The following is a 144,179-nucleotide window of genomic DNA, read 5'->3' on the forward strand; positions in this document are numbered from 1 at the left end:
TCACACCCAACAGGGCAGACAACCAGTGTGTAAAAGACAACAAACTGCAAAAATATAAAAAGTGAGAGAAAAAAGAAATAATAATAGTAAATAAATAAGCAATAAATATCAAGAACATGAGACGAAGAGTCCTTGAAAATGAGTCCGTAGATTGTGGGAACAGCTCAGTGATAGGGCAAGTGAAGTTGAGTGAGCCAGGAAAAGTTATATGAAGTTTGATCCTGATTACTACTAGGTTAGGACGTGCATCATGAATCCTCAGGAGTATCGAGGAATGGGAGGATTTTGCTGTATAAGCCCAAAGATCCATGGAAGAGTCAGTCCAGGTAGATTAAATGACTAAGAAGGCATTCCTTGGATGGGAAAGAGAATAATTAAATCAGTAAATTGATTTAGTATGGTCACCTGTGGTGATGTACAGTTAAAAACAACATTTAAACAGATCAGATTACAACAATGCTTGAGGTAGTACAGGTTAAAGCAATTACAGAGTGCAGAATGATGTGTTAGGAAATGCAGTGCAGGTGGACAATAAAGTACAAGGTCATAATGAGGTAGATTATGGGGTCAAGTGTCCATCATATTAGACCATAAGACCAAAAGACATAGGAGCAGTATTAGGCCATTCAGCCCATTGAGTCCTCTCTGCCATTCCATCGTAGTTGATTTAAAATCCTTCTCAAAAACTTTCTCCTGCCTTCTCCCCGTAACCTTTGATGACTAGATTATTCAAGAAACTATCAGACTCTGTCTTAAATATATCCAATGACCTGGCCTTGTTATGAATGTACCACAGCTTTGAGGGGCCGAAGGGTGCGGAGTAGCCCCCTCCTTTGTGAGAATCGCAAGAGCATTATTGTTTTGGGTCAGAGGACCCAGGAAATGAGAGAGAGACATGGCCATTGTCTCCTGGAGACAACGTTTGTGGATTGGGGACTATGCTACGTGCAAGCCCTCGGGCAAAGTGGGCTGGTCGAGAGAGAGATTGCATCACCCCAACCTGATTGACATCTACTACCCGGCGAGTTAAGATAAAAGAGGGGCTGTAGGAACAACCCCTCAGACGTACCAAAAGAAACGCTAGCGAACCCGTAATAGCGGGAAGCCATTTGAAGGAAGCCACGTGTGTTCGGTTCCCTTGCCTGGGGGCTGGTGGCTGGAAAACGACTTGGAACTAACAACGGGGAATCAACTCCCCCGACTCAACGGATTGGCCTCATAAAAGACCCAGGCAAGTTTAAAACCATCTCTCTTAAACCCAAAGAGCTGCAGCTCGAAAGGACAGTGACTTTTACCTTTCCATCGGACAATACAATATCTCCTAGACAAACGATAGAGCTATTGCTTAATTGATGATTATTATTATACCTGCGTTTTTAGATGGAGTATTGATGATGTATATTATCTGAATGTCTGTATTAATCTTATTTTGTGCCCCTTTATAAATAAAGACTTTTAAAAATAGTACCATCAGACTTCAACGGACCTCTCGATCTTTGCTGGTAAGTGACCCAGTTACGGGGTTCGTAACAGCCTGCACAGCCATCTTTGGCAATGAATTCTACAGTTTCACCACCCTCTGGCTAAAGAAATTCCTCCTCATTTCTGCTCAAATTGAGAAGTCTCCCTATTCTGAGGCTGTGCCCTCTGGTGCTAGACTCCTCCAGTGTAGGAAACATCTCTCCACATCTAGGCCTTTCGATATTCAATGGTTTCAACAGATCCCCTCCTCATTCTTCTAAGCTCCAGTGAGTACAGGCCTGGGGCCATCAAATGCTCCTCATATGTTAACACTTTCATTCCTGGGCTCATTCTTGTGAATCTCCTCTGGACCCTCTCCAAAACAAGCACATCTTTTCTTAGGTAAGGCTTTGCTAGAATGGTTGATAGTCTACACTCGGCTAGGGAGAGGCCCATCATTGCTCCCCATCATTGCTCAATAAGCCCGGTCAGCAAGGCCCCCAACAGAAAGACACCCCTAACACCAGCAGCACGAGTGCCCACGTCACACAAGAGGCGTCACCCTGAAAGGGTGTCCTTAATGAACAGTGGGTGACCCTGGCAGCTAGAACCCAGGGTGTTCACAGACCTCTGATATCCTGAGACACTGGCACTGTTGAAGCTGCGAGGTGGTCGGCATTTCCTAGCGTTCATACCAAAGCGAGCGTGGTAAAAACACAGGGTTGTCTGCTTGGCAGCTGTAGGCATCCTTATGTTGGGGCCCTTGCTGACCCGACTTCTTGAGGCAGAGAAAGGAGGAGCAATTAGAGACCACTGCCTAGCTGGATGTAGACTAACAGCCACTTTAGCGAGTTTGCTATAGACTCTTCCAGATGCATTAGCAAAGGCTATACAATCTGGATCAGGCACTCTAAAAATTATACAAGGATGGTGATTTCCCAGGAGAGACAGCATGTGGTCCTTTAGCTCTGAAGGCCTAGCATTGCCAAGACCGGACAAGGACAGCAACTGCTTGGTGCGTTCAGACTCCGGTAGTCCAGAAGTTTCTAAAAGGTGAGTTTACGGTGATAGACATTTATCATGTACAGCTGGGTGTTCAAGCAGTCTCGCCACTCCTACAGCATGGAGTTGCTGAGCAACCGGACCACGTAGTAGAATTTGGTATAGTCAGAGAAAATCTCTCGCAGAACAAACCGGGCCTCAGCTTGTATGAGCCAAGAGATGGTTTTTTGCTCCCAGAACTCGGCAGTTTCAAAGCGACTGCATTAGCCAACATGTTCAATAACTCTAGGATTGGGGTCTCCAATGTAGGTTTCTACAAGTAAAATGAAGTGAGGCATTTTATGTTCAATGAAACTCGTAACACACTTTATGGAACTCCAAAACCTAACCACAATAGTGTGCTAAAATTCCTTATGTAACAACATCACTATTTTTTTAAAGTGAACCCCCAACTCAGTGTCGCTGGTTGTGAATTATGTACATTTCCCCCAATTATGTTACCCTACAGGCTTACCTTCATATTTCACCTTTGCTCTCTGTATGGCTTTTTTTAGTTGCCTTCTATTGGTTTTTAAAATTTCCCAATCCTCTAACTTCTCAATAATTTTTGCTATTTTATATGCCCTCCCTATTTACTTTTATGCTGTCTTTGACTTCCCTTGTCAGCCATAGTTGCCACATTCTCCCTTTAGAATACTTCTTCACTTTTGGGATGTATCTTTCCTGCACCTTCCATATTTCCCCCAGAAACACCAGCCATTGCTGTTCTGCCATCATCCCTGCTAGTGTTCCATTTTAATCAACTCTCTCGTGCCTCTGTAATTCTCTGAAATACTATAGAGCTGATTTTAGCTTCTCCTTCTCAGACTTCAGGGTGAATTCTATCATATTATGACTACTGCCTCCTCAGAGTTCCTTTACCTTAAGCTCTCTAATTAAATTTGGGTCATGACATAACACACAATCCAGAATTGCTGTTCCCCTAGAGGGTTTAACCACAAACTGCTCTAAAAAGCCATCTCGTAGGCATTCTACAATTTCCCTTTCTTGGGATCCAGTACCAACCCAATTTTCCCAGTCTACCTGCCTATTGAAATGCCCCCCATGATTATCACAAAATTGTCCTTTCTGCATGCCTTTTCTATCTCCCACTGTAATTTGTAGCCTACTTCCTGGCCACTATATACAACTCCCATCAGGGTCTTCTTACCCTCGCAGTTCCACAAGATACTGCATCTTCCAATCCTATGTCATCTCTTTCTAAGGTTTTGATTTCAATTTTTATCAACAGAGCCACTCTACCTCCTCTGCCTTTCCGCCTGTCCTTTCGATACAATGTGTGTCTTTGGATGTTAAGCTCCCAACTATGATCTTCTTTCAGCCACGACTCAGAGATGCCAAAACATCATACCTGACCGTCTCTAACTGTGCCACAAGATCATCTATCTTATTCCGTATACTGCATGCATTCAGATATAACACCTTCAGTCCTGTATACATCACCCTTTCGATTTTGGCCTCTGGTTACACTTTAACTCATCCCACTGACTGCAATTTTGCTCCATCATCTGCGTGTCCTTCCTCACAGTCCCACTACACACTGCATCAACTTGTACACCAACTGGCCCATCCTCAGACCTATCACTCCAGTTCCCATCTTCCTGCCAAGTTAGTTTAAACCCTCCCCAACAGCTCTAGTAAACCTGCCCACAAGGATACAGGTCTCCCTCAGTTCAGGAGTAACCGGTCCCTTTTGTACAGGTCATACCTTCCCCAGAGGAGATTCCAATGATCCAGAAATCTGAAACCCTCCCCCTGAACCAATTCTTCAGCCACACATTCGTCTGCTAAAATCATCCTATTCTTACTCTCACTGGAATGTGGCGCAGGGATTACTACCCTGAAGGTCCTGCTTTTTAGCTTTCTACCTAAATCCCTATATTCTCTCTTCTGGATCTCTGCCCTTTTCTTGCCAATGTCATCGGTACCAATGTGTACCATGACTTCTGGCTGTTGACCCTTGCTCTTGACCCTTGCCCGATCCAAGATGTCCCTAATTCTGACATGTGGGAGGCAACATACCACTCAGGTGTCTCCTTCACGTCCTCAGGGTCTGCTGTCTGCTTCTCTGTTTTAATAAATTCTTCCAGAAATTCCTGTATATTGTCTCCTTCCACCCCCTTGGAAATTTCATGGATGCGTATGTTATTCCTGCGTGAACACGCCTCTGGGTTCGTTAGTCGAGCTTGATTAATCTCCTGAAGTTCCAGTGCACTGGAAAGAACCTTCCCAGCCTCAGCCTTCCATTCCTCCACTTCTGTCACCCTTTGCTCCAACTCTTCAACTCTGCCCGTTATTTCTTTTAAATCACCAACGATAGCATTCAACTTCTGGTTAATTTCTGCTCTGAAATCCACCAGCTCCTTCTTTAGAAAACTCACGGAATCACTCAGTTCTTTATTCGTATCCAAACGAAGCGCCTGTATTTTGGCCATGATATTTGCATGGGCAGCCTCCATACCCTCGTGTTCAGCTTGGTTGCTAGCGCCAACGTCAGTGTCCTCACTGTCAGTCGGTATTTTATCGCTTGTCTTTGGATTTTGTTGCGGTTTCCCTCTTGTCTTTTTTTTTATTTCTCCCTTTCGTGCTACAAGGTCCACTTTTCTATTTACTTATTTACGGGGGAAATAAGACCATCTGGGAGGCCTTGCTGATTATGCTGCTGGCTGTATCTGCGCCATGCCGGAAGTCCCGCTGTCTGCTTCTCTAACTATGGAATCCCATGTCACTGCTGCACTCCTCTTATCCACCCTCTGAGCCACAGAACCAGACTCAGTGTCAGTGAGGCTTCCTGCTATTAGGTCATCTCCCTCAAAAGTAGAATGGTCACGGGGTTGCTCCGTGTTGGCTGCCTATTCCCTTTCCCTCTCTTGACAGTTGCCCAGGTACCTGCCTCGTGTAACTTACAGGTGACCATCTCCCTGTAGCTCCCATTGATCACCTCCTCATTTTCCCTTGTGACCCATAGGCCACCTAGTTGCAGCTCCAGTTCCTTAACACGGCCTCTAAGGAGCTGCAGCTTGATGCGCTCCATGCAGGTAGAGTTATCAGAGAGACTGAAATTCTCCCAAAGTTCCCACATCTTACACAAGGAACATACCGCTAACTCTGGGCCCATTCTCAGTGCACCAGCTATGTACTAACAAAAATAAACTTAATAAAAACTTACTTAGAACCTCCGTCAGTGCTTGGCCAAGCCTGGTCTCGTCTAAGCCTGTTGAGCCAAATCCTGACTATCTAACACTATCCACTCCAACAATATCCACTCCAGCAGTGTCCACTCCTACAAAGGTCACTCCACATACATCTTTTGGCCGCTGCTGAGTGCCCAATACATTGCTATAATTGCAGCACCCTGAAAAGTCCCGTAAGTACCCGAGCTTTTTTCAAACCTCGCACTGAGTCTCCAGTGATCTATCTCGTGTTGATTGCAGCCCGCTGAAAAGGGGACCGTTCAGCAGGGTAAAAGATGTCCTTGAGCCTTGCAGAACATGTTTTTAGGCTTTGGCATCATCTGCACGATGGGAGGGGGCAAAGAGAGAATGTCCAGAGCAGGCGGGGTCTTTGATTATAAGCAACGGACACAAATTGCTGGAAGAACTCTGAGGCCAGGCAATATCTACGGAAAAGAGTACAGTCGACGTTTTGAGCCCAGACTCTTCTTCAGGACCACAACGAAAGGAGAAAAGTCAGCGTAAGAAGATAGGGGGAGGGGAGGAAGGTGGCAGGTGATAGGTGAAACTTGCAGAGAGGGAAGGGGGTGAAGTAAAGGGCTGGGATATTGATTGGTGAAAGAGATACAGGGCTGGAGAAGGGGGAATCTGATGGGAGATTCCCTAAAAAAAATCAGATAGGTATATGGACAGGAAAGGAATGGAGGGTAATGGGCTGAGTGCAGGTTGGTGGGACTAGGTGAGAGTAAGCGTTCGACATGGACTAGAAGGGCTGAGTTTCCGTGCTGTAATTGTTATATGGTTATGTGGAGAGGGTAGGAGACCATGGAAGAAAGGGAAGGGGGAGGAGAACCAGAGGGCGGTGATGGGCAGGTAAGGAGATAAGGTGAGAGAGGGAAACTGGAATGGGGAACGGCAGTGGGGCCAATTACTGGACGTTCGAGAAATCGATGTTCACCAGGTTGGAGGCCAACCAAACGGAATGCAAGGTGTTGCTCCTCCAACGTGAATGTGACCTCAACATGGCAGTGGGGGAGGCCACGGGCTGACATGTCGGAATGGGAATGGGAAGTAGAATTGAAATGGGTGGCCACCGGGAAATCCCGCTTTCCCTGCTGCGGTCTCCCAATCAACGGCAGCTCTCACTGATATCTTTGATTATGTTGGCCGCTTCACCAGGGCAGTGTCGATAGTGTCCATGGAGTGGAGGCATATTTTCTGTGATCTGCTGAGCTGCTTCTTGCGGTTGTGGGCAACGCTGTTGCCGTTCCAAGCTGTGACGCATCCAGACAGGATGCTCTCTAATGTGCGTCGATAAAAATCGGTGAGTGTCATAGGGGACATATCAAATGTCTTTAACATACAGGAGCAGGGAGGTTTTAATCTAACTTTATAAAACTTTGATGAGACCTTGGCTGGAGAATGATGTGCAGTTCCAGGATGGATGTGACGATGCTGGTGAGAGCGCAGAGGAGATTCACCAGGATCTTCCCTGGGATGGAGTGTTTCGGTTAGGAGTGGTATGTTGGAGGTAAAGAGGTGACATTACTAATGTATATAACAATATCAGGGATATAGATGGCTTAGTAAGCTGGCCGGTGGTGTAGTGGCATCCCCACTGGGCTTCGAAGCAAGTGGTCCTGGGTTCGAATCCGACTGCCTCCCCGCATGCTTTCCACCCGTGTTGGGTTGGGCAATGAGCCAGCAACTCAGCCTCGTAAAAGCACAGACAAAAATGCTAAAAAAGCCCGCAAGGTTGCCGCCCGATGCGCCACAAGGCACGGAGAGGAACAACGAGGACAACAAGATAGACGGCGTAGACTATACAAAACTATTCTGCCTGTCGTAGGTATTCAGGGTAAGGGAGGAGAACTTAGAGAGGATCAGAGAGAGTTGTTTTTCACCTAGAGAGGGATGAGTAGCTGGAGTACACTGTCTGAGAGAGAGGGTAGTTGACAGAGTCCACGTGAGCACTTGAATCACTTGAGGGCTTTGGCTCAAGTTCTGGACGATGAGGCCAGTATGGATGGATGCCCACTGCCAGCATGGGCAAAGTGGGCCGAGTGGTCTGCTGCCATGCTGCATGACTCTGTGACTTCACGGCAGATCAAGGTGGACAAATCAACCCACCGAGAGGGCAGCTGGGTCACAGAATGATGCCCTTTTGTCAAGGCAGAAGCCTTCAGGTTGCCTGACACTACATTTCCGCTCGGACGCTCCAAAGGTCAACAGGAAGCATTTCCTGAAGTACCGTGTCCAACCTTGGAAAGTGGCTCTGAAGTGAACGCACGCAACTGATGGACTGTGTGCTGTGCAGATGAGACGAAAGATGAATCAAAATCAGACAATGAGAACAGATGGAGATCAACTCCTGTAACTGGTGACTGCTCTAAAAGTTACAGAAGGTCCCACTAAGAGAACACAGTTCCAGAGTTTTCCCACAATTGTGGAAAAGCAGACTGTGAGGAATAGTTCAGAGGATGGGAATGCCCTCACAAAGCCTTCAAGGCAAAACTGTTATTTAACATATTTATATATCCAATAGTGATATGTTTAATTATACCTGTCTTGTTATCTGTTATTAACCATTCAAAGTATGTTTATTATTTGACAATATGTGTACAGTAAACAACCTTGAGATTTGTCTTCTTGCGGGCAGCCACAAAACAAAGAGACACTCCAGAACACGTAGCTCCTCTGTAGAACAACAACCGGTTTAGTATGGATGCAAGAGGTACTGCAGACGCTGGAGATCTAGAGTGATACACACAATGTGCTGGAGGAGCTCAGCAGGTCAGGCAGCATCTATGATGGGAATAAACAGTCGATGTTTTGGGCCAGGACCCTTTTTAGTTGTAGCATGTTACACACTTTACATAAAATATGTAAAATCACGAGAATACTGTGCGAAAGCCTTAGGCATCCTAGCCCAAGTCTTCTGAACTGTGCTGTATGTCTTATGGACTTATAAAGAGATTTTGCTACCTGAGTTGGCAGACTTCTCCTTTGGTCTGCTATTGAGAGTGGTGTCAAGGGCCATAATCAGAGATGATATCTGCTGTTAGAATTCAGAGGTCTTTAACAAAAGGGGAAATACGAAAGCATTGTTTATTTCTTGAATTATCTGAGTACATTTCCTTTCATGACCATGGCGATAAGTGGTGTAAAGAGCTAATGTAGTCTTCATTTGCTGTTGCCCAGGGGCCTTGCTAACAAAAGGGATGTGATAGGACATATTAATTTAACAGGGAAAATTGTCCTTTTAGGAAAAAGAACCGTTGTTCCTTAATATTTATCAAATGACACTGTTCTCACGCATAATGATTAGATCAGAAATAAACAGATGTTTTGCTTTGCAGTTATTGGAAGTGACTTCATGAGAATTGCAGACAGCTGAGATGCCTGTGAATAATATAGTCAGAATCAGGGTTATCATCACTGACGTACGTTGTGAAATTTGTTGTTTTGCAGCAGCAGTATGGTACAAGATGTCAAAATTACCTTAAGTTACAAAAGAACCAGTCCAAAGATGAACAACAATTTAATTTCAAGTTTACGTTGTCATTCAACCAAACATGAAAACCATGAATACAAACAAAACAGCATCCCTGCAGGGCCAAGGTACAAAACTCAGTACTAACAGTCACACACAGCACAAAGTACATATAGCACATATAATTATAACAGCAGTAAATATATAGTCATAAAAAAGATATAGTCCAAATCCCTGACATATTGATAGGTCATGGGACGTTGCTGGCAAGAACAAGCCCGCAGCAGTCCAGCTGCAGACAAACGCAATCCAGCTTGTTCTCCAATGAGCGAACACTGGAGGACAGCACTGATGGGAGGAGCGGCTCCCAAACCAGCATGGATGTCCCCAGTGCCACTCTGCCACACACATGGGTTTATGGACCATTCAGCTGTTCTTAAAGCACTGAGTGTGGGTCCTCAGGCTCCTGTACCTCCTCCCTGATGATATTTACATGAAGGGGGCTTGGTGAAATCTTTATGGTGAGACTGGATGTTGAGCGACCAAAATGATGGATGCCATATTCTGGAAGATGTCCTTGATAGCTGGGAGGGTTTTGCCCGTGATGGGGCTGGCAGAGCCTACAACCCTCCCCACAGCCTCTTGTATTGGAGGTTCTGTACCAGTCTGGGATGCAATCGATCAGAATGCTCTCCATCATAGATCTATAGAAATTTGCTTGTCTTTGATGAATCCCAAATCTCGTCAAACTTCTAATGAAGTACAGCCACTGGTGTTCCTTCTTCTCGATTGCATCAATATCTTGGGCCAAGAATGAATCCTCTGAGATGTCGATGCCCTGGAACTTGAATCTGCTCACCTATTCCACTGTTGACCCCTCGATGAGGATGGGTATGTTCTCCAAACTTCCCCTTCCAGAGGTCAACAATCAACTCCCTGGTCTTGCAAGGCTGTTTTTGTGACAACTCTCAACCAGCCAATACATCTCACTGTTAAACACCTCCTAATCAACATTGACTCCTTCCCTCTGCTAGCCGGCAGGTCACCCTTGTGTAAAATGTATCACTTGCTCAGCCTCCCCCGGATCAGGGTCACATGCAGCCATGGGAGCAGGTGGTGGACGGTCGTATGAGCAGCTGGTGCAAATCACATGTGTTTGCCATGTCATGACATGGCACATAATGATGATGTCATACGATACGGCACATAATGATGATCCCCCTCCCCCTCGGAGAATCCCCCTCCCCCTCGGAGAATCTCCCGGCCTCGGACCCTTTGGGGTCCGATCCTCGCCCAGCTTAGAGCATTGCGTCCTCTCTCTCGACCCCCTCGCGCCGATCTGCCCAAAAGCCCGTCAACAAAAGCTTACAGACTCAGAAGAAAGAACATTAATCCCCATTTGGTTTACAAAGGAATACCATTCTCGTTATCAGTAAATTAGCATTCCTGCTAGTTAACAAAAAGAAGAAACCCTCTTTACACTCTCCCTCCACCAAATAAAAGTCATGTCCTCATGACTACTAAATAACTCTCCACCTTTCCTGCCAACACACCGTAACCCAAGCACAAACAGTGACATCTCCTCCCCACACAGTAACTCTCACGCCCTGTTTTTCAGGCGCTACTTAGGCCAACTATCTGGGAGTTCCCTAACCCTTCTGAGACCTCCGTACCCCCTCACCTAAACCCTTCAGGCTCGGACACAACTGGGGATACCTTGGGCCCACTACCAACTCCTCTCTCAACCTCTCACTCATGCCCCACACTGCACATAGCTAACCCTCCCCGCTACACCTGACTCAATGGGAGAAGGGCCAAAGGTCTCTTCCTCAATCGAGGGAAAGTCAGCAAAAGGCAGCATGTACCACACATCCAGCACATCATCCATCGAATCTGTATTCTTCCTCATTCCTGTGATCGGTAGCTGCTGTTTGATCTTCTCCAAACGGAAACATGTGGCCTGCACTGCTCCCGCAGTCTCTTCAGCCTCCTGTTCAGTATTCACTGCACTTCTCTCCAGCTTTTTCTTCCTCATGACTTTTTCCAGATCAACTTTCAGGTTTTGCACTTCATTTGAACTGTCGATGGTCATCTTCAGGATCCCTTCAAGCTTCCGCTTCCCTCTTCTGAGATTTGTCTGTAATTTCTTCACCTCCGCAAACTCCCCTCTCCGGGTTCTCAGTTTGCTATTACCCTCAGTCAGACAACTTTCTTCATTCTCTCCAACTTGTAAGTCTTCCGAATGGTTCCAGATCACTTTCTCCAGTCTCTCCGTCTTCATTTCAAACTTGGTTCCGTAGAGACAGTCACTCACGAGCTGCGACCTTCGCCAGCCCTGGCACGTGTCCAGAAAACACTTTAACTCGGTAGTTCTCAGCTGCTCCTGCAACGACCTCACTTAATATTCTCCTGAGGCAAATCCAAATACCAAGAGATCATCCACATACACCAAAACTCCAAACGCCTCCACATCCCCTATGGTCTTTCACCTGCCCTGCAGGAAGGTTGCAAGGGCTCCAGATATGCCCTGTGGCAGCTTTTCGGACCCAAAGACTCCTAGGGAATTTATCACTGCCGTCTTCTCCTTGTCGGCCCCACTCATCGGGATCTGGCAACATCCACTCCTCAGATCCAGCACCTTAAACCACTTCACACCACTCAGACAGGCCATCGCCTCTCTGGCCCTCAGGGCCATATTCTGGTCACTAACAGTGCGCCTCTTCAACGCAATACAATCCACACACACGCTGCCTACGTCTTCCACGGCTGTAGGGGCCAGTCTCCGCAACCTCTCTCTCTCCGAGGTGTCTTCAACAGTCAACTCCGCTCCCTCGTGGTATTTCGCAGCGTCCACTAAGAGGGTCTCACCCTCAGATACTTCCCCCAGGCCGTATCACCACTGGCTCTTGTTTGAATTCGGTATCAGCCCAATGCTGCTACACACGTCCGCACAAGCAGCTCGAAACTCTGGGTGCATCGACAATGCCTCCAAACAGCGCTCACCCGCCTCCTCCGGGCAGGCCCCCAAGCACACCAGCAGGATATTGGTTCTCTCTGGAACAGAAACGCTGCCCGTCTCCATTTTCCATTTTCACTGACCAACAACCGTCGTCTGGATAATCACCGGCACTGGTACCCCGAATCTCCAGTGTTCTCAATGTCGTCAGGGGTAAATGCTTCCAATAACGGTTATGAAACAAACTGTACAGCAACTTAACCGGCGCCCCGGTGCCGAGGATGGCTTTAACTTGACTTCCATCCATCCGTAACAACACCTGTGCGCGTGGCCCCTCTAAGCCTTCAGGAATAGAGTCTGCTCCTTTCGGGAGTTCCTTGGTACATTGCTGGGAACGTGCTCCCCCAGAGACCCCAAGCTGTTCCCCCACTGGGCCTCCTCTAAGTTTCCTAACACCTCTCGAATCAATGGAACAACTGATCCCCTTGACAGATCCCCTTGGCATCACAAGCAATTTATCTGCCCCCCTAGGCAAAAAGAGATACCCTAAAAACTTCCCACCAATCTCCTGCCACGGATATAATAAGCCCCCCAGCTGCGGCATTTGACTTCCAGTCGAACCACACGCATTTTCCCACACTTTCCCAGAACTGGCAGCGGTCACTTCGAGGTAATTGCGCCTGACAGTTCTAACAAAGTCACCAGCCCGCCTACTCAAACTTTCAACCCGTCCCTGTCGCTTTTCCTCAGCCAAGCACTGCCACTCACCCAACAACTGAGGGGTCCGCTCCACCCACGCCTCCGCCCCTTTAGGGCTGGACGTTATTCCAACAACCGGGCGGAGCTCACCACTGCTGAAACATCCCAACCTGCCACTCCTCACTCTCCAAACAGCACGGACAGCCCATGGTCCCACCACCATTTCGTCAGCACTAGTTGGAACTCGAACAACGACCTCCAGGCTAGCAACAGCAGCCACCCCACCCAACACACACGCAGCGATAACCAGCAATTGCACACCCACAAAGGCACACCAGCTGTTCGCCGCAGACACAATTTAAAGAGGGTGATCACACAGCTTCCACAGAAATCAATCCCGGACGAGCACCTCACAATGTAACCCCCTGGGTCACCTCAGGCTCGCTCAGCTCGTTCTCGTCTAGGGGGAGCAGCCTTCAGCCCCGCCAAACTGGGTAATCAGCTGGTGTGGATGCTGTGTGATGTCCCCGCCTCGCCCAAAAACAGACAGTACACCATATGCGATTAAATGAGTACAATTTATAAAGGTTACTATAACTAAGTGATTAATAACAATACAGTATATATGAAGAGAAAATTAAAGAAAAGGCGCCAAACTTATCAAAACCAAACCACTTCGTGCACAACTGTTGGAGCTCAATTACTGAAGTCTTCTGGCCACCATTCGATCCCCTCCGAACTCCTCGACTCGCAGCTCAGGACCCTCCGAACTCCTCGACTCTCCAAACAGCTCAGGACCCTCCGAGTGGTCAACCAAGCACATCTAGCTTCATCCCCTCCCCTCCTCGGAGAAACTCCCGGCCTCGGACTCCCCTTTGGGGTCCGTTCCTCGCCCAGCTTAGAGCATTGCGTCCTCTCTCTCGACCCCCTCGCGCCGATCTGCCCAAAAGCCCGTCAACAAAAGCTTACAGACTCAGAAGAAAGAACATTAATCCCCATTTGGTTTACAAAGGAATACCATTCTCGTTATCAGTAAATTAGCATTCCTGCTAGTTAACAAAAAGAAGAAACCCTCTTTACACTTACTACTGACTCAAACTGCAAGTTAACCTTTAGGGAGTCCTGCAGAAGGATTTCCAAATCCCTTTGCAGCTCTGATTTTTGAATTTTCTCCTAATTTAGAAAATAGTCCATGCCTTTATTCCTTCTCTCAAAGTCCATGACCATAACTTTCCCTACTCTATATTCCATCTGCTACTTCTTTGCCCATTCTCTCAATCTGTCTAAGTCCCTGCTTACTCAAAACTACCTGTCCCTCCACCTATCTTTTCATCATCCAGAAACTTGGCCGCAAAGCCATCAATTCCTTCATTCAAATCCTTGACATACAACTTGAAAAGAAGCAGTCACAACACTGACCACTGCAGATCACCACCAACCAGAAAAAGCCCCCTTTGTTCCCACTCTTTACCTCCTGCCAGTCTGTCAATTTTCTATCCATCTTGCATCTTTCCTGTAATACCATGGGCTCTTACCTTGTTTAGCAGCTTCTTGTGTGGCATCTTGTCAAAGGCCTTCTGAAAATCCAAGTAGACAACATCAACTGATACCTTTGTCTATACTGCCTGTTATTTTTTTAAAGAATTCCAACAGATCTTCAGACAAGATGGAAACCACACTGATTTTGGTCTATTTTGTTATGTACCTCCGAACACCCCAAAACCTCTTCCTTCATAATAGACTCCTGATGTCAGGCTAACTGGCCTGTAATTTCTTCTGCCTCCCTTCCTTCCTAAAGAGTGGAATGACTTTTGCAATTTTCCATTCCTCCAGAACCATTCCAAGATAAAGTGATTCTAGAAAAACCATTACTAATGTCTCCGAAAGCTCTTCAGCTACCTCTTTCAGATCCCTGAAATGTAGACCATCTAGCTTCAGCTAGCTTCAGCTTCCCAAGCACATTCTCCTTAGTAATTGCAATGAAACTCACTTCTTCCCCTGACATTCTTGCATCCCTGGCATACTGCTAGTGCTTTTCACAGCAGAGACTGATGCAAAATACTTATTAAGTTCATTCACAATTTCTTTGCCCCCTTTACTACCTCTCTAGTGTCACTTTCCAGCAGTCCAATATCCAGTCTCATCTCTCTTTTACTCTATAGATCTGAGAATATCATTTTGTATCTTCTTTAATATTATTGGCTAGCTTACTTTCATATTTCATCTTTTCTCTAGGATATTTTAGTTGCCTCCTATTTGTTTTTAAAAGCTTCCCAGTTCTTTAACTTACAACACATGTTTGGTATATTGTAACCCTCTCTTTTGCTTTTACGGTGATTTTGACTTCCCTTGTCTGCCATGGTTACCTGATCCTTCCTTTAGAATACCTCACCTTTGGGATGTATCTTTCTTGCTGCTTCTGAATTGTTCCCAGAAAGTCCAGCCATTGCTGTTCTGCCATCATCTCTGCTAGTGTTCCCTTGCAATCAACTATCAAGTGATTCTGCTTTGTGGTTTCAAAACGTTACTGACAAAATCAACTTATAGGTGTCAGCAAAAGTGTAACCAGTTCACTACCCATTCTACACTAAGATGTTTCTTCATCCAAAGCCTGACCAAGAACATCCTCAGACTCTGTGAGAGGCTAGAGATGGAATAATGGAGGACATTGTGGAGATACATTCTTGATCACTAGCCACTGGTGAAGCTCCAGAAGACTGGAAAGTGGATACTGTTCCATCATTTTAGAAGGGTAGTAAAAACAAGCCAGGGATCTGCTGGCTAGTCAGCTTGACGTCAGTAGTGGGGAAGTTACTGGAGGGAAATCAGGAACAGCTGTCTGTTTAGAAGGAGTCAGCAATACTTGTGTGTAAATCCATGTTTAATAGAGCTGTGCTGTCTTTACGACAGTTATTTAGTTTATAATATTTTTGCTTAGTAATTCATTCGATAGTATTTTCTAGTTAGAATTAGAAGTGTTTAAAGTATATTCATTGCATGTAAAATATATCGGCATGCGATGACGTCACATCCGGTTTCGCCGCGTCTTGTGGGAAAGTACCGGTTTGAAATTAGCGCGAGGGTGGGGGCTCACCACGAGGCACACCTGAGCAGAAGTTGTTTTGCAGGCATGAGAAATCACAGTGAGAGCAATGCTGTAAGTTAATAGATAATCGATATATTGAACTAAGATGTTAATGCCGATCCTGTTAGAAGTAACGACGGTCGATAATGTTTATGCTTTCGTTAGTTAAAGAGTTGCGGATAGTTTGCATGGAAGTGTATTTAAAGTAGTCAATGGAGCAGGTAAACTCTCCCTGTATACTGCACCTTAGTGTAATGTAGTTATAGTCACCTTTACAAGTATTTACAATTGAAATGTGATATTAAGGAAGGAACAAATACTGTATCAATCTTGTATTGTTTTATCAACAGTTTTCACCATATGTTAATGTGAAGAGTGAACAGTAAATGGTTAATCTTACTGCGATCTGGTTCTTATTGACTGTGGTTTATCTCGACGTTTAATTCGGCGTTCGTTACACGCGAAGGAGAACGTTACAAGAGCTTTTGGAGTTTTTTGAAGAAGTAACCAAAAAGTTAGATCAAATCATTAGCATATGTTGTGAAATTTGTTAACTTTGTGGTAACAGTACAATGCAAAACATGATAATACAGAAAAACATCTCTCAATATCACTCTCCATAATATATACAGATAGATAGATATATAAATTAAGTAAGTGGTGCAAAAAAATTTAAGAAGCAGTGAGGTAGTCTTCATGGATTCAACGTCCATTCAGAAATCAGATGGCAGAAGGGAAGAAGCTGATCCTGAATCGTTGAGTGTGTTGTCTTCAGGCTCCTGTACTTCCTCCCTGATGGTAACAATGAGAAGCGGTCATGTCCTGGATGTTGGGGGTCCTTAATGATGGACGTTGCCTTTTTGAAGCACTGCTCCTTGAAGATGTCCCGGAAACTACAGAGACCAGTGCCTGTAATGGAACTGACTGAGTTTACAACTCTCTGCAGTTTACTTTGATCCTGTGCAGTAGTCTCCCCTCTCCCCCCAAACTCTCCCAAACCAGACGGGGATGCAGCCAGTCAGAATGCACTTTGGGTAATATTCCAAATCTCCTCAAAACCCTAATGAAATATAGCTGCAGTCTGGGCTAAGTTAGGGCAGTGGATGTTATCTATTTGGACTGTAGCAAGGCCCTCAACAAGACCTTACATGGTAGACCAATCTGAAAGGTCCAGTTAGATGGATTCAAAATTGCCTTGGAGGTAGGAAGCAGGGGGTGGTGGTTGTAGGTTGCTTCTCCAATGGAAGCTGGTGACTAGTTTGGCCTGCCGCAGGGGTCAGCATCGGGACCCTCAGTGTTTATTGTTTATATACCGTAAATGATCTGGATAAAAATCCGCAAGGCTTGATCTGCAAGTTTCAAATGACACGAAGTGAGGAGGGGTTGTTGGCAGTGAAGAAGGTGATCAGAGATTCCGGGGGCCTTGATCAGCTTGGGAAGTGGGCCGAGGAGTGCCAACTGGATTTCGGTCGAGATAACTGTGGGCTGATGTGTGTTGAAAAGTCGAACCAGTATCACACTTACTCTGAATGGTGGTGTTCTGCAACAGACGGACTTAGGAATCCAAGTACCTCGTTCATTGAAAGCTGCATCACAGGTAAGTCTGATGAAAAAGACGTTTAGTTCACTGCCCTTCATTAGTCAGGTCACTGAGTATAAGAGTTGGGAGATTATGTTATACCAGAAGACACAAGAGCAGAGTTAGGCCATTTGGCCCATCGACCTGCTCCACCATTCCTTCATGGTTGACCCATTTTCCCTCTCAACCCCAATCTCTTGTCTTCTCCGTGTACCCCAATCAGCCTCTGCTCTAAATATACATAAAGACTTGGCCTCCACAGCCGCCTGTGGCAATGAATTGGACAGTTGCAGTTGTAGATGTCACCACCGAGGTCTCGCTCAGGGGTTCCGTGTGCGGTGTTGGTCACCCTGGTATAGGAACCACGCGGTTAAACTGGAAAGGGCGCAGAAAATATTTACCAGGCTTTTGCCGGCGCAAGAACATCTTCAGGTGCTGGAAATCCAAAGCAATGCACACAAAATGCTGGCGGAACTCAGCACCTGTGGTAGAGAGTGAACAGCTGACGTTTTGGGCTGAGACCCTTCATCAGGACTGAGAGGGAAGGGGGTGGGGGAAGATGGGGAGGGGAAGGAGGCTAGCTGGAAGGTGATAGGTGCAGCCAAGTGGATGGGAAAGGTCAAGGGCTGGAGAAGAAAGGATTTGGTAGGAGAGGAGAGTGGACCATAGGAGGAAGGAGATTAAAGGGTTTGAGATAGAGTGAAAAGTTGTCTAGATTAACTCTTTATTCCTGAAACAGAGGAGAATGTAGGGGGGGGTGACCTTATATAATTTAAAGCAGGGGTTTCTAACCTTTTTTATGCCATGGACCCCTACCATTAACAGAGGAGTCCATGGACCCCAGGTTGGGAAGCCATGGTTTAAAGTTATGAGATAAAAGCCTATTCCCTAGGGTTAGCAGGCCCACATTTGAAATATTGTGTTCAGTGTTGGATCACCGTGCTGTAGGAAAGATGCCATTAAGCTGGAATGTGAGAGAAAGATATTTATGAGGATGTCGTCACCATGGCTGCCGGAACTGAGCTATGGACAGAGGCTGAGCGGGCTGGGACTTCATTCAGTGGAGTGCAGGAGAATGGGGGGGGGGGGGCAGAAGGAAAATCACAAAGGTCATAGAAAGGATGTACACACATAATCCTTCTCCCAGGTTTAGGAGGTAAAGGTTCAGAGTGAGAGGGGAGAGGTTTCACAGAACCTGAGGAACAAGCTTTTCAGTCGGTATGAGGATCGAAGCACTAGAGCAGTCACGTTAACAACATTTAGAAGGTGTTTGGACAGGCACATGGATCGGAACGGTTTAGAGGGACGTGGACCAGAGATGGGAAGATGAAAATCCTGGTCAGTACAGATCTTGTTTCCATACTGAATCTATAACCAAGCCCACAACCACCCTGACTCTAACCTCACTCAGTTTAGAAAGTTAAACAGACAGCGGTGCGACAAGCAATCTTAGATACCATTGCCTGTGATATAGTTTACACAACAAAACCTCTTAACTCTGCATAACTACTGTACGTCATATATACTGAACATAACTCAACATTCAAATTTTGCTTCAGACAACCAGTTTAAAAATAATTGAACTGCAGTGAGAGAAGTTATTGTAACTCATACATTGTGAATGAGAACAATGCACACAGCATTAGATGGCATTGACCAAGAATGAATACTTTATACGATAATAGCTATTGATTAATTAAAGGCAAGCCTCAAGATGAGAAACAACTCCAAGCCCTCTAGAAATCTTCTTCACATTAATAAAGTAAATATAACTATGTAGCTATACAGCGGGGTATATGGGGTGTCCAGGGAAGGGTAACACCTCTGGTGAAGGGGTTTGCCGTGTCCATTCTGGGGCAGCTCGCTCACCTTTGGCTCCTGTCGGTCACTCAGCTCTCTCCTGTGCCTCCAAGTAGCTGCTTGCACATGACAGTGGCCACATTCCAGTACATCGCTTCGACAGGTGGGCTAAAGCAGGCTAGGGTAGCCGGTAGATACTCTGGTGAGACAGGGACATGCCTGTCCTAGCATGTGAAGTCTGCTCCAGTGGACTGGGCAGATGAGGTCAACAGTGACATCCAATGGCAGCAGTGCGTGGACATGACATGGCACAGGAGCCACGTGGTCATCTACTGCATCCAAGGAAGACTGCACAGTTTGTGACGACTACTCATACTACAGGACCCAGACTCCTAAAGTTCAAAATATATTGAGTATCAGAGTATATATACATTGTACATCCTTACAGTCACCCACAAAATGAAGAAACCAAGTAGAACCCCTTAAAGGAAAGACCATCAAACACCCAGTGTTCAGAGAGAGAGAGAGAAAAAAAACAAATTGTGCAAACAAGAAAAGTAAGCAAATAGCATTCAGAACGAAAGTGAGGCCACTGACACCAAGCCGGGAACAGGCCACAGCCTCAGTCACAGCTCTGCGCAGAGCCGAGTAAACATCGCGGAACACTTAGAAACGGGGCCTGGAGCAAACGGAACAGGCCACAGCCTCAGTCACAGCTCTGCGCAGAGCCGAGTAAACATCGCGGAACACTTAGAAACGGGGCCTGGAGCAAACGGAACAGGCCACAGCCTCAGTCACAGATCTGCGCAGAGCCGAGTAAACATCGCGGAACACTTAGAAACGGGGCCCGGAGCAAACGGAGCAGGCCACAGCCTCAGTCACAGCTCTGCGCAGAGCCGAGTAAACATCGCGGAACACTTAGAAACGGGGCCCGGAGCAAACGGAGCAGGCCACAGCCTCAGTCACAGATCTGCGCAGAGCCGAGTACACGGCTGAGGTCAACAGAGTGGAACTGCCCCAGTGCAAAGGCTTTTCCACTTTCAAAACTCTCCTGCACAGGTCTCCCATCATTGTTGGATATGATCGACAACCATTCTACAGCTGTATATATTGTTAAACAGCAGCTACACACTGTAGGTGTACGCAATGCATTACCAATACATATTGCAAATGTTGCTGCAGATAATCTTAGTCACCTTTGCATAAAATGCAATGGTCAACCCTACAAAGGACATTAAAAAAGCGTTGGCTCTCACAATGTCTTGAACCTGCCTTAGATTTCAATGAATACTTCTCTGGGGAGAAGGATGTGGGATAAGGGAACACTGCTCGGATATTCTGGAGCACATCAGGAAGTAGGAGTGTTGGAAATATTGAAGAAGAGTCTCAGCCCGAAATGTCGACTGTTTATTCATTTCCACGGATGCTGCCTGACCTGCTGAGTTCCTCCAGCGTTTTGTATGTGTTGCTTTGGATTTTCAGCATCTGCAGAATTTTGTAAATACTGGAGTATTTTCAGAATCAGAATTAGGTTTAGTGTCAACAGCATATGTTGTGAAATTCATTAACTGTCGGGTGGATAAATCTCTAGGGCCTGACAGGATGTATCCCAGTGTGCCAGGGAAACAAGGGACAGATATCTGAGGCACTAATGGGATATTTGCAGTGGATAATCATGTCTTCTCATCTGACGCCTGAAGACTGGAGAATAGTTAATGTTGTTCCCCCCCCCCCCATTCAAAGATGGGTAGTAGGATTAAAATTGGACACTATAGGCTGGTGAGCCTTACATCAGTGGTAGGGAAGTTGTTGGAGAAGATTCTGACGGACAGGATTTATGTCTACTTGGAAAGACAGGGTCTAAAGGGAGTCAATATGGGAGATCCAGTCTCACAAATCTGACTTGTAACACACTCAGAATGTTGGAGGAACTCAGCAGGCCAGGCAGCATCGATGGAAAAGAGTACAATCAGCGTTTTGGGCCGAAACCCTTCAGCAGGACTGGAGAAAAAAAAGCTGAGCAGTAGATTGAAAAGGTGGGGTTAATCTACTCCTCAGCTGCAGTCCTGCTGAAGGGTTTCGGCCCAAAATGTCAACCCTTTTCCACAGAAGCTGTCTGACCTGCTGAGTCCCTCCAGCATTTTGTGTGCGTGTTGCTCGGATTTCCAGCGTCTGCGGACCTTCTCGTTTGAGAGTTTTTTCGGGTGATAGCTAAGAAAAGTGAGGAAGGCAGAGGGGTGATCAGATGGGTTGGGTGGCTTTTGGCAAGGCCTCACTTGGTAGGCTGGACAAGAAGGATGAGGTACAAAGGATCAATGTGTCAGCAAACTAGTTCCAAAACTCGTTAGGTGATAGGAGTCAGGAGGTAGTGGTGTTTACTAACTTTTAACCTCTAGCAAGCGGTGCGCCACAGAGATCGGTCCTGGATCCTTTGTAATGTAGATATAAATGACTTGGATTAGAATGTGTGTACAAAGTTCAAAGTAAATTTATTATCAAAGTACATCTACATCATCATATACAACCCTGAGATTTGGTTTCTCGCGGGCAAACTCAGTAAATCCGAGAAACACAATAGAATCGATGGAAGACAGCACCCAACAGGACGGACAAGCAACCAATGTGCAAAACACAACAAACTGCATAAATACAAAAGAAAAAAGTAACTAATAACAATAATAATAATAATAAAATATCATCCTATTACTTGGTTACAAACTATATATGAATTATAAAATATATGTAATGTTGTCTGTAAGGAGCTTGTACATTCTCCTCGTGACCAACGTCCCTCTGAGGTGTGCGTATGTGCATGCTCCACCATCTTTTGCTACTAGCGCACAGAGGGATTTAAACCGCGCACACAAGGTTGTCACCCTCTTCCTCAATGGCATGTTAAGTATATTTCACAATCATACACAATCACGTTTCCTTTCCTGGTTTCTGATGCAGATGGTGTTGACAATGTGGAGTGTGCGATGATTTGTCTGCAGATTTTAGAACTGCTTTTTAAACTGTTTTTATTGAAAAAATTATTCAGTGCGTGCAAGTTGTTGTCACTGGGCATAAAAACACACGGCCCAAGATTTCCGCACACACTGGTCATTGTTAATTAAAGGGAACATTGCCTGTGACCGGATTTCCTCTGGTTTTCTCCCACGGTCCAAAGACGTACCAGTTGGTACATGAATTGGTCATTGTCCCATTTCAGGCTAGGATTAAATTGGGGGATTGCTGGCCGGCAAGGCTGAAAGGCCAGAAGAGTCTATTCCACGCTGTATCTCAATAAGTAATAAGGAACAAGAACTGTGGTGACAAATTTTAGAAAACATTTTGTTCACTTGAACCCACTTAGGTCAGGAGGAAGAAGAGGAATAACAAGCATTAGAAATTTACACAACAGTTATATAAAAATCTTCATCAATGAAACCAGGATTCTGCACTTCACTCTGATACAATTCTGATAAGAAGTAGAAACCACTAAACTTTTATGAAAGTACAATCAAGAATGAAGAAAGTACCACGACAGAAGGAAAAGTTAACCAGTGGAAAACATTCCCACGATCTGTACAGACTAGCTGCTGACAAGGAAGTGTTGAATGCCGGGCTCTGGGTTGGAGACCTCTATACAGGACCACATGGTTAGCACAAAAATGACCAAAAGTACATGATAAAAGACCAACAAATTCAAGATGATAAATGCAGAAAATGCCGAGAAACCAGAAACAATCCAACACATCACAGGATCCTGCAGCAGTTTAAATCAATCTGATTACTTTCACAGGCAGAATCAGGTAGCAAATTTCATTCACTATAATCTTGCTTTACAATACAAACTCATAAAAGACACCATACTTTGCTATGAATACAAGCCTGATGCCATTTTAGAGTCAGAGTCCACAAAATTATATTACAACCAATCCATTGCTACAGATAGGGCAATCCATTATAATTGTCCGGATGTCATATTACAGGTTAAACAAGGAAGAACATCTTACTTAATAGGTCTAGCCATTCCAAACACACATAACACTTCATTATGCCTGATCCAACTTTCTTCTCGGTCCCAATCTCCTGCCTTCTCCCTGTATTCCTACATTCCTACCTGTGGCCATTAAACTTTACAGCTCCTCCCTCGGAGTGTCAGACACCCTGTGCCAACAGGCTGGTCCTGGACTAATTTCCACTTGTCATGATTAACTTATTATTTAATTATTTATGTTTTTATATTGCTATATTTCTTCACTATTCTTGGTTGGTGCGGCTGTAACGAAGCCCAATTTCCCTCGGGATCAATAAAGTCTGTCTGTATCTGTTCATGCCTTGACTAATCAAAAATCTGTGAACCTCTGCCTTAAATATACATAAAGTCTTGGCCTCTACAGCCGCCTGTGGCAATGAATTCCACAGATTCACTACTCACTGGCTGAAGAAATTCCTCTTCATCTCTATTCTGAAAGGATGCCCTCTATTCTGAGGCTGTGTTCTCTGGTCTTAGACTCTCCCACCATGGGAAACATCCTCTCCACATCCACTCTATCAAGGTCTTTCACCATTCAATAGGTTTCAACGAGGTTACCCCTCATTCTTCTGAATTCTAGTGGACACAGACCCAGAGTCATCAAACGCTCTTCATATGGCAAGTCATTCAATCCTGGAAACATTTTCCAAATGGAAGCAGTGTCATGAGTGGATATGGGAGTGAAGAGAGCTTTTGATATGCTTGCCTTCATGGTTGGGATGTTATTGGCAACACCTTATTTGGAATATATTACACAGTTGTGGTCAATGTACTATAGGGAGAATGTGGTAGCATTAGGGAGTGCAGAAGCCATTCATCTAGAATGGAGGACTATTGTCACAAGGAAAGATTGGATAGGCTGAGTTTAATCTCACTCCAACCTAGGAGGCTGAGGAGTAACCTTATAGAGGTTTATAAAATACAAAGGGAATAGTTAGAGAAGAGATTCAGATTTTTTTAATGCAGGGCAGGGAGTCTAGAATTGGAGGCCATGGGTTTAAGGTGAGAGGGGAGAACTTTAAAGACCTGAGGCCCAAGTTTATCCACACAGAGTGGAACATGTTACCAGAGGCAGATGCATTTACATCTCAGAGGCTTTTGGATGTCTTTGGGATAGGGGGCATCCAGGAAAACTCACGCAGTCTCGGGGAGAATGTTCAAAGTGGGAACGGCACAGGAAGCTATGGACCTGATGAGGGCTGTGGGATTAGTGTAGGTGGGGACCACAGTCGGCATGGGCGAAGGAGACTGAAAGGGCCTGTTTCTACGCTATGCAATCTTATAACCATAAGTTCTTCCTTACATAACGACAAGCGGTTTACCATCGATTCCCCACAACTGCACTCAGATGATGTCAGGTAATTCATATATTATGAATGAAGACTACAGAACATTACAGATGACACAAGAACTGGTGGAGCTTTAGATAGATTAGAAGGTTGTCTAAGGATACAGAGGGAGGTAGATTAATCGGAAAGTTGGGTAGAGAGGTAGCAGATGGAATTTAATCCAGACCAGTGCAGGAAGTCAAATTCTGGTAGAACATACAGAGTTGATGGCAGGGATCTTCAAGAGTGTTGACTTACAAAGGGACTTTGGGGTACAAATCCACAGTTCCCTGAAAGTGGTGACACAATTTTAATTCAAAGCTCCCCTCCCCTGGATGAAAGACTCCTATGTATGACTTTTGAGGAGATTTGGTACGCCACCAAAGACTGTAGCAAATTTCTGCAGATGTACCGTGGAGAGCATTCTGACTGGTTGTATTACTGTCTGGTGTGGAGGGGCCACTGCACAGGATCGGAAAAAGCTGCAGAAAGTTGTAAACCCAGCCAGCTCCATCATGGGGGCTAGCCTCCCCAGTATTGAGGACATCTTCAAAAGGCGGTGCCTCAGAAAGACGGCTTCCATCATTAAGGACCCCCACCAAACAGGACTTGTCCTCTTCTCATTGCTACCATCAGGGGGGAGGCAGAGGAGCCTGAAGACACACACTCAACGTTGTAAGAACAGCTTCTTGCCCTCCACCATCATGTTCCTGGACAGTCCACGGGCACTACCTCACTATTCTGCTCTCTCTTTGCAAACTTAATTATTCCCAATATATTTCTTATTGTAACAAATTTCACAACATGCAGTATGTCAGTGACAGTAAGTCAAATTCTGCTTCTGAGGAGACATCAATGTTCCAGGCCAGTTAATACATCAGGTTAACTCTGTTTTCTATAGATTCTGCATAAACTACTAGTTCCATCACATTTTCCTCTCTCACCTTATCTTCTTATCTGCCCATCACCTCCCTCGATGTTCCTCCTCCTTCCCTTTCTTCCATGGCCTTCTACCCTCTCCTGATGGATTCCCCCTTCTCCAGCCCTGTATCTCTTTCACCAATCAACTTCATCCCTCCCCCTCCTCCTGGTTTCACCTACAACCTTGTGTTTCTTCCTCCCCATTCCTTACCTTCTAACTCCTCTTTTTTTTTCTCCGGTCCTGATGAAGGGTCTCAGCCTGAAACATCAACAGTTTACTCTTTTCCATCGATGCTGCCTGACCTCCGAGAACCTCCAGCATTTAGTGTGTGTGCTGCTTGGATCTCCAGCATCTGCAGGTTTTTTTCTTGTTTGTGCTTATTTCCCATACGACGTTCCCATTTGAACCCCAAATGACGGGACATAGTTATAAGATCTGAGAGCAGTGATTTAGAATCAGGGTGGGTAGGAACTTCCCACCGGGATGGGGGGTGGTGGCGAATCTCTATGCCAGAGGCTAGTAGAGGTGAGATCGCGGTGAGTGTTCGGAGAGGAGGTAGATAAATTTTTAGAAAGATCGGGGAATCAAAGGTGACACAGAAGAGGAGGTGAGTCCTGGGGCAGAGCAGCCGTGACCCAAAGTGGGGCAGGTTTGAGGGGCCGAGTGGCCCACTCCTGCTCCCAGTTCTGGTGGGCCGATGCAGGAACGTTTCTATAGGGATGGGTTCAGGCGAGTTTATTGTCAAGTCCACAAGTGCCACTATGTACAGAAACAATGACAAATGTGTTTATAACAGCATTACATGCATGAAGTTGCAGATAACATGCAGAATATAAATAATACACAAATTGTACATAAATTATTCAAGGTAGTGCTAGAGGATGTGGACTTATTACAAATTGCTTTCTGTTCATCCACTCATTATTGCGATTATAACCATTCTATTCCTTTAAATCTAAATGCAATCTCTCTAAGGCAACCTGATAGTGCTTTTCACTTCTATTACCTCAGTGCACAGCTGTGCTGAAATAATCTAAATAAGTGGCACGCGAAGCAAAGCTTTTCGCTGTTGTTTCAGCACAGATGACAATTTACCAGTCAAATTTACTAGTCATTTCCCAGGACATCTTCAAGGAGTGATGCCTCAGAAAGGCAGCGTCCATCATTAAGGACCCTCACCAACCAGAATGTGCCCTGTTCTTAGGAAGAGGTAACGGAGCTTGAAGGCACACACTCCATGATTCAGAAACAGCTTCTTCCCCTCTCCCATCTGGACAATGGACACACGAAAACTACCTCACTACTTTTTTATTTCTGATTTCTTTTGCACTACTTATTTAATTTTATTTAACAGTGTTGGCGCGTGGCCTAGCAGATAAGGCATCGGTCTAGTGATCTGAAGGTCACTGGTTCGAGCCTCAGCTGAGGCAGCATGTTGTGTCCTTGAGCAAGGCACTTAACAACACATTGCTCTGCGATGACACCGGTGCCAAGCTGCTTGGGTCCTAGTGCCCTTCTCTTGGACAACATCGGTGGCATGGAGAGGGGAAGGCCTGCAGCTTGGGCAACTGCCGGTCTCCCATACAACCCTGCCCAGGCCTGCACCCTGGAAACCTTCCAAGGCACAAATCCATGGTCTCACGAGACTAACGGATGCCAATAATTTAATTTAACTGTTTAATACACTTACAAGATTTTTTCCTTCTCTATTATCATGGATGGCATTGTGCTGCCGACGCAAAGACAACAAATTTCACGGTGTATGCCGGTGATATTAAACCTGATTCTGAAAATGGTGACTAAACAAGGCCCAATCAGAGACAAGTCCATTGTAGAGCAAGAGATGGCCCGTAGGTTTCTGCAGCTGAGGCAGAGTTAAGGTTGTGCAGGTCGATTCATGCATCCATTGGTTTCAAACTGACGTACGCAGCAATAATGCTGCCTCAGCAATAGACTTCCCCCAAGACCGGTTGTGTGGGGCTTCCAGCCTGGTGGCAGCAGTAAGAAGAGGCACGGCTTTGCTGGCAAGAACCCTTGACAATGGCTGCAGCTTTTCTTGAGGTAGTGCCTTCGGTAGATGCTGTTCCCGTGATGGGCGAGGCTGTTGTCCGCTACTCTCCGCAGCCTCTTGCGCCCCTGGGCTGTCCCAGGCCGTGACGCAACCAGTAAGGATACTTTCCCCAATGCGTGCGTAAACGTTTGTTGGAGCATTTGGTGATTATAGAGTCATCGGGATCTACAGAAACTGGCCTTTAACCCCATCTAATCCATGCCAACCTGGTTTCTGTCTCGTCTCTTCTTCCCACGCACAGACCATAGACCTTCACACCTCTTTCACCCACTTACCCATCCAAGGGGTAAAATGGCTGACCACAGGGAAATCCTGTTGGTTGTGGCAGGTGGAGCAAAGATGCCCAATGAAATGGTTCCACCATCTAGGGCAAATCTCGACGTCCAGGTGGACTGCTCCTGCTCCTATTTCTTATGTTCTTAGGTCTCACTGCTGTAGAGGGGGCCACATCGGGAGCACTGGCTACATTCGGTGACCCCCCAATGGACTCACAAGGACCTTAGTCAGAAGGTCTGTTTGGGGCCCTGAATGGTAGTGAGGGAGGAAGTGAAGGGGAGATGCAGCACTTGACCCGTTTGCAGGGGTAAGTGAGAGGAGGGATATCAGTGGACAAAGGAGTCACAGAGAGAGTGATCCCTGCAGAAAATGAAGAGTGGAAGTAAGGAAAGATGTGTTTAGTGGTAGGATCCTGTTGAAGATGGAGCAGATTATGGAGAACGTTGCAGTGCACGTGGAGGTTCATGGGGTGGTGGGTAAGGACAAGGGGAACTCTATCCAGTTGTGGTGGTGGGGTGATCAGATGAGGTTGGACATCCAGAAAATGGAGGAGAGACAGCTGATGGCAGCATCGATGATAGAGGAAGGGCAACTTCAATCTTTGAAGAAGGAAGACACAGCACATGTTTTAGAATGGAAAACCACATCCTGAGAAAACGTGGTGGAGATGGAGGAACTGAGGTCAAGGATTGGATGCTGACACCCATTTTGTAAAGACACTGTCCAGAAAGAGGAAATGATGAATCACTTCTGTACGGGGTTGGAGGTTTTGATGTCATTGTCGCTGTTTTTTTTTGCGAGGGAGGGATTTGGGGGGTTTTGGGCTTGATGTTCCAGCTGCTGTTTTCAATGCGAGTGATTTGTTAGCTTTTGTGCGAGGAAGAGGTGGACATTTGGTGTCTGCAAGTTTTGTTTCTTTTTCATGTGGGGAGGGTGTCGATGTCTTTTCTATTTTGCTTTATTTCATGGCTATCTGAAGAAGGTGAATATGGGAGGTGTATTATACATGCAGACTTTGACTATAACATGAACCTTTTAGGAAAATCTGTGAAGAATAATCATGGTCATGAATCCAGGATCACCTACTTCATACGACATGGCACATAATGATGATTATTTTAAGTGAGGAAGGGGTTAACAGAGTTATTGATATCTTTCCTGTAGGACTGCGATTGGTTCTGTTAGGCGGGGCCAGCATTGATTTGCTTAAGCATGCTGGGATTGGTTGAGTTGATCGATGAGAGAACATAGGACTGGACAGGCCTGGGATTTGATTGGATAGATTAAGCTGGGTAATTGATCCATTTTGCCTTGACAAGGCTGCACCGGATGACTGCCTTAGATTGGGATTGGCTGGACGAGACTGAATTGGGATTTGCTGAGTTGAGATGATCTAACTAACTTCCCTTTGGGGTGAACAAGTTCAAGGATTGGCAGGGAATTGGTTCCCAGCTTAATGTTTATTATTCCATCAAACATCACTGAAACTGGTTAACCAGTCCCCGGCACCAGCGGTGTTGTCACATCTGGATTCTACAATGTTGTTTTCATCGCCTGTAAATCTCCAGCTCAATGCACACACACACACACACACACACACACACAGTCACAGAGGTAACAGTCAAGATCAAAGCCACTCTTGGGGACATTTTCATCTTCCCTCTGGAGACTTTTATACCACAACCCTACAGACTGAGCTCTGCTGTGGTTGGACCAGAAGAGGCCCAAGTGGTTTTAAAGCCAGGGAAGGGCTACACTTTTTTTTATTAAACAAAACACACTTTATTCAAAAATAAAGTTATGTACAATAAACCATTCAATGACTCTCAGTCCTTTACAACTGTTTCCATTACAGTCATTACAGTCCCAGGTGGCACTCTGTTACTTCATATTTACATACAGTGGTTTAGGGGTATACACCCCGCCACCCACCCCTCAACTCCCAGGGGAGAAGAACCCCAGACTGTGGTTCTTCCCTACTGGGCCCTTGCGGTGGCTGCACCGAGTTTGAGTGCGTCCCTCAGCACGGACTCCTGCAGCCGAGAGTGTGCCAGTCGGCAGCATTCCCCCACGGACGTCTCCGTGTGCTGGTAGACCATCAAGTTTCGGGCTGACCAAAGAGCATCTTTGACCGAGTTGATGATCTGCCAGCAGCACCGGATGTTGGTCTCCGTGTGCGTCCCCGGGAACAGCCCGTAGATCAGAGAGTCCTCTATTACGCAGCTGCTGGGGATGAACCTCGACACTGTCCCTTCCATCCTCCTCCACACCTTCTCCGCGAACCCACAGTGTGCAAAGAGGTGGGTCACCGACTCCTCCTCACTGCAGTCCTCCCGTGGGCAGAGGGGTGTGGAGACGACGTTCCGGGCATACAGGAGGGATCGGACTGGGAGGGCCCCTCTCACCGCCAGCCAGGTGAGGTCTTGGTGCCTGTTGGAGAGGTCTGGTGATGAGGCATTTTGCCAGGAACTGGACGGTCTGCTCAGGGAACCACCCCACTGTCTCCATCTCGTCCTTCTCCTGCAGTGCCTGCAGGACCTTACGTGCTGACCACTGCCTGATGGCCCTGTGGTCAAAGGCGTTGACCTGAAAGAACTTCTCTATGAAGGACAGGTATGGTGGCAACGACCAGCTGACGGGTGTTGCGCGGGAAAGGGGCCAGGCCCATCCTTCGTAGCCAGGGCGACAGGTAGAACCTGGGCACATAGTGGTACTTGGTGCCCACGTACCTGGGATCCACACACAACCTGATGCAGCTACACACGAAGCTGGCCATCAGGGTGAGGGTGACATTGGGGACATTTTTGCCCCCGTTGTCCAGGGACTTGTGCATGGTGGTCCGTCTGACCCGCTCCATCTTGGATCCCCAGACGAATCTGAAGACGGCTCGGGTGATTTCCGAGCTGAAGGAGCGGGGGACTGGCCACACCTGCGCCAAGTACAGCAGCCAAGAGCACCTCACACCTGATGACCAGGTGATTGCCCGCTATCGATAGGGAGCGCCCTCCCCACAGCCCCAGTTTCTGTTTGACCTTGACAGTCCGCTCCTGCCAGTTCTTGTTGCACACCTCGGCCCCTCCAAACCAACTCAACACCTTCACATATCAGCCCTGATGGTGAAGCGGACGCTGGATCGGTCGGGCCAGTTGCCGAAGAGCACGGCTTCGCTCTTCGTGCGGTTGACCCTGGCCCCCGACGCCTGCTCGAACTGTCCGCCGATGCCGATCCGCCGGCGAACTGACCTCGGATCGGAGCAGAAGACGGTGACGTCGTCCATGTCCAGGGAGGTTTTGACTTGGGTCCCTCCGCTGCCTGGCAGCGTCACCCCTCCTATGCCCCCATCCCTCCTGATGGCTTCTATACAGCACGCAGAGGGGAGTGGACTAACAGTGCCATAGCTGGCGGTTGTGAAGAGATAAACTGGGTTTATCTTCACTTGGAAGAGAATATCTGCAGATGCTGGAAATCCAAGCAACACCCACTGGAGTAACTCAGCAGGCCAGGCAAAAGAGTGAACAGTCGGCGACCCTTCCCCAGGGACCTGCTGAGATCCTCCAGCATTTTGTGTGTGTTGCTTCTAAAACCCTGTTCCCCCACAGCAGAAAGGACCAGAACTAGAGGGTGCAGTTTTAAGGTGGGAGGGGTAAAGTTTAAAGGAGACGCGAGAGGACGGTTAATCAGCTCGGGGGTGGGGAGAAAGGCGGTCCACTGATCTGAAGTGCTGCCCATCAGCGAGGCCGGCGACTCCCCAGCACCAGAGCGGGTTCCCCAACACTGTGGCAAACCCGAAGGCGGGCTTCTTTCATTTTCACGTTTTTAACCATTTATTCATCTGTGTTTTTCATTGAATCCTGCAGTTTGAATGGGAGTTGAGCTCAGCCTCTTTCTCACTGACCCTGCTTTCACCCCTCCCCGATGCCCTCAGAGTCAGAGAGCACGTCTGTCGAAACACACAGAGAGATGGCCGCGTGTCACCCCACACTCCGGCGCCAACGCAACACGAAGCCCAGCAATAAATTAACAGCAGCAAATCAAACCCCGGACTGTTCTCCAGGCTCCTCCACTTCGGTGGCGACCTCCATTCCAGCTGTTGACAAGACTCCAGTCTCCACTCGTACCTCCTGTTTGCCCCCAGTGTCCTCCATCATCCTCACTGGCCTTTGAAGGGAGAATGGACTCCGGAAATTCTTCATTCCCATGCCCACGTTGCTGGCTTTCAAACGCAGAGCGAAGGCCGAGACTCCGATTGCACCCCAGTCCCCAAACCCCGATCTGATCTCTAACTCACCCACATCCCTGCCCCCCCCCCCCCGAAACCAGCCCTACAAACCGACTAGGTTGGAGCCACTGCCCCACAACCGGACTCTGGAACGGGACACTCGACAGGTCGGCTTATGTGGGATCGTGCGCGGTCCTGGCCCTGGTCCCCCCTCCACGCCGGAGGAACGAGAGGCTTGTTATCAAGGTGCAGCTGAAGTTTATCAGACAGGTTCCAGGGTCGGTGGAGGTGAGATCAAGCTGGCTGCTGTTTGGGTCGGATTTCCCCGGGGTTTAGGAAAGCAAGGGATAACATATTTTAGGGTTAGGGTTAGATTATGCGGACAGTGGGCGAAAAAGCCCTCTTGTGCTTTTTGATCTCGTCACTTGAGATTCAGTTTCACGCGACCCTGCCACTTTGATCTGGCCCACGCCTTCACTAACCAGGTCCAACACTTGCCTTTGTTGAATCTTGCCCCTCTCGACATAGGATATCCGGTTTGTGGGGGTTTAGCAAGGGTTAATCGGGGTGTGCTTAGGTTTTGTGGGGCCGAAACCAGGGCTAATCGGGGAGTTAGGGTTCTGTAATGATCAATAGACCAATTACTTGAAGTCAAATGACTTTGCCTGGTATCTCAGGGCTGGGTGTGTCTGCACCTATGTCACCCATCTCTGCCATCTGTCCCATACCCCTCTCACGGTGCTCACTCTTGCCAGTCCCAACATCCTTTACTCTCGCCAGCTTTACAAACTCAGCGCTGTGCAAAAGTCTCAGGTGCCCTTGCTCTCTAAGTGTATCTTAAGATTTTTGCACAGTACTGTTTGCACGTTTCTAAGCACCACATGGTGCTCCAGACCAGCGAGCACCAGCCTGCTGTGTGGCTGGAAGAGTGCACCCTGCCCCTTTAAACTGTGCCCATCGCAGCTCCGGCTTTTCCCTGAGGATTGCCAGAGTGAGGTGTCGTTCCAGTACGCGCCCGGCCCCGGAGGGGGTATCCGACAGTTAACGACATCTGCTGGGCGGTCTGAGCTCTGTGTGAGCGTTACTGGGCCCAGGATGCTGGAGCTCCGGGCTCAGGTCTGGCTGTGAGAACTTGCAAGGTTACTGTGGAGGCCGGTGTCTGCACGTCGACAGGACCCCGTTAGACTGAGACGCAGTCACGCACTCCTGAAACACCCCCTCAGTCTGCAGTTTGCACACTAGAGGGCACGGGGTTCAGGTGAGAGGCGGCCGATTCAGTACAAACTAGAGGGGAACTTTACTTATCTTCAGAGATACAAGACGCTGCAGATGGTGCAACCTGGAGCAACACAAGAGGCGCTAGCAGAGGTTGCCAACCTGGGGTCCACAGACCCTGTGGTATAATAAAGGTTGGGAAATCCTGGCTGAGGAACTCAGTGGGCGGGCGGGGGGGGAACAGACAGCTTTTGTTTCGGGTAAAGGCCTTTATTGCTTCACACTCATCAGTCTGTACATGCACAGAGATGCCAGTGGAAGTGGATGAGGCAGGCCCATGGCCGATATTAGATAGGATCCTTCAGAGTAGGGGGTTCAAAACTTTTTTAAATGATAGGAAAACACCAGACAGGAAGGTGTGAGGAATGTCAGGAAAAGAAATCAGCAGAACATGTAATTCAAATTCTGAGTTGCAGGAAGCATGGGATACAGAGAGAGATGATGAGAATTAATCTAAGGGAATTGGGGAGAGCAGGAATTCACATTGTAAGGGTTACTGGGCATGGGTGAGAGGGCACAGGTCAGGGTACTTTTAGCTTTCTTAAGGGGGTACGGGTTTTTTTTAAGGATATGACGGATAAGCAGGAATAGGGTACTAGGATGGCCAACAATGGGAGGATAAAGTGTAGGTTAGGGTTTATCTGTGTGTGTGATTGGGTGAATGCCAGTCTATTGCACACTCCGGAGCAGAAGGTGGCGGTACTGCACCATTACGCTGGGGGCGGGGGGGGGGTGGCGGCAGTGGGGGAGGAGGAGGAGGAGGAAGAAAACGAGGATGTAGAAGAACTTTTTATGCCAGGGACCAACGCCATTAATCAGGGGTTCTGCCGATCACAGATTGGGAACCCTGTGTTAGGTAGATATGGGCCAAACGAGAGAGACTTAAATCACTTGGGTCAATGGGCCTGTTTCTGTGCTGTATGACTCTGTTAGGGAGATTCACAACCCCACTTTATTGCTGTGTTACACTAATGATGCTTCTACATCTCCATCCTGAACAAAAGCCGGGCTGACTTGAATCACAGGAAGTTTATGCCGGCAGCTCACTTGAAGGATGCAGATCAGAAATGGGCCGAAGGGCCTGTATGTATCTGTGCTGGAGCTCTGCCTGTGGTGGGGAGCAGGCTTGCGAGGCCAGATCAATACACACAATGTGCTGGAGGGTCTTCAGCGGGTTAGGGAGCACCTACGGAGAAGAATAAACAGTCGACGTTACGGGCTGAGACCCTCCCTGAAGACATGGGGTCTTGGCCCAAAATGCCAACTGTTTATCCTTCTCCCTGATCTGCTGAGCTCCTGAACTGTTTGTACGTGTTGTTTTGGAATTTCAGGCATCAGCAGCATCTCTCGTCGTCGCTGAGGGGCAAGACGCCCAGCCCCTGCTGTTGACCTTGTCAATCTCTCGGGCAGCGGGCAGCCATCTCCCAAATTACCCGGAGCCAGGGAGCTGCCATTCCCAGTGCAGAGGACCAGTAATTTCATTCACCACAAAGGAACTCACACACAGTCCAGGCAGCGAGGAATCTGGTGAGGCAGCAAAGCCGAACGTTCATTTTAATAAATGCCAACATGTTTGACCTCAACCGAAGGCAACTCCCTGTCAAAGCGGGTCGTCCGTGAACCCCACGGGTTTACCCTTTGGTCTTCCTCTCATGTGACACCCGGCCGAGGTCCTGGCGAGGGCGAGAGGGCGAGACGGGTGGTGAGGCGACCGTGTCCCTGAGGTAGCTCGTTCACTCGCTAGTTTTTCACACGAGGGGCCACTCCCATGATTCGGAAAATGAAGCCCGCGATCTTCTCGTAGATGAGGAACATCAGGGCAGAGGTCAGGACTGTCTGCAGCAGCTTGGCCTCCAGGCCCTTGTAGAGACCCTGGAAACCCTGCCTCCTGCGGAGAGGGGAGAGACAGGTCACAGTGCTTGTAACACAAACCCGGAGCAGAGAGGTAAAGGCCAGGCGGTCCCGGAGAATGAGAACTCACTGACAATTCCCTTCGCACACTGCAATATCCTCAAGAGCAGTCATCTCCACCCCTTCGTCCGATCAGCCCTCTGAACTCATCCGGTTCAAAGGGCAACCCTTCAACAGTGCAGGGGCGAGTTAGGAGTGCAGTTGCAGGCCTGAGTTTTACCAGCTCCCCTCAGTGGGAGCAGAAACTCGGAGGTGGAACCCACCCCAGGCGGACTGGGGTCTCACTTGCCCCACCACCTCAATTCTCCAGGCCCTTCAACCAGCTGGTAGTGCGAGGGAACGGGGGTGGCACACGTCTGATGAGGGTGGGCAGGAAAGGAAGCACGGGAGAGGGACAGGCACAAGAGAATGGGAAAGGGGAATGTCTGGGCGGGTGGGATTGGTGAATTTTTTCCCCCAACAGCATAGACTTGAGGGGCCAAATGGCCTCCTCATACAGAGTCGTGCGGCAGAGTAGTGGCTGCTTTAGACCACCGAGTCCGTGTGACTACCATTCTCTGCACTCTCCTCCGATACCCCCACTGACACACACGGGCAGTTAGTGGGGCAAGAGGAATGTGTGCTACCTATTCACACTACCAGCTGGTTGAAGGGCCTTGGAGAGGGCCATTCACTACAGGACCCCCAGCTCCTGTACCCACAGCATTTGCGTGGCAGTGCCAGTTGAGTTTCTGGATGCCCGCTGCCCCAGAGTGCGGGTGGTGGGGAGCGTGGCAGTGGTAATATCGCTGGGCACAGGGCAGTGGCAGACTCTCTCTCGTTGGGGATGGGAGCCCCCCGATTCTGAGCCACATTACCTTCCACCTCCTCAGCCGATGCCCGAACACCGTCCAGGGCTGCTCCTCTTGCCCAGGGGTTGTGAGCGGGACTGAACTCTGGGCCGTCATCGCTTCTGGCCTCGGGATAGAAGACGGGCCATCAGTGAGGGAGCCGAGGGTCACCCTGAGGCTGAGATGATCGACCGACCATCACATCCGTCTTTATTCTCCTCTGGGCGGGATTACAACTGCCGCCACCGAAGCCCTTCTCCTCTCGTTCCTTCGGACCAAGTTTGGGGCAGAGGGGCCGAATGGCCTACTCCTGTCCCGTTGTGGACTCCAGAACAAGGGTAATGGGGTGTGGCAGCTCATTGCAGAGTAACTGCTGCCGGTTGGCATTGTCCGCGACACAGCATGACACTCCGCTGAGCAATCGAGGGCGGACAGTCGGCCAGTCGATAGATGCCCTGTTTTCCACCAACTGGAATCACTTCGGGCACTCCCCGCACCGTGAGGTAGCTGCCAGCTCTGTTCGCTCACCGACAGATTGCCGAGAAGCACAGCCAGTTCTCGGGGAGCTTTTCGGAACAGCAGCTGGGGTGTTGGACCCGGATCTCTCTGATCGGCTGGCGACTGCCTGTGTGAAGGTGGGATGTCAGGAGGAGGAGGAGAGGGGAGGGGTCTCCCACTCACCAAGCCTGGGTCCACACGGGTATGAATGTCCCAGCCCACCTCCCCACCCACCCAATGCTGGGGGTGTTCTAGGAGCCCCCTTCTCCCATTAGCCGGTCAGTTTTTCATGTGCAAGGGAGATGTCACCTCCAGAACTGTGGGGTCATTACTGCAACAAAGGAGGCTATTCAGCCCTCTGAATCCATTCCAGCCCCTGCTACACCACCCTCTCTCTGAGACCCCTCCGTTTCCCTCTCCAAAGACAACACTGACTTTGTTTTCACCCCAGTGAGCTCACACGGCACAGTATCTGCTGCCAGCAAAGAAGCCGTTCGGCCCATTGAGTCCAGCCTAGCTATGTCAAAATGATTCCGGATGGCCCAGTCCTCCGCTGCTCCCCAAAAAGAGGCAGATCATTCCCCTCAGCCCCTGCCCGGACAACAGGGAGAGGAAGACATTTACCCAGGGCTGGGCAGACCGACCATGAACACACTGAAGGGCAGGGAGATTACGAGGGGCCAAATGACCCACCCTTATCCTATTGCACACTCCCGAGGGGATATGTGGCTTTAACAGAGGGAGACCTGGGGCAGGAGGGGCAGGTGTTCTGATCTACAGGGACGGATTAAACCGGCCAGCATTTGCAGATGGACCGAGAGGCTTCCATCATGAGGCCTGGCCAAGTCGCTCACCAAACCAGGGGCAGTACTCACTTCACTCTCTGACTCAAGAGGTAGAAGATGCTTCGGAGACTTCCCAGAATCCCTCTCCCTCGCTCCATCTTCCGCTGGCTGAACTGAGCAGAGAGAACAGGCCCATTAACACAGAGCTAGGCCGGGGCCCCAGTCCGCCGGCTGACTGAACGCGCTAAAGTGCCATTCAGCTCCCCTGCTGAACGCCCACCCCTGCAGCATCACAACCCCTGCCCCACCAGAGCTTTCGTTGCAGTAACGGAGCAGTCCACAAGATTCAGAGAATCCAAATACAAAAGGGTCACTGACCAGGTTTGGCGTGCTCGGTGGCGATAGCTTAGCTGGCCGCTGTACCCAGTATTCTGTGACCGCCAATAATCTTACCGGGAAGGGGGCCAGCGTCTCAGATTAACAGTACATTCCCAGCTCCCTCAGACGTGCACGAGGGCCTCGGAGGAGGTGCTGTCACCAAGGACTCTGGCAAATTTCTACGGATTCTGACTGTTTGCATCAAGACCTGGTGCAAAGGCTCCAATGCAGAGAATTGAAAGAGGCTGCAGCAGGTCATAGACTCAGCTGGCATAACCCTCCCCGCCAGAGGGCATCTCCACAGGTGGTACCTCCAGAAGTGGCATCCATCATTAAGGACCCACACTCCAGGGACGTCCCCTGTTCTCATGGCTACCACCAGGGAGGAGGTACAGGAGCCTGAAGACACACACTCAATGATTCAGGAACAGCTTCATCCCCTCTGCCAATCGGACTTCTTAACGGTCCATGAACCCGAGCTCACTGTTTCTCTTGTCACCATTTACTACACTTACATGCAACCTGTAGTAATTTTAACATCTTGCACTGTACTGCTGCCACGAAACAGTAAATTTCACGACATACATTAGTGAGAATGAACCCGATTCGGAACTGCTTGCTGTCACTGCCCAGCCGACGGGCCAGTCTCTGGAAGCCATGCAGCACAAAGGGTTAAACATAGAAGAGTGCGGCACAGGAGCAGGCCCTTTGGCGCACAATGTGCCAGATCAGTCAGAAAGTCAATTACCTCCCCCCTCAAAAACCAATCCCTCCCATCTACACAACGTCCACACCCCTCCATCTACCTCGCATCCATGCGCCTGTCTAAACTTTTCTTAGAGGGAATTTACATCCACTAGACTGAGTGAAAAAAAACTTACCCTCACATCCACCCCTCTTTGAACCTACCCCCTCACACCTTCAATGCATGCCCTCTGTATTAGACATTTCTATCTGGAGAACAGATACTCCCTGTCCACTCTATCTCTGCCCCTCATAATCTTGGATAAACCTCTATCAGATCTCCCCTCAGCCTCTGACACTCCAGAGTTTGTCCAGCCTCTCGTGACAGCACATGCCCTCTAAACCAGGCAGCATCCTGGTGACCCTCTTCTGCTCCCTCTCCAAAGCCTCAACTTCCTTCCTATAGTGGGTCGACCAGAACTGAACACACTACTCCAGATGTGGCCTAACCAGATGCTTATGAAGTTGCAACACAACTTCCTGCTTCATTTCCTCCTACACAGCCCATAACCCTCCATTTTTCTTACATCCACGTGTCTAAGAGTGTCTCTATTGTATCTCCCCTGCCAGCACCCCCCACACACACACAAAGAGCATGTCAGCCACACTTGCCACTGTGTACATTGCCCCTAAAGTTCCCTCCACCCATTTAAACGGACGTCCCCTGGTGTTAACCGTTGTCACACTGGGGGGGGGGGGTAAACACTGGCTCTGTTAATGCCTCCCATTATCCTGTACACCTCGATCAAGTCGGCTTTCATTCCCCATCGAGCTCCTGTGAAATGCTGGACCTGGTTGGAGGCGTGAAGTGAACCCCAGCCGTCCCCACCGAAGCTCGACCAACTTACCCGAAGTAAGGACTGCACAGTCTGTAGCGGGTACGTTAACGTGGTGGCAATTGCCTTGGCAATGGCTCCGATAATGAAGACCTCGAGAGAGAGGAGCTGGGGGAACAAGAGAAGCTTCTGGAAAACACGGCCCAAGCCATCTACTGCGTCCCAGGGCTCTCTCAAATCTCTGGAACCCCAAACTCCGCCCCCTATACCCAGGACTCTCTGACCTCTAGGGTCTAACACTTGACCCCCAACCCTTGACCTCTGGGGCCCTGATTCCCTCCCCCCCCCCCCCCCACCAGTCCCAGGGCTCTCACGGACCCCAGGTTGTACCTGGGTTCTGAGCTCCGATCCAACAGTCTCAGCTGAAACCAGGTACCCCGAGAGGGTCCAAAGGGAGTCAAGACCAATTTCAACCCCATCCACCTTCGCACGGGTCCTCTGGAATTCCATATCCTGGGAGTACATGACCCACAGACAACAGCAACTGGGGCAAACCCTTCCCCTGGACTCCTTCCCCCTAGCAGGACTCTACCCTCTTCTACCATCGGTTCAATCTTCACCTCCACCCCCTTCTCCCAACACCAACCACCTCCTCCCTCCCCAACCCTCTCTCCCCTTCTCCCATGCCCAGCAACTTCTCCATTCCCTTCCTCAGGACTAACCCCTCCCCCCTAGCAGGACTCTACTCAATCTTACCCCCCTTCTCCCAGAACCAATCACATTCTCCCTCTCCCCTCCTCTCCCATGACCAACGACCCTCCGTTCCCTCACCTCAGGTCCAAGCCCCACCACCCAAGACCAACCCCTCCCCATTCCTCTTCCACAGTCTAGTCCAGCCTCCCCTCTTTTCCCATCCAACCACCAGCTCCCGCCTCCCCCTACCTCAGTCCGCCCCTTCATCAGCTGCCGCTTCAGGCCCTCGTAGAACATGAACTGGATGGCGGGGTTGAAGACAAGAAGGAGAGAGGGGAAAGTGCTACTCCACAGTGCCGGCACCCCCTCCGTCTGCACGATCTGCGTCACTGCATCTGTAACACAGCCCGTACGTCGTGAAACGAGTTACATTAGCGGCAGCAGTACAACGCAATACACCATAATATAGAAACAATAAATCAGGCTTCTGTACCTCCTTCCTGGGAGGTGGGGGTTCTTAATGACGGACACCGCCTTCCTGAGGCGTCGCTCCTCGAAGATGTCTTCGGTACTATGGAGCCTTGTGCACAAATTGGAGCTGACTAATTTTACAAGTTTCTATAGCCTTCCTGTAGTTACAGCTTCTGAGTCAAGGACAGCCGTGGGCTGGGGTCACAGGTGACTCCCTGAACTCTGAAGCTGGTGTTCGGGACCCTTTACCCCCGGAGCGGGTGGGGTCTTGGGACCAGCCCTCGACTGCTGGAAGACGCCCGCCATCCCCCCTCCCTCTTCAGTGCTGTGACCCTTGGGGAGGGAACTGACCTCTGACCCGAGTCGCAGAGAAGCCACCAGCTGGAAGTCTAGTCAGAGCTGGATATAATATAAAAACAGATACCCCACCTCTCCCAGGAGTCTCCCGCATATTGACAGCGGCTCCTATTGGAGTATAAAAGTTACAACTTGCTATTTGCTAGAGAATGAAATCTTAGGAATGTAGAAGACAATGGTGTGTTAATGAGAGGAAGATAAGAGATGTAAATTATGTAGTCTGAGTTTGCTATTTGCTATGCTTGTACCCAATTTAGTAGGAGAATGAAATATTAAGAATGTAGAAGACACTGGTGTGTCAATGAGAGGTAGTTAAGAGATGTAGATTAGAACATGATTAAGTCAATGGATAGAAACAATAGTGGCGGATGTACTTGTGATACGCAACTACAGACCGATTGGATATGCTAATGCAACTAAACCAGGAGATTGCTATAAAAAAATGCTATGTCCAGGGATCGGTGAGCAATCAGCGACTAGCTCAATGACTGTCTCAGCTTTGATTTGCAAATTAAAGTTTAACCCTTCTTGAAGAATCTTCTGCGTCTCCTGGCCGTTTGTGGGGCATGGGAAACCACAACAAAATTGGCGACCATGGCAGGACCGGAAAGAGACCCGCGGAAAGGAAACGGTAGATCGGGGACGCTTCCCAGTCCTCTAGGGACCCCCACAAGGCTAACAGAATAAAGGGTGCACCCAAATAAAAGGTAAGCGCTTTTTGTGACAATTTGGACTAAGAATTCTGTTGGTTTTGGGGAGGTCTTGGAGTCTCAGAAGTGTGGAACCACTGCCGAAGGGTCTCTCCGGTCCAAAGAATCTGGCAGAATTGGGGGTTAACAGGAGGCTCAGAGAATTGATCAAGAACACTGCAGTGAGGGTAAGTACAAATAAGTTAATAAGAAGTTAAGAAAAATTCTTGTGGTGTTGGTAAGTCCCTGTTGATACCGCTTCGTATAAAATGAAGGTCTGAACGGGCAGGGAAAGGAAAAATAGAGAAAATCCTCGTGGATACCGCCTTAAGAGTTAAGTGTCTGAACAGACGAGGTGCAAAGAGCAAGTTCTGTGGGTACCGCTCTGAATAGAGGTCTGCATGGGCAGAACAGAATAGGAAACAAGGAAAGTCCAATATGTAGTTTAAAGCGCAGGTAGATAGACAATAGACTAGGCATAGAATTAGAGTAAATAATATTATCCAGTAAACGAACTGTGAATCTCTAAAATACATGACAGGTAAAGGAACGGCAATAGAGATTCTGAGCAAAAAATTCCCGATAAATAAATATGAGATCACAAAAACTTCAGAAAAATGGGAAAAGAGAACCAATAACCTGGTCACAAAGTGGCCAAGAGAAGGAACGTTTGATGTAAGTTTGTGCGAAGAAATGGAGGGACTAATTAAAAATTACAAACCAAAAGATAAATCTAAGAAAAGAGGGCAAAAAAGAGAACAAGAAATGGAAGTGCTAAAACTCTTCAGAACGGAGGGAGAAAGGCTGAGGAGGACAGGTAGAATATTAATTACAAGCGAGGAAGACACTCAGGTGTTGGAAAAACAGCCTGTAGAGAGAGAGGAGGGTACGGTGAGAAGCTGGCTTCGGCTCCGTACCCGGGTGAGAAAGAAACAGAAAAACCCCCTCCCTATAATGAGGAAGGAACCCCTAAGCAGTGCCCCCTGCTGACGGGGACAGTAAACATGCAGGGAGAAGTACAAGTTTGGGATAATGAGGAAGAAAAAAAACAATACGAGAAGGAAAAAGCGGCGATATGAAAGGAGATACAGGCAGAAAGGATAAAGGTGGAACAGGTACAGAGAGAAATGGAAGAAGGGATTGAACTGATGAAATACTTGAGAGAAGAAAAGGAATATGAGGAGTATCGGTTATACCATAGAAATAAACAGACTAGAAGGTGACTCAATGGAGGAGCAAGAGTTAAGTGGAGAGAGAGAGGATGTGAGAATTTGTGGGGAAGAGGTAGGAGGCAGAAGCCATGAAGAGCAGAAGGCGGCGAAAGGGGAGCAACTTGCAGAAGTAGAGAGAGAGCCAGATAAGTTACTGAGAGGGGATTGCCAGAAGAGATGCAAAAAATACTCCAGGGGCCAACCAAGTATTGAATCAAGACAGAAAGGAAGGACTCCACAAGGAGACCGAGGGAAGAAGAGAACCCCTGAGGCATTTGTGTGGGAGGCAGTAAAGACATACCCTGAAACAGATGGGGAATCAGTTGAGGAGGAGAGCCAGGGCAGGTGGGAAGAAGGAGGAAGAATGATGCCATTGTTAGTAAAAGGATCAGGACAAGTGCAGTATATCCCTTGGGGATCCCAGGACCTAGAAGGGCTGAAAAACATTCTGCCCAATCTACATGAAGGAGCAGGGAAATGGATTAGAGCCTTTGAAGAAGAAATGGCGGGACGATTATTGGCTATGGGAGATTTGAAGGCACTATTGATAAGGTTGATGGGAACCTCCAAATTTAACGACCGTGTAGGTAGGATTTAAGCATACCTGGTCAATACCTGTGGAGGAGGGGAACTGCGCAGGCGCGAGTGACGTCAGCGTCGAGCGCGCACTTTTAAAGGCAGGACTTCTTTTCAGAGCGGGCAGCGGAATCCGTGGGAGCAGAGTCCTGGGCTTTGGCTAAGTGGGCTTCGGCGTAAGGGGACTTCGGTAAGCCTGTGTGATTGCTCGCTGAGGGGAAGAAGGTAAGGTCACTAGGTGCTTTTTAGACTTATTCTATCAATCCAGTTCAGGTATGGGGGAGACAGTCAGAGCAGTGGTGTGCTCCGTATGCAGTATGTGGGAAGTCAGGGTCAACACAGTTGTCCCTGATGACCACACCTGCAAGAGGTGCGTCCAGCTGCAGCTCCTATCAGCCCGAGTTAGGGAGTTGGAGCAGGAGCTGGATGAACTACGGATCATTCGGGAGGTGGAGGCAGAGATGATAGGAGTTATCAGGAGGTAGTCACACCAAAAAACCAAGCAGTAGGCAAATGGGTGACGGTCCAGAGAGGCAGGGGGAGCAGGCAGAGAGAGCAGAGCACCCCTGCGGCCATTCCCATTAACAATAAGTATACCGTACTGGATACTGTTGATGGGGATGACCTACCAGGAATGAGTTGTAGTGGTCCTGCCTCTGGCACAGAGGTTGAACCCTCAACTAGAAAGGGGAGGAGGGAAGAGAAGAGAGCGATAGTTTTAGGGGATTCTATAGTTAGGGGGGGCAGATAGGAGATTTTGTGGGGCAGATCGGGAGTCCCGGATGGTATGTTGCCTCCCTGGTGCCAGGGTCCGGGACATCTCAGATCGGGTGCAGGCTATTCTTGAGAGTGAGGGCATGAACCCAGATGTAGTGGTCCATGCAGGGACCAACGATGTAGGTAAGGTGAGTGAGGGGGTCCTGCTTAGAGAGTTCAGGGAGTTAGGAGTGAAGCTGAAAGGCAGGACCTCCAGGGTGACAATCTCGGGATTGCTACCTGTGCCACGTGCGAGTGAGGCGAAGAATAGAATGATTATGCACATTAATACGAGGCTGAGAGCATGGTGCAGGAAGGAAGGGTTCAGGTTTTTGGATAATTGGTCTTTGTTCCAGGGACAATGGGATCTGTTTCGAAGGGACAGTCTAGATCTGAACCGGAGGGGTACTGACATTCTTGCAGGAGTGTTTGCCAGTGCTGTTCGGGGGGGGGGGGGGGGGTTTAAACTAGATGTGCAGGGGGCAGGGATCCAGATCCAGAGGGTTGGTCAGAAGGAGCATGGGGTTAAATGTGTGGAAGGTTTGGGTGATCTTGAGAAGGTCATCAAAATTCAGGGTGCAATTAGCCCGATGGAAGTTCAAGGAGCTGGGTTAGATACAGTAGACAGTGTTTTAAGCAAAGAGAGGAGGAATGGGCTAAGAGTTCTATACTTGAATGCGCGTAGTGTCAGAAATAAGACAGATGAGCTTGAAGCTCAGATGAAAATGGGGAACTACGATATTGTTGGGATAATGGATTCATGGCTGCAAGGGGATCAGGCCTGGGAATTGAGTTTACCAGGGTATACGTGCTATCGTAGAGACAGAAATATGGGAAGAGGGGGTGGGGTGGCCCTGTTGGTGAGGAATGAGATTCAGTCCTTAGCAAGAGGTGACTTGGGAACAGGGGAAGTAGAGTCTGTGTGGATTGAGCTGAGGAACAGTAAGGGTAAAAAGACCCTAATGGGTGTTGTGTACAGGCCCCCAAACAGTAGCGTGGATATTGGGTACAAGTTGATTAGGGAGTTAACATTGGCATGTGCTAAAGGTAATGCAGTCGTTATGGGAGATTTCAACATGCAGGTGAACTGGGAGAATCAGGTAGGTGCTGGACCCCACGATAGGGAGTTTGTGGAGTGTCTAAGGAATGTATTTTTGGAACAGCTTGTGCATGAGCCAACCAGGAACGAGGCTATTTTGGACTTGGTGATGTGTAATGAACAGGAATTGATAAGTGATCTTGAAGTAAAGGAGCCATTAGGAAGTAGTGATCATAACATGATAAGTTTTTATCTACAATTTGAGAGGGATAAGGGCAGATCAGAGGTGTCAGTGTTGCAATTAAATAAAGGAGACTACGGAGCCATGAGGAAGAGCTGGCCAAAGTTAAATGGGCGGATGCCCTGGCAGGAAAGACAGTGGATCAGCAGTGGCAGATATTCTTGGGCATAATACAAAAGATGCAAATGCAGTTCATTCCAATGAGAAGAAAGGATTCAAAGAGGGGGAAGGGGCCACAGTGGTTGACAAAGGAAGTCAGAGATTAAAGAAAAAGAAGTATGACAGTGCTAAGATGAGTGGGAATACAGATGATTGGGAAAGTTTTAAGGAACAGCAGATCTTAACTAAAAAAGCAATACGGAGAGAAAAAATCAGGTATGAGCTCAGTCTAGCCAGGAATATATAAGGGGATAGCAAAAGCTTTTTTAGCTATGTGAAGAGAAAGAAGATAGTTAAGAACAATGTTGGCCCCTTGAAGAATGAACTGGGAGAAATTGTTATGGGAAACAGGGAAATGGCAACAGAATTTAATGCGTACTTTAGATCTGTCTTCACCAGGGAGGACACAAGCAATCTCCCAGATGTATGGATGGGCCAGGGTCATAAGATATCAGAGGAATTGAGACAGATTGACATTAGGAAAGAAACTGTGTTGAGTAGACTGGTAGGACTGAAGGCTAATAAATCCCCGGGTCCAGATGGTCTGCATCCGAGGGTTCTAAAAGAGGTGGCTCAGGAAATTGCGGATGCATTGGTAATCATTTTCCAATGTTCCTTAGATTCAGGATCAGTTCCTGAAGATTGGAGAGTGGCTAATGTTGTCCCACTTTTCAAGAAGGGAGGGAAGGAGAAAACGGAGAACTATCGCCCTGTTAGCCTAACGTCAGTCGTGGGGAAGATGCTTGAGTCCATTATTAAGGACGAAATAGTGGCACATCTAGATGGCAGAAATAGGATTAGGCCGAGCCAGCATGGATTTACCAAGGGCAAATCATGCTTGACTAATCTGTTGGAGTTTTTTGAGGGTGTAACAAGGATGTTAGACGAGGGTAAGCCAGTGGATGTTGTGTACCTAGATTTTCAGAAGGCATTCGAAAAGGTGCCACATAGGAGATTGGTGAGTAAAATCAGAGCTCATGGCATTGGGTTTCAACATGGATAGAAAACTGGTTGGCAGATAGAAAGCAAAGGGTAGCAGTGAATGGGTGTTTCTCGGACTGGCTGGAGGTGACTAGTGGGGTACCATAGGGCTCTATATTGGGACCACAGCTCTTTACGATTTATGTCAATGATTTAGATGAGGGCATTGAAAACTATATCAGCAAGTTTGCTGACGATACTAAACTGGGTGGCAGTGTGACATGCGAAGAGGACGTTAGGAGAATACAGGGAGACTTGGATAGGCTGGGTGAGTGGGCAGATACTTGGCAGATGTCATTCAATGTGAATTAATGTGAAGATATCCACTTTGGAAGCAGGAATAAGAGGGCAGAGTATTGTCTGAACGGTGTAGAGTTAGGTAAGGGAGAAATGCAAAGAGACCTAGCAGTCCTAGTTCACCAGTCAATGAAGGTGAAAGAGCAAGTGCAACAGGCAGTGAAGAGGGCAAATGGAATGTTGGCCTTTGTTACAAGGGGAATTGAGTACAAGAGCAAGGATGTCCTTTTGCATTTGTACAGGGCCCTGGTGAGACCACACCTGGAATATTGTGTACAGTTTTGGTCTCCAGGTTTAAGGAAGGACATTCTGGCAATTGAGGAAGTGCAGCATAGATTCACTAGGTTGATTCCTGGGATGGCAGGGCTGTCTTACGCAGAGAGATCGGAGAGATTGGGCTTGTACACGCTGGAATTGAGGAAATTGAGAGGGGATCTGATTGAAACGTTTAAGATAATTAAAGGATTTGATAGGATTGAGGCAGGAAGTATGTTCCAGATGTTGGGAGAGTCCAGTACCAGAGGGCATGGATTGAGAATAAGAGGTCAGTTATTTAAAACAGAGTTGAGGAAGAGCTTCTTCTCCCAGAGAGTTGTGGAGGTGTGGAATGCACTGCCTCGGAAGACGGTGGAGGCCAATTCTCTGGATGCTTTCAAGAAGGAGCTAGATAGATATCTGATGGATAGGGGAATCAAGGGATATGGGGACAAGGCAGGAACTGGGTATTGATAGTGAATGATCAGCCATGATCTCAGAATGGCGGTGCAGACTCGAGGGGCCGAATGGTCTACTTCTGCACCTATTGTCTATTGTCTATAACGGAAATGACTGGCATAGTAAACTCGAATGACCCGAGAACTGATGGAGACGGGTTTGACAGAGTGAGGCAGAGGGTATGGCAGGCCCTCAGAAAGCTTTATCCACCCAAAGTGGACCCCAAAGCCTTAAAAGGGGATCCACTGGGAGACACTGAAAACCCAGCAGCCTACGTAGAAAACCAGTTGAAAAGGTGGAGTCTGGAGACTGAGCAAGAGGTGGAGAATAGCTTATTTATGACCTCACTGTTCCGACATAACATTTTGGATGCATTGCCTCCACAAGTAAAATACAAACTGGAGGAAGTGGTTGGGCTGACGTCAAAGACCCCACAAGAATTTAGAGACCACGTAGTCCATGTGGTTGAGAAATAGCGGAAAGACAAACAAAGCTTGGCTGAGCAGCAGGAAAGGTGCAAAGAAAGTTAATACAAATGCAGCTTGAAGAGCACAAAAAGAAGGAAAAAGAGAAAAACAAAAAGATGCTGCCAGCAATCACCGGTCCGAGCACAGCCATCGAACTGGACAAAGCACTGCTATATGGAGGGACCGATCATACTGTAAGACAAGGGCTGGAAAATCCCATGCCAATAATCGTCTTTGGGGGAGCATTCCCACAAATGTCCTATCAGGAACAGACTAAATTCAAACAGCCCAGACAGGACTGGAAGTCCCAAGGAGGGGGACAGAGGAGCTATGGGCAGAGGGAACCAGTGAGGAAACAGGGGGAAAGAGAGGTAGAGAGATTGTGCTGGGGATGTAATCAGCCAGGTCACATGAGAAGAGATTGTCTGTTTACACCATGGCCTGTCACACACCAGCAGGAACCGATAAGAAGGGAACTAAAGTTTAGCCAAGGACCAGCCCCCACAGGCCCAAGCGGACCTGTGAACCCCTATGCGAGGTATTAGGGGTGCCCCAAGAACTTGAGTGGGAAGGGACATTACCCAATGATAACAAGGGAGGCAGACGAGGAACCCATTGTTCAGGTTATGTTAGAAGGGCAACTGACACCAATGATGATAGATACTGGAACCACACACACTTGTGTACAGCCACAGTATGCCCTTCACCTTCCCATGTCAGGAAAGTTCATTAAGATGGTAGGGTTCTCGGGGAAAACACAGTTGACACAGTGCACGGCTCCAGTGCGGTTGAGAATGGGAAATAAAGGAATTGTTTTGCCGGTGCTAGTATTTAAAGGAACTCCGATTAATTTGTTAGGCAGAGATGCCTTATTGAAATTGGAATTAAAATTAGAATGCACCAGAAGACAAGAAGGCTAATGTCTTTGGATAGGAGACATCGCAGATCAGATTCAGGAAACCTGGGAAAAATGGAAAACGGGCGTGCAGGCTATATTACCCAGGGCGGTAATGCCCAAATCTGAGCTACACTGTACAGTGATTTTTGACGAGACTCAGAACAGGGAGTTGAGGAGAGATGGCACCTGGAGGTATGTACCCAACAGCACCTGGAAGGGGAGGCTGTGATAATTGGAAAGCAAGGGGCAGCTTTACAAGTTAAGTGGAACACCGTTTTAGAAAAATGGTACAGGATACCGGAGGCTGCGCCCCACGTAACATTGTTGGTAAACAAGGGATATCAGTCTAAAGACTTAGGACCCTTAGTTAAGAGTGCTGAAACTGTAACAGTGTGGAGGAAAATCACACCAGAGGTGTGGATATCAGAAGACAACAATTGCATTAAAATAATGGTAAGTGTAGATATGGTAGGGACAGTGAGAGAGGTCAAAATAACTCCCCAACCACACCTGTCCTTGCTGGGAAAGGAAAGAGGCCAGCAGAAAGATAAAAGGTTAGATGAGTTGTCGTCTATTCTGTGGTCACAGCATGACAATGACGTAGGGAAAATAAAAACAGCTAGTCTGGTGGAAATAAGGCTGAAAAGGGGAGCAATTCCACCCAGGAGACCACAATACCCTCTAAGACAAGAAGCAGAAGAGGGAATAGCATCGACAGTGCAGGGGTTGCTTGAAATAGGGGTGCTTAAAAGAACAAACAGTCCATGTAATACCCCGTTGCTGCCGGTCTTAAAAGCAGATAAATCTAAGTGGAGATTGGTGCATGATTTGCGAGCGGTAAATGATGGGGTAGAGGACTGTCCAGCGGTAGTCCCCAACCCACACACGCTTTTGACTAATGTTCCACCAGAAGCAAGTTACTTTTCAGTGATTGATTTGTGTTCGGCTTTCTTCAGCATTCCCCTAGCCGATCAGTGTCAGTATCTGTTTGCATTTACTTACAGAGGTGCTCAGTATACCTATACCAGAATGCCGCAAGGGTTTAAACATTCACCACACGTTTTTAATCAGGTGTTGAAGGCAGACCAAGAGGGTATACCACTGGAAAGTACATTGTTACAGTATGTGGATGACCTGTTGATTTGCTCCCACAGTAAGGAACAGTGTAAGCAGGACACTGTAACTCTGTTAGAGAAGCTGGCGCACAGAGGACATAAAGTATCCAAAAAGAAACTGCAATTTTGCACGCAGCAAGTGGAATACTTAGGTAGGGTAATATCCAAGGGAGTGAAGGCGATAGCACCAGATCAGATTGAGGCAATAACTAAGGCCCCAAAACCCCAGACTGTAGGGCAGACGTTTTTGGGAATGGCAGGGTACAGCTCAGATTGGATAGGAGAATATGCTGAGATTGTGGTACCTTTGAGAAAGATAATGAAAGAAGCAGGACATACAAATTTGAATAATGGCTTACAGTGGAATGGAGAGGCGGAGATAGCTTTCAATACTATTAAGCAGGAATTGTAGTCAGCACCAGCATTAGCTTTGCCTGACTACGACAAGATTTTTCATTTCTACGTATCCAACCGACAGGAGGGTTATGTCACAGTGGTTCTAACACAAGAGACAGGCACAGGAAAAGCAAAGCAGCCGATAGCATACTACAGTACGAGACTAGATGAGGTGGCTCAGGGGTATCCACCCTGTTATCAGGGATTGGCGGCGCTGTACTATGCATATGAAAAGGCATCATCTGTAACCCTGGGCTATCCTGTGACTGTACACACACCACAAAGTAGCAGAATTGCTGGAAAGAGGGAAATTTGTGTTGACGCCAGCCAGGATAGCAGCGTATCAGATGCTATTGACATTTCCAGATATAACTATACAGAGATGCACTACCAGTAATATAGCCGATTTTGTCCCCTTGGGCTATGAAGGAGAACCCCATGATTGTGTAGGGAAGACGATGGCATTTGCCAAATTGAGAGCAGATTTACGGTCAGAACCACTAGAGGATGCAGATAAAAAGGTTCTGTTGGTAGATGGCTCTTGTTATAGGGACTATGATGGAAATCATGCAGGGTTCTCAGTAGTACAGCAGGATCAGTCGAGCTATAAGATTATTAGGATGGAGTCCTGTCCCCAACCGTGTTCCACCCAACTAGCGGAAATCAAAGCCCTGACAGCTGCATGTGAAATGATGGAAGGTGAGAAAGTAGAGATCTATACTGATTCGGCATATGCCCATGGAGTATGCCATTTGTTCGGGGCAGTGAGGAAGCAGAGAGGTTTTAAAAAAAAGTATTGGAGATCCCATACAACATAGTCAGCAAATTCTAGACTTAATAAAAGCCATAATGAAACCTAAAGCATTGGCTATAGTAAAATGCCAGGCACATAAAAAGGGAAATGATGTAATAACAAAGGGAAATCAAGCTGCGGACGAGGCAGCCAGAAAAGCGTCTGGGTGTACGTCAGCTGTCATTGCCCCCCAGGTAAGCCTAACTCCAGAACCTGAGGTAGAGGACCTAATTGAAATACAAGGTAAGGCAGCTTTGGCAGAACAGACAATGTGGAGAAAAAGGGGGGCCAAGCAGAACCCGGAAGGCTTGTGGAGCACGGAAGACGGTTTGTTGGTAGCGCCCACCCCTCTACTGACGTTTCTGATTTCAGAAGCGCATGGGATGGACCATTGTGCAAGGGGGGAAGTGATAAAGAAAATAAAGAAGGATGGTTTTTGGTTACCTTATTTACAGGCTTCAGTGGACTTTGTCTTGTCACAGTGCGAGGTATGCGCACAGAATAATGTTCGAAAGGGAATTACAACCCCAATAGGTCACATTCCTGTACCTGAAGGACCATTTAAACATCTAGTGATCGATTACGTAGAAATGATAAAGACAGTGAGAGGGAAAAGATACATGCTGGTAGTAATTGATCGATTTAGCAGATGGGTGGAGGCGGTACCTTCAAGAGATCAAGGGGCAAAGACAGTGGTAAATTTTCTGACAAATGTCGTGATCCCAAGGTTTGGAATACCTACAGAAGTTAGCTCAGACAATGGTTCAGCTTTTATCCAGAAAGTGGTCAAACTGCTACTACAGGCACTGAGGATAAAGCAAAGATTTGGATGTGTATACCACCCTCAGTCGCAGGGCATGGTAGAGAGAATTAATGGAACCCTGAAAGCCAAACTACACAAAATTTGTGCAGACACTAAACTTAGTTGGGTCGATGCTTTACCGTTAGCATTGATGAGTTACTGCATGCAAACTAATCGAATAGCATGCCTGACACCGCATGAGATGCTCACTGGGAAGCTATCATACCTGTGATAGGGGTAAGCAAAAATGTTGAATGGATAAACTATATATACTATAATCAACAGAGATTCATCAACTACACCGATGATGCACTAGAGGCCTTAGGGCAACAGCTAGATGCAACTAGCAGGATGGCGTAGCAAAACAGACAGGTGCTGGATTGGCTTTTGGCAGAAAAAGGGTGTGTGTGTGTGTAATGTTTGGAGAACAATGCTGCACTTTCATACCAAACAATACTAGCCCGGAAGGGTCTTTCACCAGAGCAATGAATAAATTAAAGAATCTGCGAACGGAGGTCACACAGAATGCAGGGTTCGGACATCAGTTTTTTGATTGGTTAGAAAGTAGACTCAGAGGATGGGGAGCATGGCTGACTAAAATAGCAATAACTGTCAGTATTGTATTGTTGAGCTGTGCGCTTGTACTGTGCTGCTTTCTTCCTTGTCTCAAATCTCTTGTAGTGCGTGCTGCAACCAAACAATTTCCAATGCTCGTGGCAATTACTGAAGCAAGCTTAGTGGAGAAAGAAACACCGAAAATGTATCGTTACAGCCTACAACACCTGCAGGATGAACAAGAGCAAAACGACAGTGTGGGGGTAGATTTTAAGGGCTTCTGAGTCTTTTTCCCTGTCTCAGGTACAGAGGGAAAGGTTTTTGGCTCAGCGGCCCAGGGTAACAGAGAGAGAATACTTTGAGGTCTTGGTGCAGAAAATTATAGTTTAACCGAGATTTGGGAATAAGTGCTTGAGTTTATTGAGGCTTTTGTGCGCGGACTCTTAGTCTTCTTTGTCTGTGTGGGGATATATTGGAGTAAAAAAGTTGCAATTTGCTATTTGCTAGAGGATGAAATCTTAGGAATGTAGAAGACAATGGTGTGTTAATAAGATGAAGCTAAGAGATGTAAATTATGTAGTCTGAGTTTGCTATTTGTTATGCTTGTACCCAATTTAGTAGAAGAATGAAATATTAAGAATGTAGAAGACAATGGTGGGTTAATGAGAGGTAGCTAAGAGATGTAGATTAGAACATGATTAAGTCAATGGGTAGAAACAATAGTGGCGGATGTGTGTGTGATACGCAACTATAGACCGATTGGATATGCTAATACAACTAAACCAGGAGATTGCTATAAAACATGCGATGTACAAGGATCGGTGGGCAATCAGCGACTAGCTCAATGACTGTCTCAGCTTTGATTTGCAAATTAAAGTTTAACCCTTCTTGAAGAATCTTCTGCGTGTCCTGGTCGTTTGTGGGGCATGATAAACCATGACACTCCCTGACGCCCACAAATTATATACAATATCCCAGAAATCGAGGGGTGGGGGGGAGAGAGAGAGAGAGAGAGAAAGAAAGAAGGGGAGAGAGAAAGACAAGGGAGGGGGGGTGGGGGAAGAGAGAGAAAGAGAAAGAAAGAAATTGCTGCTCCAGATTCCAGCATCTGCCGTCTTGCTTGTCTCCTAAACCTTGGCTTTGACGGATTAAGGAAGGGACCCTGAACAGTGGGCCGAGAGGGATGTGAGTGGGCCTGGCGGTGAGGTCCAGACACCTGGAAGAGTGACCCCTAGGCTGTGCACACACCAGTCAGCCTCACAACCCTGGTTACTGTTTCCGAGCAGTTCAATTCTTCCTGATTGAAAATAACTTAGATCTTCACTTTCATCTTCTGTACGATTTCTCAGAACAATGTTTCTGAGGAAGCAAAAGCTGCCCAAGTATTTTAACCGAGACATTTATCGTACGTCAGGAAGTGTACGAATACTCAGAATATTCAGCTCGCGGGCCACTTGGCCTAGTTGGAGTTTGACCAAGAATCCTTGGACACCCCCCTGTCAAACCCTCCGCCTCCACCAGCTGGCAGGAAGTGTCACAGAGTGCTACAGCAGAGAAACACGCCCTTCAGCCCATCTACAGGACTGTGCCAAAGTTCGAGGCACATGTGAAAAAAATTCTGTAAAGTGACGATGCTTTCCACAAAAGTGGAACTATAAGTTTCTAAATAGGGAGAGAGGGGGAGGAGAGAGGGGGGGGGGGGAGGAGGGAGACACACCATGGCGGAGTGTTCCAAATAAAAATAAAATATAAAATGTTCCTCACCCCAGACTACACAAAAGTGCACCCCTGCCTAATAGGGGTCAAAAATAATGACAGTGTTGCTCACTGCACTGTTTGCAACAGTGACTTTTCTATTGCCCATGGGGGGTTAAATAACTGTAAGAGACATGTTGAGGTGAGTTTAACAGGTCGTTCATTAGCACAGCTAACGTTATTTAAACTAGCTGGCTAGCTGCTAAGGAGCCACTCTATTGCAGGCATCCCACCTCTCCTGCAAACTAATGGTGCTACCTCCCTGAAACGAGTTTTTGCGAGGTGGTATGTCTGTAAAAAATTTATTAAAAAGTTTGTTTTTCACAAGTATCTATAGTATGAGAAAAGCAGGGTGGATGTTGGAAAATGACCATAATGCACAAATACAGAATTAGACCGTTCGGCCCATTGAGTTTGCTCTGGCATCCCATCATGGGGGAAGTTATTATCCCTCCCAACCCTATTCTCCTGCCTTCTCCCCATAACCTTTGATCACCCTAATTAACCGAGAACCCATCAACCTCTGCCTGCCCATCGACTTAACCCACACAGCCTTCTGTGGCGATAAATTCCACAGATTCACGACCACCAGGCTAAAGAAATTTCCTCTGTTCTAAAGGGACGTCCTGAATTCCCCTACCAGGGTGGCTCAGTGACCTCTGAAACACCTTTGGGGTGTTAGGGATGTGGTAAATGATTGTGTTTGAATGATCCCTGCAAAGGTAGTGAACACCAGGAACAGGCTCCCCGCAATGCTGGCTCACAGCCTCCACCTAGTGGCCACACGGAGCTCCAGCAGCGGCCTGATCTTCAAAGAGCATTCATTATCGAAGTAGGTACGGCCCAGAGGTTCAGCCACGAAACCAGAGGGAGTTAACTCACTGCGCACCTAGGCAGGCGCGGACCAGTTCCGGGCGTCATTAGAAACTGCGCCGCGCTCCGAGATACGTACCCAGCATGCCTTTGTAGTTGGTTTGCTGGATGTCCTCGTTGCGGAACGCCGCCCCCTGCATCTTGAGCCGGGTATTGACCACCCAGAGCGGAGTGGTGACCAGCACGTTGACCACACCTAGAACAGAAGGTGAACCCGTGAGCTGTCCACCGAGACCACCTCCCCACGCCCCAAAAGACAAAGGTCGGTCCGAGGGGAGAGGGCGGCTGGAGGGATCCTACAGACCCTTCGGTCCACTGAGTCTGTGCTGACCATCCCCACTAAGCCCACATCCCCATCAACTCCTCCCAAATTCCCATCACTCACCCGCACGCTGGGGACAACTTGCAAGGTCCAATGAACTCACCAACCTGCAGTCCATGGGTGGAACCCCACATGGTCACAGGGGAACTTGCGAACTCCACACGGACAGCGCCAAAGTTGGGACTGAACCCCGCACTGCAGTGGTAGCAATGTGTCTCACAGGTGGGAGACAGGTTAGACAGCCAATTATCTAAGTTGTTAGGGGGTCATGGGGGTTGGGACATATAGCAAAATATTTATCTCAGCAACTAATATCAGCTACCAATTTACTGATTTGAATATGGATTGTAGACTAAGTACAAAATGCAGCTCTGGACAATGGTTCTGAACAGCCCTGAACTGCAGTTAATGAGAAAACCAGACAATGTTGATTTAACATTCGTTTGGCTGTCTGCAGAATGGCTGCAAAGGAGGTGTGAAATTTATATGCAGTTCAAAGGGCACATTGTAGTCCTTTGATCTTTAGCAAATAAAATGTCACGCAATATTGGGTCGAGCGGGCTCTTCCTCCGGGAGGATCTCAATGTGATGCTGCTGTGTCTCGTTTTGTCGAATAAAAGACTACTTCACATCCACCACCTACTCTCTGCGGTGACTTCCTTCACATTGCAACAGAAGGGAATGGTGGAACAGGCTCGGTGGGGGGTTAATGGCTTCCTGACAGTTTGAGACGAGAGACCTCAGAGTATGGTTAGAAGGAAGATGGAACAGCTTTATCACAGCTGGTCTGGGCTTTGAGGCCCTCTTATAGGAAGAGACTCGCTCGACCCAATATTACATGACATTTTAAATGCTAAAGATCGAAGGACTACAACATATCCTTTGCTTCCTTTGAATCACATACAACTTTCACTCTTCCTTCGTTGCACCCATACTAAAGACACCCAAGTAAATGCTGAATTTGGGTAGAGGGTTTCTGGTACGATGGAGTGAGGTGTGGTTTCAGAGTGCGGGTTCCATTGTGACGTACAGACACTGAACGGGACCACCTACCCACCAGAGATAAAGCCCATGACGAGGTCCTTGCTGTTGGAAGGGGGCTGGCCTCTCGCCCAGGTCTCCTTCAGGGTGTTGAAGGTGTAGAAGTAGACGAAGTTGGAACAGCAGAGGCTGGAGATGACGGAGAACCAGCCGCGGTACACCGCCGACCTGCGGGAGCAGAGGCGGAGGTCAGTCGCTTCAGAGGCTGGTGGCGAGCGAGCGAGAGGCAGCAGATTCCACCCCCCCCCCCGGACTCTCAGCGGGGTCCTCCTTCACCGAATCACCCTCGCGTCTCCTTTACTTCCGAGTCCGCACCTTTGCGCTCCTGCGTCACTCTGCCTGAATCTATCGTCCACCTGCCACTGTCTCCCAAATCCACCCCTCTCCGTACCTGGGAATGCGGGTCTGGCTTCATCTTTACTTGAAGCGAGGCGCACACATCACCTGGTAGTGTGGTGACGCACGCAATTAATGACATTTTACGTAAAACCTGTAATTTTTTAAATTAAGAATTGTTAATCAATCAATATACGAGATTACTCAAATTATACTGAAATACTAAACGTACAACAGTCCTCCCTGGGCAACCTGCCTGTCACCTTTCGTCCCACCAGTCTCCTCTCTCTCTTTCTCTTCTTTACGCTGCCCATCGACCCTGACGCAGGGTTTCGACCTGAAGCCGGCAATTCCTCCCCTATTCACCCCAACCGGCCCCAGCACCTACGAGGCTTCGACAACCAGTGCTCCCAGGTTTGCAGGTTCGAGTCCCGCTCAAGGAGGGTACGTGCCGACAGCCCCCCACCGCCCCCCCAAGAGAGGCAGGGACCAGCCGTCAGCCCCGGATGGGAAAGGAGGAACGAGGCACAAAGCAGGACCTGTGGGAGTAGGCCACTCGGCCCAGCCGATAATAAATCATGGCTGATCTGCCCCGATTAGTTCTCCCTAATAAATAACACTGTGGAACCAGTTTCCACAGCAGCATAGACTGAGGATGTGCCGAGGGGCAGCCCGCAAGAACCGCCATGATCACCGCTCACTAACCCCCACGGTCGGGGGTGAACGAGAATATCCCAACTCCCGGCCCCCGGGACAGGATTCTGTCCACTCAGCACCATGATCACCATTCAGTATGGTGACACCCCCCACCCCACCACTCGGAAAGATTCCCGCCTGCCACTGGGCTTCAGTGAGATCTCCGCTCGCTCCTCTGCCCTGGCGATTACTAGACTAGCCTCTCCCCAGACAGCCGCTGACCCTCCGGGGAAACTTGTTGCTCCTTTCACGAGTCGAACCGTCCCCTCAGTCTGAGCTCACAAAGCCCAGTGTATTGGGCACAAGACTCCTCCACAACCCCCCCCAGTCACCCTGCCAGCTGCTGTTTCTGCAGAGACCCCCCGCGGCAGACTCTCGACACATCCACACTGTGCCTCTGCACCCCTTTGTGTGCAACGTGCCCTGGTCAAAGGTCAAAGACAGCGCGACAAGGCAAATCTTCGTTCTCCTCTACTCTTCCTGGTGAGACACGGGCGGGGAATGGGAGCCCCTGCCCACTCCCTCTCGGGGAGAATCCAATCCTCCTCGCTCCCCCCGATGAACGGGCAGCACGTCCAGCGACTGCCTCCGCCTGCCCGTCGGGTAGGAGGCCGCTCAGAGTGCGCGTGCACGCGACCCTACTCACAGTCCTTCCTCCTTGATGATCTCGCCCAAGACAACGGGGGTCGATTTCGCCTTCATCTTCTCGTCCACTGTAATGAAGAGGAGCAGTGTCGGGGACGGGTAGAATCCCACACCGGTACCCCCCCACATTCCCTCCGAAGGGCGAGGTACCCCCCCCACATTCCCTCCGAAGGGCGATAACCCACACCGGTACCCTACCCACATTCCCTCCGAAGGGCGATAACCCACACCGGTACCCCCCCCACATTCCCTCCGAACGGTGAGGTACCCCCCCCCCCCACATTCCCTCCGAAGGGCGATAACCCAGAAGGCGAAGGGCCATGACAAGGTAGATTGTGAGGCTAAGAGTCTCTCTTATCGTGCTGGGGATCATTCATTAGCTTGAGCTTATTGTACTTTATCGATACACTGCATGTGCTTGTTGTTCATGTATGGCGTACGTTAATCAAAATGGCTTCTTCGTTTGTTAAAAGTAAAACTGCTCTTCTTGCAGAGCACTCTCGAAGCTTCCCTGGGTTAAAGTTGCTGATAACTGGGATTGCATTCATCTGCTCACCAACTGGGTTGGATGTCACTTTCTCCTGTGGGTCTGGGAGCTGGGCTCGCGCGCGGTCTTCTTTGGGAGTCGGGAAGAAGACGGCGAGGAAGGTGGACGGGGGCGGCACGGCCGGTCGATCACCGAGGGTGGTCCCAGGTACGCGGGTCGTGGAGGTCGGAGAAGAGCGAAGAGTGGTCGGAGGATCGACGATGGAGCTCCAACAACGTGCACTCATTGACTGAACTCTGATAAGTTTTGGTGCCTTTTCTTTATTTTCTTTCCCTTCATATATATTGTATTGTTATTAATCACTTAGCTCGAGTGAGATTTATAAAGTGTATTCTGTAACCGTACCTGGTGTGAGCTTGATATCGGGTTTGTATCAGCGTGTATTTCACAGCATCCACGTATACGGGAGGCACGGTTTGACGGGTGGACGAATTTTCCCCTAGACAGACACCAGCCGGTCGCGTAAGCATTACATTTGATGCGCACAAGGACTGGGCCTCAAGCCGCGGAGTCGCCTGCGGTGGGTGGGTGGGGGGGTGAGTTTTGAGACTCTTATTGCGTGATTGTGTTACCATGTGCGCTCTGCGCCACATGTGACTGCCGGTGCTGTGTTTTGCACCTCCACCCCGGAATAACGCTGTCTCGTCTGGCTGTACTCACGTATGGCGGACTGACAATTCAACCTGAATTACAGCAGTGGGTTGACGTGGTCCCTGAGCCTGGTGATACGCACTTTCAGGCTCTTGTATCTTCTGCCCGACGGGCGAAGGGAGAAGAGAATATGTCCAGGGTGGGCGGGGTCTTGGATGACGCTGGCCGTTTTACTGGGGTAGTGAGAAGTGCAGACCGGGTCCACGGAGGGGAGGCTGGTTTCCGCGCTGTGCCGAGCTGCGTCCACAACCCTCTGCGGTTTCTTGTGGTCACATGCAGAGTGGTTATATGTCGTTGATTACGAGGTGGCGTGGGAGCACAGTTATACCAACAGCGACCGCAACCCAGGTTCAAAACCGCCACTGTCCGCAAGTTTGTTATGTTCTCCCGGTGCCCATGTTTCCCCCGGGTGCTCCGTTACCTCCCACATTCCAACAACACGCCGATTAATTGGATATCATCCTCATTATGTGATGTGTCCATTAACGTGGGCGATCACAGTCTTTAACCAGGATTGTTCTTGACAAATTTACCTACAGAAATGGTTTGCCATTGTCTTCTTCACAAGACAGGTGACCCCAGCCATTATCAATAGTCTTCAGAGATTGTCCGTCTGGTGTCCGTGGTCGCATAACCAGAACTTGTGATCTGCTCATACGACCATCCACCACCTTCTCCCATGGCTTCACGTGACCCTGACTGGGGGCTAAGCAGGTGCTACACCCTGCCCAAGGGTGACCTGCAGGCTAGCGGAGGGAAGGAGCGCCTTTCAGCTCCTTAGGTAGGGACACACTTCCCCCAGCTCACCACCGTGGGTCACATGGGTGAAGTTGGACAGCACAGGCTGTTGGATCATAGGGTCTGTAACCGCGACGTATAACCAAATTAAAAAATAACGTTGGCTGCTTTATCGAGCCAGCGAGAAGTGTAGATGGAGTAGTAAGGTGGTATGGGGCCGAAGGGCCTTTTTCTTTGCTGTACCTTCTGATATCTAGCCACCAATTCTGAGTTTGTTCATGACATTACCCAAATGCATACCTTTTTGTAAAACGGTAGCATACTTGTCCCTAACTGCAATATGCAAATCCTTAGTCTCTTCTCCCGAGCCATGCCGTCTGTTCGATGTTTCCTTGTGAGTAGAATACCAGTCATGATGTGAAGCAAAAATCTGCATTTGCTTAAATCAAAATAGAAAACGCTAGAAACGTTCAGCAGCATCTGTGCAGAGAGGAAATCATAAACACAAGGAAGTCTGCAGATGCTGAAGACCCGGAGTAACACACACACAAAATACTCGAGGAACTCCGCAGGTTCCTATGGAAATGAATAAACAATCGACGATTTGGGCCGAGACCCTCCTTCAGGACTGAAGTTAAGCCAGTTCTGATTTCAGGCCCCAAACGTCAACTGATTATTCATTCCCATGGATGCTGCCTGACCTGCGGAGTTTTCTCAGCATACTCTGTGTGTGGCTGTGGGGGACAGGGTTAAATTTTGGTCCGTTTTGCAGTGCCTCCGAGCACCTGAAGGGGGAGCACAGGGCGTGCATGGAGGAAAACCCAAAACCAAATCTTACCTTGAAGCCTCAAGCGCGCGGTGTCCAGCGGGTAAAATACGGTCATCGCGGTCAAACCCCCCTAGAGAGAAGAGAAGGGCAGTGAGTGTGGGGGGCCAGCACTGGAGGTGCACAGCCAGCAGCACCATCTATATATTCACTTGCTGATACTGAGGCCCAGCCCTCGAGTAGTGCCTCAGCTCCTCTTGCTTTGTGTGAAATTTTACTACAGGCGTGGGATCAAACAGCCTCCAGAATGCAGATTTAGCTTGAATCACTGGATTCAAGGGTCACATTGGGGACCTGGACCTACAACACAACACTAAAGGCATTGAGGGGTCTGGGGAGAGAACAGGAAAATGGCCTTGGGACAGAGAACTTAGAATGGTACATCACAGGAACAGGCCCCCCCTGGCCCACCATGTTGTGCCAAACTAGTAATTAAATGCCTAACTAAACTAATCCTTTCTAACTACCCAGTCCATGTCCCTCCATTATCTGAACATTCTTGTCCAAGAGTCTCCATTGTATTTTCTTCCACCATTCCCCCACCAATGCATTCCAGACACCCATCACTGTGTTAAAAATAACTCGCCCCACACATCTCCTGTGAGTTTAACTCCTCTCACCTTCAACGCATGTATTAGACATTTCGACACTGGGGATAAGATATACTTATAGAGCCAATTTATCACTCATTTTTATTGCTACTTATTGATTATCTGTTGCTGCACAGTTTGTTTACCTGATGCTTACAGTTTACAGATCCTGTTTACAGTTACTGTTCTATAGATTGGCTAGGTATGCCCACAGTTAAAGAATCTCAGGGTGTATCTGGTGAGTTGCTGATAATTTTTACTTTGAAAGTTGAAGGCACTGACTGCCTCTCAATCTTGTAAACTTCCATCAGGTCTTCCTGCGGCCTCCGCCACTCCAGAGAAAAGAACTCAAGTTTGTCTTTACCTCTACAGCACATGCCCTCTAAACCAGGCGGCATCCTGGCAAATTTCTTCTGCACCCTCTCCAAAGCCTCCACCATCCTTCCGGGTGGGACCAGAACTGTATGCAATATGCCAGTTGCAGCCTAACTAAACTTCGACACAACTTCCCAAACTGATACAGGCAAGGCCACATGTACCTTCTTCACCAGCCTATCAACGTGTGTAGTCACTTTCAGGGAACTGTGGGCTTGGACCCCAAGATCCCTCTCGACATCGTCACTGTTCCTCCCATTAATCGTGCCCTGTCACTTTACATCTGTTCTCCCAAAGCACCACAACTCAGAGTTAGTTTGGTTAAACACCGTCTGAGAGTTCTCCACTCTCATCTGCAACTGATCTCCAGCCCACTGTATCCTTTTACACTATCGACGCCACCAATCTTTGGATCAGCGAACTCGCTAACCCATAGTCTCACCCACACCATTTATACGTACAACACAAACAACAGGTCCCAGTGCGATCCCGGCAGAACACCACTAGTCACAGACCTCCGGCCCGAATAAACCCCTTCGACCACTACCCGCTGTCTTCACGGCCAGGCCAATTGTGACTCCAGGTGATCAGAGTGTGGATCCCAAGGAGGGCGGTGCGCAGTCCACACAATCGGTGCTGGTGATTGCCAGACCACGTCGGACTTTGGTATCTAGGTAGCCGAGACCGACGGCAGGGGAGCTGCGCAGGCCAGGATCTTGTGCCGCGGGATCACTTGCAGCAGCTGCTCAGCGGAGGAGATGGCGGGGACTCTGTGGGAGAGAGATAGATCCCATGCTGGGTCGGGGACTGGACCCGCCTGTCTGCGCTGCCCTCTAGTGTCCGCTTGGTGGAAGATCAAGCTGGGTTACGTTTACACCCTCTCCTCGTTATATGCGGCTTCAGACAATGTGGACTCACAGTTATGTGAGGAACCTCTTTCTACTAATGTCTCCTTATATGCGTCCAACACTCAGTTATGTCAGGATCTCTGCTGTCCCGCCAATGTAAATCACGTGTGCACGCCTCACAGTCTCACTGTTGGGACGGGATGCACCGCTTTCCCGCCAGTACAAGTCAGGTGCACATGTCTCATCATCTCACTCCTGCCAATCTCGCGGGGTGTGGATGTGCAACTTTTGTTGGTGCAGCGATTTTGTGCTTGAAACATTTAACTATGCCTCCAGAGCATCTGATCTCATGTCCTGGGCCATCAGCTGAGCAGCAAAGAACTGCTTTAACTTGAAAAAAACGTTGGAAATTATAAACAGCACGGCAACAGGTGAAGGTTACACTGCTCTGGGACGCTACTGCCGGGAACAGAATCTTCCCTTTAAAGTTCTTCTGTTGCTTGACAATGCGCCAGCCCATCCTAAACATTTGGACAGCATTCATCCTAACATAACAGTGCGTTTCCTGCTGCCTAACACAACATCTCTGATTCAGCCACTCGACCAAGGTGTGAGCCACATTCAAGACGTATTTATTTTACAGTGAACTATCTCTCAGATGCTGCAAGCAACAGACGATTTTGAAAATCCCAGGAGTTTACCAACGGTGAGGGAATGGTGGAAGTCAGAACACTCGGCACAAATGGAGACGGACACGGACTCAAGTTTAGAACGGAGTCGGGCATTTCCGTCGTTCCCTGCAAGCAAATTTATGCTGAAAAACAAAATGCTGCCAAGCAAACAACCCTCACCACTTTATTCAAACCGGTGTCGTCTCCTGCCGCCAGCAGTTCTAAGGGTTCTGTGAGTCTTCCTTCACCCCCGTGCTGTGATCCCGACACTACAACCACCACTCATCTCTCGGAGCGAACACACCTGCCACTGCTGGTAACTACTGTACACCCTAGTATGTTAACTTTCTATGATTTATTACGTTGAATATTACCTTAAATTGATTAAATATAATACGAATGTTGCCTTGTGGTACTGCTTTTGTGCCGTATTGGTATGAAAATGTGAATAAATTACAGGTAAAACATATTCAGGAAGCCCTGTGGAACACATCCCTATTTTCTCCATTTAAATAATTATTCACATTATGCGTAGACCGCAAGGAACGTACCCCCGCATATAACGAGGATAGGGAGTATCTGCGGATCTACCAACCTGTGATGAGGAACTGCTGCGTGCTTGAACTTGCAGAAACATGGCTCCAGGACAACATTCCATGCACCATCAATCTACAGGCCACGATTCTCAGGGTTGTGTTTATTCTTTGGTGACTGTGTATGTCTTTCTGCTACGGCAACTATAGGTGCTGCGTGTGACTGTTGGCAATGCATTTTGCACCTTGACCCCAGAGGAACACCATTTTGCTTGGCTGTGTTCATGTGTATGGTTGAATGACAATTAAACTTCATGTCCTGGATGAGCCTCCCATGATGGACCTTGTTAAACACCTTACTGAAATCCACGTAAACATCCATAGCTCTACCTTCATCAATCACCGTTGGCAGCTCCTTGAAACACTCAGCTAGTAAGACACAACTTGCCCTGCACAAAGCCATGTTGACTGTTTTCCAAAAGCTCATAAAGCCCATTTCCAGTAACTTTCTTACCACAGATGTGTGCGATTCACTGAACAATCATTTCCAGGTTTGCCCCTATTCCCCCTCTGAAACAATGGAACAATGGCTACTCACTAGTCCTCTGGGACCTCACACGTGGCTACAGAGGTCAAGGCCCCAGCAATCTCATCTCTGGCCTCTCTCAATAACGTAATGTTGCAGCTATGTAGGACCCTGGTCAAACCCCACTTGGAGTACTGTGCTCAGTTCTGGTCGCCTCACTACAGGAAGGATGTGGAAACCATAGAGAGGGTGCAGAGGAGATTTACAAGGATGTTGCCTGGATTGGGGAGCATGCCTTATGAAAATAGGTTGAGTGAACTCGGCCTTTTCTCCTTGGAGCGACGAAGGATGAGAGGTGACCTGATAGAGGTATATAAGATGATGCATTGATCGTGTGGATAGTCAGAGGCTTTTCCCCCAGGGCTGAAATGACTAGCACGAGAGGGCATAGTTTTAAGGTGCTTGGACGTAGGTACAGAGGAGATGTCAGGGGTATGTTTCTTACGCAGAGAGTGGTGAGTGTGTGGAATGGGCTGTCGGCAACTGTGGTGGAGACGGATACGATAGGGTCTTTTAAGAAACTCCTGGACAAGTACATGGAGCTCAGAAAAATAGAGAGCTATGGGTAACCCTAGGTAATTTCTAAGGTGAGGACATGTTCGGCACAGCATTGTGGGCCGAAGGGCCGGTATTGTGCTGTAGGTTTTCTGTGTTTGTAACCTCAGGTATATCCCATCAGGCCCTGGGGTTTTGTCCACCTCAATGTTCTTAAGAGACGCTACACTCCCTCTTTATCTCAAAATTAGTACACTCCACACTGATCGCACCTTCCCCCACATCCTTCTCCTTGATAAATACTAATGCAAAGTATTCATTCAGAGCCCTCTTCCACTTCCCTTGCCTCCAAGCACACACGCCTCTCCTCTATCTGTGAGCGGCCCTACCTTCTCCGTAGTTATCCTCCTCCTCTTGAGTTACGCCCTGGGATTCTCTTTAACCCTACTAGGACCCTTCCCGGCCCCTCCCGGCTCACCCAATTCCCTTGAGTTTTTCCCTCTAGCTTCTTTATAATCTTCAAAAGGCTTTTTGATTTTTTTTTTTGCTTTCTAAACCTTCCCGTTGCTTCTTAACCAAATTAACCAACTTCCTTCATCACCCAAGCCTTACCCTTCCACCTCACTGGAACAGTAGAGTCCAGAGAACATCGAGTACAGAGTTCAGTTCTGTAACTCCGTCCAGTTATAAGTCTGAATGCCAACAACGTCAGGGAGCCATAACTGTGTTGGAAAGTGGAGTGGGTTTGAAGGGCCAAATGGTTTTTCCCCTCCTTCTGTTCTTTCATATTTCTGTATCAGAGTCTTAAGCCAGGGCCGCCTCCCTCTTGGGTTTCCTCACCGTTTTAAGAAGAAGGGGACCTCTCTACAGTTAACTGGCTAACTGCCATCTTAGATCATGTGCATGTATGTATATACACACACACACACACACACACGCACGCACACACACGGACGCAGTGGGAGTTTGCTCCCTGTAGGAAAGCACTGGGTAGAATCGATTGCCCTGATGCCTACAGCAGCATTTCCAGAGCCCTACACTAGAGTTAACCAGCACAATACACCACCCAGGCTGGGGACTGGGCAGCTTCCGGACAAGGTCGGTTTGTTCTGTGTTGAATATTCTTTCGTCAGCCTGTTCCCGAGGTTGACGGACCCACAGCTCCGACGAGACCTGGAGAACAACACCGTGGCCTCCCTCACTGTTCAGGATAACTGGAAATGACAGCTCCACATCACTCAGGTCCTTCAATCCCCAAATATCCACCCGTCTCTGCTGGGTCACTGACCGAGTCCTGCAGGGTAGAAAAATTCCACAGGCACACCATCCTCCGAGACAAGGAACTACTCAACTCACTCCTAAACAGCTTCTGAAAATAAAAATAACAACAAAAAAAAGACGCAGATGCTGGAAACCTGAGCCAAACCCGAAATTGCTCAGCAGGTCCGGCAGCATCTGCGGAGACAGAGATAAAACTAACGTTTCAGATCCAAGAAGCTCCTTCAGGCCTGGAAAGAGAGAAAACAAGCTGATAGAGAAGATGGTGGGGGGAAGATAGGGTGATGAGTGGGACAAAGGGAATATCTGTGATAGGGTAGGACCAGATGTGGCAACTAGACCGGCAGGATCTGCTTTGTCCGTGAATTACGGACCAATAGCTGAACCAAAATAGCAGCAGCAGCCAATAACCGGACAGCTGTGCACATTCTACAAAATAACCGTCCACTTTGCAACCACACAGCTGGGACAGAGGCCCTTCGGCCCACCAAACCCATGCTAGCCACCTCACCTACAGAAATCCCGTTATCTGCCCAGAAACAAGCCTCCTGCAGTCCAAGAATGCTTCAGGTGCTTTGCAAATGCTCAGATAGAACTTAGAACAGAGCTGCACAAGAGCAGGCCCTTCGGCCCACAAATTCTGTGCCGCCCAATTAAATTAGTAATCAAATGGCCAACTAAACTACACTGCTGCCTACACAGTGCTGTGTCCACATCCTTCCATTTTATCACCTCCATGTGCCTTTCTAAATATCTCTCTAAAGTCCCTAATGTATCGTCCTCTTCCACCACTCCAGGCAGTACATACTCAATACCCACCGCTCTCTGAGCAAAACATTTGCCAACCATATCTCCTGTGAACTTGCCCCCTCTCACCTTAAATGCCACCCCCTCACATAGATGTTGCCAGTCCTTGCCTCCATCACTCGCCAGGGCAGTGAGGTCAGACCCCCTCTTTGATAAAGTTATTCAGCTCCTCTGTGCTCCTACCCCTCCCCTTAGAACCCTAACAATGGGGAGGAGGTCCTCACTACCTGCCCCATTGGCTGTACAAGGCCCTTACTGGTGCACGTTGAGGTTAAGAAAGAGGCAGCATTGGAACTTCTGGAAAACATCAGACTAGACAAGTCCCTGGGGCTGGACTATGGAAAGCAAGAGAAGAGGTTGCTGGTGCCAGAGGGTCAGAGGATGGCAAATATTGTTCCTTTGTTGAAGTAACAGGGATAATCTCTGGAATTATACATCAGTCGTGGGTAAACAGACGGAGACGATTCTTCAGGATAGGACTTATGAGCACTTGGAGAAGAATGCCTGATTAGGGGTGCCCCTCTGTGAGGGGCAGGTTGTATCTCACGGCCCCGACGGACCTTTTCCCCAGGAACTGACAAAACAACTTTTTCCCCACTGAGACCAGGGAGAAACTCCCCGCCCCAGAGGTCATGGGTTAAGGGTGAAGGGGAAAAGTTTAAAGGGAACATGGGGGGGGGCACTTCTTCACACAGGGAGTGTGGAATGAGCTGCCGGATGAAGTGGTGAATGCCGGCTCACTTTTGACGCTTAAGAAAAACTTGAGACAGGTACACGGATGAGAGGTGTATGGAGGGATATGGTGCAGGTCAGTGGGACTAGGCAGAAGAATGGTTCGGCACAGCCAAGAAGGGCCAAAAGGCCTGTTTCTGTGCTGGAATGTTCTGTGATCAGCATCCATGGATTTTAGTAAGGCCTTTGACAAGGCTCCCAGTGAAAAGCTCATGCAGCGAGTCATGAGGCACGGGGGAATCCCATGATTTGGAATTGTCTTGCCCACAGAAGGCAGAAGGTGATAGAGAATGGATGTAATCTGCCTAGAGGTCAGTGGCCAGTGGTGTTCTCCGAGGGTCTGCCCTGGGGCCCCACGACTTTAGCTGAGGACGTGGAAGGGGAAGGAGGGGTAATCAGGTTGCAGACGGCTAGTGGTGTTGTGATGAGTTGACCTCCATTAGTCAAGAACAGGAGCTAATGTTGCAGCTCCATAAAACTCAGGGTAGAGCACACTTGGAGAACTGGGTTCATTTCTGGTCACCTCATTATAGGAAGGATGTGGCCGCTTCAGAGAAGGTGCAGAGGAGATTTACCTGGATTACAGAATACATCTTATGAGGAAAGACTGAGCGAGCTGGGGCGACGGAGAATGGGAGGACTTTTGATAGAGGAGTATAGTTTATGGGAGATAGAGTGGACAACCCATGCCTTCCCCATGAATATTCCGCAGGGCAGCAACGGCTAATACTACAGGACATCCTTTCTAAGTGAGTAGGGCAAAGTTTAGGGCGGATGTCAGAGGTAGTTTTTCGTTGTTATATAGAGAGTGGCAAGTTCCTGGAACGCACTACCGGGGCTGTGGCAGAGCTTAATACATTAGAGACTGGAGATTCTCAGAAGACATAATGAGGGTTATGGGTTGCGTAGGAGGAAAGAGTTTAGATTGCTCGTAGATTACAAGGTCGGCACAACGAAGCAACCGCACGCTCTGCACCACTTCAACGCATTACTTCCTTTCCCCAGGAATATTTATCTGTCGCTTACGTTAACAAAACATTCAGCCCCCGTCTAACTCACGCCAGGCTGAGTTAGGAGATCGGGACGGGTTAAAGGGGGAAGGGGCGGGCATATGCTCCGGGTACCCAGCGAACTTACCGCAGCCCCGGCCACGGCGTGCACTAAGCTCTCGTAATTTAGGACGTGGGCCACCGGTGGCCCGGTACCCTCTCGCATCTTCTCGCTCATCACCCGGTATCCCTCCCCACCCGCACCCAACTCGACACTGTTATCATCAACACCGCCTAATTGGCCGCGCCCCGAAATTGCAACACAAGCCTTCGCTCCCAATTGGCTAAGGAACGAAGCCACGCCCCTGACTGCAGGACATTCAGCGAATTCTATTTCCGAGTGCCTCTAATTGGTCAACCAAACGTCACTCAATGGTCCGGCGGGAGAGGTGAGAGGGGAGAGTTCATTCATCTCCATTCTTACCGCATCCTACTGGAGCACATTCGGCCCATTGAGTCTGTGCCAGCTTTCAGAACAATCCCATGTCCGATTCTCCTATAACCTCTCCCGCAGTCCCAACAGCTCCTCATACATATAATATACATACAGGTTAGAGGTGAACACGCAAACTCCACACGGACAGCACCGGAGGTCGGGACCAAACCGGCAACGGCTCTACCTCCTGTGCAAGAAAATAGCTGGAGATCGCCTGAGTTCCTCCAGCATCTTGTTTTATTCCTGCAGATTCCAAAGTTCAAAGTTAATTTATTAACAAAGGACGTATTTGCCGCCATATATTATCCTGAGATTCGTTTTTTTAGGTCATCAAATCTAAGAGCCATAATCAAATCGGTGGAAGATGAAGCCCAACAGGATGGACAAACAGCCATTGTGCAAAAGACAATAAACTCTGCAAGTACATTAGGAAGTAAATATCGAGACCATGAGATAAAGAGTCCTTGAATGCGAGTGCGTATGTTGTGGTTACAGTTCAGTGATGGGTCAAGTGTAGTTATCCCACAGCTTCAAGAGCCGTATGGTTACACCATCTGCGATCTCGTGTGTTGTCAACGTTTTAGCCTGCGGTGAGGGCCACATATCCCGCTGACAGCAGCACGCTTGTGGAGGGAGGCAGGGCATCCGTTTAGGTGTGTTTAGCCGATGAAAGGTAACCCGATGCAGGTGGATAGCGGCCGGTTAGATCGGCTCAGCTGGAGGGGTGAAGGTTCGGTAGTATGAATGGAGGGTCATCGCCTTTGAGTGAGAGGGGACGTGTGGGCATGAGGTTTGGTCCTGTTCCGTGGTTAGGACAGCAGGGAGGCTGGACATGGGGTGGGGAGGGTATCCACTGGATAGATACGTTGCTGCGGGCAAGTGATTTCCAATCTCTGGGGAAAGTGCAAGACGCCGGGGCTGAATGGGCAGCTCTGACAAGGAGCCAGCAGTGTCACAGCGGACAGTGCTACTGTCTCACAGTTCTAGAGCTCCAGCTTCAATCTTCACCTGCAGTCTCCATATTCTCCCTGTGAGATGAGCTGTAGCAGCAGAATTAGGTCCATCGAGTCTGCCCCGCCATTTCGTCACGGCTGATCCATTTCCCTCTCAGCCCCAGTCTTCTGCCTTCTCCCCGTATCCCTTCATGCCCCGGCTAACCTATCAACCTTAAATAGACTCACTGACTTGGCTTCCACAGCCGCCTGTGGCAATGGATTCCACAGATTTCTGGCTAAAGAAATTCTCCCTCATCTCTATTCTAAATGGATGTCCCTCTGTTCTGAGGCAGTGCCCTCTGGGCCTAGACTTCCCCCCAGCATAGGAAACGTCCTCTCCACATCGACTCTATCGGGAAGAAAAATAGTAAAACGTGTGACGAAGATTACAGGGTTCTAGTCTGTGACTGAAATGTGCTTTGTAGACGGGATGGGGATATCGCTAAGTCTGTGCTTCCTTGTTCTAAGAATCATCACATCTGCACTTGGGAAAGCCTGATATACTGTCCTGAGAACTAACAAGTAAGAAAATGTGTAACTGCTCAAGGACATACAGTGCAACTTCGCTGTTCTGACCAGTTGTAGTTGAAGTTCCCTCCTTTTTCAGATTTAAGGGCTTCTTGTCGCGTGTGCCTGGGGTAGAAGTAAGAGCGAAATCCATTGTTGAGCAGAGCTGTGGAGCTCCGCTTTCGGAGTCTGGGCTCTCCATGATATCATGAAATAAAACCCTTTCTCGGAGTCGGCCTGATCCGTTCAGTCTGCTGCTCCTGCTCCAGTGGGTTTGCCCTGGATACTCCAGTCACCCCCCACATCCCTAGGAGGAGGAGGTCATTGGGGTATTTTGCCGTCAGCAGCTTCATATAGAACTGAAGAAATAAAAACAGTTCTATAAAATTAACATTATTTAGCCGCATTACAAGTCAGATCGAATTTCTCTTTGATTAAGAGGCAAGGGGAAGACGAATTTCTAAAACACAATTAGCAGTGTTATACTTGGGGACGGGAACAGCTAGAATAAAGGCTTCACTGTAACTCCGAGCTGAACTAGACATTCCCTTTATCCAGCTGAGCTGTGCGAACAGGGACACTGTGTTGCATTCAAGAAAAACGCAAAAGATTAACAACACAGGAATAATTTCAACTTTTTCTCTCCCTTCTGCAAAATTTAAATGCATCAAGATGTCAGAAATAACTTCAAAGTAGTTCAAAGTTCAAAGAAATTTGGTATCAAAGTACATATTACAAAGCTGAGATTAATTTTCTTGTGGGCATACTCAATAACAGAAACATTAACCATAACACAATCGGTGAAAGATTGCACCAACTTGGGCATTCGACCGGTGGGCAAAAGACAACAAACTGTGCAAATACACAAAGAAATAAATAATAATAATAAATAAATAAGCTGAAATATCAAGACCATGAGATGAAGAAAGTGAAAGTGAGCCCATTGGTTGTGGGAACAGGTCAGTGATGGGACAAGTGAAGTTGAGTGAAGTTATCTCCTTTGGTTCAAGAGCCTGATGGTTGAGGGGTAATAACTGTTCCTGAAGCTAGTGGTGCAAGTCCCGAGGCTCCTGTGCCTTCTTCCTGATGACAGCAAGCACGACCTGGGTGGTGGGGGTCCCTGTTGATGGATGCTGCTTTCCTGCGACAACGTTCTGTGTAGATGTGCTCAGTAGTGGGGAGGGCTTTACCCATGAGGGACTGGACTGTTATCTCTAACAAGAGAAAACCTGCAGATGCTGGAAATCCAAAACAACACACACAAAATGCTGGAGGAACTCAACAGACCAGGCAGCACCCAGGAAAAGAGTACAGTCGACGTTTCAGGCCGGAACCCTTCAGCAGGCCATATCTCTACTTTTTGTAGGAATTTCCATTCAAATGCTTCCAGTCACTATACTCACCTCTACACATCTATAGAAGTTTGACAAAGTTTTAGATGTCATGTTGAATCTTCGCAAACTCGTAAGGAAGTGGAGGCACTGCTGTGCTTTCTTTGAAATTGTACTTACGTGCTGGGCCCAGGACAGGTTCTCTGAGACGATAGCGACAAGGAATTTAAAGTTGCTGACCCTCTCCACCTCTGATCCTCCGATGAAACTGGCTAAAATGAACTGTGACATCTACCAATTAAAACTTGGCAGAAGAAGGTGGGTGACCACGGGAAACAACTTGAGGGCTGGGGAAATGTGGCGTGTAGAGCTGCTGCCTCACAGTTTCAGGGAATCGGGTTCAATCCTGACCTCGTGCGCTGTCCGTGTGGAGTTTGCATGTTCTCTCTGTGACTATGGGAGTTGCTTCCGGGGGTGGGGGAGTTGGTGGAAATGTGGGGAGAATAAATTGGGAGCAGTGTAGGCGGGTGATTGATAGCAGAGACTTGGTGGGCCGAATGGCCCGTTTCCCTGCTGCATGACTCTAGAATTACAATTATTCATAATTTCATGAGAGGAGCAGTGCCTTCGCAAATCACTCTTAAATGGGTAATGCTTCACTTTCTGATTCAGATTTATTCTATGTATAATACATCGAAACGAACAGTGAAATGTGTCATTTGTGTTAACAACCAACACAGTCAAGGAGATGCTGGGACAGCCCACAAGTGTCGCCACACGTTCTGGTGCCAACTGTGCCCACAGTGCTTGGCTGAAGGGCACGGAGCACCAAAATAAAGCAGAGCGTACCGAGTGACCAGAGCGAAACAAGCTACCTTCTACTCTCACTCCCAACACACCAACACAGTCCTCTAGCACGGGACAGGCTGTCTTCAGCTTCTAGCCTCCAGCAGACACTAGGCCCCAACTTCCCCCGGCAATTTCCAAAGCCTTGCAGGCTCAGTCTCCGGTCACTGGGTCTCGACTTCTGGTTGGCTTTCGGGTCTCCAGCCGGACCTCTGGGCCTCCATCCGCACCTGCGGTAAGATTTCGGGCCTCGATCTGGACTTCTGATCAACCCAGGAATTGCAGAAGATGATGAGTGAGGATTCTGGATGAGGGCCCGAACTCCAGGCCTTGAAGGCCATTTTCACTGCTTGCTGACATCCAACCATACCCCCACCACTAGCCTTTGAACATGGAGAAATGGCTTGGACTCCAGGCAGTCCTCTAATTTCCCTAAACCCTAACCCGGCCCTTAACTCCCTCACTATTCCCAAACCGCCCTCACAAATCTGAAGAAACCTCAGTGGAGAGAGCAGATCAGTGCTGTCTTGAGTTACTTTGAAATACACTTTAAAACTGTACCTGCAAGTTCAGGCCTCAACCGTTGAAGGGAAAGACCCTCCCAATCTTTCAAGTCCTATAGGAAACTTTTAAATGTCATTAGGGTCATTTCTCATCCTGGTCAGTGATGTGCTCCTGACAAGTTAGGATGTATCTCGGTCGGGACAGGCTTCAATTATCTCAAGAGAACAGTCTACTGCAGGTGTGTCTGTTGTGTAAACTTTGGTACCGTTCTCCTTAACCCTACTTACCCCAGTTTGCCTGCCTAATTCTCTCTTACATCCGTGTAAAAGTAACTTATTTGATACCGTGTTCCCATACCTGCCGTACACCTTTTTACCTGATAACGGCGCCACGTACGGTGGCTGTGTTGCGAGCTCGGTTCCAACTTTACGGTACACTTTTGATTTCTGCGATTTCCTTCACATTTCTTGTTCAAGTAGCTGACAGTCACATCAGATACGATAGACTGACTCTACGCAACTGTATTTATGTTATATTTACTACCCTGGTGTATATAGTATTTAGAACCAAAGAACATTACAGCACAGAAACAGGCCTTTTGGCCCTTCTTGGCTGTGCTGAACCATTTTTCTGCCTAGTCCCACTGACCTGCACCTGGGCCATATCCCTCCGTACCTCTTTCGTCCATATACCTGTATTTATTATGTTATTATAATTGCACATTTGAACGGAGATCTAATGTAAAGATTTTTACTCCTCATATATATGAAGGATGTGAGTAATAAAATCAATTCAATTTAAACCTCCATGGTTTATTATAACAAACCAAAGTTCCGTCATCCTAACATCGTTGCTCCTTACCCTTATCGCTATCACTATCTCACCTCCCAGTTATCAGATGATGCTTTCCCCTTTTACAGCTCCTCCCAATATATGTACAGACTTGCACGAGCTTCTCCACTTCAGGGGCCTTTCTCCAGGACCAACCTTGTCTTTCCCCATGAAGCTTACTGAACTGTTCTGAAAGGGGTTCCTCCACAGGCGCATCACCCTCGTAGTTATTCTCGTTCCTTAAAAATAAGTTCAAGTACACCACTCTCCCTAATGAGACCCTCTATATATGGCTTTAAAAAGCCCCCTTGAATCCGCCCCATCTAACCCCCTTGCATTACTGCAACCCCAGCCAGTACTGGGGTAATTAAACCCCTCTCCCACTAATATAACCTATAAGAAAGGTACAACCACGTTAATGGGACTATATTACAGACCTAGGGACTTAGAGGAAGAAATCTGTAGAGAGATCACAGACTGCTACAAAAAACGAAGTTGTTACAATAGGTGATTTTAACTTTTCACGTACTGACAGGGAAACCCATTCTGTAAAGGAACTGGATAGGATAGAGTTTGTCAAATGTGTTTGGGAAAGTTTCCTTCATCGGTACAGACGTCCCAATCAGAGAGTGTACGATACTGGATCTGCTATAAGGGAATGAGACAAGGCAGGTGACATAAGTTTGTGTATGGGAACATTTTGCATCTAGTGATCATGATGTCATTAGTTTCAAAGTAAATATGCAAAAGAATAGTCTGGTCCGCGGGCTGAGATTCCAAATTGAAGAAAGGCCAATCTTGATGGTATCAGAAAGAATCCGGCAAGTGTGGATTGGGACAGACGGTTTTCTGGCAAAGACATACTTGTTAAGTGTGAGGCTTTCAAAATCTGTATGTGCCTGTCAGAATTAAAGGTAAAGAGATAACAAGTGTAAGGAACCTTGGTTTTGGAGAGAGATGAGGCTCTGGTTAAGGAAAGTAAGGAGGTGCATATCAGGCATAGGCAGCAAGGAAGAAATAAGGTGCTTATGGAGTGAAATCAGGAGGGCTAAAAGGAGGCATGAGGTTTCCCTAGCAGACAAAGTGAAAGAGAATCCTAAGGAATTCCACAGATATGTCAAGAGCAAAGGGATTGCAAGAGACAAAGTTGGTCCTCTTGAAGATCAAAATTGTAATCCAGGTGTGGAGCTACAACAGATGGGGCATCGATGCTGGGTCCTTTGTTTGCTTGTGATCTATAATCTGGATGATAATGTGGTTAACTGGATCAGCAAATTTGTGGATGACACCAAGACTGGAGGTGCAGTGGACAGTGAGCAAGGCTATCATGGCTTGTAGAGGGATCTGCACCAGCCGGAAAAATGGGCTGGAATCAGATGGGCCGAAGGCCTCTGTGCTATACCTCTCCCTGACTCTATTGTTCTTACACCTGCTATCTGCCTTCTGAGAGGTCTGTAAAATAATCCCCTCAAAGTGGACACCCGCTTCTTATTTCCAAGGCCATATGCCCTTATATTTAGTCAGCTGCACTATTCCATCCTGGCTGATCCATTTCCTCTCCTGGCTTCTCCCTATAAACCTTTCACGCCCTGGCTTATTAATAATCTAATCAACCATTCTTTAAATACACTCAGTGACTTGGCTTCCACAGCCAGCTGTGGCAATGAATTCCACAGATTCACCACCCTCTGGCTGAAGAAATTCCTCCTCATCTCCATTCTAAATGGATGTCCCTCTACTCTGAGGCTGTGTCCTCTGGTCCTAGACTCCCCCGCTGTAGGGAACATCCTCTCCATATCCACTCGATCGCAGTCTCTTGATGCCTCACCAGTGCCTTATGAAGCCTCAGCCTCCTTGTTTTTATATTCCAGTCCTCTCAAAGTGAATGCTAACATCACATTTGCCTTCCTCATCACTGACTCAACCTGCAAATTAACCTCAGGGAATCCAGCACAAGAACTCCCAAGTCCCTTTACACCTCTGACTTCTGAGAATTTGCTCCACGTTTAGGAAATAGTCTCCACTTATTTTTTCTCTACCAAAGTGCATGACTATATATTTTCTGACACTGTATTCCATCTGCCACTTCTTTGCCCATTCTCCCAGTCTAAGTCCTTCCCAGCTCCCTCAACACTACCTGTTTCTCTACATATCTTCTCATTACTACCATCAGGGAGGAGGTATAGGGGTCCTCTGCCTAAGGTTTGTTAGCAGACCATGAACACCACAGTAATTTTTAATGTCTTGCACTGTACAGCTGCCACAAAACAACAAATTTCATGACCTCTGTCAGTGATAATAAACCTGATTCTGAAATATTGCCTGTTTCTCTCTCCACAGATGCTGTGTTTCTCCAGTGTTTTCTGCCGGTTTCAGATATCCAGCATCTGCAGTTTTTAACAAATATTTTCTTTCACTGTAGCAGCTGAGACAAGCCTCACCACACCGCTTCATCATTACCTTTAGTTTTGTTAAATCTACAGGGGTTGTATTGAGAGCATCCTGAGCAGCTGCATCACTGCCTGGTTCGGAAATTGCACCGTCTTGGATCGCAAGACCCTGCAGCGGATAGTGAGGTCAGCTGAGAATATCATCGGGTCTCTTCCCACCATTACGGGCATTTACTCCACACTCTGCATCCGCAAAGCAAACAGCATTATGAAGGACCCCATGCCCCCCTCATACAAACTCTTCTCCCTCCTGCTGTCTGGGAAAAGGCTCCGAAGCATTCGAGCTCTCACGACCAGACTATGTAACAGTTTCTTCCCCCAAGCTATCAGACTCCTCAATACCCAGAGCCTGGACTGACACCTTACTGCCCTATTATCTTGTTTAGTATTTATTGTAATGCCTGCACTGTTTTGTGCACTTTATGCAGTCCTGGGTAGGTCTGTAGTCTAGTATTTTTCTGAGTTGATTTTTAAGTAGTTCGGTCTAGTTTTTGTCCTGTGTCATGTAACACCATGGTCCTGAGAAAACGTCGTCTCATTTTTACTGTGTACTGTACCAGCAGTTATGGTTGAAATGACAATAAAACTGACTTGACTTGATTATCTTTACCTTCTTTTCCACAGCGCTAAGTTTTGCTACCCCTCTCCTGAACAGTACATGGCCCACATGGCCGTAGTGATATGCAGTCACAGAAGATACACATTAAACCAATGCCCCAGACTAGAACCATGTGGTCCCCACCTTGGCTGTTCCAAAAATCAGCCGAATTTCATTGTATTGACTGTATTCCAGTTTATTGCGAGCCATCCAAGGAGATCCCTACCCTTGTACAAATAGGGCAAAAAATGACTTTCAAATCGTGTTTTATTAACTGTTGGTTACAAGTAGTTTTGCAAAACAAACTCCAGAGTAAATGGGAAAAATACAAAACGTACAAAAATAGCTTGCGAGTTGTCCTTGGGGTGGAGCTCTCTACTGGCAAGCAGCAGGGGAGCTGGGGGCCCAGGTGAACAGATCTGTGGGTCAGCTTGTACGGGCCTGGGCGGTGAGAGCGCCCCAGTCCTCAGTGCATGCTGAAGTAGTTGGAGATGGCGTCCAGCAACTCCTGCTTCTTGCTGCCCTTCAGTCGGTACTGTTTGCAGACCTCCTTCAGCACGGGCACGGTTAACTTGCCCAGAGTCCCGCTCTGCAGGTGCTGCCTGATCTCGTCCTCCCCCAGCGACACCTCCACCTTTACCTTCTTCTCCGCTCTACCGGCCGAGTCGTCTGGTCACGGGAAACAGAGGGAACAGGACGTGAGGCTATGCCGGAGTCTGGGGCAACAATCAGCTGGAGGGACTCGGTGGGTCGAGCAGCATCTGTGGAGGGAAAGGAATTGTCGACATTTCAGGAACAAACTGTGCACCGGCTCCTGATGCAGTGTTTCATCCCGAGATGTCAACAATTCCATTCCTGCCACAGAAGCCGCTCGACAGATATGCGCGGCATAAGGATTAGGAGCAGGACTAGAACACCCCCCTTTGTGCTTGCTAACCCTCTACCTCATCCTCACCTCGGCAGAATTCCCATCTCCCTTCATTCCCTTAGTCATGAGAAATCTCTCTGTCTTTGTTTTGCATTATCTCAGTGCGCCAGCCTTCATAGCCTGGGGGGGGGTCCCTGTTCCAAATATTCACCCCCCCCCACCCCGGGTGGAGACTTCTGTTCCCCTCAGCCCCACGTAGCTGATGTTTGCGTTCTGATTCTGTGACCCCTGGTTGTAGACAACTCTGCTAGTTTACCCACTTGCAATGAAATGAATGATAATTTTCCTATCGAATCGGAGTCATGCTTTCAGCATCAGGAACACGGCCATCCCACACGCAGGCCCTGTGCTGGTTCGTTATTCCTTCTACTTCTACAGATGTGCTATTGGAAGGCATCATGGTCTGGTACAGCAGTTCAAACACACAGGAACTCAAGTGCCAGTTCATCACGGGCACTTCCCTCCCCTCCACCTACCATCTTTGAGCCAACATTTCTTGTAGGCGTTGACTCAAGGAGGTAGCACCTATCATCAAAGATCTCCATCATCTGGGCCACCCCATTCTCTTGCAGCTACCACGGAGCAGGAGGTACAGAAGCCTCCAGTCCCATGCCACCAAGTTTAAGGCAGCTCCTTCCCTCAGCTCCTGCGCCAACCTGCACGACCGTATTCACTGTCTCAGTATACAACCCCTTTGCACTACAATAGGGTCTGTTTCTTTTTCGATTCTAATTGTGTTCTTTCATTATAATTTTTGTATAATCTATGTTTTTCTTGTGAATGGTGTGTCTCAGATATTGTGCATCTGTAATGCTGATTGAAATCTGTGCATATGTGAGCCTGTGGATAGGACAGTGAACTTGACTTCCGACTTTGAACACTGGAAATGGAGGAAGGCTGTGCAATGAATAAAATCACCGACACCCCTCAAATGACGGGAGCAATCTGCTGCTGGGACGTGGTACACGACCCCTGTACTGGGCGAGAGTGCAGGGTGGTTTCAACACTTTTGAATGCTGTGCTTACCTCCTGGGTTACAGGGTCCCAGACTTGTCACCCTCAGGGTTGGCCTCTGGCTGGTCTTCCACTGTTGGTTACAGAAGGACGCAGCAAGCCTGAGGGGCCGAGTGGCCTGCTACTGAGACCGATTCATATGTTCATTGAACATAAAAACCTACAGCACAAGACAGGCCCTTTGGCCCACAATGTCGTGCTGACCATGTAACCTACTCTAGAAACTGTCTAGAATTACCCTCCCGCATACTGTACTGCTTTACTGCTGCACCCCAATACTGTGCCCAATTCATATGTACAGAATCATTAAAGTTAAACAGCTTGGAGAAAGGTCTTTCTGCCCATCTCCTCCATGCTGTACAGACTGCCTACCTGAGCTAATCCCATTCCATATACCCACCATCCTCTGCGTGAAGAGTTATCCCCCGGGTCCCCTTAAATCTCCATCTGTCAGATGTGACAATTAGCCAGCACCCTAATTCTTCCGTCAGATGGACACAGGATCCTGAAACGTACGAGGAGAAGCAGGGCTGGAGGCCAATGTCTGCCCTCAGCTGACGTGGCTGCTCAGCGTCTGGTGCCGGTGGGATCCTGCTGTTCCCACGTTGGAAGAGCAGCTAACGGCCTGGCAGTGCTCGGATAGTGAGAGACACTTTTATCAGCTGTCAGGGGCCTTCCTTGTGTGTGCGCTCTCTGGAAACTCACCCAGCTTCCTCTTCTGCTGGCCCTTTGCGTTTGGGTTGTAGTCAGGAGGGTAGACCAGACCCGTGAATTCCTCAGCCAAATGGCCGATTCGCTCATCTATCACATCGTTCTTCGCCACTGCAAGGGTAACAGACGGGGTTTGCTCCAATTAGACACAGGGCGCTTTGCTGAGGACCAGAACATCTACCTCCTCCCACCCTGAGCTGGATGACTCCGCCACGGATGGGAGAAAAGCTTGCTGAAATGATGGAGATAGGTTATTCAAAGTTTAAAGAATCTAAGAAAAATCTAAGTATGTATATATTACCATATACTATCTTGAGATTCATTTTCCTGCAGGCGTTTACAAGGAAAACAGTACAATTTTACAATAACTATAAATAAACAGATAAAGAATGACAACCAAAGTGCAAGAGAAGCCAAGCTGTGCGAATTCACTGGGTAGGAGACCTTCCCATGGCTGGAGGATCACAGGACTAACTGGGGGGAGTGGAGGACACAGATGGGTAATACACGATAGTTTATTATAGGATACAAGGAAGGATATCGATTTGCTCTTGGGCTGTTAGATTTCTACCCAATAACCACAAGCTCAGTTTGCTTGGCAGCATCTATCTACCCACACAGAACCAAGCCAATCCTCACCCACGACTCAGATACATCATCATCATCATCATCATGTGCCATATGACATCATCATTATGTGCCGTTTTGTATGAGGTGGGCGATCGCAGTCCCATTGTTCTTGTCAAATTGTCCGCCAAGAGTAATGGCAAACCGCTTCTATAGGTGTATTTACGAGGTGGGTGGCCCCAGCCATTGCCAATACTCTTCAGAGATTGTCTGCCTGGAGTCAGTGGTCGCATAACCAGGACTTGTGACATGCACCGGCTGCTCATACGGTCACCCACTACCTGCTCCCATGGCTTCACGTGACCCTGATCAGGGTGTAAGTAGGTGCTACACCTCGTCCAAGGTGACCTTACAGGCAATACAGGGAAGGAGTTCCTTACGCCTCCTTGGTAGAGATCTATCTCCACTCAGATACATAGCCCTTCCAAAAGGAACACCCATCTGTTGCTAGAATAGAATATAGAATAGTTATCTCCCTCCTGGCACTTATCCTTGTAAACGGAACAAGGGCTACACCTGCCCTTACACTTCCTCCCTCACCACCATTCAGGGCCCCAGACAGTCCTTCCAGGTGAGGCGACACTTCACCTGTGAGTCGGCTGGTGTGGTATACTGCGTCCGGTGCTCCCGGTGTGGCCTTTTATATATTGGTGAGACCCGACGCAAACTGGGAGACTGTTTCGCTGAACACCTATGCTCGGTCCACCAGAAAAAGCAGGATCTCCCAGTGGCCACACATCTTAATTCCACATCCCATTCCCATTCTGATATGTCTATCCATGGCCTCCTCTATTGCCAAAATGAATCCAAACTCAGGTTGGAGGAACAACACCTTATATACCGGCTGGGTAGCCTCCAACCTGATGGCATGAACATTGACTTCTCTAACTTGTTAATGCCCCTCCTCCCCTTCTTACCCCATCCCTGACATATTTAGTTGTTTGTTTTTTTTTCTTTCTCTCTGCCCATCACTCTGCCTGCTCTCCATCTCCCTCTGGTGCTCCCCTCCCCCTTTCTTTCTCCCGAGGTCTCCCGTTCGATGTTCCTTTCCCTTCTCTTCTCCAGCTCAGTATCATTTTCGCCAATCACCTTTCCAAGCCCTTAACTTCATCCCACCTCCTCCGGTCTTCTATCATTTTGCATTTCCCCCTCCCCCTCCCACTTTCAAATTTCTTAGTATCATTCCTTTCAGTCAGTCCTGACGAAGGGTCTCAGCCGGAAACATCGACAGTGCTTCTCCCTATAGATGCTGCCTGGCCTGCTGTGTTCCACCAGCATTTTGTGTGTGTTGCTGGTCTGATTAAAGTCCATTTTCCTGTAATGTTAACTCAATTCTTCACTCTCCATCAATATTCCATTTTGTGCTTGTTGTTAGAATAGTGGCTGATGGGCTGAATATCAATCTAACCCTAAATCAGACTAATAGATTTGGTGTGCTTGGTCTGCACCTGCAGTGTCGCGTATCCCTCTTCCCACTAGTAGCTCAACAACTCACGTGTCAGGTCCTCCATTTCTTCTGGTTCCTTTAAATCGAGCGCCAGTGCCTCCAGATTGCGGAAGTGCTTCTGGATCACGGGGTTCTCGAAGCTCTCGGGCCTGCAGGCAGAAAACAAACTGTCACCTTCTTCCAGAAGGTGCTGATGTCGCTGGTCTGCCCCGCCTGTCTCTGCTGTGCAATCCAGCTTTGGCATCTTGGGTCAGCGCAAGGCGCGTCAGGTTGTGACAGGAATCAGCCAGGGAGAGAGGGAAGCTGTATAATCACTGACAATTGGTGGACCAACTCAGTAGAAAGGTCTTTTCTTTCCCTCTCCTGACACTCTCGGTCCAAACACCCTGAACTACATCCACTGTCAGAGCACTTTATGCATCGGAAGATCCCACCGACAGAACAGGATCTGTTTCAGGTGGTGGATGTTGCCTCAGTGGATCGGGAATGGCACTGTGGGGTCAGCAGACACTCGAGCCCCTCAATAAGAGGTTCCAATCAGGCTTCAGACGCTTGACTGGCCATCTGGTGCTATAAAATGCCCTAATGATGTGAACCCACTGATCGCTCCCTCAGGCTGATGGAACAAGACTGGCCGAGCTCTCCCTGGTTTTGACCAACATCTGTCCATCTACCAAAACCCTGGGAAGAAGAGGGATACCCAGGGAATCTCTTGATCGATTCCTGGGATGAAGGTTTGTCATGTCGGGAGAGATTAAGCACAGAGGTGGCCTTTACCCTCTAGGATTAAGAAGGATGAGTAGAGATCTCATTGAAATGTGTAAGATTCTTGCAGGGCTCTGCAAGGTGGATGTAGGAACGATGTTTCCTTTGGCTGGGGTGCCTAAAGCCGTGTTCACAAGAGGGCAGGGCAGCCACTTGGGTCTGAATTGAGAAAGAATGCCTTCACCCACTGTGAGAGACCTTTGGAATTCACTAACGAGGATGAGGCGCTGAGATTTGTGTTTGCGAGTGCATTCGATGGCTCTGAGCCCGTACTGGCTGGAGTTTAAAATGACGGGGGGGGGGGGGGGCTGCAATCTCACTGAAACTTACTGAATATTGAAAGGCATAGACAGAGTGGACATGGAAAGGATGTTTCCGATATTGGGAGAGTCTAGCACCAGAGTATCAGAGTACATCCCTTTAGAACAGAGGTGAGGAGGAATTTCTTAAGCCAGAGGGTGGTGAATCTGTGGAATTCATTGCCACAGACGGCTGTGGAGGCCAAGTCACTGGGTATATTTAAAGCGGAGGTTGATAGAATCTCGATTAGTAAGGGTTTCGAAAGTTTACGGGGAGGAGGCTGAAGAATGCTGTTGAGGGATAATAAAGTCAGACGTGAATGGTGGAGTAGACTTGCTGGGCCAAATGGCCTAATATCTTATGGAGATTTTGAATGATAGGTAGTTAATAGATCTGACCTGAGCTTGGTGATTGGTGATTGGTGATGGGCCAAATGGCCATCTTCTGTGATTTATTATTCTCAATAATAGGGAAAAGAAAAAGATGAGGGACTCTTCTCCGGCTCAGATGGAAATAGGAGCACAAAACACAGATCATGTCTTTGCCTTTAATATTACAAAGCAACTAGACAGGAAACATTTACCTGATCAGTGTAAATTATGATCACTGCCACCCGAAGCCATCAGAACATTCAGAAACTACAAAATCTGGCAACAGCTGTCAAGTGTGGTAGATGTAGCTACGTTCAATCACGTATAATTTGAACAGTGAGAGCTCCGGTGAATCTCTCACCACTGTAGCTAAGACTGGGTCATAACCTTTAGAATTCCCTTCTTGAGTTTTATAAGTGCACCAGCATCTTTTCTTTCTTAAAAACATAGAAAACCTACAGCACAATACAGGCCCTTCAGCCCACAAGGTTGTGCTGAACATGTCCCTTCCTTAGAAATTAGTAGGGTTACCCATAGCCCTCTATTTTTCTAAGCTCCATGTACCTATCCAAAAGTCTCTTAAAAGACCCTATCATATCCCCCTCCACCACTGTTGCCGGTAGCCCATTCCACACACTCACCACTCTGCGTAAAAAACTTACCCCTGACATCTCCTCGGTACCTGCTCCCCAGCACCTTAAACCTGTACCCTCTTGTGGCAACCATTTCAGCCCTGGGAAAAAGCCTCTGACTATCCACACTATCAATGTCTCTCATCATCTTATACACCTCTACCAGGTCACCTCTGATCCTCCGTCGCTCCAAGGAGAAAAGGCTGAGTTCACTCAACCTGTTCTCATAAGGCATGCTCCCCAATCCAGGCAACATCCTTGTAAATCTCCTCTGCACCCTTTCTATGGTTTCCACATCCTTCCTGTAGTGAGGTGACCAGAACTGAGCACAGTACTCCAAGTGGGGTCTGACCAGGGTCCTATATAGCTGCAACATTACCTCTCGGCTCCCAAATTCAATTCCACGATTGATGAAGGCCAATGCACCGTATGCCTTCTTAACCACAGAGTCAACCTGCACAGCTGCTTTGAGAGTCCTATGGACTTGGACCCCAAAATCCCTCTAATCCGCCACACTGCCACGAGTCTTACCATTAATACTATATTCTGCCATCATATTTGACCTACCAAAATCAACCACCACACTTAGAACTCTTTAGGAGGTTAGGTAGGTTCAGCTTCTCATCAAACACTCTTTAACAAATTTCTATAGTTATACTGTTGACTGGTACAACAATTTAATGCTCAAGAATGCAAAAAAAAATGCAGAGAAGTGGACTCTATGCAATATATTACAGGTATATCCCTCCCTACCATCAGTAATCTCTACAGGAGGTGTTGCCTCTGGAAGGTCAGAAACAAGTTTATCACCGTCATCTGTCGTGGAATTTGTTAACTCTGCAGCAGCAGTACAATGCAATACATAATATAGAAGAAAAAAATAAAAGTAATAAATAAGTAAATCAATTACAGCACATGGTAAATGGTAGGGCATTGAGGAATGCAGTAGAACACAGTGATCTAGGAATAATGGTGCATAGTTCCCTGAAGGTGGAATCTCATGTGGATAGGCTGGTGAAGAAAGCTTTTGGTATGCTGGCCTTTATAAATCAGAGCATTGAGTATAGGAGTTGGGATGTAATGTCAAAATTGTATAAGGCATTGGTAAGGCCATATTTGGAGTATTGTGTCCAGTTCTGGTTACCGAATTATAGGAAAGATGTCAACAAAACAGAGAGAGTACAGAGGAGATTTACTAGAATGTTACCTGGGTTTCAGCACCTAAGTTACAGAGAAAGGTTGAACATGTCAGGTCTTTATTCTTTGGAGCGTAGAAGGTTGAGGGGGTCTTGACAGAGGTATTTAAAATTATGAGGGGGATAGATAGAGTTGACAGAGATAGGCTTTTCCATTGAGAGTAGGGGAGATTCAAACAAGAGGACAAGAGTTGAGAGTTAAGGGGCAAAAGTTTAGGAGTAACATGAGGGGGAACTTCTTTACTCACAGAGTGGTAGTTGCGTGGGACGAGTTTCCAGTAGAAGTGGTAGAGGCTGGTTCAATTTGTCATTAAAAAAAAAATTGGATAGGTATATGGACAGGAAAGGAACGGAGGGTTATGGGCTGAGTGCAGGTTGGTGGGACTAGGTGAGAGTAAACGGTCCGCACGGACTAGAAGGGCCGAGATGGCCTGTTTCCGTGCCGTAATTGTTATATAGTTATATGTATATTAAATAGATTAAAAACTGTGCAAAAACAGAAATAATATATATTTATTTTTAAAAATTCAATGTCCATTCAGGAATCGGATGGCAGAGGGGAAGAAGTTGTTCCTGAATGTGTGCCTTTAGGTAGCATCCAAAGATCCCCACCGTGTGGTGCATGCCATCTACTGTTGGGCAGGAGGTACAGAACCCTGAAGTCCTATGCCACCAGGTTTAAGAACAGCTGCTTTGCTTTAACCATTTGATTCTTGAACCAACTGATACAGTTTAGCAACACTATGGCCACCGAACCAAAATGGACTTTTAGATCTAATTGTGTTTTTTCTTGTAAACGTCGTGTATAATTGATACTTTTCTCGTGAATGCTGCTTATAAGATGCTATGTAGCTGTGGTGTTGCTGCAGGTAAGTTTTGCATTGCAGCTGTACACATGTACATGTCAATAAACTTGATTTCAACTTTGCTCCTTTGAGTTGTGTCTACTCCATTAACCATTCCTTCACCCACCTATACAGGCCTTATTCAAAATTCTAAAATCCCAAATTTTGAGTACTGACATGACGTCACAATTGGAAATTCCCAAGGCTCTGGGAAGGCTCCCAGGCAATGTGCATGTCTCTCTGCACCACAGACAGGTCTGAGAAGTGACTTCACGTATGTAATAAACAGAAGTTAATGACAAATAAAGAGAAAAGTGAAGATCTCGATCGTCTATTGATAGAGTGGATTCGTCAGTGTCAGAGTGAACCTGCCACTTAACGGTAAGCTGATCATGAAAAGATCACAGATCCATCACGATGAATTGACAATTGAAGGTAATTGTGACTGTTCAGCAGGCTGGTGGCAGAAATTTAAGAAAAGGCACGGCATTCCCCTTTTAAAGAATTTGTGGTGATAAAGGGTCTACTGATCATGCAGAGAAATTCATTGACGAGTTTGCCAAGATCGTTGCTGATGAAAACCTAACACACGGAAGGGCTGCATCGGGACCTATGTGTGATGAACAAGTGTACGACAAAGACTGCTGACTGTTAGCACATCAATTCAGTCGGAAATAATGGCAATCCCAAGCTATCACGTTATACGTTCCAAAATTTGAAAAAAAATCCGAAATCCAAAACGCTTGCGGCTCCAAGTGTTTCGGATAAGGGGCACTCAACCTGAATCTCCATCCACAACCATGTGTCAGGCGCTTTGTAACAGCTTACAATGTTAATTGAGCCAGCAAACTGCAAGCTGTTGGTCAGCGTGGGTTTTGCAGGTTCACCCGCACACAATTGCCCTCAGTAATACAAGAGGCACGTAGAGAGGTGCGCGACAACATTAGTTTCTAAACCTGCCACTGACCTGTACTTGAACCTCAGCTTCTGCACCACTCTCTTCATCTTCTCGATCTGATCTCGATTGGCCACCACCTTCTCTGTAAAACTGATCTTCCTGATGTCATCGGCAAACGGCAGGAAGATCAGGTGGAACCCTAAGAAATGCAGCAGAGAGGTTTTATTGCGCCACGCAGGTGTGTGAGTGCGAGAGAGTGTGAGTGTCTTTGTGTGTGTACCATGTTCAGATGTGCAGTCATCTGGTGTGCTCAGAATTTGTGCGACGCCCGAAAAGCCATAAGGCGTATCCTCAGTGAGTCGAGGCCCGGCCACTTAGAGAGCACATCCTTTGATGAAGGTGGGACAAAGAGGCCGACATTAAACCTACTCCTTCAGTCAGTAAGCACGTGCGGAGTCACCGACCTGAAGGCATGGTTTGCATTTTCTGATCATCCAGCTGTTCCTCTTGCGGGACCATTGCGACAAACCGAGGCGGGGTGTTCCTCCGCGACGTGTAGCGACAGACGGCGCACACGCTCCTCTCCAGGCACTTGGTGAGTAGCGCGCTGAACAGGGTAGTGCTTCCTGTTGGGGACACGAGCACAGGTAAGAGTTGGCACAACACGTTACAGTGCAGGCGATTGGGGTTCAGTTCCCACCACAGTCTGTAAGGAGTTTGTACGTTCTCCCCGTGACCGCATGGGTTTTCTCCGGGTGCTCCAGTTTCCTCCCACAGACCAAAGACGTACCAGTTGGTACGTTGATTGGTCACTGTAAATTGTCACGTGATTAGGCTAGCATTAAATTGGGGGATTGTTGGGCGGCAAGGCTCAAAGGGCCAGAAGGGCCTGTTCCACACTGTATCTCAACAAAAAACGTCAGAGAAATGAACAGCTGGGCACTAGGACCCAGGACAGTGAGGACTAGCAGAGATTACACGAGTTAACTAACGAAGTTTAACCAGGACAATGGGACTCAAAGTCCTGAGTTCTCAGAGATCCAAGTGTCCTCAGTCATGTGTGAGATGGTTACAGCAATGGCACACTAGCTCCACCAACTCCTCTTCAGTTCAGGGTCACCATTCGGAGATGCCGATGCTGTTTCTATTCCCCCCTCCCCCCCCCCCAGATGCAGCCTGACGTGCTGAGTGTTTCCAGCGCTTCCTGCTTTAGTTTTAGCGCACGAACATCGCTGAGCCCTGGGGCTGCAGCTCTGACAGTCAGCAATCCGAAGGAAAACCAGATGCAGCAGGAATTGATCACTCAGTCCCTCCACTTCATGCTGATCAGACCAGAACCTCAACTCCACTCTCTGTCCCCAGCAACATTTCATAGTATCTATCTGCCCGTGACCTTAAAAATACTCAGACCAGCCTTGGAGGAAGAGAGTCCCGAAGACTTGCATCCCTGAGCCAATTTCTCATCAGTTCTAGCTTTTCCCACGAGAGGAATCATCCTCTCCACATCAAACCTGTTAACACCCCGCAACTTTTGGACAGTTCCAAGGCTCTTCCACTGAATGCCAGGGCTACCAGCCTAATGTGTCCAACGGTTCTTCGGACAAAATCCAGCGCTGAGGGCTGAAGTCAGGCGTCTGAGTCAGTAAGTCAGTGATTGCCCAGTCAGCTTTCATGGAGGACTGGCCTGGTCACTCACAAATTCCTTCAGATGTACCATGGACAGCATTCCAGCTGGGGGGGGGCAGGCTACTGCATAGAAAACTTAGCTCCAGCATGGGCAAAAGCCTCTGTAGTATCCAGGACATCTTCAAGGAGCACTGCCTCAAAATGGTGACACCTATTGTTAAGGACCCCCATCACCCAGACATGCCCTGTTCTCACTGTAACAGGGAGGAGGTACAGAAGCCTGAAGGCACACACTCAAATGTTCAGGAACAGCTTCTTCCCCTCTGCCATCTGATTTCTGAATGGACATTACCTCACTACCTCCCTTTTTTCTATTTTTACGCTACGTATTTAACTATTATATATATGCACACACATATACACACAATGTAATTCTCATTTTTTCTCTATTATCATGTACTGCATTACTGCTGCCTCAAAGTTAACAAATTTCACAACATCTGCCGGTGATATTAAACCCGATTCTGATCATGGGGTGAGGAGATACGGCTGAAACTGGGGTTCTCAGCAAGGTGAAGGGGCGATTACAGGATGGTGTGGGGGGACGGGAGAGTGGCTCTGAAAGCATTGATGGCAGGAAATGGAGGCACCTTTATTGGGCCTTCACACTAGACTGATATTAAATCCCGTCGTCCAGGGTTAACAGGCTCTCTGGGATAGCAGGACTCGGAAAACTCCGAGGGCATTGCCACATGAGGATTCTGTAACTCGGCGAGAAGCTGGATGTGGAAATCATTCACCATGAATGTGGCTCACACTGGGGAAGCATCAATCCCAATTCCCAGAGAGACACAGAACAACTTGGAAACAGTTTTGTCCCACCCTAAGAAATACTTCCAATTGCATAGCTCAGAAATAAACACCACCATACAACCATATTTCCAGGCCGAATATCGCTAGTGCAGATTCTACCTTTGTTTGAAGGATTAGTGAAGAGCTCTCTCTACAACGGGTGATGTAACTGGAGGTGAGGGTTACCTGTTATCAGCTCTTCCTCCGGGTAAATGAACTGCGATGACCTGATGTGGTGATGCTTCTTTAATAGAGACAACGGCTTGAAGCCAATGAGAACCAAGCCGGGATTATCAAACCTCTTCAGCTCCTCTGTTTCTTCCTTCTCCATCACAATCTGTCGCTGTCCGTACACCTGATTTTCAAAGCACAAACACAGGCTTCAGTCTCCACAAACAGCGGTCACCTGCAGTTTGCCAAGAGTTGCAACAAAGCAACAAGAAGATAGATGGACGACATAAGACTGTACTCCTTGGAGTTTAGAAGAATGGGGGGGACCTCATAGAAACATTTCGAATGTTGAAAGGCATGAGCAGAATGGATGTGGCAAAGTTGTTTCCCATGGTGGGGGAGTCTAGTACGAGAGGGCATGACTTGATGATGATGGCAGGGTGCCCATTCAGAACAGAAATTTTTAGCCAGAGGGTGGTGAATCTGTGGAATTTGTTGCCACGGGCGACAGTGGAGGCCAAGTCATTGGGTGTATTTAAGGCAGAGATTGATAGGTATCTGAGTAGTCAGGGCATCAAAGGTTGTGGTGAGAAGGCGGGGGAATGGGACTAAAGGGGAGATTGGATCAGCTCATGATGAAATGGCAGAACAGACCCGACGGGCCGAATGGCCGACTTCTGCTCCTTTGTCTTATGGTCTTATAAGACGATGTTAGGGCGGGGTGAAGATGGGCAAGCGGTTCAGAGAGGCTTACGGACTGTACGGGTCTCCTGTGCACGCAATGGCTTCCTCCACATCCCTAAGACATGCAGCTTGGTAGGTTCATTAGCTGCTGTTAGTTGCCCCTCAAGGGGGAGTGGTCAAAGTATCAAGGGGCACTTGATGAGCATGTCAAGTTCACTGTCATTTAACTATACACATGTGTACCGTCAAACAAGACATTTCTCCAAACCAGTCTGTGTCAGTCCTGGGTAGGTCTGTAGTTACTGTAGTTCTTTTTCTGTGCAGTTTTTTACGTAGTTCAGTCTAGTTTTTGTACTGTGTGGTGTAACACCATGGTCCTGAAAAATGTCGTCTCGATTTTACTATGTACTGTACACAGCAGTTATGGTCGAAATGACAATAAAAGTGACTTGACTTGACTTGATATCCCACACAACATAAAAGGAAGGATAAAATCTGTGGATGAATCATGCATAAATAACAAGCTAAAGTGCATAAATTAAATATTGTAAAATACAGAACAGATTAACTAGTGACACTTCGAATGTGATGCGGCAGGGAGTTCAGAAGCCCAATGTCCTGATTAAAGAAACCATTTCCCATCCTGACCGTTCTTGTTTTTATGCATCGGAGTCTCCTGCCTGATGGTAGAAAGTCCAAGAGGATGCTGGATGGACGGATGGGATCCTTGATAAAACTAAGGGCCCTACGTATGCAGCGCTCCTGATAAATGTCCCCAACGGATGGTGGGGCGACTCCTATGATCCTCTCAGCCATTCGCCAGTCATTTGTAGGGACTTCCGGTCCAATACTCAGCTGCTCCCGGACCAGAAGGAGATGCAACTTGTGAGGATGCTCTCAATGAGAGAGAGAACAAGATTCCGGAGGGGCAATGGGACTGCGGATTGTACTGCTTGGAGCCAGTGGGCCAAAGGCCTCATATGCAATAAGAAAGTAAAAGCTCTTTACCTGGGCCTTCTTGGTGTCACTGGGCAGCAGGAGGCTGCCAGTCTCTCCATTGAACCAGCGGGTTTTGGTTTTGACAGGCTCGTTGGTCTCTCGGTGGAGGCGGATTGAACCGGGTTTCCTGGTGCCGTAGATGAGGTTGTACACGGCGACCGCGAGCTCCACTCCTCCGCCCAGGATCAGGTTTACCCTGGGCAAAAACAGCACACGTCAGGGGCGAACACAGCTGGGTGCCTGAGGCAGGGAAAGTGGGTATGCGACTGCAAGTGATGACAGCTTAGTAGTGAGGGGTTAGACTGAGAGCACCTCTCTTGAGGTGCATGTAAAAGATCCCCTCCCCTGTCACCCTCTTACCCTTTCCCTTCTCCTTCCTTACCCACATGACCTGCCCATTACCTTCCACTGGTTCTCCTCCTCCTCCTTTTTATTCCTCTGTCCTATCAGATTCCTGCTTCTACAGCCCTTTACCTCTTCCACCTATCATCTCCCAGCTTCTTAAATCATTGCCCCCTCTCACCTGGTCTCACCAATCACCTGCCACTTCATTCTTTCCTCCCCCACCCACTTCTTATGCTGGTTTCTTTCCAGTCCTGATGAAGGGCATTTGCCCAGAGTGTTGATTGTCCGTTTCCTTCCAAAGATGCTGCTGACTTGCTGAGTTCCTCCAGCACTTGCTCTAAGTTTCCAGCATCTGCAGAATCTCCCTTGTCAGTGAGAACAGAGAGAGGGCCTGTTCCTCAGGCAGGCTGAGGCTCTGAAATGTATTTTTTATGCTATTCTACTGGGATCCATTCCTTTCACGGAACTGCTACTGAGACCTTTCCTCTTCAGAGCAGCTTAGTGGAGCACAGGACCCCGTGCGTCCACTGAGCCCATAAGCAGGAAGATGATCAGACTAATATCGCAAGGATTAATATCTTTGCGGGAAGTTTGCTAGTGCTGCATGGGGGTGGGGGGGTTAAACTAGAGTTGCAGGGAAATGGGACCCAGAGTGTCGGAACAGGTAGTGGAGTGGTTGTGGAGGAAGAAATTGTTAAGCCCACATACAAAGTCAAGAATCAAAAGGTTGAGCATGGTGGGACTAATGCTCTGAGCTGTACATTATCCTCCACAACTTCCGCCATCTACCACTACACATATCTTGATTTCTCTTTCCAGTAAACAAAACTGTGCCCTCCCCCAACCATTCTTTTATTCTTCACTCTGACCTTTCACCTTTTGCAACTGTTTCAATGCAAGGAGTATTGAGGAAAGGCGGACAAGCTCAGAACTTGGATCAGCACCTGGACATCAGTAGTGGGAAAGTTAATAGAAGGTATTCTAAGGGACCAATATATAAGTATTGGTTAGACAAGGATTGATTAGGGGTAGTTAGTATGGCTTCGTGCGTGGTAGGTCATGTCTTATCAATCTTATAGATTTTCCTGAGGAAGGAAAGTTGATGAAGGCAAGGCAGTGGATGTTGTCTACATGGACTTTAGCAAGGCATTTGACAAGGTTGTTCCAGAAGGTTCAATTGCTTGGCATTTAAGATGAGACACTGGCTTTGTGGGAGAAGCCCGAGAGTGGTAGTAGATCGTTGCCTCTCTGACTGGAGGTCTATGCTTAATGGTGTGTGGCAGGGATTAGTGCTGGGTTCATTATGGTTTGTCATCTATATCGATGATATATGTAAGGGATTTCTTCTTTTATGTTACTGCTAAGGCTAATAAAATGGTTTCTTTGTTATGTTAACTGCTGAGGAAGTGCTTCTCTCTCACAGCTTGTTTGGGTTATCATTACTGATAATGAGAATTGTATTCATTTGCTAAGCAATTGGGATAGATGTTATTCTTCCTTGTGTGTCTGTAAGCTATTGTTTAGAGGGCTTTGGGGAGAAGGCGCGATGGGGATGAAGAGAGGAGATGCGATGCTGTAAGCTGGGCGATGGAACAGACCCCGAGTGGGGGTCCGAGGCCCGGGGCCTTCGGCGAGGAGAGGAGACGAGGACAGACTCATGTGGAGCGTCTGGTCGACCACCGTGGTTGGTCCCAGGCAGCGGGTCGAGGAGGTCGGAGGAGATCGAATGGTGGAAAGAAGACTCCATTAATTGAGCGCCAACTGTTGTGCACAAAGTGGTTGAACTTTGATAAGTTTGGAGCCTTTTACTTTTTCCTTTTATATTGTATCTCTATTAAGTATATAGTTCCAGTAGACCTAAAAAGTGTAATCATCTACCTTGCATATGGTGTACTGTCTGTTATTTGGCGTGGAGGGGACATCACACAGCCTCTACACAAGCTGATTATCCAGTTTGGCGGGGCTGAAGGCTGCTCCCCCAGACGGAAGTGAGCCGAGTGAGCCTGAGGCCTACCGTGTGGTTAACTAGATCAGTAAATTTGCCAATGACACCTAGACTGGGGAGGTAGTGGATGGTGAGGAAGACTATTAGAGCTTGCAGCAGGATCTGGACTTTCTAGAAAAATGGGCTGAAAGATGCAGATGGAACTTAATATAGACAAGTGTGAGGTGTTGCACTTTGGGAGGACAAACCAGGGCAGGTCTTACAGTGTGAGCAGTAAGGCACTGTGGAGTGTGGTGGAACAAAGGGGCATGAGACTATGAATCCATAATTCACTGAGCATGGCGTCACAGGTGGACAGGGTCATAAAGAAAGCTTTTGGTACATTGAATAAAAATACAAAATGCTGGCAGAACTCAGCAGGCCAGACAGCATCTATGGGAGGAGGTAGTGACTACTTTCTCCCATAAGTGCTGTCTGGCCTGCCGAGTTCTGCCAGCATTTTGTGTTTTTATTCATTTCCAGCATCTGCAGATTCACTCGTGTTGCTTTTGGCATATTGGCCTTCATAGATGAAAGTAGTGAGTGCGAGAGTTGGGATGTTATGTCGAAGTTGTACAGGACGTTGACTAGGCCTCATTTGGAGTGAGTAGTTGTACTCACCTACCTACAGAAGAGATGTAAATAAGGTTGAAGGAGTGCAGAGGACACTTTGAAGGATGGTACAAATACTGGAGGGCCTGAGTTATAAGGAAAGTTTGTACAAGTTGGGACTTTATTCCCTGGAATGTAAAAGATTGAGGGGAGATTTGATAGAAGTGTACAAAATTATGAGAGATATAGATAGGGTAAATGCAAGCAGCCTTTCTCCACTGAGTTTGGGCAAGACTGCGAATAGAAGTCATGGGTTAAGGGTGAAAAGTGACATTTTAAAGGGCAACTTGAAGGGGAACTTCATTTCAAGAGTGGTGAGAGGTGGAATGATCTACTAACACAAGTGGTGGAAGCGGGGTCAATTTCAACATTTAAGAGCGATTTGGAATAGTTACACGGATAGGAGGGGCTTTGGTCTGGGCGCAGGTCAATGGGTCTAGGCAGATTAATGGTTCAGCACAGATGAGATGGGTCAAAGCGCCTGTTTCTGTGTTGTTGTTTTCTAAGATTCGTTAAATGTTTTAGGAACCAAAAGATGCTAATCTTGTGATGGCGGACCTGGTGATCGCTCTTTTCTTGTGGGCCTTGGCCCTGACTTTCTGAAGGAGGTCATCCAGTTTGGCTGATTCCTTGACCTGCAGGCCCAGCTCGTCATCTTCCGACAGGCTCACAATGTCGTGGTAGAAGAGAGAGATGTCAAACCCACCAGCCTTCTTCAGGTGCATCAGGTCAAGGATAATACCTAAACAGGGACACAGAAAATCCATTCACAACAGCAATTAAAAGCTACTACTGCCAGCTCTGTAAATATAAAATGTGGAAAGAGATCAGCACTTTCTCACCATCTCCTTCCAGATTCTTATAAAACTTCCCTCCCAACAACTTCCCTTTTGAATCTTTTGCCACTCACCAAAAGCCGAGGGAAAGAGAGATGTTCCCATTTCGCAGTTAGAATACTCTCCATTGTATATCTATAAACGTTTACCTCAAGTATGCCCACTCATGATTTTATAAACCTCTGCAAGGTCACTCCTTGGCCTCCTTCACTCCAGGAAGGAACGTTCAGTCTATCTGTCTTCTCCTTACAACTGAAGTCTCCCAGGTCTAGTAGCATCCTCATAAGTCTTTCCCACTTGCTTTCCAGCTTAATGATATCTTTCCTATAGCTTGGTGACCAAAGATGCACACACTCCAAATGTGCTTTCAACAATGACTTGCATCGCTGCAACATGACATCCAGCACTCAAAGCCCAGAGTGATGAAGGCAAGCTTTCTGGACCAGTTTCCTCTGTGAATCTAGGCAGCTGAAGCATAGTGCTTAACTGACGTTCCTCCTCTAGGAATATCATGCAGTCTGGGTCTACACATGCCTTAATGCGATACACAATTATCAAATAGGTGCAGACTATCAAACCCACCCCCTCCAACCCAAAGCCTTGAGTTCTTCCAGCCTCTGCAACCCTAAGGTACAACAGGGGACTGCTTCAATGCACTGTCTGTGTACACGACATAAGATTGTTTCCCTGCACTGATCTAAACTTGTCCTGAACGAAGGGTCTTGACCCGAAACGTTGACTGCTTCTTTCAACGGATGCTGGCCAACCTGCTGAGTTCATCCAGCTTTTTTGCACGTCTTGATTTGACCACAGCGTCTGCAGTGTACTTTGTGTTTACTGATCTAAACTTGCCCTCCGCAGCCACGCTAGTCTTCAGAGGTCCCCTACTGATGGCCATATTTTCAGCTGACTTGTCCCCAGGCTTTGTGACATTGCATCACAGCCAGGGGTGGGAGCTCCAACGCACAGGACTGCAAAAGGTTACAGGGAAGAGAGAGTGGAGAGAGTTGATGGGAGTGTGGAAAGAGTACAATGGATAGTGTAGGATTGGTGCCAATGGGTGGTTGGTAGCAGGGACAAATACAATGGGCTGAAGGGCCTTGCTGAACTGTCTGACTCAATGGCATGCCCCTGGTGTGAGAAGGAATCACTGGTGGTAACAGGACCACTCATCGTCCCAGACACGAATGATTAAAAGTTTGTAAATGTTTAATGGGTACAGGTCTCCCCATCATCATCTACTGTCTCATGAAGGTGACATTTATCATCAGGGAGTAGGTACAGGCGACTGAAGACACATACCTCAAGGTTCAACAACTTCTTCCTCACTGCCATCAGGTTCTTGAAACAACATTAAAAAGCCCAATTCTACTTCAGACTTTCTCTCTCTCAACTTGCACCAATATTATTTTTTATATTGTTGTGCAAGTTGTCTGTAATTTATGTTAGTTTAATTTTATGTTGGTTCCTTAAGGTTGTTACCGCTGGGGGAGTTAGTGGAGATAAGCTCCCGCTACCTATTAAATGCTCCCAATGGCATGCAACTCAAATAGAGTCTAACGACAACTCCAGTTCCTGGCTTTTATGAAAACACAAAACGCTGGCAGAACTCAGCAGGCCAGACAGCATCTATGGGAGGAAACCCTTTCGGCCCGAAACATCGTCACTACCTCCTCCCATAGATGCTGTCTGGCCTGCTGAGTTCTGCCAGCATTTTGTGTTTTTATTTATTTCCAGCATCTGCAGATTCGCTCGTGTTGCTCCTGGCTTTTATGTGTGGTTTAGCTACGAAGCCCAGTGGAATCATTTCTACTGACAGGAGAAAGGGCAAAGGTGGGCTTTTGGCACCTTAAAACCAGTCACTTCAGGCAGACAGGGCTCATCAGTTGAGGCTGGGGGCTCATCTAGGAGAAGGAAATCTCTGATCTCAAACCTCTCAAGCCTTACCCACTCATTGGGGAAGGCTTTGGGAGTAAACCCAGAAGAAAAAGTCTGGAGCAGGAATCCCTAAAGCTGAGTTCAATGCTGACTGGGAACTCCTGTGAAACTGCTTGTACAGCACTGTATCAATCACTGCCATTCCTTTGGATTTATCAGATGCGTGGAGAGGGGGAGCTTGCTACATGGCAACAGTTTGCTCTCCATATCGTACTGACATGGTCGAGCCAGAGCAATGGAGGCTTCAATAAGTTCATGTTAACTTCACTTGTCACGTCTGCAATGTACTGTGTTCCTGATATAAAAAGCCAATTTTCATTGTACTTATACCCTATGTATGTATACCCAGGACAATAAACTTGATCTTGAAGCTCTGTTAAACCCCGTCCCTTTATCTCCCCATCTACTCATTAGTTAAACCTAATTCTTCTCAGCAAAATTCTGGACAAGAATCCTGATTCTTCTTTGTGTAACTCAGTGACACTGCCTTACTGTGCTTTGCAATATTGTGCTAAGCACTACTGCATAAATAATGGGGAAGGGGAACTGCAAACTAGAGGGCATAGGTTTAGAGAGGTGAAGGGTTTCAAATGGAGCCCAGAGTTAACTTCTCCACGCAGAGGGTGATGATGACCTTTCAGAAGTGATCGAGGAAGGCAAAATAGTGTCATTCAGAAGATGTGGATAAGTACATGGATAGGAGGGATTTAGGGAGATTTTGGTTAAACACTGGTGAACAGAACCAGCTTAGTGGGTGTCACGGTCATGGATGAGCTGGGTTGAAGGGCATGGTTCCATACTCTATGACTAATGCTATGTAACACTGTACAATGTGCTTACTGTACAACCGTGTGGTCCAGTGGCAGAGAAATAGTATCACATACACATCACTGATTCAGTCCCAACAGTAGCTCCCAGTGTTACACCCATGACTCTGTATCTAGGCACAGCTCATATGCCACCTTTAAACTTGCTAACGACACAACTATTGTTGGCAGGATTTCAGTTGGCAACCAGAAGGCGTACAGGAGTGAGGTAGTTCAGCTGGTTGAGTGGTGTTGCAGCAACAACCTTGCGCTCATTACCGGTAAGACCGAAGAATTGATAGTGGACTTCAGAGGTTAAGAGGAGGGAACACACACCAGTTCTCCTCAAGGGATCAGAAGTGGAGAGAGTGAGCAATCTCAAGTTCTGAGGATCTATTCTGGGCCCAGCATATTGATATCTAGTTACAATTCAGTTTAAACATATCGATGCAGTTACAAAGTTATGACAGTGACTACATTTCTTTAGGAGTTTCAGGAGGATTGTACGTCACCGAAGACACTTCTGAATCTCTACATATGTACCAAGGACAGCATTCTAACTGGTTGCTTCCCTGTCGGGTATGGGGGGGGGGGGGGGCCCACTGCACAGGATCGGAAAAAGCCGCAGAAAATTATAAACTCAATCAGCTCCATCATGGGCACGAACCTCCCCAGTGTCCAGGACATCTTCGAACAGTGATGCCTCAGAAAGATGGCATCCATCATTAGAGACCCTCATCACCCAGGTCAAGCCCCCTGCTCATTGTTAACATCAGGAAGGAGGCACAGGAGCCTGAAGGCACACACCCAACGATTCAGGAACAGCTTCTTCCCCTCTGCCATCTGATTTCTGAATGGACGTTGAACCCATGAACACTACCTCACTACTTTTTTTTCTCCTTTTGCACTATTTAATTTAAATTGAACTTTTTAATATACATATACATTTCTTACTGTAATGTACAGTCTTTATTAGGTACTGCTGCTGCATAACAACAGATTCAATGACACGTGCCGGTGATACTAAACCTGACTCTGTCTCGGCTTCAGTAACGGTAGCCCACCCACCTGTCTCTCGGAGGTCACTGGCCTTGGTCCTGGCCATGCGTGCTTTGGAGCTGTCAGCAGCATGAGGGTCGTCGTCGTTAGTGAACAGCATGATGCGCTTGTGGCTCAGCTTAAGCCTGACGTCACTGAAGAGGTTGGAGCAGACCCACAGGGCGTCACTCAGCGAGATGTCTGCGCTGTGGCCCAACTCACTCTTGAAGAGCTTGGAGCCCTTCTCCTCTTGGTACTTGTCCAGTTCCAGCACTCGCTGAGCACCTGTGTCCAGAGAAAGGCAGACTCTTTGTAACATCGGTCTGGGATACCACACCAGGAAACGGTTTACGGTACTGAAAGTAGGTTACTTGGTTTTCAAATACAATACAGCTGGGGATTTGGGATAACGAGTCCGGAGACAACGTGCAATCTGCTGGAGGAACTCATCGGACCGAGCAGCTTCTGTTAGGGTGTTGGATCGAAACTCGGAAATGTTGGTAATTCCTCTCCCTCCATAGATGCTGCTTGACTCACTGAGTTCCTCCCGTAGACTGTGTATTGCTCCAGATGTACAGTCTCTTGTATCTCTGAGGCTTCCCAAACTTTCTCCAGATACCACCTCCTGGCCAGAGCAATCAAACATCATACTTCCCTGCATCTTCATCCCAATCGTTCATTCCACACTCTGCCAAGCTATTTGTGCTCTTTGTCCACAGTCACCTGGGATTGAGGGCGACATTCCCATTCCAGTCTGAGGTAGGGCACCAATGTGAGGCGCACAGATTTTCCCAGTTCGGGCAGGAGGTGCTCGACAAGCACTCCTTCACAGTTAAGACCAGGTGTTGCCGTACACCGAACACATGGACACCAGGATCTCCATGTCATCCCAATGCTCCTGCTCTACTTGGAGTTACTGGAGATGTCGTAATTGCCCTCCTCCCCCCCCCCCCCCAAGGGGTTTTGAGAACATCCAGCTTGTTTTTTCCTTGTTCCACTGGGTAACTTCACCCCATTGCAGAGCTTAGGGAGTCGGCCTGATCAACGAAACCGTCAGAGTGTTACGAGGCCTTCAGTGCTGAAGGTGTTGTCCTGGGAGAGGACACTGAATGATCCACTTACCCTGCCAGCAGATTTGGAAGTATCTTTCCAGTGCTTTGAGGCATTTGGTGTGTGACGTCCAAATCCCAAATCCCTGTAGGATGGTAGAGATCACTGCTGCCCGGTTGGCAGTGGGTTTTTGCTAGGTTTGACATCTTCATCTTCAGGTGGGCAAATTTTGTACAAACGTACTTGCTGACAAATTTCTCCTTAAGAGGAGACTGGAGTTATGGGATGTGGTGCATATTTTCCAGGGTCCTACCACATTCCCAGTAAGGTGAGGAGAAGAAGGCAGGAGACTGGGGAAGGGAAGGATAATAAATCAGCCATGTTGAAATGGTGGAGCAGACTTGATGGGCTGAATGGCCTAATTCTGCTCCTGCTGTAGGCTTGCGCTCTTTTTGCAGCCAATGCAGACTCCTATCCCTCAACTAACATGAGTAGAATTGCTGTTTTATTTGTGAGATCTTGCATTGGACTGACTTACGCAGCAGGGAGATGCCCCATACCTGATGGGTAAACCTACCTGGAGTGTCCAGGTCATGCAGCACGTAAACATGCTTGAAGTCAACGGAGTTCTTGTGCTCTCGAGTCCCGAAGAAGACAACGGCCAGGAGGTCACGTTCACTGCTGATGATTTTGCTGGTGTAAACTTTGTGAACACACTGCAGGCAGACAGGGTCAAATCAATCATCAACAACAACCACTCAGTGCAGTTAGTGTACCAAGGAAGTGCCTGGATCACAACTGGAAAGAGATCACTCCTGCTGACTGTGGCAACTCTTAGAATAAACTGTCCAATGTAAGATTGTAGCTTGTACAAAATGCCCCCAAGAGCAGCTTGGTAGGAATGGAAAGAGGCCATTCATCCCTTCCAGCGTGTTCTATCACTTTGTGACAAAAAGTCAGATCTGTATTTTAACTTCATCCTGCCACTGTTTGTTCCAACCTCTCAACTGTCCTAGCCCCACCAGCCATCAGGGTTCTTGTCTGTCATCACCCCGGCCTGCCTAGCTCTGATTTTAAGGTTACTCCCCCTTGTTCAGGACTCCACCACTAGGCTAAAATAACACACCACAGAGTCGTTGTCATAGAGTAACTGTAGCTCAGAACCAGGCCGTCCGACACATCTAGTCCGTGCCCATCTGATATTTTGCCTCATCCCATCTGGCATTGCCCAGACCATCCCCCCCCCCCCCCCCCGATAACCCTCCCATCCCTGCACCCGCCCAAATTTCTCTTAAATGCTACAAATGACCACTTCCGCTGGCAGCTCGCTCCACACCCAGCACCACCTTCTGAGTGAAGAAGTTTTCCCTCAGATTCTCCTAAATTTTTCACCTTTCACCCTAAACCTAGTTGTAGTCTCACCCAACCTGAGGGTCATGTCCTGACCCCGCTGGTCAGAGGGTGAATGCATGCAGGCTTGTGTCTCTCGTGTCCACCACAGAAAGCATCAATCTGCTGCGGGAGCTGCTCTTTTATAAGAACATGATAACTTAAGAAATAGGAGCAGGAGGAGGCCACTCGGCCCGTCGAGCCTGCTCCGCCGTTGAATAAAATCATGGCTGATCTGACCATAGTCTTATCTCCACCCACCTGCCTTTCCCCCATAACCCTTAATTCCCCTACTATGCAAAAATCTACCCAACCTTGTCTTAAATATATTAACTGAGGCAGCCTCCACTGCTTCATTGGGCAGAGAATTCCACAGATTCACCATCCTCTGGGAAAAGCAGTTCCTCCTCATCTCCGTCCTAAATCTACTCCCCCGAATCTTGAAGCTACATCCCCTAGTTCTAGCCTCGCCAACCAGTGGAAACAACTTTCCTGCCTCCATCTTATCCACCCTTTTCATAATTTTATATGCTTCTATAAGATCTCCTCTCATCCTTCTGAAGCCCAGCAAGCACAGCCCGAGGCGACACAATCTCTCTTCATAGTCTAATCCCCTCATCTCTGGAATCAAGGCGACATGCTTTCATTGTAAACTGGGTCTAAAGAAATTAAAAGGCGACAGACTGCTTCTTGTGAGAATAACAACTGTGTCAGCTCAAATATCTCAATGTCAACCATTCTTTATTTTTGCATCAGTAGCCTAGATGGATGCACATTAGGCACAAATTTGCCATTGTCTGCACTTCCAGTTTATGCTTCAGTACTGTTCTATCTTAGCTGTGTTACAGCGAGTGGGAAGGGAGCTAAGATCAACTAACTTTGAGGATTTAAAAATGCCCTGAACATTGGGCCCCCCCTTCCCTAATTCCCCATGTACATCTACATCTCCGCTACCATCCGGAATGGCTACCTGCAAGATTAAGTGCTTCTCCAGGAATAAGGACGATAAGCCTAATTGGTAATAAGCTATTTAAAGACACAGCGCCCTTCAACTAAACGCACCTTCACTGTTGTAGCTCTGTCCATCTGTCACGCCAGAGATGTTGTTTCTGTTCTGGGATGAGACATTGCTGGTAAAACCAGCACCTTTTGCTTATCTCCTTTTTTCCCCACCAAGTCTGGGTCACTGGCCAGAGACAGTGGGTCTAGAGAGATACCAGACTCAGCAATGACACTATGAACCGGCTGGATTTTATGGAAGTTACTTCATTTTAAATACCAGATCAGTAAAATAAAATTCCGTGGTGGGATTGGAACACAGATTTCTGGATGAGCCCTGACTTCTGGTTTGATGGTTGGGTAATGTAACCATTTTGCTTCAGGAGAGTGATCTGCGAACACGTGAGTAAGGATTTAAGAATCCAGCTGTTATTTTTTAAATATTTATTTTTATTTTATGGAGATACAGCATGGAATAGACCCTTTGAGCTGTGAAGCCCCATGCTCCAATTGTCACGGGACAACTAACTGATTAACCTATCAATCGGTGCGTCTTTGGACTGCAGGAGGAAACTGAAGCACCCGGGGGGAAACCCACATGCTCAGAAACAAACCCTTACGGGCAGCGGTGGGAATTGAACCTGGGTTGCTGGGACTGTAAACCGTTGTGCTAACCACTACCCCACCGTTATGTTCTATGCACATCAAGGTGAAAGGATGAAATCTTTTCATGTTGGGTCAGGTTTCACAAAGCAGCCCCCTCCATCTCATTTGCACAGCAGCTGAGCACAGCTTCACACTATCACACTACCCCACACCCTACCGCTACAATCCCAAGTGATGTCCAAATGCCGCACCAGAATTGAGTTACGATGGATCCGAAAGGTTTATATTGCTCAGACACAAACTTTCCTCCATTGAGGTTCCTGTCCCAGAGTTCTGGTAGAATTATCTAGCAGTGACCCAGGCCCTTCAGCCCACTGAGTCTGCGTCGACCGTCGATCGCCTATGTTTTCTAAACCAATACTAATCCCACTTTATTCTCCCTATCTTTTCGCCTAACAATTCCTCCAAATTCTACCACTCATCCACAACCTAACAGAAATTTACAGCGGCCAGTTAACCAACCAAACGCACCTTTAGGACGTTGATTCCACTAGAGCAGGGATCCCCAATCTGGGGTCCACAGGCTCCTTGATTAACGGTATCGGTCCATGGCAGAACGAAGGTTAGGAACCCCTGGTCCTTGAGCATGTCCATACTTCTAATACGTCACCATAACACGCTAAAACATCTTCATCTCTCTCCGCCCTCCAGTGATCTACCTGTTTGACACGGTGGGAGGGCAGCTGAGAGTGCACCTGCTTGACAAGGTGTCAGGTCAGAGGCACAGGGTATGCCATGTGTTGGAGAAGCAGCACTTTATATTCCATCTGGGTAGCCTCCAACCAGATGGCATGAACATCGATTTCTCAAATTTCCAGTTAAATTGCCCCCTGCTTCACCATTCCCCCATTCCCGTTTCTCTCACCTCATCTCCTTACCTGCCCATGGCCTTCCTACAGTGCTCCTCCCCCTTTCCTTTCTTCCATGGTCTTCTGCCTGATTCCCCATTCACCAGCCCTTTATCTCTTTCGCCAACTTCCCAGCTCTTTACTTCACCCCTCCCCTCCTTTCCCGGTTTCACCTACCACCCTGTGCTTCTTCCTCTCCCCCCCCCTCCCCCAGCTTCTTGCCCTGAATTGTCATCCTTTTTTCCAGCCCTGATTAAAGGTCTCGGCCCAAAACCTCGACTGTTTACCCTTTCCCACAGACGCTGCCTGGCCTGCTGAACCCCTCCAGCATTTTGTGTGTGTTGCTTGGATTTCCAGCATCTGCAGATTTATGCCACGAGACCCAGTCTTGCTTGTCATGGGTCAATGAATCTTATTCCAGAAAGACAGCGTTCCTAGACACTGCTCCGTCCCCTGCGCCTAGTCATCCCTCACTGTTGCGCTAATGGCTCACGTGCTACAGACGTTGGGACGGTTTACTCAAGAGATACCACAGCTAACCAGTAGGGTACACCAGAATAAAGTTCACATTCGTCCCGCTTCAGCTCCCGGCCTTTGGATTCGTGTTTCTATTTCCAGGAAAGTCGAAGGGGCAGACAGAGAGCACCACAAGCACCCCCCTCACCTGAATGGTCATACCAAACGGCGAAATGTTTGTTTCACTGTCCTCTTCAAACATACTTTCCGAGGCATCGATGAGGAAGATTATACTGTCCCTTCCCGTGAACTTGAACTCCTCTGAAAGGACAGCAAACACATTGCAGTCATTAGGGCCGCTGAGCACATTTCAGGTGATTGCTAAGATCACTGACTAGCGCGCAAGAGCTGTTCCGCTACGTGGCTGCCGTCTGCCACTGCGGGGCCATACCTTCATTCTCCTCGGCCTCATCCTGATTCTCCTCGTCCTCGTTGTGATAGTGTGAGCGCCAGTCCGACATGTCGGCTGAAGGGGAGCCGCTGGCTGTCCTGTTGAGTAGAAGAGGCACCGTGAGAGTCCGGCGAAAGTGCTCAGGGCTACCCCCTTCAACGGTAACAGGTCACCTTAGAAACGAGTAACGGGTCACCCCCTTCAACAGTAACGGGTCACCTCCTTCAACGGTAACGGGTCACCCCCTTCAACGGTAACGGGTCACCTCCTTCAACGGTAACGGGTCACCCCCTTCAACGGTAACAGGTCACCTCCTTCAACGGTAACAGGTCACCTCCTTCAACGGTAACGGGTCACCTCCTTCAACGGTAACGGGTCACCCCCTTCAACGGTAACGGGTCACCCCCTTCAACGGTAACGGGTCACCCCTTCAACGGTAACGGGTCACTCCCTTCAACGGTAACGGGTCACCTCTTCAATGTTAACATTTCACCAAAAAAAGTCCATTTGCTTCTCCTTTGTGCTTCTACAATTCCTGCATTTCTGCAGTTACTTTGCCAAGTATAGGAGACCGGACAGTTCCCAGGTCAGAATTAATCGGAAAATGTGCGACTGGGTTGGTGATGGTTGGGTTGAGTTGTCCTCCGATCTTGGCCATTTACATGCAAACATTTCGTCACCATGCAGGGAGACATCGTCAGTGCCCTGTTGATTGTGGTGCGTCCTCCAGGTGCTCAGCCTGTAAACAAACGTGCAGACTTCGATCCTATTTATGAGCTGATGCGGGCAAAGTTCCAGACGGCAGCGCACAAAGTTCCCCACGCAGCTGATTAGCAACGACATTCCCTCCCCACGTCACAAATGAGTTTCCGAAATGGCGACCGATCAACTGATCGGCAAGTATAGAAAGCCCAAGCATTGAGAGGACACGCTACAATTAACAGCGCACTGATGACGTCTCTTTGTATGGTGATGAATTGTTTGCAAGTAAATTGCCAAAAACTGGAGAACGACTCAGCCCAACCAGTTCCCAGATCACATCCGTGCAGCTTTCGACCTCCGTGACCTATCTGACCCCGATCTCACAGCAAGGCCACTCCTTTCCTGCTCATCTGTCGTTAACACCTTCGAACTAGACTACTGCAGCAATCATTCTAACTTCCGTACACCAACTCACCCCAAACCCCTCTGACAGTGACAGTTTAACTTCCCGCCCTACCACAGTGACTGAGCTTTGGGACTAGCAGCAGAGAATCCCGTCTGCTGGTTCAGTAAGCTGACCGCTGCGCAGGTACACACAGTGGCCGCTCTATTAAGTACAGGAGCAGTCTTCTGCTGCTCTTGCCCATCCACTTCGCAGGCTGTGTGTCCAGAGACGCTCTTCTGCACGGGCAATGCTGAAACACATGGCTGAGCCACCGCCGCCTTCCTGTCAGCTCGAACTAGTCCGCCCTTTCTCCTCTGTCCTCTCTCGCTATGAGGCATCTTCGCCCACAGAACTGCCACTCACTGGATGCTTTTTTTGCTCTTCACGCCGTTCCCTGTAAACTCTAGGGACTGTCATGCGTGAAAATCGCAGGAGATCGGCAGTTTCTGTGGTATTTAAAACACTCTGTATGGCACCAACAATCACTCCAGGGTCAAAATCACTTAGTTCAGATTTCTTCTGCATTCTGACGTTTGGCTGAATGACTGAACCTCTTGACCATGTCCGCATGCTTTAATACTTTGAGCTGCTGCCACGATTAGCTATTTACACTAACGAGCAGGTATACAGGTGTATCTGATAAAGGGGACACGGAATGCCTGCCTTTCGACGGGTGAGTTTGGAAGGTTGAGAGGAGGATGATTGGTTGACTGCAGATCACACAAACCAGGCTCACGTTTCCAGGAATTTAATCTTAGAGGCAATTTGACTGAAGGTTTCAAGGAGAAGCAATGGGGCACATAGATTGAAACTTCCCTCATTAATAGGAAGAATCTTAAAAACTAGAGCCAGGTTTGTACAGAGTGAGGGGATTTGGAACACTATCCATATTGCAGGGGTTCCCAACCTGGGGTCCACAGACTCCTTGGTTAATCATAGGGGTCCATGGCACAAAAAATCCCAGGAATCTCTACCATATTGGATGATTGATGCCTGGTGAATAGCAGGGAGAAGCTACAATCCCTGATTAGACCATAAGACATAGGAACAGAATTAGGCCATTTGGCCCATCGAGTCTGCTCCCCCATTCAATCATGGCTGATCCTTTTCTCCCCCTCCTCAGCCCCACTCCCCAGCCTTCTCCCCGTAATCTTTGATGTCGTGTCCAATCATGAACCTATCAATCTCCGCCTTAAATACACCCAATGACCTGGCCTCCTCAGCTGCCTGTGGCAATAAATTCCACAAATTCACCACCCTCTGGCTAAAGAAATTTCTCTGCATCTGTTTTCAACAGACATCACTCTTGACCTAGACCCCCCCCACCATGGGAAACATCCTTTCCACATCTATTCTGCCTAGGCCTTTCAACATTCGATAGATTCAATGAGATTCCCCCTCCTCCTTCTGAATTCTAGCGATTACAGTCCGAGAGCCATCAAACGCTCCTCGTATGATAACCCTTTCCTTCGCAGAATCATCCTTGGGGTCCAACTCCTAAGCAAGTTTCAGGAAAAGTCATGATCCTAAGATTAAAGCTCGAGAGAGGAGGTGACAGGACAATGCTGGAACTCTGTAACTCAGTTTACTGTGATTGAATTGGTGATGGGGACTCGTGAATTCAACCACTTACAATTAAGCTGGGTTTTTTTCTTTATTTGTCATGAGATTTGGATATCCCCGGCAACGCTACCATCCCTGATATCCCTGTACTGCACAGGCAGCTCACAAATCAACCACAACGATGAGTCACATAGAGGCCAGACAGTGGAAGGAAGGCCAGAATTAATCCCTGGTGAATCAAATAACCATTAACAATACTGTTTATTCCAGTCAACACTTTTTAATCCATAGTTTGCTTCCTTGGACCCTATTCAGGGGCATGATCAGCTTGTTACTGGATCTTACTACAGCAGCTTGAAGGGCTGAATGGCCTTTTGCTGTTCTGAAACTACGCACCAGGTAGATTTTTAATTACATGAAGTTGACGTGCTGTCCCTTTTAAGTGCAGCAAAATCGGGTTAATCACTATAACTTTTTAACGGGGGCCAGGACAGACGCGGGCCCTTTAAGACGCTCTCCCCTGGCTACGTAACAACCAACCAATCAGAATCGCCATAGCGGGCAGCCGGCCTATCAGAAGGAAGGCGGTGTCAAACAGTGGATGAATGACAGAGGCCGAGTAAACGACAAGTTGCCATTTGCCGCTCTATTTTACAGTACTGATCTATTTTGACCGAGGCCCCCTGAGGTCCGCGGCGTAGTCCCCCGCGCCGGCATCGCTCACATGTACCTCTCGCCGGTCCGGAATCACAGTCGCGCCTACCGTCGGCTTCCGGGAGCAGCTGGTCTCGCGAGAACCCCGATACGCAGGCGTGGGCTTGGGACGCAGGGGGCGGGGAGAGAGCGCCCCCTGGAGGTGGGAGGGTGAAGTGAGGTGACGACGGGAGGACTCACGCGCCCCCCTCTGGTAGAGTAGAGGTAGTGTCGTTACAATTGATCCGTGCTCAGTTGGTCGAGCAGCGTCTGTGTGTAATGCTGGAAGGAAAACATAGTGTGGCACAGAAACAGGCCCTACAGACCACAACAAAACAAAACAAACCCCCTATTCCTTGCATATACAGCTTCAAGATTGTCATTGCTCAGATTGCTCTAACCGAAACCTCTCTGTCACAGCCACGCACTCTGCTGTGGGGGCTACATGCCAGGGCTGGCGGGCTGCGGAACAGGTTCGACAATTGCGCCCGTCAGTTGGAAAGTTTCAGCTAAGTACAGTTCTGTTAACGCGATATTCATCTCCCTTTTTGCTCCAGTCTTGACCAAAAGCACAGCAATGTTTACGCTCCCTGCTTACCCTTGTCCTTGTCCAGGACAGAGGACTACCCTCTCGACAGACACTGTAGAGGAGCTGTATTCAGTTAGTAATTTGTCATTGGTTCCGGCCCAGTGTTGGCGTTAATTTTCAGTTTGAGAGTTTTAGTTAACGATCCTGTTTTACTTTTCCTTTAAACTCCTCAACAGTTCTCGTTAAAGTCAGTGAACTGTTGGGCCACTTCAGTATCATGCTCTGTCTGTACTTGGGCCATATCCGAGTGCTTTTGACATTCTCAACTCTTCTTGGGCTTCCAGCCAGGGACATGTATTGATTATAACTGAGGCTTCAATGACAAACTGTCATCTTCTTCAGGGATGATGCCTGGGCACGTCTAGTCCAGTGGTGTTTATACCCCGCATAAGTCTGGAATCAGGAGGAATAGACGAGAAGGGTATAAATACCACCAGACTAGACATGCCCAGGCATCATTCCTGAAGCAGATGGCAGAGTCTGTCATTGAAACATTGGTTATAATCGATATATGTACCTGATAAGTAAACCAATTGTTTGGAATCAAATGTCCTTGCCTGGTGTCTCAGGGATGGGTGCGTCTGCACCCACACCAATTCCACCCCCCCACCTCCCCTAGAACTCTCTCAGCCAACCTCTCCCCAGGTGCTCCACCCTCACCATTCCCAACTCCCTTTGCTCCTGCTAGATCTACGAACTTGCCCTCCGCTCCAGTACTGTGCAAAGGTCTTAGGCACCCTAACTATGTCTATGTGCCTAAAACTTCTGCACTGTGCTGTACACAGAATAGACAGTCAGAGTCTTTTTCCTGGGTAGACATGTCAAATGCTAGAGTGAGAGGAGGGAAGTGTAAAGGAAATACGTGAGTATGTTTTTTACAGAGGCTGTAGAGTTAGCAACTTTGAAGAGGCAGTTCACCGGGCAAGTGGGATGAATTTCATTTGGCATTGCGGTCAGCACAGACACAATGGGCTGAAGGGCCTTTTCTGCTGCTGCACTATTCTATGCTTTATTTGCTCCATGCTCGAGGGAATACTGGCTAATCTACTCAGTCTCTGTCCTGATAGCAAGCCTGAGTAACCAGGCAGCAGCCTCATTAATCAACCGCGCAATCCCTTTGTGCAGCTTATCTGTGCTTTTAGGTCAACAGCCCGTGTCACAATGCGCGCTGGCAATGTCGGAGTACAGACATAGAGACAAGGCAGACTCCCATGAGGAGACAGCAATCAGAGTTTATTTATACAATCCCGACGGCCGAGCGACACCGCGACACGCAACATTCTCAAAACTAGGACCACGCAAATAGCACTAATCAGGAGTCCGCCTAACAAATACACAGAGAACAGAATCCCTAAGCCCATCAACATCAAATGGAAAGCACCGGGAGACCACGTTACGAAGAGCGCGTCGCTGAAGAAAAATGCATCATTCAATCATGGCTGATCCTCCCCCCGATTCCCCGGCCTTTCCCCCATAACCTCTGATGCCCTGGCCAATCAAGAACGGATCAATCTCCGCCTTAAACACACCCAGTGACCTGGCCTCCACAGCTGCCTGTGGTAACAAATTCCACAAATTCACCACCCTCTGGCTAAAGAAATCTCTTCACATCTCTGTTTTAAATGGATGCCCCACTATCCTGAGCCCTCCTGTCCTAGACTCCCCACCCATCCTTTCCATGGTTACTCTGACTAGGCCTTTCAATGTTTGAAAAGTTTCATCCTTCTAAATTCCAGCGAGTACAGACCCAGAGCCATCAAACGTTCCTCGAATGATAACCCTTTCATTCCCGGAATCATCCTTGTGAGCCTCCTCTGAACCCTCTCCAATGTCAGCACATCTTTTCTCAGTTAAGAAGCCCAAAACTGCTCACAATACTCAGGGTGAGGCCTCACCAGTGCCTCATAAAGCCTCACATCCCTGCTCTTGTATTCCAGACCTCTTGAAACATTGCAACATTGCATTTAACTTCTTCACCACCGACTCAACCTGCAAGGTAACTTTCAGGGTGTCCTGCACAAGGACTCCCAAGTCCCTCTGCATCTCAGATTCCTGGATTTTCTCCCCATTTAGAAAATAGTCCGCACATTTATTTCCTCTACCAAAGTGCAGGACCAGGCATTTTCCAACATTGGATTTCATTTGCCACTTTCTTGCCCATTCCCCTAATCTGTCTAAGTCCTTCTGCAGCCTACCTGTTTCCTCAACACTAATCTTTGTATCACCTTCAAACTTGTTAACAAAACCATCTAAATCATTGATATACAGTATAAAAAGATGTGGTCCCAACACCGACCTCTGCAGAACACCACTCGTCACTGGCAGTCAACCGGAAGAGGATCTTTTTAGTCCACTCACTGCGTCCTACCAACCAGCCAAGCAAGGAGACATACCCCCTAACCGTGCTTGTAACTTTCCTGTAATACCATGGGCTCTTAACTTGATAAGCAGCTTCATGCGTGGCACCTAATCAAGGGCCTTGCAATGACCAATTAACCTACCGTCTGGACTGTGGGAGGAAACCGGAGCGCCTGGAGGAAACCCACACACACACGCGGGCAGAACGTACAAATGCCCTCACAGAGGACGCTGGAACTGAGCTCCAAATTCCGGTGCCCCGAGCTGTGAGAGCGTCACGGTAAGCGTTACACTATCGCGCACGCGACTGAGTCAACAAAGCTTTGTTAGAACTGGGAAGGACACAAAGGAGACTGATCAAACTGCAGGGAGGGTGGGGGAGGAGGAAGTAAAATGAGGGTGACGGCGGGGGCAAACGGTAGACGAGGTGATCTGGTCGGCGAGTGAGTGGCAGCAGTTCGAGACCGATGATGGAGGCACAGAAAGTAGGAGGTGCAAAATTCAGAGCAGGTTGACATGCCTGGCTGGTCAGTCAGGGAATGCCCTCTACTCCCAGAGGGGAAACAAACCACTCAAAGGTGAGCCATTATAGACAACGGGTACAGGCAGGGAAGTCAGGTACCCTGAGGTTGGAGTGTCCAAGTGTGCAGGGAGGTTAGCGGTAGGAACAGGGATAGCTTGCTCTTTCCAAGTTCAGGCAAATGGTAACACTGCCCACCACTGGTGCCCAGGTCTCAGTCAGAATGGCTCCCGTCCCTGCCGTTCTGCTCTGCACCAGCAGATGGCGCACTTTACCAATGGATCAGAATTGCTGCCTCCTTTGGGTTTTTGGCAATCTTTCAGTTTGACAATAGACAACAGGTGCAGGAGTAGGCCATTCAGCCCTTCGAGCCAGCACCGCCATTCACTGTGATCATGGCTGATCATCCACAATTAGTACCCCGTTCCTGTCTTCTCCCTACCATGTCCCTTGACCCCACTATCATTAAGAGCTCTATCTAATTCTTTCTTGAAAACGTCCAGAGAATTGGCCTCCACTGCCTTCTGAGGCAGAGCATTCCATAGATCCACAACTCTCTGGATGAAAAAGTTTTTCCTGAACTCCGTTCTAAATGGTCTACCCATTATTCTTAAATTGTGGCCTCTGGTTCTGGACTCCCCCAACATCAGGAACATGTTTCCTCCCTCTAGCATGTCCAATCCCTTAATAATCTTATATGTTTCAATCGGATCCCCTCTCATCCTTCTAAATTCCAGTGTATACAAGCCCAGTCGCTCCAATCTTTCAAAATACGACAGTCCCGCCATTCCGGGAATTAACCTTGTGAACCTACGCTGCACTCCCTCAATAGCAAGAATGTCCTTCCTCAAATTTGGAGACCAAAACTGCACACAATACTCCACATGGGGTCTCACCAGGGCCCTGTACAGCTGCAGAAGGACCTCTTCGCTCCTGTACTCAACTCCCCTTGTTATGAAGGGCAACATGCCATTTGCTTTCTTCACTGCCTGCTGTACCTGCATGCTTACTTTCAGTGACTGATGAACAAGGACACCCAAATCTCGTTGTACTTCGCCTTTTCCTAACCTGACACCATTCAGATAGTAATTTGAGTAAGACACACATTCCATCCCATCTCCCAACTCTGCCCTCCCCTCCACTGTAGATACAAGATTAATTCCCATTGTTCCCACAGTTGGCTCGAAACGTTGACTTTGCTGATGTACCCAATGATCTATAATCATATAACAATTACAGCACAGAAACAGGCCATCTCGGCCCTTCTAGTCCGTGCCGAACACTTACTCTCACCTAGTCCCATCCACCTGCACTCAGCCCATAACCCTCCATTCCTTTCCTGTCCATATACCTATCCACTTTTGCTTTAAATGACAATATCGAACCTGCCTCTACCACTTCTACTGGAAGCTCATTCCACACAGCTACCACTCTCTGAGTAAAGAAGTTCCCCCTCGTGTTATCCCTAAACTTTTGCCCCTTAACTCTCAACTCATGTCCTCTTGTTTGAATCTCCCCTACTCTCAATGGAAAAAGCCTATCCACGTCAACTCTATCTATCCCCCTCATAATTTTAAATACCTCTATCAAGTCCCCCCTCAACATTCTACGCTCCAAAGAATGAAGACCTAACTTGTTCAACCTTTCCCTGTAACTTAGGTGCTGGTAATGTTACCTAGGTAACATTCTAGTATATCTCCTCTGTACTCCCTCTATTTTGTTGACATCTTTCCTATAATTCGGTGACCAGAACTGTACACAGTACTCAAAATTTGGCCTCACCAATGCCTTGTACAATTTTAACATTACATCTCAACTCCTATACTCAATGCCCTGATTTATAAAGGCCAGCATACCAAAAGCTTTCTTCACCACCCTATCCACATGAGATTCCACCTTCAGGGAACTATGCACCATTATTCCTAGATCACTCTGTTCTACTGCATTCCTCAATGCCCTACCATTTACCATGTATGTCCTATTTCGATTATTCCTACCAAAATGTAGCACCTCACATTTATCAGCATTAAACTTCATCTGCCATCTTTCAGCCCACTCTTCTAACTGGCCTAAATCTCTCTGCAAGCTTTGAAAACCTACTTCATTATCCACAACGCCACCTATCTTAGTATCATCTGCATACTTACTAATCCAATTTACCACCCCATCATCCAGATCATTAATGTATATGACAAACAACATTGGACCCAGTACAGATCCCTGAGGCACACCGCTAGTCACCGGCCTCCAACCTGACAAACAGTTATAGACAATAGACAATAGACAATAGGTGCAGAAGTAGACCATTCGGCCCTTCGAGCCTGCACCACCATTTTGAGATCATGGCTGATCAACTACTATCAATACCCGGTTCCAGCCTTGTCCCCATATCCCTTAATTCCCCTATCCATAAGATACCTATCTAGCTCCTTCTTGAAAGCATCCAGAGAATTGGCCTCTGCTACCTTCCGAGGCAGTGCATTCCAGACCTCCACAACTCTCTGGGAGAAGAAGTTTTTCCTTAACTCTGTCCTAAATGACCTACCCCTTATTCTCAAACCATGCCCTCTGGTACTGGACTCTCCCAGCATCTGGAACATATTTCCTGCCTCTATCTTGTCCAATCCCTTAATAATCTTATATGTTTCAATCAGATCCCCTCTCAATCTCCTTAATTCCAGCGTGTACAAGCCCAGTCTCTCTAACCTCTCTGCGTAAGACAGTCCAGACTTCCCAGGGATTAACCTCGTGAATCTATGCTGCACTTCCTCTACAGCCAGGATGTCCTTCCTTAACCCTGGAGACCAAAACTGTACACAATACTCCAGGTGTGGTCTCACCAGGGCCCTGTACAAATGCAAGAGGATTTCCTTGCTCTTGTACTCGATTCCCTTTGTAATAAAGGCTAACATTCCATTAGCCTTCTTCACTGCCTGCTGCACTTGCTCATTCACCTTCAGTAACTGATGAACAAGGACTCCTAGATCTCTTTGTATTTCTCCCTTACCCAACTCTACACCGTTCAGCTAATAATCTGCCTTCCTGTTCTTACCCCCAAAGTGGATAACCTTACACTTATTCACATTAAACGTCATCTGCCAAGTATCCGCCCACTCACCCAGCCTATCCAAGTCACCCTGAATTTTCCTAATATCCTCATCACATGTCACACTGCCACCCAGCTTAGTATCATCAGCAAACTTGCTGATGTTATTCTCAATGTTATCCACCACTACTCTCTGGCATCTCCCATCCAGCCACTGTTGAATCCATTTTACTACTTCGATATTAATACCTAACAATTGAACCTTCCTAACTAACCATCCATGCAGAACCTTGTCAAAGGACTTACTGAAGTCCTTATAGACCACATCCATTGCTTTACCCTCGTCAACTTTCCTCGTAACATCTTCAAACAATTCAATAAGATTTGGGTCCTTTGGGACAGCTCTCCATTGAGTCACGTGGTGCATTTCTCCAATTGGTTATTTTTAGGATTGTGCTGCCCCCCTTCGACTGAGCGATCCAACCAGTTGCGGTCCCCTGCTCCTCCTCCCCCGTCCGCGTCCCCTCTCTCCCCACCCCCACCTGGACGCCTGGCGGCTTGGCACGCCAACCGACCGCAAGAAACCGCAGGGAGCTTGGCACGTCACGAGAACCAGCCCCATCGCCAAGGACCCTGTTACACTTCTCACTGCTGCAGTAATCTCCCATCAGGCAGAAACCTGAAAACACGGACCAGCAGGCTCAAGGACCAATTCTATCCCACAGCGATCAGACCTTGAACTCGAGATGGAGTCTGGGCCTCACAATTATGATCTTGCACCTGATCATTTCCCCGCGCTGCACCTTTTCTGTAATTTTACTCTTTATTCTGCAATGGTATTGTTTCATTTTGCACTCTCTCGATCATCATCATTAATTTCCGTGTCACATGACACGGGCAATTAGACGATAACTGTTCTTGGCAATTTTTTTTCACTAAAATGGTTTGCCATTGCCTTCTTCTGGGAAGTGTCTTTACAAGATAAAACTTTACTTATCCTGAAGGGAATTATCGTTCCAAATTTGCTCAGTCAGAAATAGATACTTTAAAGTACAAAACATAAATACTGAGGTATGAAAAGAATACAAAATGTACATTAAAAAGTAGTGGGTGACCCCAGTCATTGTCAATACTCTTCAGAGATTGTCTGCCTGGTGTCAGTGGGCACATAACGAGGGCTGGTGATGTGCACCGGCTGCTCGTACGACCATCCACCACCTGCTCCCACGGTTTCACGTAACCCCATCGGGAATGGGGGCTAAGCAGGTGCTACACCTTATTTTTACTATGCAAGTTTATTTACAACACATATACACAAGGTACAGACAATTGATATTTACAAGACAGAGAGTATATTCAATCTAAAGTATGGTTGGTACCGTCTATAAAACAGCCAATACCCTGGGGGGCCCACTGCTCGTGGAGTGCCCCAACATGCCCACCGTGACTGTGTGCTCCCCCCCCCAAGGGCAGCTGGGGCAGGTGCTACACCTTGCCCAAGAGTGACCTGCAGGCTAACGGAGGGAAAGAGCCCCTTACTCCTCCTTTGGTAGAGACGTATCTCCACCCCGTCACCCAACTACCTCAGAGCACTGGGTAATGGTTTGATCTGTACGAGGGTGAGCTTTTCACTGTATCAGGATGCAAGACACAATAATAAACCAATTCCAATCCCACAGGTGAGTCTGGGCTTACTTCCCCTGGAGTAAAGGAGGCTGAGGGGGTATTGGAGAAGCCTAGATCGTCAAAATCCTGTCCCAGAGTATTTCTGTCCAAGGGTGTTGTGTTGGTGCGTGGCCTAGTGGATAAGGCATCAGACTAGTAACCTGAAGGTCACTGGTTCGAGCCTCAGCTGAGGCAGCGTGTTGTGTCCTTGAGCAAAGCACTTAACAACACATTGCTCTGCGACGACACCGGTGCCAAGCTGCATGGGTCCTAGTGCCCTTCCCTTGGACAACATCGGTGGCGTGGAGAGGGGAAGGCCTGCAGCTTGGGCAACTGCCGGTCTCCCATACAACCCTGCCCAGGCCTGCGCCCTGGAAACCTTCCAAGGTGCAAATCCATGGTCTCACAAGACTGACGGATGCCTATTATCTGTCCAAGGCAAGAGTGCATCGTTTTAAGTGAGAGGGAGGGTTCTGACGGCCTGTAAGGAGTTTATACAGTCTCCCCCTGACCACATGGGTTTCCTCTGGGTGCTCCAGTTTGCTCCCACTGTCCAAAGACGTACCAGTTGGTAGGTTAATTGGTGATTAAATTGTCCCGTGGTTAGGCTAGGGTTAAATCAGGGGGTTGCTGGGCAACGCAGTTCGAAGGGCCGGAAGGGCCTGTTCTGTGGTGTATTGCAATCAATCAATCAATCAATCAACCAATCGATAAATAAATATTTTTATACACAGAGACTGGTTGATTCAGAAATAATTGTGGTTTTTAAAAGAGCATTTAGATGGCGTGGAAGGTTATAGTCCTGAAGCAGTAGTTTGGATTAGTGGAGATGAGCACAGTACTGAGCTGATGGGCCAAAGGGCCTTTTCCTGTGCTGTACAGCTCTGTGACTCTGCGTAAAGTGATAAGGCACCCAAGGCTGGTTATATCTTTCCCTTCAGGAGCAGCTGCAAGGGGAGCCGCCGTTTCCCTCCGAGTCTCTGCCGATTTGATCGTCCGGCAGATGTTGCTGAGGTTTGCCCGGAAGGTGCTTGAAGCTGTTAGTTGCAAAGCGCTTGGCCTAAAGCTTCTCGCTCCCTGCTGACCGCAGCCTTTCCCAGAGTCCTGCCCCTGGGCAGGGCCAAAGAGGAGCAGGGGGAGGCGGAGGATGCAGGGTTCCGAACTGCAGGAGCCGGGGCTCAGAGAATAAGAGCAGGGGGAGAGGGGACAGTTAGACCATCTCTGGAATACTGTCTGCAGTCCTCTTCACCACACTATGGGGAGAGAGTTCAGACAAGATTCACCCGTATGCTGTACAGATGAAGGCCATTCAGCCCAGCTTGCCCTTGCTAAGTGAGATTCAGGAGTCAAAGTACCTGTGTGAGCCAAGTACGTTTGCAGTATCCAACCCTGAGACAGGCACGGAGCAGAGAAAACATGGAACCTGTTTGAAGGAAAACGTCGAACCCCCAACACGGGAGGGAAAAGGACAAATCACACAAATGGAAAGAATAAAAAATGAGAGAGTGAGGGGGGAGAGAGAGAGAGAAAGAGAAAGGGAGAGGGAGAGAGAGAGAGAGAGGGGATATTTATATATATATATATATATATATAGAGAGAGAGAGAGAGAGAGAGAGAGAGAGGGAGATAGAGAGTGGGAGAGAGAGGGGGAGAGAAGGGGAGAGAGAGAGAGGGGAGAGGGAGGAGAGCGGGAGAGGGGGGAGAGGGAGGGGAGGGGGAGAGGAAGAGGGAGAAAGAGAGAGAGAGGGAGGGGAGAGGGGAGGGAGAGGGGAGGGAGAGAGAGAGGGGAGAGGGAGAGGGGGAGGGGAGGGGGAGGGGAGGGGGAGAGGGGAGGGAGAGGGGGAAGAAAGAGGGGGAGGGGGAGAGGGAGAGGGAGGGGAGGGGGAGAGGGGGAAAGGGAGAGGGAGGGGGAAAGGGAGAGGGAGGGGGAGAGGGGGAGGGGGAAAGGGAGAGGGAGGGGGGAGGGAGAGGGGAGGGAGAGAGAGAGGGGAGAGGGAGAGGGGGAGGGGAGGGGGAGGGGAGGGGGAGAGGGGAGGGAGAGGGGGAAGAAAGAGGGGGAGGGGGAGAGGGAGGGGAGGGGGAGAGGGGGAGAGGGGGAGGGGGAAAGGGAGAGGGAGGGGGAGAGGGGGAGGGGGAAAGGGAGAGGGAGGGGGAGGGGAGGGGGAGAGGGAGATATGCTCCAGATTCCAGCATCTGCCGTCTTGCTTGTCTCCTAAACCTTGGCTTTGACGGATTAAGGAAGGGACCCTGAACAGTGGGCCGAGAGGGATGCAGTTGATGTGAGTGGGCCTGGCAGTGAGGTCCAGACACCTGGAAGAGTGACCCCTAGGCTGTGCACACACCAGTCAGCCTCACACCCCTGGTTACTGTTTCCGAGCAGTTCAATTCTTCCTGATTGAAAATAACTTTGATCTTCACTTTCATCTTCTGTACGATTTCTCAGAACAATGTTTCTGAGGAAGCAAAAGCTGCCCAAGTATTTTAACCGAGACATTTATCGTACGTCAGGAAGTGTACGAATACTCAGAATATTCAGCTCGCGGGCCACTTGGCCTAGTTGGAGTTTGACCAAGAATCCTTGGACACCCCCCTGTCAAACCCTCCGCCTCCACCAGCTGGCAGGAAGTGTCACAGAGTGCTACAGCAGAGAAACACGCCCTTCAGCCCATCTACAGGACTGTGCCAAAGTTCGAGGCACATGTGAAAAAAATTCTGTAAAGTGACGATGCTTTCCACAAAAGTGAAACGATAAGTTTCTAAATATAAACAAATTACTATATAGAGCAGTCAACAGTAAAAACAAACTGAATCAAATCAGTATTTGAACCATAGAACACTACGGCACAGTGCAGGCCCTTCAGCCCTCCATGTTGTGCCGACCCATATAATCCTTAAAAGTACTAAACCCACACTACCCCATAACCCTCCATTTTTCTTTCATCCATGTGCCTGTCCAAGAGGCTCTTAAATACACCTAATGTTTGAGCCTCCACCACCATCCCTGGCAAGTCATTCCAGGCACTCACAACCCTCTGTGCAAAAAAACTTACCCCTGATGTCTCCCCTAAACTTCCCTCCCTTAATTTTGTACCCATGCCCTCTGGTGTTTGCTGTTGGTGCCCTGGGAAACAGGTACTGACTATCCACCCTATCTATGCCTCTCATAATCTGAATCTGCTGTGACCACTTTTGCATTTAAAATTTAAGTGATGGCTGCAAACTCTGTCCAGGGTGATGGGGATTAACCATGGCCTACTAAATGGTAGACTCAGTACGAGGGGCTGAATGGCCTCTTCCTGATGTCCCCATGTTGGCATTGATTTGGTGCACAGAGGGTTTGAAATCCTGTGACTTGAGCTCATAATCTGGAGACAAACCAATGCCAGTGGAGACGGTGAAATGGTTAAACTATAAGCTGGATTTAAAACTCCCACATTAATGGTGTCCATGACAGTTTTGAATGTTCTGAAGCGTCGCCTGGACTGCTGCAGGAGCTTGGGTGACCTTTCGGAGACTCCAGACTGCCAGCTGTGAGTCTGTACTTTACCTGCTCTCTGAAATGGTTGTGCGAAGCCCAGCGCCCTGGGCGGCCAGTGACGGGTATGTCCCTGGGTCGGGTCTCATCCCGAGAGGGGGAGCAGGAGAGAAACCTGTCTGCCGGCTTTTGGAGAGGTTGTGTTCCTCACCCGGATATTGGACATTCAGTGTTCCCTCTGCGCTGCTGAGGGAGGGGGTGGTATGTCCGGGTCCCACTCCCAATGAGGCTTGAGCCAACCACTCGGTGCAAAGATAGGGTCGATCCCGACCTCTGGTGCTGCCCGTGTGGAGTTTGCATGCTTTTCCCCGAGTTGGATCCGGTGAAACTTGTCCAGAGATTCTTCGGAGGTGAAGAACGAGGCAAAAAACTTGATGCTGATGGACGTCTGATTAAGTGCGCGACCAGAACAACGAAAGGATAAAGAAAAACAAGTCATGGTTCTTGCATGAAAACTCACCTTGTTGAGTGGTCCCACAGCAAAAAGCACCCACTCAGCATCAGCAAAGCTAGAAATGAGAGTTGTCTTCAGAAAGGAGAAGGGGAGTGGACATGTGCCAGTGCACATTGGGGAATCGGTGCTGGAGAAAGTCAGCTGCTTTCAGTCCATATCAGATGTGAACACGTAGCCCATCGTGTAGAAGCAGCAGAGGCTTCACTTTCTTAGCCTGTCACCCAACACCGTAATTAACTTTCAGAGGTGTACTGTTGAAAGTCTCCTGACTGGTTACATCTTGGCATTACAGCAATTTAAATATGTATACAGGAATGTAAATAGCTGTAGAGTAGAAGACTCTGCTCAAAACATCATGAACACAAACCTCTCCACCCCTGTAGCAGCTACAGAAGGCAATACAAAGGCAGCAATCATTATCCCAGCGTCTGGGCCACGCCATCTTCTCAAAGCAACCAGCAGGAAGAGCTGGAGAAGCCCACACCAGCAGGAAGAGCAGGAGAAGCTCAGAGACCCACACCAGCAGGAAGAGATGGAGAAGTCCAGAGTCCCACACCAGCAGAAAAAGCTGGAGAAGCCCACAGTCCCACACCAGCAGGAAGAGCTGGAGAAGCCCAGAGTCCCACACCAGCAGGAAGAGATGGAGAAGTCCGGAGTCCCACACCAGCAGGAAGAGCTGGAGAAGCCTGGAGTCCCACACCAGCAGGAAGAGCTGGAGAAGCCCGGAGTCCCACACCAGCAGGAAGAGCTGGAGAAGCCCGGAGTCCCACACCAGCAGGAAGAGCTGGAGAAGTCTGGAGTCCCACACCAGCAGGAAGAGATGGAGAAGTCTGGAGTCTCACACCAGCAGGAAGAGCTGGAGAAGCCCAGATTCCCACACCAGCAGGAAGAGATGGAGAAGTCTGGAGTCCCACACCAGCAGGAAGAGCTGGAGAAGTCTGGAGTCCCACACCAGCAGGAAGAGCTGGTGAAGCCCAGATTCACACACCAGCAGGAAGAGCTGGAGAAGTCTGGAGTCCCACACCAGCAGGAAGAGATGGAGAAGTCTGGAGTCTCACACCAGCAGGAAGAGCTGGAGAAGCCCAGATTCCCACACCAGCAGGAAGAGATGGAGAAGTCTGGAGTCCCACACCAGCAGGAAGAGCTGGAGAAGTCTGGAGTCCCACACCAGCAGGAAGAGCTGGTGAAGCCCAGATTCACACACCAGCAGGAAGAGCTGGAGAAGTCTGGAGTCCCACACCAGCAGGAAGAGATGGAGAAGTCTGGAGTCTCACACCAGCAGGAAGAGCTGGAGAAGCCCAGATTCCCACACCAGCAGGAAGAGATGGAGAAGTCTGGAGTCCCACACCAGCAGGAAGAGCTGGAGAAGTCTGGAGTCCCACACCAGCAGGAAGAGCTGGTGAAGCCCAGATTCACACACCAGCAGGAAGAGCTGGAGAAGTCTGGTGTCTCACACCAGCAGGAAGAGCTGGAGAAGCCCAGATTCCCACACCAGCAGGAAGAGATGGAGAAGTCTGGAGTGCCACACCAGCAGGAAGAGCTGGAGAAGCCCACACCAGCAGGGAGCTGGAGAAGTCTGGAGTCCCACACCAGCAGGAAGAGCTGGAGAAGCCTGGAGTCCCACACCAGCAGGAAGAGCTGGAGAAGCCCACCCCAGCAGGAAGAGCTGGAGAAGTCTGCAGTTCCAGACCAGCAGGAAGAGCTGTTTCCCTACAACCATCCAGCCCCTGAACGATCCGGCAAAACCCAATCTGTGCACCATGATCACTTTGATCACTTTGCGCTACAATGGGCTTATTTTGTTCTAATTGTGTTCTTTTTTTTGTAAAATCATTTTTATACTTGAACAGAAAATCCTACAAAAGGTAACGGATGTGGCCCAGTCTGTCAGTGGGTGAAGCCCTCCCCACCACTGAGCACGCCTACCCTAACTGTCACGGGACAGCAGCACCCACCTCCCCCTGACACCCATCCTGGCTATGCTCCCTTTACAGGGAGAAGGTCCCGGAGCCTCAGGACTCACACCGTCCGGTTCAAGAGCAATTACTGCCTCTCAACCATCAGTCTCCTGAACCAAAGAGGGTAACTTCACTCGCCCCATCATTGAAATGTTCCCACAACCTATGGACGCACTTTCACAGATTCTTCAACTCATATTCTCGATATTTATTGCTTATTTATTTACATTATTATGTCTTTCTTTTAGTATTTGCACAGTTTGGTGTCTTTTGCTCACTGGTTGAACACCCAAGTTGGTGTGGTCTTTCATTGATTCTATTATGGTTATTGTTCTATGGATTTATTGCATACATCTGGAAGAGAGAGAATCTCAGGGTTGGATATGGTGACGTAGATGCACTTTGATAATAAACTGACTCCGAATTTCGATATGTTTTTCATTATATGATGCTGATGCTACAAGTAAGGTTTTCATTTCACCAGTGCATATGTGTACTTGTGTATATGACAATATGACAAGCTTTGACATATATAAATGTATCTACACACACACACACATGCTCTCAGCAATATCTTATCTGCTTGTTGGCCCTCTTGTTGGCTGGAACAGCATCAGTAGATGGGCTGAGTGGTCCTTGATTTTTGAAGGAGCTTTACGTCTAGCTCTGTTACTGGTTAAATCCTGACTCTCTGGCAGAGACACAAATCAGGAGCGGTGCGCACTGGGAATTCAGCTCATTAAACGGGGGAAGTCACAATTTGTAATATTTTCTGTAGGACCTCGGCACATCTCATCAGCCGGGCTGCGTCCAAATTTAAATTCAGCATTCCATTATGCAAAAGATGATCTTTCGGATGAAGTCGTTAGTGAACAGAGGATGCTGGCACACACAGTCACCGAGCGAGCATGGATGTCAGGATTAATCTGGGCCATTGCAAGCCTGGAGCGGAAGCTCGAATCTAACGGGAAGGTCTGGACCACTTGAGTTAAAACGCCACTGACTTGTGTCCACCACTGTGGCTGCCTTATTACAGAATGTCGTGGATGACCATCGGCTTTGGACTTTGTCCTACTTCATTATAAATCCGTGCCTGCTGCAACGGGAACGAGCTGCTCCCATTCCCGACGAGGTACTGGATCCTGTCCCAACAGCGGCCAAGGACTAAGTGGTATCCACGTGCCACCTTCCACCGCAGGCAAAGGGTCTCCGCTTCCCTCCGCAGAGGCTGCCCGAGCCCCTCTCGCGTTTCTGCTTCTCCAGAGTCCGGCCCCTGCATTCTCTCGCATCTCTGTGAGTCCCGCCCGGCCAATAGAAACCTCAGATCTGATGCCCTCTCACCCAATGAGCTCACTGGGCAGCTGGACAGGGTGGAGCCAGATTCTGCCTTGGTTCGTCATGGGGATGGGGGGTTGGGGGGGGGAAGCACGGAATCAGGGAGGGCTAAGATTGTCGAGATTCCCTTTTCGGATTATATTCTGGTCACCCTGTTCTCAATACAAAAGCTTGAGACCTCCTGCCAGCTGAACTGAAGTCGATGCACAGCATCCTGACGTAGGTGTTTGTGTTGTCCAGGTGGTCTAAAGCCGTGTGGAGAACCATTGAGATTGCGTCTACCGTTGACCAATTGTGGCGATAGGCAAATTGCAATGGGTCCAGGTCCTTGCTGAGGCAGGAGTTCAGTCTAGTCATGACCAACCTCTCAAAGCATTCCATCACTGTCGATGTGAGAGCTACAGGGCGATAGTCCAGCTCACATTATGCTTCTTAGCCACTGGTACAATTGTTGCCTTTTTGAAGCAAGTGGGAACTTCCGCCCATAGCAGTGAGAGGTTGAAAATGTCCTTGAACACTCCCTCTAGTTAGTTGGCACAGGTTTTCAGAGCCTTACCAGGAACTCCATCAGGACCTTCCGCCTTGCGAGGGTTCACTCTCTTTAAAGACAGCCTAACATTGGCCTCTGAGACAGAGATCACAGGGTCACCGGGTGCAGCAGGGATCTTCACAGCTGTAGTTATATTCTCCCTTTCAAAGCGGGCATAGAAGTCGCTGAGTTCATCCGGTAGTGAAGTATCGTTTTGCTTTGTAGGAAGTAATGTCGTGCAGATACTGCCAGAGTTGTTGTACTTCCAACGTCGCCTCCATCCTTGTTCGAAATTGTCTCTTCACCCTTGAAACAGCCTCTGCAAATCATACCTGGTTTTCTGGTACAGGCCTGGGTCGCCAGACTTGAATGCCACAGATCTAGTCTTCAGCAGACAACGTACCTCCTGGTTCATCCACGGCTTTTGGTTTGGGAATGTACAGTAAGTCTTTGTGGGCACACACTCATCCACACAGGTTTTAACGAAGTCGGTTCATGTGTGACAGCGATTGGTGTTTCCGATATTCGTAACGTATTCAGTGAATACAGTCGGTTCATGTCTGTCTCCACGTTCAACAGGTTCCCTCACCAGGCTCCTGGGCACTCCCCAAAGCTCAGCGGCTGTGGGTTACATGGACCAAGACTGCCAGGGTAGTGGCCAGAGTGGACCGAAAAGTGACCTGCTGCGGTCCAGCCAATAGCAGCAGTGTCCAGCGTCGCGGTGTCCGTCTGGGGCTCGGGGCGGTCACTGAGCAAGTCCTCGGTAGCGGTGCTGAGGGTGAAGGGTCGGACGCTGGACTCTGGGTGTGAGCTGGCAGTGTCGGGCTGGTGAGGACGCCTGGCGGGAACTTGAAGGCCCTGCATGTCCTTTATTACTTACTATCAAGTAGATTTCGTCTGTAATAGATACAGTACGTTTTTTATTTTTGTTCAGGGAGACGGTGTGGAACAGGCCCTTTGCTGCCCAGCAACTCACCTGTTTGACCCCAGCCTAATCACAGGACGATTTAGAAAGAGCACTTAACCTACCGCAAACAAGAGAAAATCTGCAGATGCTGTAAATCCGAGCAACACACACAAAGTACAAAGTACACGAACCTACTGCTGGTTCGTCTTTGGACAGTGGGAGGAAACTGGAGCACCTGCTGGAAACCCAGACGTTCACGGGGAGAACGTACAAACCCCTTACAGACGGCAGTGGGAACTCTGGTGCCACGAGCTATAAGTAGCATCGGTACGTGCCCCTCTCCATATTCATTCTGTCATTAGTTCAATGCACTTCCTTACAATGCATCAGCACCACTTCTATTGGCTGCTTAAACATTACACACAACAGCAGGACAGTGCCAAGTGTGCAATAGTGCAAAGTGTACAATCAGTGCTGTCAGTAAGTTTCTCTTTGTACCTGTGCGCACCTCTATGGTGAGTATGACAATAAACATAATGATATGAGCTGGTGAAAGATGGTGGTAGATAAGACCATAAGATATAGGAGCAGAATTCGGCCATTTGATCCATCGAGTCTGCTCCACCATTTCATCATGGCTGATCCATTTTCCTCTCAGCCTCAATCCCGTGCCTTCTCTCTGTATCTCCATGACCTGATCAATTAAAAATCTATCAACCTCTGCCTTTGCAGCTCTGGCCTCCACAAAGAGTTTCACAGACTTTCCACTCCCTGGTTAAAGAAATTCCTCCTCATCTCCATTCTAAAAGGATTCCCCTCTGTTCTGAGGCTGTGTCCTCTGGTCTTAGACTCTCCTACCATGGGAAACATCCTCTCCACATCCACTCTATCAAGGTCTTTCACCATTCGATCGGTTTTAATGAGGTCACCCCTCATTCTTCTGAATTCTAGTGAATATAGGCCCAGAGTCATCAGACACTCTTCATAGATGTTCAATCTTGAATCATTTTCATGAACTTCCTTTGAACCCTCTCCAGTTTCAGCACATTCTTTCGAAGATAAGGGGCCCAAAACTGCTCACAATACTCCAAGTGAGGCCTCACCAGTTCTTTATAAAGACTCAAAGTTACATTCTTGCTTTTATATTCCAGTCCTCTCGAAGTGAATGCTGACATTGCATTTGCCTTCCTCACCACCAACTCAACCTGCAAGTTAACCTTTAGGGAATCCTGCACAAGGACCCCCAAGTCCCTTTGCACCTCAATCTTTTTGCTTTGTCTCTCCATTTATAAAATGGCCAACCCTTCATTGTTTCTACCAAAGTGCATGACCATACCCTCCCCGACACTGTATTCCATCTGTCATTTCTTTGCCCATTCTCCTAGACCAAGTCCTTCTGTAGCCTCATTATTTCCTCAAAACTACCTGCCCCTCCACCTATCCTCATATTATCTGCAAACTTCGCAACAAAGCCATCTATTCCATCATCCAATCCATTAAATGCAAGTTAGAAAGAATCAATCGCAACACAGACCCCTGTGGAACCCCGCTAGTGTCCAGCAGCAAACCAGAAAAGGCTCCCTTTATTCTCACACTTTGTCTCCTGCCAAACAGGAGACACCACCCACGCTGGGGAATGAAGCTGGAGGATAACAGCTGTCGCCCATGGAAGATCACATCAGTGAATATCTGTATGATAACTTCATGAGTGATAGACAAGTAGGCAGATAGACAGAAAGGCGGACAGACAAAGAGAATGTGGAGAGAGGAAAAAATATATATATAGAGAGAGAGAGGAGGAGAGGAGAGAGGGAGAGGGGGAGAGAGGGAGCGGGGAGAGAGAAAGGGGAGAGGGAGAGGGAGAGGGAGGGGGAGGGAGAGGGGAGGGAGAGGGGGAGAGAGGGAGCGGGGAGAGAGAAAGGGGAGAGGGAGAGGGAGGGAGAGGGAGAGGGGAGGGGGAGGGAGAGGGGAGAGGGAGAGGGGGAGAGAGAGGGAGCGGGGAGAGAGAAAGGGGAGAGGGAGGGAGAGGGAGAGGGGAGGGGGAGGGAGAGGGGAGGGAGAGGGGAGAGAGAGGGAGCGGGGAGAGAGAAAGGGGAGAGGGAGGGAGAGGGAGAGGGGAGGGGGAGGGAGAGGGGAGAGGGAGAGGGGGAGAGAGAGGGAGCGGGGAGAGAGAAAGGGGAGAGGGAGAGGGAGGGAGAGGGGAGGGGGAGGGAGAGGGGAGAGGGAGAGGGGGAGAGAGAGGGAGCGGGGAGAGAGAAAGGGGAGAGGGAGAGGGAGGGAGAGGGGAGGGGGAGGGAGAGGGGAGAGGGAGAGGGGGAGAGAGAGGGAGCAGGGAGAGAGAAAGGGGAGAGGGAGAGGGAGGGAGAGGGAGAGGGGAGGGGGAGGGAGAGGGGAGAGGGAGAGGGGGAGAGAGAGGGAGCGGAGAGAGAGAAAGGGGAGAGGGAGGGGGAGGGAGAGGGGAGAGGGAGAGAGAGGGGGGAGGGGGAGAGGGAGAGGGAGGGAGAGGGGAGAGGGAGAGGGAGCGGGGAGAGAGAAAGGGGAGAGGGAGGGGGAGAGGGGAGAGAGAGGGAGCGGGGAGAGAGAAAGGGGAGAGGGAGGGAGGGAGAGGGAGAGGGGAGGGGGAGGGAGAGGGGAGAGGGAGAGGGGGAGAGAGGGAGAGAGGGAGAGGGGAGGGGGAGGGAGAGGGGAGAGGGAGAGGGGGAGAGAGAGGGAGCGGGGAGAGAGAAAGGGGGAGAGGGAGAGAGGGAGAGGGAGGGAGAGGGGAGGGGGGGGAGAGAGAGGGAGCGGGGAGAGAGAAAGGGGGAGAGGGAGAGAGGGAGAGGGAGATATATATATGTATAGAGAGAGAAAGGGGGAGAGGGAGAGAGGGAGAGGGAGAGGGGAGGGGGAGGGTGAGGGAGAGGGAGAGGGAGAGGGGAGGGGGAGGGAGAGGGAGAGGGAGGGGAGGGGGAGGGAGAGGGAGAGGGAGAGGGGAGGGGGAGGGAGAGGGATATATATATATATATATATATATATGTATAGAGAGAGAAAGGGGAGAGGGAGAGGGAGGGAGAGGGAGAGGGGAGGGGGAGGGAGATATATATATATATGTATAGAGAGAGAAAGGGGAGAGGGAGAGGGAGGGAGAGGGAGAGGGAGGGAGAGGGAGAGGGAGAGGGAGATATATATATATATATGTATATATAGAGAGAGAAAGGGGGAGAGGGAGAGAGGGAGAGGGAGAGAGAGGGAGATATATATATATATGTATATATAGAGAGAGAAAGGGGGAGAGGGAGAGAGGGAGAGGGAGATATATATATATATGTATATATAGAGAGAGAAAGGGGGAGAGGGAGAGAGGGAGAGGGAGAGGGGAGGGGGAGAGGGAGAGAGGGAGAGGGAGATATATATATATATACAGAGAGAGAGAGGGAGAGAGGGGAGGGAGAGGGAGAGGGAGATATATATATATAGAGAGAGAGAGGGAGAGAGGGGAGGGAGAGGGAGAGGGAGAGGGGAGAGGGAGAGGGAGAGGGAGATATATATATATATAGAGAGAGAGAGAGAGAGAGAAGGGAGAGGAGAGGAGAGGGAGAGGGGAGAGGGGAGGGAGAGGGGAGAGGAGAGGGGGAGAGGGAGAGGGAGCGTGCTGACGCCTGCCTTGATAGCGCGCCCTTCGCGGTGCGCGGGGAGAGAGGGAGGGGAGAGGGGAGGCGCGAGAGAGGGGCTGGGGAGATCGAGAAAGGGGAGAGGGGAGAGGGAGAGGGATCTATATATATATATATATGTATATCTAGTGCCTTCTTAACCAGCTGTCCAACACACTTGCTTCTCAACCCCTATGACCCCCCAAGTCTACTTCCAGCTCCACTTCACTGCCCTTGGTCAACTGCCCAGCCCACTGCCCCATCACCATCCAGGCAACTAGAATTTGGCAGCGACGCAGGGGCTCAGCCCGTGAAGCCTGCATTCCTAGGTCGGATATTAAAACAACGAAGGGCCCACAAACACATCACCCACACAGATCAACAAAGTGCAATGTGAACAAGTCAAAAGAAAAGACAGTGGTGCTGAAAGTGTTGGCAATGATTGAGGAGAGGCTGCTGCTGGAACATGGGCTGCGTTTCGCTCTCCTGAGATGCTGCCTGACCTGGTGAACGTCCACGGAGTTGTTACAGCTCCATGACATGCAAAGAAGCTGCAATCCTCAATTTGTCCCTCACTCCCCCTGTCCAACAGCAACACTGCGTCTCCTGGGTCAAATTACACCCCAACCCTGCTGTCCTCGTTACCAGCTGAATGTCACACATCTCGCAGAGTCATAGAAAAGTACAGCACTGAAAAAGGCCCTTTGGCCCATCCTGTCCATGCTGGACCATTTAAACTCTCATTGACTTATACCCTGACCATCGTCCTCCATATCCTATCATTCATGTACCTACCCAAACTTCTCTTGAACATTGAAATCAAAATCACACCCACCACATGTGCTGGCAACTTGTTCCACACTCTCACCACTCTCTTCCCTTCAAACAACACCAGGAGTTACCCAAATTACTTGGTAGGTCAGGCTGTGTCTGCGGAGAGAGAAGCAGAGTTAACGTTTCAGGTCGGAGATTATCAGAGCTGGGAACGAGAGGAAACACCATCCATTGTGGATAGGGCCGGGTCATTAGGGGGAATTGCCCGGTTGGTTTGATCTCGGGCCCCGGCCAAGGAGCTCATGCATGGGTCCAGGCGGCAAGCCGTTGATGGTTCTGCCAGAGCCGCTGCCTGCCACTCGTTCAGAGGTATGTCCTTCCCATGTGTCCCTGGAGAAGGAGCATGCAATGTCAACAAGCACAATGAGAGATTTCTGCAAATTGTGGGCACTCCAGGAGTTTGAAGTGTTGTGGACTGTGATGATCATTGTTGCATATTTAATATTTCAGTAATATTTGAGTAATCATGTGTATATATTGGCTGATTAAGCATTTTTGTTTGTTTAAATAATTAATTATGGGTTATATGTATAAATATGTTAACGGCATATACATCATCACGTGCCTCACCTTAAGTAAAGACGAGGTTAAACTCATATTTTCAGACTCCTGTTCTTTCTTTGAATTAATTTAATGTTTTGAAGATAAAAAACGTAACACTGGTGATGAGGTATCGCTACATTCAAAAGAGCAGTGGAAATTGCTGTTTCAATGGAAACCGCAGACAGAGATGCAATTGAGTTGCAGTCAGGAATGAAAGTCAGCTGAACAAAAATGCATCGTCTAATGCACAGCCTGGCTGAACTAATTGTGTTACCATTGTGGCAGGGGCCTCGCATGCACCAAACAAATGCAGCTTTAAAGGCGAAACTTGCAGGAAATGTAACAAAATATGACACGTACAAAGAGCATGTCAGGCAGACAAAACTAAATGGACTGCACAGGGAAGAGAAAATGTTAAAAAGTCAAGTTGCAACATAAATAAGAGCACCAATCTTCACACTGTCGATGAAGAATCTGGTAATGTTGAAAATGACACAGGACTGTGTAGCCTTGAAATTTACAGCGTGAAATGCAGACAGATGGCAATATGGCTTATGCCAAAAGTGAACGGCAAATTAATTAAAATGGGATTGGACACTGGCTCAGCTGTTTCAGTCATTCCACAAAATGAGCTGAATGACATTTGAAAGATACTAACCTGCAGGCTGGAGACAAATGTAACTAATGTGGGAATGACACTTGTAGCTGTGAAATACAACAACCAACAAGCCAAACTGAGGTTGCATGAGGTAAAAACAGGAGGACCAGCATTGTGGGCTGTGATTGGCTGAGACAGCTACAATTTGATTGGTGATCCATCCGCCAATTGCGTGCCACATCCCCTGCAATGAAGCCATATGAAAGCAAATTGAGAAAGGTACTGGCTAATGCCAAAACTGTCTCCATGCTGAACATCATGAACCTTTGCCCATCTGAGGAGAGACGGACGTTGGTGCCAACCACTGAGCCTCTGGTTGGAGAGCATATTGGACCAAGGAAGGACCAAGCTGCTCAGAAGAAGCGTAAAAGTGATGAAAGCAGTGAACAAACTACTGTACAACAGTTTTTTTTTTAGACAGCATAATCTGAGAAAGCTTCTGCTTTGTCAATCAGATAGTTACTTGCGAAATGCGGCTTGGTTTTAAGCCGAAGGTAGTTCAAAGAGCTTTAGAAATGTTGCAAGCATCTGGCTTTCATGAGAATAAAGAACCAGAATTAGTACATTAATTGGTCACATGGTGTAAATGGGTGGTGCAATCTCATTGGGTCCAAAGGGTCTGATACCATGCTGTGCCTCTAAATTTCAGAGAATAAATTAGTATGTCTATCTAAATGTTTCTTAAAATTCCCTAATGAACCTGCCTCTGCCAGATAGCCGCTTCCAGGCACTCACCACTCCCAGCGTTCTAAAAAGAACTCCCCACATCTCCTTTGAACTTACCCCTCTCACCTTAAATTCATTTTAACCCCGGGAAACAGATACTCCCTGTCTACTCTATCTATGCCCCTCATAATCTTCTAAACCTCTATCAGATCTCCCCTCAGCCTCCGGTGCTCCAGAGAAGACAACCCAAGTTTGTCCAGCCTCTCATGATAGCTCATGCCCTCTAAACCAGGCAGCATCCTGGTAAACCTCTTCTACACCCTCTCCAAAGCCTCAACTTCCTTCCTATAATGGGGTGACCAGACTGTGTGCAATACTCCAGTTGTGGCCTAACTAAAGTTTTATTAAAGCTGCTACAGAACTTCCTGACTTTTGAGCTCAATGCCTCAACTAGTAATGGCGAGCATGTCTTATGCTTTCTCGACCACCCTATCAACCTGTGGTGCCACCCCAAGATCTCTTTGCTTGTACCTGGACCCCCAAGATCCATCTGTTCATCAACACTGTTAAGGGCCTTGCCTTTAACAGCATACTGTCACTTTATATTTGACCAGCCAAAGTGTACCACTTCACATTAGACCAGGTTATACTCCATCTGCTAGTTCTCTGCCCATATTTGCAACTGGGTTAGATCCTGTCATGTTCTTTGTCAGTCATCTATACTAACCACAACACCACCAATCTTTGTATTATTTGCAAATTTACTTACAAACCCATCCACATTTTCACCCGCAGGTCGTTTACATGTATTACAAACAGCAGGGATCCCTGATCTCCAGCTACAGTAAGTCTCTTTGGCCACTACCCTCTATCTTCTATTGGCAAGCCAGTTCTGAATTCAAAGAGCCAATTTATCATGGACTCCAAGCATCTTGATCTTCTGGAATAGCTTCCCATGAGGGACCTTGTCAAACACTTTACTAAAATCCATATAAACAACATCCACAGCTCCACCTTCACCAATCACCCTCGTCATCCCTGTTGAAAAACTCAGTCAAGTTAGTAATATAAACTTGTCTCATACAAAGCCATGGCTCTCCCTAATTAGGCCATGATTTTCTAAGTGCTTATAGATTCTACCCTTAAGCAACTTCCCTACCACTGACGTGCGACTCACCAGTCTAGTTTTCAGGATTATCCTTGTTTCCCTTCCTGAATAATGGAGCAACATTAGCTTCTGGCCAGTCCTCCGGGATCTCACTGGTGGCTAGAATGGACACAGAGATATTTGGTCAGGGCCCCAGCAATCTCATCTCTTGCCTCTCTCAGTAACTTGGGGTATATCCCTCAGATCATGGGGACTTATTCCCAACACTATCTCCTCTTTTACTTGACTATTCCTTAGCACATCAATACACTCAGCACTGATCTCCCTATTCTCCACATTCCATTTCCTTCTTTTTACTGATGTAAATACTGAAGGACAGCATCCACATCCTTTGCATCTGAGCAAATGTTTCCCCCTTTATCCCTGAGTGGTTCAATCCTCTCCCTAATTATCCTCTTGCTCTTGATGGATATATAGAATGACTTGAGATTCCCTTTAGTCTTACTTGCCAAAGGCTTTTCATGGCCCTTCCTGATTTTCTTAATTTCCTTCTTGAGTTATGTTATAGCTCCTTTATAATCCCCAAGGCTCTGTTTGATTCTAGTTTGCTAAGCTTTACATACTTTTCCTTTTTCTCCTTGACTAAATTCATCATCTCTCTTGACATCCAAGGTTCTCCTACCTTGCCATAGTCCACTCTCCTTCATCTCCAGCCCTTTACCTTTCCCACCCGCCTGGCTTCACCTGTCACCTTCGAGCTTGTCCTCCTTCCCCTCGCCCATCTTTTCATTCTGGCACTTCCCCCCTTCCTTTCCAGTCCTGATGAAGGGTCTTGACTGAAATGTTGACTTCTTATCCATTGTCTGATCTGTTGAGTTCCACCAGCATTTCGTGTGTGTTGCTCCTACCTTGCCATCCTCGTCCTTCCATCTTTCTTGAACATATCTGTCCTGTACTCTGTGCGGTTGGTCTTTAAACACCCTCCACATGTCAGATGTGGACTTGCCCAAAAGCGGCTCTTCGTGGTTTCAGCTTAGTTCTCCTGTAATTTGCCCTGGTCCAATTTAATACACTCCTGCAAGGTCCATTCTTAACCTCATCTATCGCTGTCTTAAAACTTCAGGAGTTATGGTCACTGTTCCCTAACTGAAAGGTCCATCACCTGGCCCGGCTTATTACCCAAAAGCTGGTTCAGTATCCAGTGAACTATCCATATATTGATTCATGAAAGACACCTAATACATTGTCCCTTCTAAACTTCTTGAACTAAGAAGGTCCCAGTTTATATGAGGGAAGTTGATTAGTAGTGCAACTCGACAGCCCCCCTTCACCTCCCTCTCTATCTTTTCTAAAGCATTGAAACCCTGGGATATCATTCTTAAACAACTTGGTTTCCTTAAGGGGAAATCATACCTGACAAATCTGTTGGAATTCTTTGAGGAAATTGAGGAGGATAGACAGAGGAGAGTCAGTGGATGTTGCTTACTTGGATTTTCAGAAGGCTTTTGACAAGGTGCCACACAGCAGGCTCTGTGGTATTACAGGAAAGATACTAGCATGGATAGAGCTCTAGCTGACTGGCAGGAGGCAAAGTGAGGGAATAACTAGGACTGTTCCATAGGGGTCGGTGTTGGACCATTTCTTTTCACATTATTCGTCAGTGATCTGGATGATGAAATTGATGCTTTGTGGCCAAGTTTGCAGATGATACAAAGATAGGTGGAGGGGCAGGTAGTGTTGAGGAAGCAAAAAGACTTAGACAACTTGGGAGAATGGCAAATAAGTGGCAGATGGAATAAAGTGTAGGGAAGTGTATGGTCGTGCACTTTGATAGAAGGAATAAAGGCATAGACTGTTTTCTAAATGATGAAAAATACAAAAATCAGAGGTGCAAAGGGACTTATGCAGGATTCCCAAAGGTTAACTTGCAAGTTGAGTCAGGGTCAAGGAAGGTAAACGCAATGTTAGCTTCATTTTGAGAGGGCTAGAATATAAAAGCAAGGATGTAAACCTGGGGTATAAGTTAGACCGCAAATGGAGTATTGTGAACACTTTTAATCCCATTATCTAAGAAAAGATGTGTCACAACCACGGATTCTTCCTCGCAGCAGATACGGCCATTGCGCCCGTGATTATGCACGTGTCAGCTCATTATTGTTTCATTGTGATAGTATTGAATTCAATTCTTTCCATCATAATGTTTGTTGAAACTTGAACCCAACACAGCAACGCTTCGCTGCCTGCTTGCATTTGGCCTTGCCCGAGAAATTGGACAGTCGAGTCAACTGACTCCGAAGACTAGCGGTATTTATTTTATATTTAGTTATTCCTTTCAGCCACAAGGTCGGCTTCATTTTCCGTTTGAGAGATATAGTCGATGGCCCTGTTCAGCCCAGCGTTTATTGTTTACTTTACCATCTATCTCTGTTCTCATTAAAGTCTGTGAACTATCGACCCACTTCAGTGTCTCTCGCTCCGCACTTGGGCCATATCCGAACCCAGTGATAAGGTGCGCTAGCGTTGGATAGGTTTCAGAGGACATTCATGAGAATATTCCAGGAAATAAAAGGTTAGTGTGTGAGGAGCATTTGATGGCTCTGGCCCTGATCTCGCTGGAGTTTAGAAGAATGAAAGGCGATATCATTGAAACTTATTGAATATTGAAAGGCCTAGATAGAGTGGATGTAGAGATGATGTTTCTTATAGTGGGGGAGTCCTGGACCAGAGGGCACAACTCTGGATGGAGGGACATCCATTTAGAACAGAGATGATGAGGAATTCCTTCAGGCGGAGGGTGGTGAATCTGTGGAATGCATTGCCACAGACGACTGTGGAGATCAAGTCACTGAGTATATCTAAAGCAGTTCTTGGTTAGTCAAAGGTTACAGGGCGAAGACAGGATATTGGGTTGATAATAAATCAGCCATGATGGAATGGCAGAGCAGACTTGGTGGAGCCAAGACCTAATTCTGCTCCTGTGTCTTATGATCTTATTCAGCACCCATTCCTGTCCCTCCCTCAACCAAGTCTCTGTTATGGCCACGACATCATAGTTCCATCTATGATCCAAGCTCCTAAGTTCACCACCTTTACCCATAATGCTCCTAGCTTTTAAAATGCACACACTTCAAGCCATCTGGTCCCATCGTACCTATTGCTTTGCTCCTGCCTGTCTTTAGGCAGTAACAGGAAAAGCAAAAACAGAATGCAGAATGAGGTGTCACAGTTATGGAAAGAGAGCAGTGCATGCGGACAATAAGGTGAACTATGTGGTCAATAATGTATCTTATCGCACACAGATCCATTCAATAACTTTATAACAGCGAGATAGAAGCTGTCCTTGAGTCTGATGGTACATGTTTACAGGTTTTTGTATCTTCTTCCCAAAGACAAGGGGGGGAGAAGAGAGAATATCTGTGGTGGGAGGGGTCTTTGACTTATGGAGGCGGGGAGAAGTGTAGACAGAGTCCAAGGAAGGGAGGCTGGTTTCCGTGATGTGCTGAGTTGTGTCCATGACTCTCAGCTGTTTCCCACAGTGCCTTTTATTGCTGAGTCTGTCAGCATTCCTGCTCCTGAAAACGTCCTGAGTATGAGTGATCTACCAGCGTTGATAGGTAACTAGCTGGAGAGCAGGACTCCATCCTAACAAGAGTTCTGCTGTCCAGCTTTAAATGGGTGATGTGACTGGTGACTCTTCCAATCACTTTGGAGTACCTCTTCTCCCTTTTGCCCCTTACATACACTTAGGCTATTTTGAGATTTCCTTAACCTTAACTTGCCACTGATATTTCCTGGTCTTATAATTTCATATTTAAATTCTCTCACACTTTGTATTCTTCAGGAGAGACTGTGGAACCCTGTTGCCGATTCCTATCATATGCTTTGCTAATTTACTTGATCAGACTTTCAATATCTTTTTGCTCACCATGGCGTCTGATTGGCACCTGAAAGTTGATCCTGGCAAGTAACTAAACTTCCCTGACTTCATTGCATCATCATCCCTGAAGCCTGACGTGGTCATTCATTCTGTCCGAAATCTCGGAGCAGGTGGTCAAGGTAGAACTGACAGTTCCTTGGGAAGACCGGATTAAGGAGGCGTTTGGGTGCCAGGAGCTGGTAAAGCAGTGCCAGAGACAGGGGTGGAGGGCACGATGTGAGCCTATGGAGGTGGGATGTAAAGGTTTTGCTGGCTGCTCGCTGTGCTGAACCCACTCTCTCCTTGACGATACAGGGGACTGCAAAGAAAAGAGCCACCAGGCCATCACAAAGGCTGTTGAGCGAGTCTCCAAATGGCTGTGGGTCAAGAGGTGTGACCCGTGAACCAATGCTGCTGGGATACAAGCCGGGGCCTGATCAACCCTGGCTGGGTCGTCTGGACGAGAGTGTCTGACATTGAAAGACCCGAAACACGCGATGAACCCCGTTAAACCACTGATCATCAGTGAGTCCAGCGCATCCTAGGGTGTATTTCAATATTCAAGGTTTCCTGATCTCGCCATCTTTGCTTTTCACCCTTACTGGAGCAGCACGGTAGTGTAGTGGTTAGCACAACGCTTTACAGTCCTAGCAACCCGGGTTCAATTCCTGCTGCTGCCTGTAAGGAGTTCATACTTTTGCCACGTGACTGTGTGGGTTTCCTCCGGGTGCTCCGGTTTCCTCCCACAGTCCAAAGATCTACCTGTTCGTCATTGTAAATTGTTCTGTGATTAGGCAAAGGTTAAGTTGGGTGACTGTTGAGCTGTGCGACTCAAAGGGCCAGAGGGGCCTATTCCCACTGCATCCTGATAAATAAATACATAAAATGCATATGCTGAACTCTGAATAATTCTCGCTGAAAGCACTTCCACGTTCCTGTTGTTGCAAGCATCTGGTCTGAATTTAATTATGGCAGATCCCCTCAGTCACCTATTGAAATCCCTGCAGCTCCAGACCATAGCTTGAGGGTTGTGGTCACTGTCCCAGAGGCTTTCACTCACCAGCAGTTCCAGCACTTGCCCAGTTTCATTCCCTGAGATTTGTAAGATGGAGTACTCCCTCATGAGGGGAGCATGAGGAGGAACCTCTTCACTCGGAGGGCGCTGCAAGTGTGGAAGGCGATGCCATTGGAAGTGATGGACGCTGGGGTTCAGTGTCAAAATGAGAGAAATGTGGATAGGTACAGGGATGAGAGGGGTGTGGAGAGTTATGGTTGATGGGACGAGGCAGATTGATAGCTTGGCATAGGCTTGATGGGGGCAAAGGGCCTGTTTCTGTACTGTAGTGTTCTATGACTCTACCTTTGTAGGAAGAAAGAGTTAGATAGATCAGAGTAGGTTTATATTGGCTAGTACAGCTTTTTGGGCTGAAAGGCCTGTAGTATGTTCTATATTCTACCTCCAGTAGGAGTTGTAAAGATATTTCTTGAGACATGCCTTCTCAAGATAGATAGAAAAGGAGATAGAAGATGCACGCCAAAAGGACAATGTTAATATAGTCATGGGAGACTTCAATATGCAGGTAGATTGGGAAAATCGGGTTGGTGCTGGATTCCAGGAGGGGGAGTTTCTCGAGTGCCTATGAGATGGATTTTTAGAGCAGCTCTTGGCTGAGCCCACTAGGGGATCAGCTACTCTGGACTGGGGGTTGTGCAATGAACCAGAATTGATTAGAGAGCTTAAGGTAAAATAACCCACTCACTTGTTCTCACTGGAACTTAGAAGTATGTATGGTGATCTCATTGAAATCTACCAAATGTTGAAAGGACTAGATAGGGTGGATGTGGAGAGGATGTTTCCTATGTGGGGGTATCCAGAACAGCCTCAAAATTGAGGGGAGACCATTTGGAACCAAGGCAAGGAGGTATTTTTTTAGCTAGATAGTAGTGAAGTGCTCTGCCACAGACTGCGGTGGAGGCCAAGTCCGTGGGTATATTTAAGGTGAAGATTGATTGTTTCCTGATCGGTCAGGGCATCAAAGGAGATGACGAATAGGCAGGTGTATGGGGTTGAGTGGAATCCGGGATCAGAATGGCAGAGCAGACTCGATGGGCTGAATGGCCTAATTCTGCTCCTGCGTCTTATGGTAAAACCCTTAGGGACAAGTGATCACAATATGATCTAATTCACCCTGAAATTTGAGAAGGAGAAGCTAAGGTCAGATGCATCAGTATCACAGTGGAGTGAAGGGAATTACAGAGGCATGAGCGAGGAGTTGGCCAGAATTGATTGGAAAAGAATACTGGCAGGGATGATGGCAGAGCAGTAATGGTTGGAATTTCTGGAAGCAATTCGGAAAGTATAGGATATATACATCCCAAAGAGGAAGAAGTATTCTAAAGGAAAGATGACACAATTGTGGCAAACAAGACAAGCCAAAGCCACCATAAAAGCCTAAGAGAGGGCATATAACAGAGCAAAAATTAGTGGGAAGTTAGAGGATTGGGAACATGTTAAAAACCAACAGAAAGCAACTAAAAAATTCATGAAAGTAAAAATGTAATATGAAAGTTGTGTGCATACATCTACATCGACTGATGCTTCCGGACACATCATCAGTGATGTTCCTGGAATCATCGGGTGTTTCGGGTCTTTCAACAGCATACACCTTTCTCCACGTGACCCAGTAAGCTGGGTAAGCTAGTCAATGATATTAAAGAAGATACCAAAAGATTCTTCAGAATAATAAAGAGTAAAATAGAGTTGAGAGTAGGTATCGGACCATTGGAGAACGATGCTGGAGAGGTAGTAATGGGGGACGAGGAATTGGAGGAAGAACTGAATTAGTATTTTGCATCAGTCTTCATGGGGATGATAGTAGCAGCATGGTGGGATGGTGGCATTTCCAGGTGTCAGGGGTCGTAAAATGTGTGAGGTTACCATAACCAGAGAAACGGTTCTTGGAAAAATGAAGGGTCTGAAAGTAGATAAGTCACCCGGACCAGATGGTGTACACACCAGAGTTCTGAAAGAGGTGGCTGAAGAGATTGTGGAGGTATTAGTCATGATCTTTCAAGAATCACTAGATTCTGGAATGGTTTTGGAAGACTGGAAAATTGCAAATGTCACCCCACTCTTTAAGGAGGAAGGGAGGCAGCAGAAAGGAAACTATAGGCCAGTTAGTCTGACCTCAGTGGTTGGGAAGATGTTGGAGTCGATTGTTAAAGATGAGGTCTCAGGGTACTTGGAGGCACATGACAAAATAGGCCATAGTCAGCGTGGTTTCCTCAAGGGAAAATCTTGCCTGACAAATCTGTTGGAATTCTTTGAAGAAAAAACAAGCAGGTTAGACAAAGGAGAATCATTTGATGTTATTTACTTGGATTTTCAGAAAGCCTTTGATAAGGTGCTACACATGAGGCTACTTAAGTTAAGAGCCATGGTATTACAGGAAAGACACTAAAATGGTTAAAGCAGTGGTTGATTGGCAGGAGCAAAGAGTGGAAATAAAGGGAGTATTTTCTGACTAGGCACTGGTGACTAGTGGTGTTCCACAGGGGTCTGTGTTGGGACCAATTCTGTTTATGTTATATGTCAATGATTTGGATGACGGAATTGATGGCTTTGGTGCAAAGTTTGCGGACGAGATGTAGGTAAGTTCAGGGGCAGGTAGTTTTCAGGAAGTAGAGAGGCTACAGGAGGACAGACAGATTAAGAGAATGGACAAAGAAATGGCAGATGGAACACAGTGTTGGGAAATGTACAGTCATGCACTTTGGTAGAAGAAATAAAGGAGTTGACTATTTTCTAAATAGAGAAAAAAATACAAAAAAAAAGGTGTAAGTGGACTTGGGAGTCCTTGTGCAGGAGCCCCAAAGGTTAATTTGCAGGTTAAGTCTGTGGTGAGGAAAGCAAATGCAATGTTAGCATTCATTTCAAGAGATCTATAATATAAAAGTAAGGATGTGATGCTGATGCATTATACAGCATTGATCAGACCACAGCTGGAGTATTGTGAGCAGTTTTGGGCCCCTTATCTTAGAAAGGATGTGCTGAAACTAGAGAGGGTTCAATGAAGGTTCATGAACATGATTCCAGGATTGAATGGCTTGTCATATGAAGAGCGTTTGATAGCACTGGGCCTGCATTCACTGGAATTCAGAAGAATGAGGTGCGCCCTCATTGAAACCTATTGAAAGGTGAAAGGCCTTGATCGAGTGGATGTGGAGAGGATGTTTCCTATGGTAGGAGAATCTAAGACCAGAGGACACAGCCTCGGAATTGAGGGACATCCTTTCAGAATGGACAAACAAGCTGAAACATCAAATGTACTCTTTTCCAAAGATGCTGCCTGGCCTGCTGAGTTCCTCCAGCATTGTGTGTGTTGCTTTTAGAACGGAGGTGAGAAGTAATTACTTTAGCCAGAGAGTGGTGAATCTGTGGGATTCTTTGCTACAGGCAGCTGCGGAGGCCAAATCTTTAAGTATATTTAATGTAGAGGTTGATTGATTCTTGATACAGGGAGAAGGCAGGATATTGGGGCTGAGTGTAAAATTGGGTCAGCCATCATGAAATGGCGGAGCAGACTTGATGGACCAAACGGCCTAATTCTGCTCTTACATCTTATGGTCTTCGGTAGTGGAAGGACCTGCCATTCCGTTTCAGTCTCCTAGCACCTGCAGGTAGTTAGACCGGGTGGTGAAGGAGGCATTGGGTTGGTTGTGCTTGGCCTTTCTCTTCCTGATGCCAACTCAAACTGATCTCATATGCTGCTAAATCTGTGAATCTGAGCGGAAGACGGTGCCATCATCCGTATATGGGGAGGGTTTGGTCAGAGTGCCCCCAAAGCCTGGCAATGTCTCCCCTCGTCGCCCATGTCCTTCCGGCGGGCTCTGGGCGGAGACAGGGAGCCAACCACGGATCCAGCCTCTCATCTGTGTGAGCTGTCAGCTCTTTCAGGGCCCAAGTGACAAGATGCGAGGCGTGTGAGGGGAGATCGTGGTACTGAGCCCAGTATCTCAACACCCAGGACTGACGATCTATAATTAACATTTCTAATCACAGTAATTAACTGTGCTGAAGGCAGCAACAACACGGTTGTAAAGACACCAGGTGTCCGGGGGATTTTATAAAGGCCCAGCACATATTTATAAATAGATTGATTTGAAGGACAGATTCTAATTTAGCTAGTTATTTATACTCGAAGACATTGCACATCATTAACTGGTGATGCAGTTAATTCTCTTGTTAACTTAACTGGAGTCACATTAACGCTCGAACAATGGATCAGCACACTTAAACTGTCGCGCCTACGTGCTTCACTCCCTCCGCTCGGGGAGGTATTGGGAAGAACCCAAACTTGTACTCTTTGACAACAGATCAAAACCTGTCCAGACTTGCAACAGGAGCATCACTGGGACACTGTGTCACAGAGGGGGCAGGTTTCAGGGGCTTGTGTGAGAGAATAGGGAAGCCACTGGGGGGTATGAGACTGATAATATTGTTCTAAGAACTGTTACGTAGCACGACAGCACCAAAGCAAGTCCTTCGACCCCTCGAGCCCAGACTGAACTCAAAGTTCAAAGGTCATTTATTATCAACGTATGCATACTATCTACCCCCTTGAGATTCGTCTCCTTGCCAGCAGCCACGAAACAAACCCAACAGAACATTTTTTAAAAGGCCACCAAACACCCAACGTGCGGGGTGGGGGGGAATCTGCAAGCAATCAATGTAAACAAATAACTTTCAGAAATGAAGTTCCCAAAAGTGAGTCCACAGCCACGAAGTTGGTCACAGCCAGCGCGGGAGACTGCTTCACGGAGCACCTACGCTCCCTCCTTCAGAAAAAGCCGGATCTCCCTGTAGCCACCGGTTTCAATTCCACTTCCCATTCTCATTCTGACACGCCAGTCCACGGCCTCCTGTACTGACACTCACAGGTTGGAAAAGCAGCACCTTTTAGTCCGTCTGGGTGCCCTCCAATCTGATGGCACGAACGTTAATTTCTCAAGCTTCTGGTAATTGCTTTCCCCCTTCACCGTTCCCCATTCCTGTTTCCCTCTCTCACCTCATCCCCTTACCTGTCCATCACCTCCCTCTGGTGCTCCTCCCCCTTCCCTTTCTTCCATGGTCTTCTGTCCTCTCCTGTCAGATTCCCCCTCCTCCAGTCCTTTAGTTCTTCTACCAATCAAATTCCCAGCTCCTTACTTCAGTCTCTCCCCGCTCTCGATTTCACCTCTCACCTGCCTCCTCCCTCCCCTCCCCCACCTTCCTCTCCCCTTCCTTCCCAGTCGCGATGAAGGGCCTCGGCCGGAAACATCGACTGTTTACTCTTTTCCTTGGACGCTGCCCGGCCTGCTGAGCTCCTCCAGCATTTTGTGCGTGTTGCTTTGTATCTCCAGCATCTGCAGACCCTCTCGTGTTGGTGATCCAGGAGCCCGTTGGTTGCTGGCCACAGCCTCAGATCAGTGGAGAGACCAGCGAACCTCCTGGAGCAGCGAGCTGAACACCGGCCCGACCCTCACCGCCAGCCCCGACACTCTGACCTTTTCAACCTCGGGCCACTCCTCGCTCTCGGACCCACGCCCTGACACTTCAATACGCTCTTGGACCTAGGCCCTGCCATCTCAACTGGCCGTTACCCAGCCTTTCCAAACTAATTCTGATTCACAACTGGACCATGGGCCTTCCATTCTACTCCCATCTCCTAAATGCTGATATCACATCTATCATTTCTGCTGGCAGCTTGTTCTACCCTCTCACCATTGAGTAAAAAAAAATCCCTTCTGGTTCCTCCTAATATTTCACCTTTCACCCTAAACCCATGACCTTTAGTTCTAGTATCACCCACCAACAGTGGGAAGGGCCTGCTTGCATTTACCCCATCTCTATCTCTCATAATTCAGTATACCTCTATCTGTTGGGATAGCAGAGTTAGCACAATGCTTTACAATTCAGGTGACCTGGGTTCAATTCCCACTGCTGTCTGTGCGGAGTTTGTGCGTTCTCCCTGTCACAGTGTGGGTTTCCTCTGGGTGCTCTGGTTTCCTCCCACAGCCCAAAGACCTAGTGGTTGATAGGCTAATTGGTCATCCTGTGATTAGGCCAGGATTAAATCGGGGAAGCATTAGAGTTGAAGAGGCTGATCTTGACAAAGAAATAAAAGAATCTCTTCACGTTCTCCTGTGCTCCAGGGAATAAAGTCCTAACCTATTCAACAGGCATAAAGTCGATGGGCCAAACAGCCATTTTCTATATTTTAAGGAAATATTATGAAGGAAGCCCTGAGTTTAAAGAGCGTCTGGAGAGAGGTGGAGAGGTTGAGGTGTAGAGAAACGCCTCCAGGAAGCTGGGCTGAGGTGGGGCAATTAAAAGCCAGGAGATCAGCAGTGGGGGGGGTGGGGAGGTGGCGTGTGTAGCGATCCCACGGGGGAAGAAGGATAATGGTGACTGTAGAGACTGGGAGCGTGAGGCGGAGGCAATGCCTGGTTTTGGAATTAATGTGTCTATGAACTTGCAGTGGTGTAGGGCGGCTGTCTCTCGGAACCAGATCACCAGATTCTACCACTCGCCTACACTCTCGAGGTGATTTACAGTG

General features: G+C 48.0%; 2 protein-coding genes across 2 annotated transcripts; both read right to left on the minus strand.

Annotated features, from left to right (window-relative positions):
• Positions 1–34,943: 34,943 nt before the first annotated feature.
• Positions 34,944–69,188, minus strand: LOC132383095 (peroxisomal membrane protein PMP34-like). Its single transcript, XM_059953881.1, has 9 exons — positions 69,035–69,188; positions 60,995–61,055; positions 58,222–58,288; positions 56,560–56,711; positions 55,260–55,376; positions 40,285–40,430; positions 39,415–39,510; positions 37,535–37,617; positions 34,944–35,308 (listed from the first exon to the last, which is right to left on the minus strand). Exons 1-9 carry the CDS (start codon positions 69,122–69,124, stop codon positions 35,161–35,163), a joined length of 960 nt encoding a protein of 319 aa, XP_059809864.1. The 5' UTR covers positions 69,125–69,188; the 3' UTR covers positions 34,944–35,160.
• Positions 69,189–77,693: 8,505 nt separating this feature from the next.
• xrcc6 (X-ray repair complementing defective repair in Chinese hamster cells 6) lies at positions 77,694–108,467 on the minus strand. Its single transcript, XM_059953882.1, has 13 exons — positions 108,369–108,467; positions 104,929–105,026; positions 104,686–104,798; positions 100,697–100,835; positions 99,100–99,354; positions 95,010–95,193; positions 91,520–91,706; positions 89,843–90,011; positions 87,643–87,804; positions 87,248–87,377; positions 82,220–82,320; positions 80,092–80,208; positions 77,694–78,113 (listed from the first exon to the last, which is right to left on the minus strand). The coding sequence occupies exons 2-13, from the start codon at positions 104,996–104,998 to the stop codon at positions 77,911–77,913; spliced, it is 1,830 nt and encodes a 609-aa protein (XP_059809865.1). The 5' UTR covers positions 104,999–105,026; positions 108,369–108,467; the 3' UTR covers positions 77,694–77,910.
• Between the last annotated feature and the right edge of the window lie 35,712 nt (positions 108,468–144,179).

The sequence above is a fragment of the Hypanus sabinus genome, chromosome 29 (genome assembly GCF_030144855.1).
Source record: "Hypanus sabinus isolate sHypSab1 chromosome 29, sHypSab1.hap1, whole genome shotgun sequence".
Taxonomy (NCBI): Eukaryota; Metazoa; Chordata; class Chondrichthyes; order Myliobatiformes; family Dasyatidae; genus Hypanus; species Hypanus sabinus.

What these genes read in the sequence shown, in the direction of transcription:
- LOC132383095 (XM_059953881.1), bottom strand. Translation starts at nt 69,124, where the DNA reads ATGAGCGAGAAGATGCGAGAGGGTACCGGGCCACCGGTGGCCCACGTC. An exon ending in ATCATCAAGGAGGAAGGACT is followed by an intron (nt 56,712 to 58,221) that starts GTGAGTAGGGTC and finishes CTGCTCCCGCAG; the next exon opens with GTCGGCGGTGTACCGCGGCT. An exon ending in CTCTTGAGTCAGAGAGTGAA is followed by an intron (nt 35,309 to 37,534) that starts GTGAGTACTGCC and finishes CCCTCTCCGCAG; the next exon opens with GAGGCAGGGTTTCCAGGGTC.
- xrcc6 (XM_059953882.1), bottom strand. Translation starts at nt 104,998, where the DNA reads ATGTCGGACTGGCGCTCACACTATCACAACGAGGACGAGGAGAATCAG. An exon ending in CAGTGACCTCCGAGAGACAG is followed by an intron (nt 95,194 to 99,099) that starts GTGGGTGGGCTA and finishes GTCCCTGTTTAG; the next exon opens with GTATTATCCTTGACCTGATG. An exon ending in GTGACACCAAGAAGGCCCAG is followed by an intron (nt 90,012 to 91,519) that starts GTAAAGAGCTTT and finishes TTTGAAAATCAG; the next exon opens with GTGTACGGACAGCGACAGAT.